The 144,179-nt window shown below is 40.9% G+C and overlaps 3 protein-coding genes and 2 long non-coding RNA genes across 12 annotated transcripts in view; 3 read left to right on the forward strand and 2 right to left on the reverse strand.

Annotated features, from left to right (window-relative positions):
• Positions 1 to 1,406, forward strand: part of TAF2 (TATA-box binding protein associated factor 2) — a 56,297-nt gene extending 54,891 nt beyond the window's left edge. The window contains exon 27 of the mRNA XM_086899973.1: positions 375 to 1,406. Coding sequence (XP_086756099.1) covers positions 375 to 640 — 266 coding nt within the window. The 3' untranslated portion in view covers positions 641 to 1,406. The remainder of the gene's footprint in view (positions 1 to 374) is intronic.
• A 23,218-nt stretch (positions 1,407 to 24,624) lies between these two features.
• On the forward strand, positions 24,625 to 97,105 carry ENPP2 (ectonucleotide pyrophosphatase/phosphodiesterase 2). 8 transcript variants are annotated; one of them, XM_023921425.2, is made up of 26 exons: positions 40,662 to 40,871; positions 41,310 to 41,412; positions 47,207 to 47,362; positions 49,465 to 49,590; positions 51,606 to 51,666; positions 52,926 to 53,023; positions 54,049 to 54,128; positions 55,369 to 55,488; positions 63,951 to 64,006; positions 66,264 to 66,329; positions 67,098 to 67,170; positions 71,431 to 71,583; positions 74,750 to 74,861; positions 76,197 to 76,322; positions 79,815 to 79,846; positions 80,662 to 80,789; positions 82,743 to 82,830; positions 82,951 to 83,038; positions 83,958 to 84,130; positions 84,413 to 84,464; positions 86,885 to 87,021; positions 87,499 to 87,634; positions 88,419 to 88,496; positions 91,017 to 91,149; positions 91,718 to 91,874; positions 96,494 to 97,105. In XM_023921425.2, the coding sequence occupies exons 1-26, from the start codon at positions 40,821 to 40,823 to the stop codon at positions 96,662 to 96,664; spliced, it is 2,754 nt and encodes a 917-aa protein (XP_023777193.2). In that variant the 5' UTR covers positions 40,662 to 40,820; the 3' UTR covers positions 96,665 to 97,105. The 8 variants fall into 8 exon arrangements, with proteins under 8 accessions (XP_023777191.2, XP_086735800.1, XP_023777188.2 ...); XM_023921423.2 differs by lacking the exons at positions 40,662 to 40,871; positions 71,431 to 71,583 and adding an exon at positions 24,625 to 24,723; XM_086879674.1 differs by lacking the exon at positions 71,431 to 71,583 and having other exon boundaries at positions 40,474 to 40,871; positions 84,416 to 84,464.
• Positions 97,106 to 98,378: 1,273 nt separating this feature from the next.
• Positions 98,379 to 101,885, reverse strand: LOC147655319 (uncharacterized). Its single transcript, XR_015284067.1, has 3 exons — positions 101,813 to 101,885; positions 101,191 to 101,322; positions 98,379 to 100,430 (listed from the first exon to the last, which is right to left on the reverse strand). It is a non-coding gene; the product is annotated as an uncharacterized LOC147655319 (long non-coding RNA).
• A 32,609-nt stretch (positions 101,886 to 134,494) lies between these two features.
• Positions 134,495 to 140,190, reverse strand: CCN3 (cellular communication network factor 3). Its single transcript, XM_086879722.1, has 4 exons — positions 139,781 to 140,190; positions 139,273 to 139,524; positions 137,686 to 137,894; positions 134,495 to 135,679 (listed from the first exon to the last, which is right to left on the reverse strand). Exons 1-4 carry the CDS (start codon positions 140,148 to 140,150, stop codon positions 135,383 to 135,385), a joined length of 1,128 nt encoding a protein of 375 aa, XP_086735848.1. The 5' UTR covers positions 140,151 to 140,190; the 3' UTR covers positions 134,495 to 135,382.
• Positions 140,191 to 140,620: 430 nt separating this feature from the next.
• Positions 140,621 to 143,177, forward strand: LOC111925078 (uncharacterized). The gene is made up of 2 exons (XR_002862038.2): positions 140,621 to 141,102; positions 142,786 to 143,177. It is a non-coding gene; the product is annotated as an uncharacterized LOC111925078 (long non-coding RNA).
• The last annotated feature ends 1,002 nt before the right edge of the window (positions 143,178 to 144,179 follow it).

A 144,179-nucleotide genomic window follows, 5' to 3' on the forward strand; every position in this document is an offset into this window, starting at 1 on the left:
TTTATATCAGAATTTTTACAAGCAGTTATATTTGCATTATGCCGGGTGTAGTGACCTTCCTACTCTATGTAAAAATGAATTTCAGGGAGCTAGTATGACTTGAAGTTTCTTAGGGCTGTTTAGAGTTCCTAATTATTGTCTGGGATACTTTTATGCTGTTGAGGAAGGAAAAAAGACCATCTCTAAAAATTGTCAGTAGTGTGGGAACTTGAACAGCATGCTCTGAGCCTTCTCTGAAGCTAAATGGTACAAGCATCATAACAGATATCATGTTTTTGAGATAATGTAGGTTTTATCTAATATTTCATAATTCCTTATGTTTGGAAACAATGCAAGTTAAACATTTGCTAATCCCACTGTATCCATTCTTTTAGGTAAGGAACAGTCTTCAGGAGAGATAAACATGCACCCTGTCTCAGCAGCTCCACTCTCTGTGTTTAGTAAAGAATCAAACTCCTCAAAACACAGCGATCACCATCACCATCACCACCATGAGCACAAGAAAAAGAAGAAGAAACACAAGCATAAGCATAAACATAAACATAAACATGATACTAAAGAGAAGGAAAAGGATCCCTTTGTTTTCTCTAACAGTCCAGCCAGCGCACGATCAATCCGTTCCCCATCACTTTCAGACTGATACCAATGGCTTCTCTGGAGTTCAACTTGCAATATTCTTGGAGTGCTTAGAAGGATGTACATAACTATAGCTTCTAACTTTTTTTATGGAACTGAGAATATGTGAATTGCTTTAGCAATTCAGAAGCTCTGCCACCTTTGAAGCCTTCTTTTTGCATATGTGGTTGTTGAAATCTGATTCAAAAAATACGGTTTATGATTCTGACTCATTTTTGTATTTCACTGTTCTCTACACCTCCCACTCTTTTTTCCATTTTAAACAAAGAAAACAGCCCTTTATGTAAGGGCCCCATGTCCACTGGCAACCCCCTGCACATCACGCTTACCATGTGTATTGCCAGAATCAATTATGGTTTAATCCTTTGAAGAATGTTAGAGGCAGAGTATGTTTTAAGCAGAAGCCAGTTGCCAGGCCTTTGGTGACAGACTGTTTCCAGAGCAGTATTGCATAACTAAATGTAGATCTACTCAGAAGACAGGGATTTTCTTTAGTCTTCAGCTGACCTGTTTCTTGCTTTAACCATTGCAACGTAATGTCAGACTTCTAAAAGAACAGTATGTAGAACATTTGCATTTTTCAGATACTAAAACTCTTGAAAAATTCCAGGCTGCTTTTAAGCTGGCGGTATTTATTATGGACATGAGCCTTTGAATATGATTAAATTCTGCAATTGTTTTTGGAATTTTAGCAAAATGCGTAATGTATGTTTTGTCCTGTAATCAGGCTTTTAAAAATCCAATAAAGTTTGCGAATTATTTTGACAGAAGCAGAATTTTTTCTTCAAGATTGCATTGGAATATGCTTTTGAAAGATGTTTGCTAAAATATAAAAAAAAAATCTGGAAAGTTTAAAAATTTAAATACTGGAAAATATGTATTTCTTCCTCCTGAGGGGTGGTTTGTTTGAAAGCAAGATCAGCTCATGGATCCACAGGAGAAATATATCAGTAGATTCAACTAGGTCTGGGACTTGGAATGATGGATACGCTTAAATTTCTTTAGCTGTGTTTTATGCAGTATGGTATTTACACCTAGGAAGTGTTTTATTTAAAAACTTAATTTTTAAAAGGTTTTAATAATAGAGATAAATAATCTCTGCCACTTCTTACCTATTTTCTTTCTATGTGTGTAGAGGCAGTGTTTTATTTCCATATACTGGTTAGCTTCTGTTGCCCAGAGTTCCCATAGAGTTCTTATAAGATGGTTCTATTTGGGTTAAATTTTTTTTTTTTTAATCAATTTTCATGAGAGACTGATTCTCCTTCTTAGAGCAAGGAGAGAAGGTTCAAGAGGGACCCAAGAAGACTTTTTTTAAGCCATATTCTGTTCCGTGGAAGTTAATAAATATTTTTTTATTCTATACCTGCTGGTGAATCCTGTAGTTCTTGGAATAAAAATTCATCTATAGACTAGAAAAATGATAGGCTCAGGTATTTCGTAATATGCATATACTTCTTTTGTTATTCAAACACCATATCCTTTCAATACTACATGGATAGTTGCAGCTTGGAACATGTTTGGGCTGGATTCAGACACAATGGCCCTGGGCAGCCCTGCAGCCTGTCCTGATCTGCTGCTGTGCCGTGTCAGAGGGATCCCACCTGGCTTTCCTTTTAGGAATAGCTGCAGCTCTTGGAACTTAGGTGAGCTGAAGGTGCAGGAGGAGCACCTAAGCATGGGTTGAAAGAGGTACTGAGTGTGTTTGGGGTACTAACCATGTGTGCAGCACAGCTCTGCTCCTCGGGAGACAGCGAGCAATAGCTCAATGGAAACACTTTGAGGTGTTTTTCCCTTGGCTAAGCAGTGATGTAACAGTGCCAGGGGTGTTTGTGGGAGACCTGGGCTAATAAGCAATGAAAGCTGGCATTGTTTGGGAGATTGAAGGCAGATGCATTTATGTTTTAAAAATGAGGTCATGGATAATTTAGACTGGTGTAGTTTCTGCTTTCAGAGATGTGGATTTACACTCTTAGGCTGAGGGAAGAAGTATTGTTCAGTGATACAGGTACAGAGCTGAGGCAGAGCTGTAGCACTGGAATTCTGCCATCAGATGTTTTGCTGTATGACTTTAAGTGAACTATTAAATATATGCTGAGAAAATATGATGAAGATATGGCCAATAGAAAATTGGAAAGTAGGGGAGGGATGGGGAGAATCTAAAAAAAAACTTTCCTAATGCAATTTCTGAGGTTACAGCGTGTTCCTGTTTCGGAGTATCTATTAGTGTATTTGATGGAATACAAAGTTTGAAGTCTGCAGGTGGTGCAACATGGACAGGCAATATTCACAAACTGATAAGTGTTCAGAAATCAGAATAATTTGGCAGACTGTACAGGTAATTCAAATAAAGCAAGCTGAAATTCAGTAGGAATGAATGTGAAATACTGAACTCCAGGGAAGAGGAAGTGCATGAAAGTAAGTCATTCTCCCCGTCTTGTATGGTGCAGTGAAAAAAAAAGCATCTGGTTGCACCGAGGTGAGCAGTTTGATACTATTGAAAAAGTACAAGTCACTAAGTCACTTAAGGATTAACAGGAATTTTTTTATATAAGATGTGAAAGTAATTGTTCTATTGAATGCCAGTGATTTAGGCAACGTATTTTAAGAAATAAGTGGGCAAATGGAAATGAATGGTAACATTGCATATAAGAAAATACATAAATGGAACTGAGTATTCCTGGTTTAGAATAAAAGTCTGAGGGAAGAACTTCACATACCAGAAATAGTGCTAAAACAAAAAATGTTTATCAGTTGCTCTTGATATTTCCTTTGGGAAGGGAGGGATTAGCTTTATTCACAAGGGAAAATATTTTTGTTGAATATTAAGATGAAGAGTATTCTAACAGTCATCTAATGATGATGTGAAAACTCATTTCTTGTAGAAATGCTTTTAAGCAGCAGATTGGCAAATATCTGTTGGGGATGTTTATGGGATGCTTTGCCCCGCTGCAGTGCAGGGACCTCACTGCTATGATTGTTTTCATGGTTTATTTAATTTTCCGTTTTTGTCAGTGAAGTTCTTGTGGTGCCTCCCTGGATGTGACCAACACTTGCAGAAGGTTTAGGAAACTGATGTCTTTGCAAAGATCTCACCTTTGAGATCTAAAGTTGTTTAGCTTGAGTGTTTCTCCTGCTGAAAAACTGATGACTATTTCAAAGTTATAACCTGACATTGATTCAAGTTAAAATTTGATATTTGGATGGAGGACTAATCTCTTTGTTCTCTTCAAACCTCATGGATTGCCTGTAACCTATGCAGTTGCTTTTGATCTGGGTTCTGATTTTTGGTTGAAACTCCTGCTGTACAGTGTACCCTTCTTAAAACAAAAGGAAAAATAATTGAGTGGGGTATTATCCAAATACTGCAAGAATGCAAATTATACATATAAGTAGAAATTAATGTGTTGTTGAAAATATGCAAAACAGTCAAAGTCTGGAGAATTTATTTTGGTATATCAGCTTTTAACATGAATTCCTTTATTTTATTCAATATAAATGTTAGAGCACATGTAAGTGCAGGGTAGATATGTAATGCTAAAATAGCTGTATGCATTTCTAATGCAGACTGTTCATTGGGATTTTTCTTTATTTCTTAGTATAATTATAGAATAAAATAATTATAGAATGAAGTAATAGAACAAAGTAAGTACTGCATCTCTTCAATTTGTAGGTATGCTGAAGTATTTAATGAGGACATAGCCCCTCTCCTTAGCTGTCTAAGTGAGCAGAAGTTTCAGCTTTGGTGCGTCACTGCCAGGCCCTGTCAGTGTCCAGGGCTGTGCGGGGAGGGATGGCAGGAGGCACCTTCCTGGAGTCCTTGGGTGAGCTCCCAACATCCCTGTATCCATGAGCTCTGCTGTCCTTAGGGCACTCAAACTGACATGAGGGCTCCTAGCAATGAAAATTAGTGTCTTACACTGTTTAGCTTTTGGGAGTACAAAAGCTTCTCAGTTTTAATTGATGTCGTATTCATAGAAATAGAATTTTTTAAAATTCTAATACAAGAAATTTTGAGTCATCTCATAGTTTTCAGTCTTTATGATAATTTATTCTCAGAACTTAAGAACCCAATTTTTAATGGAGCATGGGTATTAAACAGCAGCCCTCAAAATACACAAGGTAAGTAAAAATGTTTTAGATGAGATTTAATTCCTTTCATATGTTTCAATTTCTATATATTCATTAAAATACATATTTTCAAAAAGATATATTCTTAAATTTAATGAAATTGTATAATTCTTAAATTTTATTATAAAATATCATTATTAAGCTCTTAATTTATTATTTAAAATATTTTAAATATAAATATTTATACTTACATAAATATACTTAAAATATATTTAATTATAAATTCTTATTTTATTCTTTATATAAATATAGAATAGAATATATATTAAAATATATATGCTTATTCTTAAAAAACTTTTTGATTTTATACTTTTAAATGACAATAATATATGAGTGTTTGCATATAAATTAAGTCACAACAGCTAATATTTAAAATCTACAGTATCTCATAGTAATCTGATTCTATAAATATAGGTATTCTAAACACATTTCTAAAGCTTTCTTTTACTATTAGTTTTGTCCTGATTAATCTCTACAATGTTAGCAATCTTTGTTGATGTAGAAGAGTCAGGATTTAATCTGAAAGACTTTGCATTTTATTGAAAAATCCCTCAGTTAGATTGGTGCTCAGGTAGTGGTAAGCACCACAAAGTGGCAGAACAAATGAAGGAATATTTAGCTGCACTTTGTTAATTTGTGAATGAAACTGAATGTACATGTGTGTGCTTTGGGCTGCTTTGACAGCTTGTCCCTCCTGTGCAAGAATCTCTTTTTTCCCCCGCAGCTCCTGACCCCACAGCCACATGTAGGATTTTTTTGCGAACTGAGCTCTTCTGTGGCCTGGTAACTTTCTAATTCGTGAATAAAATTTGTGTTATTTTTGCACAGTTAGTGAGCTGAAACTTCTGGGCAAAGGCTGAGTAGGCAGCAAGGCTCATGCCTGGCTTGTGGAGTCAAGGGTGGAGTGGGAAGAGGGAGGGAGGGAGGCGTGAGCAGGAACAAAACCCTCTTTGGCAGCAGCAGCTGGTTCATTTGGCTCCACTGCTTCTTGTGACTTTGCTCCGAGAAAATCATACAATAGGGAGAATTCAAGTTTTCACATCTGCACCTCTTTGGGAGTCTTAATTTTGTTGTGAATTGGTTGACTGATTGTTTTGAATCATATTCATTTTGGACATTTTGGAAGGTTGGAGTGAGATGAGTTTATGTGACTGGCAGTTATTTTTTCTTTGCTGTGTTAAAAAATAACTTGTCTTAATGATAGAGTGGAAAAGACACTCCAAAAATTACTCCAAAAGTCATTTCAGGTCAAATAGAGCTTTATTAATTACTTTTATTCTTTATATTATCATTAATATTATTATTGTTGTATTTTTTTTTTTGTTTATCCACAGGATTGAATTTGACAAGAGTTCATCTGAAGCAATCCATTCTGAAAACATACTTTTCATTTTCTAAATATTACTATATTTTGTAAATAAAGCACACTGTGAAGTAACCAGTTAAACTTCTAAAGTAAAATATTCCCTAAAAAAAAGGCAGAGTTTGAAAGTGGAGTACAAATGAAAGCAAGACCTGGTTGATTCTTCCCCTTTTCAAAACCGTATTTTTGGGGGAAAAAAGTCTCTCTTGAAACTTGCCTGTTTCGTAGCTCATTTCCCACCCAGGAGCTGAATCAAAGTATACGAGGGAAGAAAATTTCTTAAAAGTCTTGAAACTATTTGACTATAACTTTTCAGGCTGATACAGAGGTCATGGAAGTTTTTGACAATGCATTATTGCTTGCTAGTTTTAGTCACTTAATTCCTAGTTTTTCTGTACAGTGAAAACTTGAGATAGGGAGGAAGAGAAGGGTCTGGGATGGTCTGTTACCTCAGGGAAGAGAAACTTGGAGAGATTAAAAGTCTCCCATCAGCTCTGTCACACTCTCCTAAGGCAGCTTCTGCTGCTTTTAGGTACTACAGAGCTGCTGCTGTCATCACTTGTTTTCCTCTACTGTTTCTTTGCCTTCAAGTCTTATTCCAGTTTATAGATGTAATAGATGTCAGAGGGATGTCCAAGCTTCAAGAAAGACAAATCACTCAATGACATCCACTAAAGCAGAGGGTTTAAGCTGCTTAGGGGCAGGCTGATACCCCACACATGGGGATTTGAGTCTTGTCATGGCTTTTCATGGTTTGTTCCCAGCTCTGTGGCCAGCAGGCTGCTACAGCTTATTTCTCCTCTCTGAGAACCAAACACATTCCTTGTCCCTTGTGGATGTTTTACAGTTCCAGAGTCTGTGCAAGCATCTTTCTTGTGTTTGGCACAGTATGTATAAAACATGCTTCTCCATCTCAAATGTCATTTTATAATGTTGGAATTCTTAGATTTGTTATTGAGTAGTTGACTAATTTCAAAATACTGAACACTTTCTGTTGCTTTTGAGAGTCAGAGTTTAACAAAGAGACATTTGTTTTTATAGCACTAAAAATCTTCCAGGTGTTCTATGAAACATTCAGCACTTAATAAGTAGGATAAGACACAAAGGAGGAGGGGGAACAAAAGCTTTTTGTACATCTCTTCATGGAAGAGAAATGCATTTTCACTGTAGGATAACTGATAAAGAAATTCAAGGAACTGGTTGTTGACTGTTGCTATGATAAAGAGATATGAAAACGTCAGAGTATGGAGGGGGCAGCTGAAACACTACTCTTTTTGCAAAAAAAAGTTTAAAAATTTAATTTGAGATAAAATCATTTGTGAAATGAAAACAAGAAAGTGGTAATGCATGTAACGAACAACAGTTGCTTAATTTTTGACCATTGTCCTTGAGTGCTGTATTCCTTGAGAACCTAGCAAGAGCCCCATTTCTTTTTCAGTCAAGCAGCCTATCATGACTATCTGTCATCCAACAGAAACTAACAGCTTGGCAATTCACTTTTCATTTTCCTTTAGTGATTTGTGCTATCAGGAACAGAGAAAGCTAAAGATGTGATTTACAGCTGTTTTACAAAAATGAAATATACTGTGAACCTGATTTAGCTGTTCTGTAAAAACATATGTAATGTGTGCTTGGGCTGCACAGGAACTCAGTTGGGAATCTGCCTTTGAGCTGTATTTTTATCAGTACATATTTCTGATTGTGGCTGTGAGTTGAGGCAATGACTTGTACCTTTCCCTAGAGTCTGAGATAATTTTGGGTAATCAGTGCCACATTTGAAGCAGATGTTATAACACCATTGAGAGTCCCTTCCAGCTTCCTCATCTTGAGTGCCAATTTTTCTCATTCATTTCCCTTTCTTGTACTTAAATATGATGGAGGCTTCACCCAAGGATGATGGGAGGATTCAGTGTAGTCAGATTTTCAGGCTGAGGTGATCTTGCTCCACGTGCTGGGCTCCTGAAGCAACTCCTGCCAGTTACTTGTCTGCTAGGCAGAGGAAAGCTGTAAATCCTAGAGTGTTTCTTGGTAACTGATATTTAATGTAAAAATGAATTAGTATAAGGCATCCACAATGCTGTTACTGTTAAAATAAGGGCCAAGTGGAGAGTTGTTACATGTGTAATACTTAATATTCTTGAGCCTTTGACATTCATTGGAGGGACATGACTATCCCAGTATTCAGAACTTCTTAGTTTCTTTTTATATCTACAGAGTTCAGGTCTGTGAAGGCAACATCTCCCTCTTCCTTCAAGTTACTGCTCAGGTCCTCTATTTACATACAGTTTACATACTAATTACTTCTCTGCCCTTTCAGGGGGGCAAAAATGCACTTGCAGGCCCCTGAGCTGCAGCCATAAGTGCCAGGACTTTTTCTCTAGCCCACCTTCTGCACTGTGACTCAGGTGTTCATCAACCACACAAATGAGCTGTTTCGGACATTTCATGTGCCGGCACGTGCTGTACCAGCACCTTGCCAGGTAGAGGAGGGGATGGACTGGGAGGTGAACCACTGTGTACCTCTCAGGAGCTGAATACACCTCACATCCCATCAGCTCTCAAGCTCCTCCCTGGGCCCATCCCTCTGCTCTTCTGTCTCCCCTCTTCCTTCTCTCCATTTTCTTAATTTTCTTTTCCTCTACCATTGCTTAACAATTCCCCAGCTCAGACATGATTTCAAGCCTCATTGAGATGAAGAGCTGAACCTGAAGATAGAAATACATTTATGCATGGGGCATGGCTACATGCCACCAAATAGTTTCTCATGGCCTTGAGACAGTTAGAGAGATGGTAAAAATGCACATGCATGTGTGCAGGTAAGGGCACACTCTGGTCATTTGCCACTGTCTACTTCCAAAACTTATTGTCTTGCTTTTTCAGAGGTTTTGACTGTCTCTGGTGTTTTCTACAGCCCAGATGGATGCAGTGTTCTGCCCTTGGCACACCTCTGGGGCTGTGTGACTGGGGTGACACTGTGTGACACTGGAGGGACTGGGGACAGGGAGTGTCCAGTGCCTGGCATATCTCTGCTTTCTGGACTGGGGGTCATGCTGGTGCTCCAACAGCAACTAGAGATCTGTTTGATCAAAATATGGGCAGAAATTCACCTCCACACACTGCTCATGTCCAGCATTGTTTACAGGCTGGCCTGGGAACAGGTGATTGAGCAGCCTTTTCAGCCTAGAGGAAAGTAGGTAGTTTTGTTTAGGACTGGGTATTTTTTTCCATTTTGGAAGGCTATTCTGTTAAACATCTTAAGCATCTGAAATTGACCTAACCATGTACTATGTCCTTTCCATTCAGAGACTGTAGATTTCCTTTTATATGTATAAATAAATAAAATTTGTTCTGAATGATTGCAGGATTTCTATATAAATTGACTTTATGTGGCACCAATCATGACACTCTGAGTTAATAATGCTCATACTAAGGTTTGATTCTGAAATACAGCAAAACCTTAGAAAGGCATAGAGAAATGAGAGGCCTCGTTGTGAGTTAATGACCTCTGTGAAGGAACCAACATGTCAGCACTGTAAAATGAGATACACTTAATAGCTTTTCACAATGGGTGCTTGTGTACGATACACATCAGCGTACTGTGAAGTGGCTTGTTATGATAAGACCATAATATAGAACTTTTCTGTTGAAATGGTTCTCTCTCCCTACTTCTTGGGAAATATTTGTTCAAATAAATATGTGGGTTAGTGAGGCAACAGATAGTTATTTGTCTCTCAAGTGTGAGTAATGTAATATGAACAAGCATTAATGACCTAACTCCTTAATTCAACAGGAGATCCTTATTTTTCTTACACGCTAGCTTATTTCTTAATATTTTGGAATCCATTGCTCAGTGTGTGTTGTGTGTTCCTAGGGGAGCTGAGTGCAAGTTACAAGCTTTGGATTAACTCTCAGTTTTGCTCAATTTTATCATCTCTTGGACTCTCTCTGGGGCTTCTTCAACTCAATGGCTGGCAACTATGTGTATCTGCTCCCTGAATCATCCACTAACATCTGCCTGAAATACTGAAAGACTCACATTTTTCAGTGGATGTGAGAGGTAAAACTGGCCAAACCATTCACGTGATTTAGAAGTCCTTGCCTGATTTCCAGAAGAGACTCCAGCATGGCAAAACCAAAGCCTGTGAATTTCTGTGAGTTAAAACTTCGATACAAGGCTGAAGCAGTTCACATAATCATTGCCACCAGGGCAGAGGCAGCAGAAGGGAACTTTGGGCTCAGCCATTCCAGAGTGAAGTCTGTTGGCTTGGACAGACCTCTGATGAAAGTGAAACATGAAATAAAAAGCTAAGCTAGCCCAGGGAGTGAGGGAGCTAAGCAAATGGATCGAGAACTGTGAAAGGGAACCAGTGACAGGCCATAAAGTCAAAGGAAGATCTGAGAGGCAGTAGCAACAAGGATGAAAAGCTGGGCATCAAGGAACAATGGACAAAGATGACTAGACAGAGTAATTTAGAGCCACGATCCACTGGGTTGTAACCAGAGGTTCAGGAGTCTGATTGCTCCTGGCCAACAGGTTTCTTATCCATTTGTTTAAAACGTGTTTTATTCCTCTGTAGGTATGAGTTACCAAAGGGAGGACAGCCCACAACAGCTGTGGTTGCCAATCTCTTACCTCAGTGAGCTGGACATGTTCCAGTACTGCTGTTGAACCATGAAGGAGGCAGCACATCTCAGCACACTAGGAATTGTTCTTCTTCAAATTCAGTCTTTTAAAATAATTTTTAAATAATTTTTAAAATTATTTCTCTCTTTGGAGAATATGAATAAGGTCCTTTTGAATAGACCTTACTGGGCAACTTTACACAGTACCTTGGCATTCAAGTATGATGAGACAATGTCAACATAGTGTCTTGAGTGGGGAATGGGGCTGCAGGAGAAATGTAGTCATGCTCAGATCAGCTCAGTCTTTTTCTGGAGAGCTGGATCTTGTTTGTGTCTCTAGAGAGAGAATTATTATGAGATGCTGCCAGGTCTTTTCAGCTATAATTTTTAGAAAAGGTCATTTTTTAACTTCTCTGTTCAGCACTCAGCTTGAAATGCCCAGCTCTGATTAGGAGAACTGCTGAGTCTTGATGGGTTCATTTGAAGGTAGCTGGTCTGTGCTGCACACATCCAGTATGGCCAGTCTCTGGTAGTGCCTATTCCAATCTGTGGTAATAGTGCTTTATAATGCTGTGCATTCTTGAAACTGGCATCCTTGAACAGATAGATAGGCTCCTAAATGTAGTAGAAATAGTTTGTTGATATCTCTGTGTTTCGTCTGCAAGTGGTGCTGCCTTTACTCAAAGGAGTGCTGTCAAGATGTTTTAGAAGCTGCTTGCAAGATGCCACTGCAAGGACATTTCTTGATCATCTTGTCCATGGAGAAGCTTTGTCTGGTGCTCCACAGTAAGTCAGGAATTTGTATGCCATGACTGTGCTGAGCAGATGTGCTGCTGTCAGTATCACTGGCAGCATCTGGAAGATTCAGCTGGTGTTGCAGCCCTGATGTGCAGCTCTGCAGCATTTGAACAAGGGTGTGTTCTGTGCCCCTCTCTTCCCAGCACCATTTGGCATTGCAAAAGTGATGTGTCTGAGAGCAAGTTGGCTCGACATTTCTGATCTGGAGCAGCTCTCTGCCTGGGTTTGCTGTGCAGTGTTGATGTGGGAAGCAGATGAAGCAAGGGTATTTGTTGCTGTGGTTGATGTTGTTTGAAACAAGGGTCTACAGCACCAAGACCTGTTTAGAAAGCACCTGAACAGGACATATATGAACCAGAGCAACAGACATGAATCGATGTCTGACCAGAGGACAGACTGAGTGGCACTGGGAACCTATCCTAGTCTGAGTGACTTGGAGTACATTTTGGGCGACGTATTTTGCATTTAGGTGATAATGCTGATACCCTAAGAGCATGCTAAAGCTGGTTGTTGCAGAGATATGAATATACTAAAAAGTGCAGGAAAATTGCTGGCATACCTTGGGTGTCTTGTGCAACACAGAATTGTTGCTATCTTGAGCAGGTCCTTGATAGCAGAGAAGCACAAAACCAGCTGTGAGCTCCTTTTGCATTAGGCAGGAGGCTGTCTCTCAGCCATACTTCAAGCTCCCTTCAGCCTTGTGCTGCTTGTGGCTTCTCAGTACTTGATCACTGTATTTGACAGGTGACCTTCGAGTCAAGTCAGTGGCTACTTGCCATCCCTTGTTAAATCTGCCTGTTTTAGGGTCACTGTAAAATATTAGATGGATTTTTGGTGAATATAATTGGTTTTCTCTTTGGACAACATTCCAAATTTAGCACATCTCTGAAGCTTAGTATAGCACTTTCCTGGAGCTGCATCAAGCCCCAGTACTCAGTGTTTAAAACTCAGTGTTATTGCCTGTTGGAGATGATGTTGTAACAGCCTCTGTCACACTTTGAGTGATGGTCTTGTTTTCTTGAAAACTCTCTTACCATCTTGGAGATATCAAATTTTGGAATCAAATACTGATTTTTCTGCAGAGATGTTCCCCATGGGCCTTGATGTTTTATCCAAGAGTCCAAATCTTTGTATACAAATGCTGCTGTTGATTTCCAGTCTAGGAGACTGTCTCAAATCCCCCCCCACCACCAAGTTTGGTGTCACCAAAAAAGCTCACATCTGTTTGCAGCTAATCAGAAAGAAGGGCTGGGCATTAGGAGATCATCTGAATTTGTAGACACTGAAAGAACCCCTGATTAGCAGCTCTTGAGCTGAAGATTTATTAAGATTTATTAAGTGATTATTATTACATTATACTCCATTTCAAGGGACTGAATGCATCTCTTGACAAAATGACACATCCCTTTTCTGCTTCTCTCCATTCTGCACAGTTCATGCTCCCCAGGGATGGGAGGAGTTCTTCCAATGAAATACAAACAAAAAATTCAAGATACAGTTGCTACATGGGAATAGCAATTAGTATTTTCAATGTTTTAAACCTTTAATATGTTTTAACCCTCTTATTCTTGTTTTCTATGCAAAGCAGTTATTTTGGCTTGAAGTTCCCCAGAAAGGCCTGGCTAATCCTGTTGCTGAAATACAGGATTTCTTTGTGTAATGGAAAGTGCATGAGCTGGGGAGACAGAAAGTGCCAGCTCCTGGATTGTTTCCTCAAACACTTGCAATGGATATGGATTAATTCAGGGAACCTCTTGGTTTTGTTAGGAAGGCCGAACTTGGCAATCACGTTGCTGCACCTCCATCTCAGAAGAATTTTGATGGAAGTGAATTTTTGATATAAAGTTCATACCCAAGCTGCTTCGTGGCCCCATGTAGAGGGTAAGATTTAGTATCAGGTAAAGGAAAGAATCACTGCTCGGAATGAACAGCCCAGCTGTGTGTTACTGTTGGGCCTGTTGCTAAATGCTATTTCTGATGAGGCATGTTTACTTACTTTCACCATGACTGTCTGGAAATCCCACGGCAAGAAACATCAGAACATTTGCCAAATCACTACTTCACCCATCAAGCTGATTGTTGCGTGTTATTCGGTCTGGTTCACATTAAGGGTTTGCTCCATCACTGCCTTTGCTCTTTTGGAGTATATTGATTACTTGTGGTGGGTTTTATAGCGAACAGCCCTTTTTGAGGGATTACTCCCCCCTTTTCTCCCTGAGCCTGTGGCATTTTAGTAAATACAGGACTAATCTTTTCTACTTCAGACACAGTCTGTCTAAGGCAGTTCATCCAAAGCAATCAAAAGCAAACTCCTTCCAGTGGTTGATTATTATATTATAATGTCTTTTGCAAAACAAAAAAAAAAGAAAAAGCCTACCTATAAAATAGAAGGAATGTAACAAAACTGAAAGAGGCTTAATTTCACCTCCTGACAAATATCCTATTTTTATGTGTATCAAAACTTTTTTGAGAATCAGAAGTCCTGCAAGCAGAGGTAGGCTGGTGCTGCTTGAGAGCTGGCCTGTGTAAAGGGAAAGTTTGGCAGCCCGGGGTCTGGCTGGTTGGGGGTGCACACAGCCAAGCCCCCTCGTGCCAGCACAACCAAGGGGCTGAAGTCTCTCCAGGGGTTCCTCCAGAGCACAAGAGGATATTTGACTGATAAAGACAGGCCTGAAAGGCTGTCTCAGATCTGCTGTCTGCAGTCCCTGTGAAACTCTGCAATGGACAGAGGGGGCCTTTCACAGCCTGGGTTTGGAAGTCTGGCATCCTCCCCAGCCTCTGATTTAACAATTTCATCTTAAGTCCTTCAACCTGAGATGAATGGCAAAAGCATAAGGGATCAGAGAGAGCAGACTGTTGCTTTGCAAGAGAGAGGCAGCACCCTTGGAACCCTCTTGATGCTGTATTATTGCTGTTTATTTGCATAGTTCCATATTGATCCTGCTGGTTTTAGTAAAATATGGTAAAGTATGAATTAAGTATGAATTAAAGTATGAATTAATAGATGGGTGAAATTCCACTGGGGAATGCATGCTTCAATAATTGGTTTTAAAAAATGATTACTTGTTTTATTTCTACTATGCATGTATTACGTTTATACCTTAATTGGCTTTTTATTGTGCCTTAAGTATTCCTGAATGTCTTGCAGGTGACTTGGGATGGAAACAAGATGTGATTTTGTTCTACAAATCCTTTAAAATGGAGGAAAACCATTTCAAAAAGTAATCTCTTAAAGTACATTTGGGCTTAATTTTATTTTTGAAATTTGATTGTTCCGCTGGAAGATGTGTGAGGACAGACAGTTCAAACAGCAAAATTCTGCTCCAGTAGTAATTATGTGTTTTCTGAAGGTGCTACCTTGTAAAAGGTAAAATGTGTTTTTTGCAGAAAAACATTGCATATATGCATATATTGCATATATACTACAATTTATGTGGAAATTACTGTCAGGGAGGCAAGAAGAGAAAGTGGAAGAAGGATGGGTATTGGCTGTCACCTGTTAATTTGTGCTAGTCTTCTCTAGGCTTGTTCTATTAAATGTTTTTCTCTGAGGTAATGGATTTAAGGGTGGGATAATAGCAAGGTAGCAGGCTGAATCTGGAGGTGTTTTCACCTTTTCAGCCAAAAGTGGTGATAAGAATCAGCAGTGGTACTGAGAATAATGAATCTGGAACTTTGAGATGAACCAAAAAGATACCTGAAACCTGAAATTAGGCTGTGATGAAGAGCTTTTTGGAGTTTTCTAAGCTCAACAGCTCTTCATTAATGCAGTTTGACGTATGTTTATTTCAGTACTGTGATCCTTTACAGCTAACTCCAAATGGAAGCAAGAAACTCAGCTGAATACAACTTGGCAAGTTATTGTGGTGTCTGAGTTTTATATGCTCTTCTGACTACATGGAAGAGACTGCAACAACTTAAACTGGAAATGCTCAAAGCCTTAATGAAAGGTTTCATATTTGAAACGTGGAGCAAGATTATACTCTGGGCATGAGCCAGAAAATGAGAGGGAGGAGCTGACATCACCTTAGCTGGATTTGAGCTTTTGTTGGCTGAAAAAGGTCTGAGAAAGACGTACATCTCTGTAACAGCAAATTGTGTTGCTTAGGCCACCTACAGGGACTCCTTGCTGTGCTGTTCATTCCCTGGCATCCATGTCATGAAAGCAGCTGAGAGCTGTGAAGAAATACAGTGCTAGGAGATATAAAGAAAATAGAAGTGCTCAGCTCCCACCTGGCCCAGGCCCCCTCCTTGGCATTCCCTCTCAAGTGCATTGTCTCTCTCTGTTCCAGTCTCACAGACCCCTGCCCCGTGCATGTGGACTGCTAAAATCAAAAAAGGAACCAAAACAAAACAAATCAACCCTGGAAAAAATGCTTTTAAAGTCTTTGATTAGTGCAAAGTGGCTAAGCAAGTGATCACCACCTTAAATTTACAGTATGGGTCCTTGTATCTGTTGGGCCATTTGGGAGTCCAGTTGAAAATAAATTGATAGAAGTAGCGTTGATAGTAAGAGAACCTGCAAGAACTAAAACAAAACCTCAGTACATGACAAAAAGGATCCATTTCTTGCTATTCCCATACACTTACCTGCTGCTGCTTTTTAGCTTTGGTACAGCTAAAAAATCTGATGTCATTACTCAGGTCCTGCTTACCCTTTGCAGGGATGTGAAAGGATGCAATGCCATTGACTTGCTTCCTTCATCTAGGCCACTTTTCTCTAGTATTTAATTTCATCATACAGCTAATTAAATATGCAAATACTTTTTATAAATTATAATAGCTATCGGTGGGAAAATTCAGCTGAAGTTAAGTCTCTAAATTTTCTGCTGTAAATCTTGATGCATTGTCTCACTGACAGCTGTAAATCCCCTTGTGAGACATGTCGTGAGGAAGGAAACACACAGTTTGTTGTGCTGTGTTTTTCAGCACAACAGTTACAAGGAAAAAGCTCAGAGCTCCTTGCTCCTACCAATCCAACCCCAGTGGTGTCTGAAGTAATTAATGAATTCCTGGTTTTGTACCAAGGCTGGAAAGTGATAAAAAGAAACAATCAAGTTGCTTTTACCTTGATTCATGTCACTGAGAATTCAAACACCCACAAAAGTGTTCAGATGTTTTCACTTGAGTTCAAGTCAAACATTGCAAAGTTTGCAGTTCCCACCTCCCCTTTTTGACCTGGAGTATGATATAATCAAAATGCATCTTTACCTTAAAAGTAGGTGTATAGTTAACATGCAAGTTTTGAAATACATTTAGGTACTGCTAAAAATCCGTCCAGGTCCCAAAACTGCCATTGTTTTCAGGAAATCTGCACAAAAATATTTTCTTACATTTTTTGTATTGTAAAATGCTGACGAAATGGACAAGGTGTATGAAGATATTCAGCCAGAAGGATAGATTTCCCTAATTCATGTATGATTCTACAATTAGTTAATACAGGACTCCTGAGTGTGGTGGTCCTGTCCTCCTCCCACTCCACCTGTGGGGATTCCTGAGAATCAGCCCAGAAGCTGAGCTGGATCTGGTGAGTCAGTTTGCTAAACAGCCAGAAACCAAATCCAACCAAAATCGGGGAGGAAAAGTATTTTGTGCCTTTTGAAGAACTAAATTAAATTCTCTGGGAGCCAAGTGGGAGCCACAGATGGTACAAGAAGGGGGAAATGGTGCCAGCTGGGGGCTGCCAGCTTCCAGGCCTGCAGGGCTGCAGGTGAGATCCTGCTCTCGGGCTCTAGGAGGGAACAAACCCCATGGGAGCTGGAGCGCTTGGTGTCGAGCACTCAGTGGTACTCAGCAAAAGGCAGCTCCATCATGCACAGGACATGAGCCCAGAGCTGCAAACTGGAGGCAGCCACGACACAGTGGATTTTGTGAGCAGATTTGGAAGAGAAAGCCAGCATGTTTGGCCACTACAAGTGGGAGGCTGTTCCCTGCGTGCAGTGTGGGGACACAGCTCTATGAATGCAGGCATTAATTGGGAGCACGGCTGCAGCACTGGCTGAGGAAAGCTGCTTGGAGCTTGCTTGTGTCCCTTCCATTCCATCAAAGCCCAAGCACTTCATGGAATAAAGGCATATGGGACCAATAAAGCAGATTTAAGGAGATGGAATCCAGGTGGCAGAAGCGTATAATGGGAAGTGACTTATGGGAAAATGTTGCATTCAAAACTCCTCTGTTGGTTTAGGTGACCCTGTAAATCCAGGCCCTGCTTTTAGTCAATGGGACTACTCATGAGAGCTAAATTACTTATGTTGCAGGATTGAGCCTACTGAAAGGAAGACTTTTCAAGGAGGTCCAAATAAATGTTCTAACTCATGCTTACAGTGTTCTTAGTTTTTAGCATGAGCCCAGTTGTGAACAGAGACAACCAATTTGCTGTAATTAGTATATTTGGTTGGCATGTGTTTACAGAGGGGAGATCTGGATTTATTTAAATAACTACTTTGCCCCTGGTTTCTGTATCCTTCCCTTAATCTCTCTCCACAAAAGAAGCTCAAACAAAACCCCCATACCCTCCTTCCCCCCACTTAATGGAAAACTTGAAAGCAAACGCTGCACAGTGTACCTTTCACATGCACATAGGTACCTTGCAGTGAAATGAGAAACAGCAGAAGAGCTCTGCAATAACCATGACTGACTGTGCAAGGAAAAAAACAAGCCTTCAGTAGAATACTGCTTTGTTAGATCTTAGTAGCAGAAAGAAGTCTTCTAGAAATAAATCCTCAACATGATTCTCATATGAAAGAGAATCTTTTCACGTTGAAACCAAATGTTCAAAAGCTCTGTGCTTTGTTGTATTAATGCCCATAATTTATTCTTCTTAGAAACTATCCCTCACAGGCTGTTATAGCACTCAGTGTGGTACATCATAATAAAAACAACTTAGAAGGCAAAAACGTTAGAACAAAAACAAAACTCTGAAAGCTTTAGTGAATAAAGCCTTGCAGGGGGGTCTGGAAAAGGACACAAACGTTGTGAGAAATCAAAAACAGAAGTATAAATTGTAAGCAGAAATATAAACTAAGCTTTGTGAACAAACAAGTCCTTTTAGAATTCTCAAGTAGTTGTATGTAAAGTTGATTTGTGCAGCACAAAAACCTTCACTGAGCAGTCATTCCTCTCTGCAGCATCCAAAGCTAAAGAAACCAGTTCAGTCTTGGGTTTGGCTTTTTTTCCCCAAAATCCAGTACATTTCAATGGAGGAGCAACTACCACTGTGATTGATACCTGCTCAGTCTAGCACTTCCATGTTCCTAATCCATGTTGCAGTTGGACTTGTAGCTTTCTCTCACAATGGATTTTCACGCAGCAAGGATGAGCTGTTCAATCACTTGAAATAGGTTTTACACCCCAACTGGAGATGATAAGAAATAAGAATCTTTTTGTTTCATTTTTTTTTAACTTTTAAAAAATTTATCCAATTTCCCCTACCCCAAAAAGATTGAGATGATTTTGTTCTCTGGAGATTCAACTTTCTTTTCAGGAAGATGAAAATACAAGCACTACAGTAATGGAGCCAACCTATTGATCTTGAATTACAAACGCTGCACCATCACAGGTCATGTCACAACTTGGACCAACAGCTTCTTGCTGGCACAGTAGATGATGGGTGGTCAAAATTCCTGACTGTGCTCCAATGGCTGGTCTTGATGTATCACCTGCAAATCCATGTGTATTTTCAACCCCTGCCCTGTAGTGGGACTCTTGGAAGTCATCAGTCCTTCCTCTGTAAGCCTTGTCTGGAGTTTCTTTACTTCTCTGTTCTCTAGTATATGTTGTCTGTATTTGTGGCTATGTTTGTTGGCTACTGTCACCCATGGATTGGTGTTAGCATCTGGGAGTGTGTAATCATATTATTATTTTTATTTAACCTTCATAACCCTCATTCCTAGTGCAGCATCTCTTGTCAGGCTGTTTTAGTCAGGTTTCAACACTGGATTTTCTGTAGCAGGCAAGAGCAGTCTTGACATTTATTGTGTTCCCTTCTTTAGGGATTTTATGAACTTGGTCGCTAGTTAGAATTTGTGATTTATTGTTTAAGAAATTTTTACATCTTGTTCAGGATGTAGAATTTGACTTCACGTACATACTGTACAAGACTAGGAACTAGGTGGAGCTATAATTGTATTAAAGATATGTTGTTTGGGATAGGGTATAAGGGATTGGCTTTGGAACAAGAAAACCAGTAGAAGAGAAGGATTGAAGGTGTAGAGAGCAATATCCTGGTGATAAGGCAGGTAGATAAGAAGCCATGGTGTCAGCTCTCAAGCCATGGAGCAGGATCTTGGCTGATGCTGATAATGCTCTGTTCTTTCCTGTGGCTCTTTACTGGCCTTATCCAGGGCTTGGAGTGGCCCACATGATGGCCAAAGTGATGAAGCTGTGAGCTATCTCAGCTAGCCTATGCAGAGATTTTTTCATGCTGGTCAGGGAGAACTAAGCCTCAGTTTATGATCTTTATGATTCTTCACATATCCAAACTTTGTGTCCCCACACACATTTACCCCTGGCTACAGTTTATGGCTATTTCTTTTCCACCCCAAACTCTGCATGGCAGACACTCTCACAGAGGTAGATCCTGCTGGTGCAGGTTTGTGAAGCTGTGATATTTTATAACTGCTTGTAGCCTGGTGTACTGTGGTTAACAGAGCCCAGGAAAAGAAGATTAATATTTTGAGAGATAACTTTTAGAAGCTCTGGGCCCAATGAGTTCTCAGAGGGAAGGTACATTTTTGCTTTAACTGAGGATGAAGGATACTGGATACTGGAGCATCCCCACTGGTGAGCAAGGTCTGATGGAAATAAAGAAACATTTAATGGCAGGAAAAATGCTCTTTAACAAAAATGATAAACATTTCGAGTTTGAAAAAAATTGTTATATAGATGTGATACTGTCAATGAAGGGTTAAGAAGAAGAAAATATGCCAAGGCAAAGTCAGAGATACAAGATACTACATAATCCATTCAGATTGCAGACAGAGTAACTCCAGCCATGCCTAGAAGGTAACTGGACAAAGTATGTTTTTTCCATTAGCTCAGCTCGCACAATTATGCTGGTACAGAATTACATATTTCTGCACAGTTCTGGCCACAGAAGCTATTTCTTCATGCTCAGGCCTGTTTTCTGGAGGTGAAACTGAGCTGGGTCATTTGAGCTGCAGAGAAACTCCTAATGAAACAAAACTGCGTGAGGTTGTACTTTGCAGGGGGTGGATGGCTGGATTAGGCAGTACACTAAGTAGTCCCCCAGGATATTTTTCAACTGCAATGCAAACTCAGTGATCAAATATGGAACAGATTAACAGGAGGAGGGGTTGTATATTTCTTGTAAGTCACAATCTTCTTTTATTCATGACTATCTGCAGCGCAATTTTTTTAAGCACTGGTTTTTATGGTGTTTTATTTTAGTGTTGTAATACCCATGGCATATCAAGCTACAAGTATAATTTTCTGATGAATTTATTTGCATCAATACTATTTAAAATGGGTGCAGTAGTGCAGGGAATAAAAGGAGTTATGTTTAAAAGGTCATTATTTCTAGCAGTCTGGGATATCTGTAAACACAGCTTTTAAAAATAGGATCTTAAGGCTAGCTCCAGAAATCCATATATAGCTGCTCCTTGTGTGGCCTGATTTAATTATATAGCCATTCCCTCTGATTGCATGAGATCAAGAGATATTCATATTTCGGATTCTGATGAGGAGAACAGCTGCTTTAAAGCTGAGCTTGTACCATATTTTCTCCTATGTGTTCTGAATATTGAGAAAGAATAATATTTTTTATCATTTTCATTAACCTTAGTTACATGTGAAAGCACAAACCTATGCCCCGTACAGTGAGTAGTCTCCTCAGAGCATTTGTTGTAAAATCAAATTCCTGACTACTGATTTCCAAACCCAGTGTACCTGGAAAGTTAAACTTTTGTTTTCATTAGTTTGGATGTTTTGTATGACCGAAATAGGACCTTGGTGTCTGAAATTTCTTACGTGCAGCTATATCTGTGCAAGTGCAGCCCTGCCCTGATCTGAGCAACTTGTGCCGTGCTGCTGCCTAAAGCCAAGTCCAGAAGGCAGATCCAGCATCTCTGATCACAGCTCACTGAGGGTATGCTGCAGGGAGAGGCTGCTTGGTATTTTCACAAGGGCATGTAGTTATAGAGCAAGGAGAAATGGCTTCAAATGGAAAGAGGGCAGGTGCAGATTGGATATTAGGAAGGAATTTCTCACTAGACGAGTGTTAAAGTCCCTTCTGAGCTAAACCATTCTATGATTCTGTGAAAATGCAGTGATGGCCACAGCCTGTAAAAGAGTGGTGGTGGCACTGCACAGATCACCTTTTAGGGATCTTCTTAAATAACTCTTTACATATACACATTTTAAAATTAGGTGGGTTTGGGTAGAAATCCATTTCCCAAAGCCCACAGGACAGGCATCGGCTTCCATCACTGTGTGCCCCTCTGCCCCAGGTCACTGCCCCTGCTTGAACTGTGGTAGTTAATTCTGAGGAAACATTACCTAAAGCAATACCCACTGCTCCCCATGACACCTAGGGACAGCAGCATCTGTTTTGCTAAATAGCCTGAATGTGTTTATACAGAGTGAGAGTTGCCCAAGATTTATTTTAATTGAGTATGACTCAAAAGTGAGTAGCTGTTTGACCGAGAATGCTGTGGTATTAACCTGATGTAAAGATTGACCAAAATATTTTTCAAGTGCAATGAATATATTGGGAAATGCTAAATCTTGCCAGTTCCTGCAAACCATGCTGAAGTGAGACTAAGTAGGGAAGCTTGTGATTGTCTCCAAATAAAAGTATATATTAACTCTGAAAATGTGGAGAAATCATTTAGTTTACAATGTAGATATATCTTTATTCAGCAGAAAACTTGTAAAAATAAGTTTAAACCCCTCTTACTCATACTCTTATGTAGTATAGATTCTTTTTCATGGTGTAACAAATAATTTAAAATGATAAGCTAAAATCAAAGAAAAAAAAAGGAAAATGAGATTTAAGTGAGATGGGGTTAAAAGATTGCCAATAACATGGCAGGCTGCACATTAGCTTCTAAGGCAAGTGAGATGCATCTTTTTTTGCATGGAATTCAAACAGGTATGAGGGAGCACAGTGTTGGGAACAGCCTGCTAAGAGGTGGAGATCTGTGCATTTGCTAGTTTGTTTCTTCTTTGGTACCTTTTTGCTCCCTTTATTCAGATGTTTTATGTTTAGCTACTGCAGAATATATGTATATTTTTATATGCATGCATTCATTACTTGAAGTACTCTAACTGGATTTGTATCTAAAATTCTTTGAAATTTTAATATTCTTCAAACACTTGAAATCTGTCTGCTTCTGTGTTCTTTGTGTATTATTAGGTGCTCTGCTCTATCTTTCCAACAGCAGACCTGTTTGATTTATGATACAGGACTTCTACCTATGCAACAGCTCCTCAAAGCATTGATTCTATCCTCTTTTTCCCTCTCTTGAAAGACTGATGTTGAAGGAAAGGGCTGTAGGGATCAGGGAGGATGGCTGGGGAGATTTCAAAGTGGGGTTTGGGGTTTTTTGGGGGGTGGGCTTGGATTTATTTCAGCACAATAAATTTGCTTTCCCAGCATGCTCAACACTACACTTTTTATGGGAGAGATGCAGGCTGTGTGTGCAACTGTGCTGAGGGAGTGGTGTTTGACAGACAGACAGACATGACCACACTCCTGGGTCTGCTGGGACTGTGGGCACATTTTAAAACTCCTTTCCTTTGAGATAAACCTGAAGTGTGACTCAAAGACACCCAGAGAAGACAATCTCCAGAGAGCTCAGCCATTAAGTGTGAGCAAGTTGCACACAGTGCTCAGCATACACAGGGATCTCTTAAAGATTTATAACTTGACAAAATTTGTATGGAATTTAATAGCAATGAATAAATGTATTAATTTGACAAAGGCCATTCTTCCCTGGTCCCCAAAATCTCGTCTGTTGCTCCAGGGCCTGTATGTCTGAGATCTGTTCATGGAAAGGACAGATAATTTTGGTTAACATTTGTACAGAAAAGAACACATTCTTTGTTTTAATCTCAAAAATGTTCAGTGTATTTTGCTGTAAACTAAAAATAGATTTAAAATTCCCAAATCTTTCCAGCACAAAAATGTCAGTGCAAATATAAGTTTGTCAGAGCAATAAACAGCAAAAATCAAGGTCTTATAAAGGAAAATTTGGTTAACCTGAGAGTTATACTGCTATTAACTTTTCCTATGACCTGAAAAATAATCGCTCTGAGGGCACATCACTTCACCTGCAGCATTCACTGCCATATCCCAAGGTAAAGGTGATAAATTATGTCTTCACCCCTCCACCTCCAGCCCAGCTAGCATGATATTTAGATTTCATGCATGCTGTGTATTGACAGCCACTATTTTATACCCATTCAAGTAAGAAGCCTTCAAAATACATAAAAATCACAGCTGAAATAAACTAATTTATAATAAATTTATTTGTAATAAACAAGTCACTCAAAGACATTAAAAACCCTGTTGTTGTGATCTGGATACATAAATTTAAAATTACATTCACTGTAGCAAAGGTGGCCAGAGCTTGAAAGTGTCTGGAAGCGCCAGCCAGTGGAGGCTGGCTCAAGCCATGGGATTGGAAACTGGGGTTTTGTAGTTAACTTCCTAAAAGCAGAAAAAACACTTCCAGACAGCAGATCTTGGTGAAGGACTTCACAAAGTGAAAAAAGGTAATCTTATCCATTACTGAATAGCTCTATTAAATGATGAGAAAAAGATCAGCACCACTTTGTTATCTGCACATGACCTCTCCTGAGGCATCTGTGGCACAAAATAAAAAAGGGGGAGGGAAAAAAGGACAGATTAAGCAAGGCCTGAGAGTTCTGCTTTTGAAAGCAGAGCTTCAGGACAGGGACACTTTCCAAAGAGCCATTTCAGGCAAAGGTCACATGTATGCATATAAAATCACCCCTGAAAGCAGTGCCTTTGTCCCCCAGCCATGTCCCAATGGAGCCATTGTCCTGGAGGGCAGCTGGCACCCTGACTTCAGCCTCGCTGCTCTGGGGCCGGGGCAGACCCGAGCTCCAGGACGCTCCGGCCCAGCGCATTTGCCGTGGCCACCCCAGTGCCAAGCGCAGCTTCAGGCATGGAGAAAAAAGACCCACTGGTACGGTAGGAGCGTCCGCACTCCCCTTCTGCCCTGTGTGTTTTCCTGGCTTGCCAAAGTAAATATCACTACAAGCAAAGCCAGCTAATGAAGTAGCATGAACGTGGCTTTGCAAAATGCAACTGGGATTGGGATTTGGCAAGTGGAAGTCTTTACAAAATGCATTCAGGGGTGATGTTGGGTGATGTTCTGATTCATAATAAAAGAGAAAATATCATTTAATGCAAAGAGAAGGAAATGTATTTTAGAAACTGTTCTTGAATAGCTTGTTTTGTCCCCTGAGGAGGTCTCCTGTCTTAGCCTTTCTAATATAAACTACTTTTCATATATATTCTTACCTTATAGCAATATCAAAATTGGCATCCAGCAGAGACATGAGCAAAGTATCTTGTGTTTCGTTTATATTTACCTCCGACAGCATTAATATTATGCGAGTACATAAATATGAATCTAGAACTCCTACATCACTTTTGATTTATATTAAAATTTCAAGTGTCTGGAGCTCCACTGGCAAAGTCTTGGGCTAAAAGGCAATCTGTCTCAATAACATTCCTGTTACAGCTACCTCTCCCTAAGCCTTTTTCTCCAGGGGAAATATATGGATTTCTTTAATCAGGGTAGTAACACTTCAAGTACCTGTAGTTTTTTCCATAACTCCCTATGCCACAACAGTAAAGTTCTGATTAGAGAAGCAGGTTGATAAGGAGCAATGAAATGCTGCATGCCTCGTACTTCCCCTAGTCATAATGGACTCATAAAGATTTTGATTATTCTGATTCTGAAGTAGTAGTCTGGGGTCCTTCTTTCAAGTTCCTTTTGCTTTTGATTTGCTTAGATTTTGACTGTGATTTGTATCTAATTTCTGCTGATCTATGCAAGCTTCCTGTCAGCATGTGTCAGTGCTGTGCATGCTGTTCCTTATTGCCACCATGTCTCTGACTGTGATGGAAACTCTGAGCTCTGCAGGTGGAAGTGTGATGCTGACTTGTCTGATGAAAAACAAAAAAGGGAAAAAGGGCATTTCAGGGGTGTTGAGGTTCTGCCTAAAGTTTACAGGAGTGCTCCAGCCCTCCCCATGGGATGCGTGGTGGGTACTGGGGAGGTGGGCTGAGGGCTGTGGCTGTGCCTGGTGGACAGGGAGAGATGTAGGGGTTGCCTGTACCTAAAAGAAACCAAAGGTAACTGTGACCCTAAGACTGGCTTTTCACAGAGGACCTGCTATACCTGTTCAGGGACAGATAGAGACATTTTTAGATTAAGAGCTGATCATGAAGGGCAAGCCTGGAGAAATGTTTCCTCCTAGGAGGCTGGCTTGCATAAGATAATAAGAAAACAAAATAGTGCTCCATTTGTGTAGTAATATTTATTCTACAAAATTTTAGCTTATTTCAGAGGTTGTAATATGAAGGTTAAACTTTGAATGAATTTCATGTCACTGCAGCAAGGAGTTTTCCAATTACTCATCAAGCATGCCAGCTGAGTTTGAATGCCAGACAGCCAAAGGTATGTTAGCATCATTCTTGAAAGCTGGAGCTGTTCATAGCAGCACCTGCACTGCAGCCTTTCCCAAAGGATGCCAAATGAATCCTTTGACATGAGCTGAACTGGAAGTGGAGGTAATGAATGTCTGTGAGAGGTGAATGAAGTGGTGCACTAGACTGCTCCTGGCAGCGCTGGGGCTAACACCAGCTTGTCAGAATTCCCATGTGCTACTGAAGTGCCCAGTTTATGGCACATCCCCAGGTTAATGGACCACTTATGGAAACACATTGAAACCTGATATTGCTGACACACCAGTAATAGAAATTGGTTTTCAGGTGCTTACAAATCTGACAACATCTTTGACCTATGCCACACCTTGCTGGATGAAGGGTTTTAAGCAGGTTTTAAGTGCAGGTCTCCCCATGCCACCCACACCAGCCCAGCTGGGATGCACCCTCCCCTGTGCTCATCACCGGGTGAGATGACAACTGTGTTTGTAGAGAGCCAGGCAAAATGATCTCACAGGCTTTCTTTGTCTCAAAACCCATGAAACTGTGTGTGCTCCACACACAATAAAAGAGAACAAGGTCACTGTTACTTTGGTACACAAAAAAATACATAAATATAGAAATAAATATCTATCACTATTGGAGAACTATTTTCTTATTGTGTACAGTTGTTTAAATTCCATGAGAAAGATTCATGGTAAATGGTCTTTTGTCCTAGAAGCCTTCATATTTCAAAATATTGAAGTGACAAATTACTTAGAAGTTCTATTTGATAGTGCTGTATGTGAAAAATTGGATGAAAATAGATTAAAAATACAAGATAATAGCAGGCATGCTCAGCTCCTGTCCTCTTGCCCTAAGCCAGAGAGAACTTTCCTCCTGTTGCAGATGGATTACAGCCATGACTGGGAGATTGTATGCTCAGATACCTTCTTTTCTAATACAATTCTTAGCCAGCCGTTTTCTTTCTTTTTGTGGGGCTTAATGCTCTCCTTTCATACTGTTTTTCTTGTGAAGTAACTCAGAAGTCTTGTCCTGAAGCTTTCTCCTTTGTCTATCCAACTTAATTGTTTTTTGTAGAGATTTTTACTCGGAAGCTGTGTTTGCTTGGCCTTGTCTGGCTGCCAGATGCCCACTCTCTCTTTTCCCCTCCTCAGCAGGGCAGGAGGAGAAAATAAGCCTTTCTACAAAAATTCATGGATTGAGATAAAGACAGGGAGATCACTTACCCAATTAGCGTCATGGGCAAAACAGACTCGGTAAAAATAATTCAATTTGTTGCCATTTAAAATAGATTTAGATAGTGGGAAGCAAATTAAACAATTAAAACATCACCTTTCTTTCCCCTTCCCCAGTTCTTCATTCCTGGTTCCTCCACCTCTCCCCACCATCCTTGGCAGCACTGGGGGGATGCCCAGTCCATACGAGCCCCTCTCTGCTGCTCCCTCCTGCTCCCACATCTCCCTGCCCTGCTGTGGGGCCTTTCCATGCGCCAGGGTCATCCGGGGCAAACCTGCAAAACCTAAGGGATTTTCTGGTGGCTGCAGGGGAATCCCTGCTCCAGTGCCTGCAGCACCTCCTCCCCTCCTTCCTCGGTGACCTTGGAGCTGTTTCTCTTACTTTCCCCCTCACTCACCACTACCTGCACAGCGCTTTTTACCCTTTTCTCTTTCGTTCTACCCGAGGCGCTGCCATCTTGGCCTCGTGAGGGGCTCGTGAGGGCCTCAGCTGTGCCCTGTGGTGGGACAGGCTGTGTCTGGTCCACGGCAGCCCCGGCCTCTCCAAGTAATGCACCACTGCACATGTTTCTGGATTCTCACCCTCTGTGCTGTTTCCATGTACTTTTTGGGCTAGTTAAAAACTTTAACTTGAAAGCCTTTGAGTTTTGAAGACTCTCTGGCTTTGCTGTCACTTAGCTCTTCACCAGTTTTATCTTCCTTTTTTATTTTGAAGAAATTCTTGGAAGCCCATCCTTGTCCATAACCTAATTTTTTCCTCCCATTTCATGTGCAGTAGAAACCTACAGAAAACCACTGGTGGGACACAGGCAGAGCTGTTCCTGCCATTCTTCTCCTGACACCCTCCCTTGTGCAGCACCCACCTCCCATCCCCATCACTGAAATGTCACATTTTATTCCCTTCACAGATTTCTGTTCCCCGCTGCTTGCTGTTAATGGCATGCTCAGCTGAAGTCCTGCCTCTCTTACCTGTGGTGCTCAAAGAACTTGGGATATATGGACTGTCCTGGGTAATAATGCTTTGTTCATGCAGACTTCTTGATCTATGCAAATTTCAAGCTTCTGGCTCTATACTGGCACATGTGGCAGTGGAGGTGGCTGCTGGGACACGGCAGGATGAGCTGCTGAGGCTGCCAGGCTACACATGCACTTAGCCAGCACTAGCCCACAAGTTCCCAGACACATCCATACCCTTGTGTTTACACACAAACCAACCCCCCATGTCATTCTTTTGCCAGAAGTGGATAATTTTCAAGGGAAAATGTGTTAACCTGAAGAAAGGATGATTGTGCTGCTCTTGTGCAACAGCAAAAGCTCTCAGAGGCAGGACTTCTGAAATGGGCTCCATAGGGAATTGCTCCAGATTTTACAGAGAGCCCTGTGCAAACCTGGGACAGGACAGGAACACTTCCCTCAGCTGTTTTGCAAACAGCATAACAAAGCAGAGGGGAGGAATACAGCCCATGGACACCTCATCCCACACCCTGAATTTTCAATTACTTGACTACAGCAACTGGGCTCTGCAGAATTGACCCAGACTGCCTAATTTAAGTGCTAGTCCTTGAGGCAGGAGATTTTGATGCAGCAGGATGCACCAGCATTTGTGACAAATAGCAGTAAAAAGGGAAAAGACACTGAAGTGAATTCCAAAGTAGGAATTACTATCCACAGAACATTTGTTGATCTGAACATATTGCTGTATATTTTGCCTTGATGAAAAATATTTTAAGTAGTAATAGCTGTATGTCCCTGGTGCTGCAGATGAATTTGACAGCTTGAAAACCTTTTCTGGCCAGTGACAGGAGAATGGGGGAATGGGACAGGGGTTATTTGAGCTGGGACAGGAGGGTGGTGAGGAACCTGTGTTGTGGCACCAGCAAAGGGGGACCAGCCCTGCACCAAATTTCAGTGTTGGAGCTACCAAAGGGGACAGGGAAACTCTGCAGCTCCAAGGACTGTAACAAAACATTGCCCCTCCAGCTGCACCAGCCCATGGTTTGGTGTGTCAGCATTGGCCTCAGGTGTGAGTGGGAAGGTGGGAACTGGCATTCAGCTGTATCAGGACCAGATGGCCACTGCAATGCTTACAGACTTCACAGGCTGTATAAAGAGAAAATATGACTTGGTTCAGCCATCTCTGGAGAAAGAAGAGTATGAGTTTGTGGCTGCAATCTGGTATCTGCACCAGGTGACACTAGAGGAGCTTCCTCTAGTCAGTACAGCTAGTAGTACAGCTAGAAGTACAGCTTCCTCAGTCATTTCAGGCATTCCTCAAAGGCTCTTTGCACACCAAAAATGAATTTTGGCTGGGACAGTCATAAACATCTAGTGGATGAAAATATGGTCATTATGAGGATAAGAGAAAATGTCTCAATGAAACAATATTTTGTAAATAATTAAGTTGCCATCACCTGTAAATGCCTGGTTTTATTTCTTTCCATGCTGAGGCTGAACAGCTAAAGTAGCAGTGAAGACAATAGGCAGACAGGTCACCCCTCCAGCTCAGAGAGGAATGCTGTAAGATGGGGTGAAATGCCCTTGGAGAGAATGACCCTTCATCGAGGAGAAATGTAAGAAGCCCTTAAGTGCCTTTTGGATATCCAGAATAACTGTATTCCTTTGCCTGCTCAGGGGAGCAGCATTTCTTTGTATATTCCTCGTAAATGAGAGGATTGTACCAGAGAATCTAAGTCCTTGCTTACAGGGAGCAACCTGAAGGGTCCCAGTCTCAGCTGGCTGCCAAAGCACCCACTCAGGTCATTTGTGCTTGACTACATAAATTCAGTGTACCTAAAGATGCTCTAGTTTTTTTACATTCCCTAACATATAATGGACTTGTGCAATAGAGTACAACTGAAAGAACACTAGCAATAGGACAGAGATCACAAGGATGTTTTCCTCCTTCCAAACCCCACAGCAGCAGGAACAAGGAGATTCCCTTTAGAAGTCTCCAAAGCTCTGTTCTCCTAATATATTTTGTCTCTTTTCACCCTCAATACTAAGATGTCTTTTCCTGCCCTCCCATTGCTCTGCCAAGCCAGCCCAGCATTCCCCACAGATGGCAGGAGATGGCTGTGACAGTCATGGGATGTTGGGTACCCCTCATCTACTGTGCTGTCCTGGCAGTTGCTGTTGGCAGCATTGAGCCTGGTTTGTGTGTTTAACCTGTCACTTCTCCAAAAGTTTCCCATGCCTCTCCCCTGTGCCTTCTGTCCTACAGTTTGTCTGTCCTTCCACCTACCCTATACAATGGGATTTGGAATTTGGCTTATTTGTCCTATTCATAATGCATCAAAGTAGGAAGCAAAAAAAAATTTCCTAGTGTTGTTTTTTTTTTTTAAATTCAGTACCTTCCAAAACCATACTGGAATTATCTGCAAAATCAAGCAGACACTTAGCAGGCTTAGACTCCCAGCAAGCAGGGGTATGAACATGAGGTTATTGTCCCACACCCATTTTCAAACCAGCTTTCACATCTTAAGCTACCACAGAGGAAGTTTGTGCTCCTGCTTTGTCTCAGTGAAAAGGAATTCAGTTCACACAGGGCTAGGGGTGCTCCTCCTCTGACGGCTTCAGCTGCCATCTGAAGATATTGCTGCTCCTTGCTTCTTCCCATCATCCATCCTGGATTCCTTGCTCAAAGTATGTTGGCTTTTTTTGTTTTAAAGGTGATTTAAACATAGTGTTCCTCCTCTCCCAAGAGACTGAAATGCTGAGCTCAAACACCTGAGCAGGGATGGCAGGCACTGGAGGTGCTCCCTGAAGCTGGCAAAGGAGGTGTCCCCCCTCTCTTCACCAGAGCAGTTTGCTGCAATATTTTTTACATGGGTTGGATCAGATGTTGCCATCAAAGTTGTTGGGTTTCAATGTCTTGGAGAAGGGTTAGCCACAGACAGTGAAAAGATAACAAATTAAATAGTTTTGCAGGCTCTCTATGGATACCCAGGAACATCTGTCTCTGCCATGGAAATCTTCAACAAGTATAATTTTAAGATGGTTTCATTCTTGTCTGTTGTGAAAAGGACATTTACCCGGGTAGGGAACTTTCTCTGAAGGCTGAGCACAGCAGAGCTGCTGATGGTCCACAGTAATCAGCAGTCACCAAACCAATGAATTGTTTCTTTCTGAAAATCTTGTTTTGCTAAATAAAAAACCAAAATAGGAGTTGAACAAAATTTATCTCAGTAAGATTATTTGCTTTAAAATAATGAAAAAATCTATTAATATTTAACTGACCTGAGTTTCCCTGAAGTTTACTTGTTTAATCTATTAGAAAAAATACTTTATTCCTTTCCAAAGTTTTATGCTGAGAAAGTGAAATAGTATTTGCCTAAAACCCCCTGATAATCCTTATGCAAACCCATGCAGAGCTGCATATTTTTGATTACTAACATTTTTTTCATTATTTTTATATTGCATTCCTGCAGACTTTGAAATTTATTCAGTTACACATTATGATATGGGTTTAAAAGAAAAAATCATTCAGCAATGGATCATGTTGTTTTGTTGTTGAAATGTTGCTTATACTTTTCTCACCCATAGAAAACAGGGAGTACTGTTCCAACAGGATGTTTTTCCCTCTGTACTTACATTTGTCATCCTTGCACTCGGCTGAAATCAGAAAAAAAAAAGTGACCTTCAAATGAACTTGTGGTGACATGTTTCAACTTAGGAAAATTTGTGATGCTTGGAAAGTGGCCCATCTGTCCGAAATGACCCAAAAAGCAAGATGCGATTGTTTCACGCTTTTGTGCTTTGCCAGTACAACAGGCAGCAGCAGATGCCTATTAAGAAAAGCAGGGAGTTCAGTGAATGCTGCAGTGACACGGCTCCCCTGGGAGCAGAGGGAGTGGGGGGAGAGCAGAGCTTGTCCCTGTCCCCTCCTGCTCCCCTGCCCCTGGCTGCTCCCCAGTTACAGTGCCCGGCTTGGGGCTCGGTGGCAGTTTGCAGCTCGCTGTGTCTCACTGCTGCCAGGGCAGAGGACCAGGGCAGGAAACTCATCCAGCTGTAAAAGCTGTCAAAGAAAGGGAAGTTTTAAACCTGTTTTGATTTGCACCGTATCTCTAGAAATGGCTGGGGTGAGAGGAGGAAGAGGTAGCAAGGACTTGCCGGTCTGCCAGGACTGGTGGTAGACATTAGGTATCTGGATTCTACTTGCAGGGTTTACTTCTGTTCTGAAGGAAAAGGGCAGAAAAGCCAGTTATTTCCAAGGTATTGAAATACCTCACCCCTCTCAAGAGCTAGGGATAGCTTAAAAAAAAGTGTCTTTCAACTATGAGATAAATCAGTACACCTAAAAAAGGGTTGCAGATGGGATTAAGTTTGTTAACATGTTTGCTGTGTCCCTATTTTATGCATTTTTCTATGAACTGGGTAGTTCCTGTCGTATCCTCTGCCACATAAACGTTCATGTGGCCACTGAATCAGATCATGCAGTTTAGGCGGTGTTTAATAATTGTTGTTTTTCTCTTTAAGAAGACATTTCTTCATCAGCTATCCTAATTTCTTCAGGATTTCCTTTCTCTTTGTGCTGGACTGATTGCATTTAGTGGTGTAGACCTGCAGTCCTTACACAGCTGAAATAGATCTGCTTGAGCCAGGCTCATGCTCATGTGAAGTAGGTTCAAGTCCCAGAAGGCCTTCAGCTTTTTTTTTGTCTTAACTGTGACACTGCCAAGGTATGTTCTATATTCATGCATTTATTTACCATGCCAAAAAAAAGCTTTCATAGATGGAAACACACATCACCATAACAGCAGCCAATTCTTCAGCCTTAGAGCCTCTTACTGCATAGAACCAGGAGGAAAAAGTGCCCACCTGAAGGCACGTCCCTAATTGTGTGGGAATCTTCTGTTTCCAGCCTGACCCCACTTTGATCTTTCTGCAGAAGTATTGATGCTGCAAAGCACATCCAAAGCTTCAACTGCAGCCTAGTTGAGAACATTATTTCTAGTGACATATCTCTTTAAACTGAAATCAAATAGGACTTTGCTGTTTTGAAAATATCAGTTGGGTTTTTTTGGATTAACTAGGAGAAAGATATTAATTAAAATATTTCTTTTTTGATCCAAGTGCTGAAAACATGAAAAAAAGTATTTCAAACAGAAACTCTTGTTTGCAAAGAAAACAAAGTAAACAGTATTAATTACATCCACATTTTACTTGTAGGGGAGAGACTAGCCCTTGGAAATTTTTTAATCATATCCAAGCCTTGACCTTGAAAATGTGCCAAAATAGAGTCTGAGCTGAGAGTAAATGTAATCAAGTCAGAGAGATATGTTACAGGGTTATTGTAGAAGTCCGCACAAGAGGTTTTATATACACGAGAGATTCAAAGCTACTTTCTACTAAGAAAGGTTTTAACACGGTAAAGGATGTATATAGAAATTACAAAAAGAAATTAAAAATATGATTTGAAGTCTTGAAAACCTGCTTTTTACATCTTTCAGTAGCTTTCCTGTCCTTGTGTGGTTTTTTGTTGGATTTTAAAATTTTTTTTTTTTAGTTTTTTTTGCGGTGGTTTGTTAGTTCTTGTTTTGGTTGGGGTTTTTTTCTCATTTAGCTTTGATTCATTATTTTAAAGGAGTTTTGTGGGATGCAATAAGTTGTATCACTTGTAAAATTCAAATAAATTAACAGTGATTGTGTGTGGCATATTCAAGGTACCATGCAGGGTCCTTGAAACCTCCAGACTGCCCTGTGGGGGGGTGGGGGTTTGGATTTCACACCACTGAAATCTACAGCTCTTTGAAAAAGACCGATGTAAAGCTGTTAATGGGCACCTGTGACACCCATATCAGGCAGTGGAGAACAAGAGTGAGAGCCTGAATACACACAGCCTTTTGTGGGCTGTGCTAAAAGCACATATAGGCCCTGCGGTTACATGTCTCCTTCATATATTCTCCCTGAAGATTTTTCATCACAGTAGTTTTTATTCTGCAACTGATAGAATCTTTATACATGACTATCTTAAGAAATACAATTCTCAGTGCATTGTACTGTGAAGCACTTGGGCTGCTTCATAATAGTGATGTTGTCCAAAAACTGAATTGGGTATATGTTAGTTTCTTTGAAGACGAGGAAGGCATAGATTTGGGACTGGTGTTAACGCTGCTGCTGTCGTGTGTGGTTTGCAGTGTAATACCCTGTGCTGAAGTGGGTGATGTATTAGCCGTGGTACTGCTGGGAGAGAGACAGGAGGGTACCATTCAGGCACCCAAAGCTTTCTCCAGGTCACTGGAAACTCCTCTCCTCTTTCAGCTGACCTAGCTGTCCTGCTAGAAGACATAACCTCGCTTATAAACCTTGTTCTGCATTTATGTATGCCCACCACAAATGGTGATTGTGTGTGGAGGGTACACTTGGGCATAAACCCCTCCACAGCCATCATAAGCACCTTCTGGAGCTGCAGTGCTGCCACCAAATCCGCAGTCCTCACTGAACCACTGAAGCTGTTGTACCTGATGTGGGGTGTGAGAAAATTTACTTCTCTACTGCATTATGCCCTCCTTTTTCTCACCAGGCTGCTCACCAGCGTTTCAGTCGCTATCCCAGAGAGTATATAAACATTTAAACGAGTAAAGCAGAGACAGGGACTCAGGTCCTCCCCTGTTCAGTGATTCCTCTTCTGTCTCTGGGTAGGCAGAACTCAGTTTCAGACAGGTGTGAACCCCCATCCCTGTTTTGAGCAGGACACGTACATACATGAGAGTGGGGCGAGGTGAGGAGGGGTGCAACGTGCTTTGCTGGTCAATGTGCTTTGCTGGTTGCGTGCTTTGCTGGTGGTACTCGTGAGCTTGGGCTGTGTCTGGGTGCTCTTCCCTCAGCCCTGTGAACCCTGCAGGCATTATATAGGATGCTCAGAAATGCTGATGGTCTTACATGTGCCTCAGGCACTTGGTGCTTCAGGGCCTGGGCTGCAGCAAACTGCAATTTTGAAGACTTTAATTTGTTCATGATTGTCCCTGAGGGTCTGGCACTGTTTTATGGATCTTTCTGGCCAAGAAAGTCATCCTCAGCACAGCCCTCCAGGGCACCAGGCACTATGATTTGCATACCATTCCCCTCGGGGCAGCGATGAGCAGACAGATAATTGAAGACTGTTGGTGTTTTGAGAAGCTGTGGTGAGGAGGATGTACTTTCATGTGAGCACAGCCTGGTTTGTGGGTCTCCCCAGGCTCATGGGGTAGCAGAGGGCATAGTGGTGCTGCTCCTCAGCAGTCCGTCCTGCGCCTTCTGAAGTTCCACCTGAATGTGAGGAAGAACTTATTTACTCTGGGAGTGACTGAGCACTGGAACAAGCTGCCCAGAGAGGCTGTGGAGTCTCCTTCTCTGGCTATATTCACCATCCTTACAAATGTGCTCTAGAGAATGCTGTTTGATCAGGGAGGTTGGACTAGATGACCTCCGGCAGTCCCTGCCAATTTCAACCATTCTCTAAGTCTGTATTAAAAGTGTGGTTTAAAGTCCTTTATACACAGGAATCAGCTCTATCTCTTGGTATATTGTGCTTCTTATGATTTTGTTAAGACTCAGGGTGTCTTCAGTAAGGTACTCAACTCTTCCCATGATCACTCTGGCTGCAGAAGTTCGTTTGGGTTCCCAGTGCTTGTACCTGTGCTTGGTGTGGATACTACTTACTTGAATTTCTATGGTTTGTCAAAAGATTTTGTTAATTTTTATTTTTTGTTACTTTGCTCCTTTGCTATTTTGTCCACTCAACTGACTTTTTCTTGGCCACAAGAATACGTGGATGCTATGTTTGGGAGGATGAGAGCTCTGAGACACTATAGAGAAATCCTTCACCTTTCTGTCTTTCATGTTGCTGTCAACCCTAGAGGAGGCTTTCACCCTGGTCCCTCAGTCACCCGATGCATCCAGTGCAAAGTTGACAGCAGCTAAAAACACTCATTTCAGTAGAATTCCCTCCATCCCCAACCTCTGACTCAGCCAGTATACTTGACTTCTCTGCATTCCTTTTCTCACTAGAAAAACTACTCAAGAAAAATGAGTTTTATATAAGACTGTAAGTACTGCCTTGCTTATATTAACTCTAGGAATAGCCTTTGATACCATTTCCCACAGCATTCTTCTGGAAAAAATTGTCTGTTTGTGAGCTGGATGGGTGCCCTTTTCACTGGATTAAAAAACTGGCTGGACAGCTGGGCCCAGGGAGTGGTGATAGAGTTAAATCCAGTTGGTGCCCAGCCTCCAAGGCTCAGTACTGGGGTCAGTACCTCTGAATTTAATTTGAAAGTTTAATATCGTTAATGATGATCTGGACAAGGAGATTGAGGGCACCCTCAAGTCAGCTTGTTGCCCAGCAGAAAAGGACCTGGGAGTGGTGATCAACAGTGGCTGAACATGGGCCAGTGTGTGCCCAGGTAGCCAAGGCAGCCAACAGCATCCTGGCCTGGATCAGGAACAGTGAGGCCAGCAGGGCAGTGACCTGGCACTCAGGAGGCTGCACCTTGAATCCTGGGTTCATTTTTGTGCCCCTCATTTCAAAAAGGACATTTATGAGCTGGAGCATGTCCAGGGGAGGGCTGGAGAAGGGTCTGGAGCAGATGAGGAGAAACTGAGGGAGCTGGGGAAAAGGAGGCTCAGGCAAGACCTTACCACTCTTCACAAGTGCCTGAAAGGAGGCTGTAGCCAGGTGGAGTTTGCTCTCTTCTTCCAAGTAATGCGTAACAGGATGAGACAAAATGGCCTCAGGTTGTACCAAGGGAGGTTTAGACTGGATATTAGGAAAAATTTCTTCATGGTTGTCACACTGCCCAGAGAAGCTGGTGGAGTTACTGCCTCTGGAGGTATTTAAAAGACGTTTATCTGTGGCACTTAGGGACGTGGTTTAGTGGTGGACATGGGGTTGGACTCAGTGATCTTAATGTTTTTTTCCAGCCTAAACGATCCTGTGATTTTGTGGCTCTGTGAACGTTTGTAACTGGAAATGTCACAGCACGAACGTCTCCTGTGAGGCGCCATCTGGTGCCTCGCTGTAAGCTTTGCATCCCGTGTTAAATAATCAGTGTGATCTTGCAAGCCTAAAAAGCCAAAGGCCACTTTTTATGCAGAAAAAACTGAGGAAGAGGCATTTCATACTCTGACGACCTTGTTAAAATTCCGTTTTAGTGTTTTTGATTTAATCTTTAAAACTTCCACTGAATTGCTGAATTTGTGGGCCAGAAATACGTTAATTCAGCTTTAGTCCTTACTTTTCTGATTAGTAAAATGGCAATTAGTTGCTGAAAAAATTAGTTGCCACTGATCCCAACAGTGAAATTTTTCCTGAACAAAATCATTAGACCTTGTTTATGCTAATAAGTTCCTTTTGAATCTGTGGGATAGCTTCAGGCACAATGCTTGTGACAAAAAGAACATTATGCATCTGACTGTGTTCAGTTCAGAGCTACTGGAAAATGTGTCTTACATAACACAGATGAAAAAGATTAGTAGTTTCAGAGTCATCATCTATAGCTCTAAAGGACATTACAAAGGAGGTGAATTAATTTAATACACTTGTAACATGGACTAGGAAACATAAAATATGCTCTTCCATTTATGTAAAATTGTGAAGTTTACCAGCTCCAGAGATGTAACATGAGTGGAAGAATGAAATATGTATGCTTAAATTGGCAGAAGTCATTCATAATGCTGTAGTTTTTGGTTTTATTTGTTGAGGCATTTTTCCTGAATGGCCATTTTTAACATATGTAGGAACCTTCTTTCAAAAAAACTGAGGACCTGTGTGTTAGGAAGACATGCAGGAACAGCAAAGGCTCTGAAATTGAGAGCGTCTCAGAGACTTCATGTATTGGTTTGGGCACACAGATTTTGCCACCCAATTTGAAAAGTCTGTTGTGTTTTTTCCTGAGTCCCTTGGTGATCCAAAGGTCCTAGCTTGGAGGAGAGCCTGGGGCTGCCAATTCCCATATTTTCCCATATTTTCCCATATTATGAACTTGATTAGTTAAGATACATAGGCAACACTGTTGAGGAATTTTATTTGTGACACTTTAGGTTTCACTTCTGCTGCGGTTGCACACTGCTGCACTTACCTAGCATTTGGGGATAAAGTTGTTAAACCACAGGATATACCAGAGGCTAAGGGTAAAGAATTTTATAGGAACAGCTGGTGAAACCTTTGATGATTACTTTTCTTTAGACCTCTATACACAGCTTTTTTGGTAGAAAAATAGTGCCTGTTGCAACTTTTTTTTTTTTTTCAGCCCATCTAGTGATAAAGTGAACATTAGAAGATGAGTCTTGAATTCAAAGTCTCAGTCTGTGCAAGGAAAAGAAATACAATGTCCTAGTGTAGGAATTTTCAAGCTAATTACATTGCCTTGAGCCTTGAAATGTAAAGTTGCAGCTGCACAATGGAGCCACTTTCGGTTAAGAAGCTGCATTTAAAAGGATCAGATTCTAGCAAAGGCTGGCAGGCTGACACCTGGGCAGCAAAATGAAGGGATTTTTAGACTCTGTCCTGTAAAGCTACACGGTGGAGGAGTTATTTCAGCAGGTAAAAGTTACCTCTAAACAAAGTTCAAAATTGTATGTGTTTAATACTGCAAAATATTTTAAAGAAAACTGTACTGTATCTTTCAATGCTGGTATAGAATATGGGACAGGTCCCAAGGGAAGCTCAGTCCATCCGAGGGCCTACAAACCTTGACTCTGTCCCTTTAAATGTAATTGTTAGTAAACACTTTCATGAAAGAAGCTTTCATCAGAGAAAAAAATGTGGCAAACTACAGTGGTAAATAATTTGCCTTGGCAAATAATATTTAAGCCACTGATTTGAACCGTAATTCCGTTCAGCATTATCATTCGCTTTGTAAATAAAAATGCTTATCCAAACAGCCAAGCTTTCTGTTGTTGATGAAAATGGGGAAATGTGGGGCAGAGGGAACGTGTCACTTCCCTTCCTTTCTGGAAGTCTGGGGTTTCCAGCTATTCAGATGAAACTGCTTGTGTTTCCATCGATACTCGCCACAGCAGCACGGGAGAGCGCCGGAGGAAAGTGCCCCCCGCCCCCGCTCTGAAGGGGTCTCCGCTTTCCAGAGGCCTCCGCTCCGCAGCGCAGGGACGAGCCCGGGCAGCAGCGGAGGAGGGCGAGCCGGGCACTGCCAGAATTAGGCACTGCCAGAGCCGGGCAGTGCCAAAACCGGGCACTGCCAGAGCCGGGCACTGCCCCGAGCCGGGCACTGCCAGAGCCGGGCACTGCCCCGAGCCGGGCAGTGCCAAAACCGGGCACTGCCAGAACCGGGCACTGCCCCGAGCCGGGCACTGCCAGAGTTGGGCACTGCCAGAGCCGGGCACTGCCAGAGCCGGGCACTGCCAGAACCGGGCACTGCCAGAGTTGGGCACTGCCTGAGCCGGGCACTGCCAGAACCGGGCACTGCCAAAACCGGGCACTGCCAGAACCGGGCACTGCCAGAACCGGGCACTGCCAGAGCCGGGCACTGCCCCGAGCCGGGCACTGCCAGAGCCGGGCACTGCCCCGAGCCGGGCACTGCCAGAACCGGGCACTGCCAGAACCGGGCACTGCCAGAACCGGGCAGTGTCAGAGCCGGGCACTGCCAGAGCCGGGCACTGCCAGAGCCGGGCACTGCCAGAACCGGGCACTGCCAGAGCCGGGCACTGCCAGAGCCGGGCACTGCCAGAACCGGGCACTGTCAGAGCTGAGCACTGCCAGAGTTGGGCACTGCCAGAGCCGGGCACTGCCAGAACCGGGCACTGTCAGAGCTGAGCACTGCCAGAGTTGGGCACTGCCAGAACCGGGCACTGCCAGAACCGGGCACTGCCAGAGTTGGGCACTGCCAGAGCCGGGCACTGCCAGAGCCGGGCACTGCCAGAACCGGGCACTGCCAGAGCCGGGCACTGCCAGAGCTGAGCACTGCCAGAGTTGGGCACTGCCCCGAGCCGGGCACTGCCAGAGCCGGGCACTGCCAGAGCCGGGCACTGCCAGAATTGGGCACTGCCAGAATTGGGCACTGCCAGAGCCGGGCACTGCCAGAGCCGGGCACTGCCAGAGCCGGGGGCCGAGCGGGGCCGAGCGGGGCCGAGCCCCCCGGGCCGCCACACCTGACAGCGGCCGCGGGATCTCTGCATCGCGCAGCCCCCAGAGAGCCTGCCCCCGTTTGTTCTCTGAGCCAGATGGAGACGCATTTGGTTTCTCTTTCAAGCACGTTACTTTTGTGAGGAGAATAAAACGAGCAGGAACAGCTCTTGGCCGCAGCGGCACAAGCGAGCCCCGCTCTGCCAGAGGAAACCACATAAAAGCGCGGCTGTGCGTTCGGGGGGAGGGCGTAGCGAGCGATGATGCCTGGAGCTTCTCGCACTCGGAGCTGCGATTTGTGAGTGAAACATGATGAAATCACCCCCTGGACAAATCACACGAGCCTGTCAACCTCACCAGGTGGGATTACTCGTAGCTAATAGCCTGAACTCCCCGAGCAAACAGAGCTCTGCGCTCACTATAAAAAAAGGCGACGGTGAGACGCAGGCTTTTCAAGAATTCCCTGGTATGGCTAAGCAGGGCTGCGTCCACTCGCACCAGGTAGGGGAGGAGAGGAGCGTGTTTGCTTTTAGAGGAGGAGTAGCCCGTCTCTCCTGAATAAGTTCCTACAAAAAGGAGCGTTTCAGCTTCAGAAAGAGATGTTTTATTCATAAACCCCTTCTGGTTTGTGTTACTCTCCAACGGTGACGCTGTCAGCTGCTGCTTCAGTGATGGGAACTGCAGTGCTGGGGAGCTTCAATGTACTGAGGACCATCTCTGCCCTTTATGCATAGTGCTCTTAGTGCAAAAGTCCTGCTTCTTGCACAGTTTGCTTACTTTGCTATTTTACTTTTGCAGGTTATATCCTTATTTGCTTTTGCCTTTGGAGTAAATGTCTGCATGGGATTTACGACAAATCGATTTAGGAGATCTGAAGAATGGGATGAGGGCCCAGTCTCAGGTACAGTAACAGACATAAATTGTACATCACCATATATCCTTACGTTATAGAATGTGGTTAGGAACCGTTCCTACTCTGTAACAGTAGTTTTCTTGTTCCTTTTCCCTCTAGGATATAGAGAAGAATAAATAACTCACTGAGCCCGAGTCAGTTGACCTTTGGGACTCACCTATAGGTCTCCTATTTACTTAAACTTTTGCTCTGTGTGCATGTGACTATGGAAAATTTAGCTTATTTTAGGACTGAGCACTGTCAGCCTCACAGAGACTGGTCTCATCGGCTCCTGAAGTGTTTGCAGTGTTTTGTACTCTGCACAGCTTCCTTGTAGCGCTAAGAGAAACTCCCTGATGGCTTTAAGGGTGGGTGGTGGGTTTATTTTGGTAGCTATTGAAGCGGTTTCTAGAAACTTGATTAATGCTTTCAAGAGGCACTGGTGAGGAAGGCTTTTGGGATTTCTGTGGCTCCTGAGGTCATGATGGTTTGTGAACAGTAGACGGCAGACATCTGACGGCGGAGAGGGCTGGGAGAGCAGAGCAGGTGCTCGTGCAGATGTGCTGTCACTGAGTCCTCTGCTTTTCTTATGCCTTCTTCTGTTTTTCCTTTGGAAGACAGCAGGAACATGCCACAGGAGGAACTGTTATTTGTGTTGTGGGGTGGTATAGGGTTCTGTGATCTCAAGCATAGTCTAAATGGAAAAATGTATGAACCAGACAACCAGTCTTTTTTTATTCAAGAAAAAGCAGGCTTGAGTTGTGTCTCTGTTCCTTTGGCAGGAGAAAGAAAACTTGCGGTCATTGACTTAGAGCTGGTTAACGTAACTGAAGTGAAAGGGTTTCATTTGCAATGCCTGTCTGTAATGATAGCCTGTGAATTTTAATTATAAAATTGTTTGCCATGGCCAGAGTTTGTTGCGTTCCTGGTAATGTATCTGTGTCCTCCTGTCCTCTCTCTTTGAGGAATTTGTGTCTAATTACAGCCACTATCAGGGCTGCTGGTCACTGAGTAGAGGCGTTTTAGGTAATCAAGAAGATAGTGGCTGTTGCTTTTGATCATTATAGAAGTAATAATAATTGCTTGAAAAAATTTTTAAAAAAAATCTTCTAGATTGTTAACTGTAGAACAGATGTGTAGTGTGTGTAATAGGGATGGGAAGGATTTGCATTTCAAGTGTTCAACACCTGAGTGCCACTGGCTTTGCTTTCACTGGTGACTGTCTAGGGCAGAGCTCAGCTGGTTTTTACTGAAGACCCAGAGGTCTGATACTGGAGTTCCATTGCAGCTGATCAGTGCCGACTCTGCTGAGCCAGCCAGCACTGTTAACACCTCCAGAGCTGGGAATAGTAGCTATGTGCTTCTTCCAATAGCAGGAGGACTAGCTCAGCATTCCAGAAAAGTAGGAAGAAATGGACATCCCTTGAAAAGGGCAGGAGATGGGGTACTTTTGGAAATTATTAAAATTTGCTTACAGGTGGGATTGACCCAGCATCTGGCATTGAAGTAGTTCAGTCAAGGGTGCAATAACAAAGGACAAAAGTAATGGAGGATTTTGTCCATTCTGTGTTTATGTAGCTTGGTTACTTCTATTGCAGGAGAAAAAAAGTATGATAGCAAAGCATAAAGGAGTATAGTCACAGTAAAGTATAGACAGTAAAAAGTTACACTGGAGATGTGTGGGTTTTTTAGCAAACTGAAAGCACTGTGATCAAAGAACCTACTTAGTCACTTTTAATTGCATGACTTCCAATTCTACTTCATCAGAAGAGCAGTCCAATGAAATACCCAGAAAAAAAATTGGTATAAATTCTTTTTTAAATTCACTGTTCTTTAGCTTATTTGTTCCCAACTGTCTTGATTTTGAGAACTAATTATTTTATGTTGACAAAACACTTTCTTCACCAAGCATTTTTGTAGAAACTAATTTGTTATTTCTCTAGAGGTATACCATAATTGTAAGCAAATTTTCATATTCAGCTAGCATAGAATTCTGCTGTGAGCCAAAAACATCATGCTTTTTCCTAGTACCATGCAAATGCATTCCAAAGTACCACCACAGCGGCTAAAACACCCCTTCTTCTTGTCTTTTTACAGTGTACAGATGTATGTCTTTAAACACTTGAGATGTTGAATATTTGCACCCAACAAATTTTTTAATTGAAACAAATTTTTTGCCCAAAATTTTAAGAGACAGTAGAGAACCAAAGCTCACATTTTTCCATAACTTTGCCTTTGTAAATTACTTGCTTTATGAATTTCCTAGCCATCTTTTTAAGCGCTTTCAGGGAAAATGGCCTTAGTAATTTCTGGAAGCATGGTTCTTGATCACAGTAGGATAACTTAATGCTTTGGAAGGAGAAACACTGTAGTCGTTCTGTCTCTTCTCATTGTAGTTTTAAGCATGCCGTTAAAAATGGAGTCATGATTTCCTTCTGTTGGAACAGTTGTATTTTTTCCCTTATCTAACTTTTCATATGGATTTAACTCATTGCAAAAATGAAAAGCAAGTTGAGTATCATCTAGCAGAACTAGCGCTCCAGATGTTTTGTTTAAGTATTTGGTTGTTCCATATAGGTTCCATATGGGATCCAAAATGGCAAATTTTTACTAGGTATTCTTCTTATAATGACTGTGTAAGCATATCTATATTGTATAGTCCTGTTTTAAACACTACTGTAAATGAATGGATTTTATTACTTTTAAACCTTGTAATCAGACAGAATCAAAAGAAATAGTTCAATATGGCACTTTCTAAGATAAATGTAACACCCTTAAAATAGAAATGTAAAACTTCCTTGAAATGAATCACAAAAGCACTTTTGCCCTGTGTAGCTTTGCTCTCTAACCTATGACTTAGAAGACAATTAGATGGCTGTTTTGAACTTAGTGGTGATAAAAGGAATGTATGGAAAACAATGTGAAAAGGTTTATGTACAAAATAAGGAAGGAAGGACCTTCAGGCTGAGGTCCCTGTGCCTGCTGCACCATCTGACTGCAGGAGCTGTGGAGGGATGCAGGAATTTTAAAAAGGATTTTAAACTGTGTAAGTTTGTTCTGTACAGCGGTTTCTGTTAATTTGAAGGTGCTCACCAGGGAGAGAGCTCCTGATGATATATTTTCAAACTATTTTGCATGTGCCAGTACGTGTGCCATGGCATTGTGCACGACCTGAAAAGCATGGTCTGGCTGCAAAGGCAAGGTCAAGCATGAGAAACAAAGGAGCAATCTTAATGTATTTGGAGAAATTCAGCAAGTTCTCTTTTGTGCTGCGATATGGAAAGTGTCCTATATTGACTCAGGATATGTGACTTGAATTTGCTAAGTGATTTGGGATAATTCACCACATCACTAATGAGGTGGTTGTCAAGAGATGTGAAAAAATTAGACAAGGTAGGTGGGCTAAACCTTTCTTGAATGAAATGGAAACCCTACTTGCAATTATAGAAGATGGAGCTAGAAGGGATGTTGAACAGCCATGTAGACCTCCGTACCCCAAGACCTTGTCAGCTGTTACAGAAGTGCTTCTGACAGATTTCGGCCCAGCCCTTCTTCAAAATGTTCAAACTCTGAGTTTGCACAGCTTCTGTGGGCAGTTTGTTCAGGTGGTTTCCTGGTATAAGTGAGTTGCTCTTTACAACAGGTAGACATTCCTTGAGCTGCAGTTAAGTATCTCGTACATAATCTGTAGTCAGATTTACACCTTCTCATTCCTAAACACATGCTGATATGCTAGTTTGGGGGTTTTTTTTGACCTTCTGAAAAGATCTCACTCTTGGCCCTTTGAAATGAAAAGGGTAATGCCCAGGGTAAGGTTTATATGCTGGTATGTAATGCTTTCAAGTTTCTAATACCTTTAATCTGCAGTTTACTGGATCTGTGATTATACAAGATAATAGCTTCCAAAAGAGAAGTAGAGGAAGAGGTTAAATAGCATTAAAATATTTTTGGTAATAGATTTTCAGAAGCATTTGATAGGAAGCAGCTGTCATCAAGAATAAGGACCGCAGCTTCATAGCTCTGAAAATCTTGAATGTTAACATGATTTGAAACAATTCTCATGTGATTAATTTCTAGCATAGCTTTGCGACCCACTTATGTAAGCAAAGAAAATACTGATCTGTTTATTGCAAGCATAGATGCACGATCTTTATCTCCTTGGAATTTCAGATGGCCAAAATACTAATGGCTCACCAAGAGCATGCTTGCAGGGTATGTACCTATAGAGTGAAACTTCACTGTGTGTATGATGTTACTTACCCTGAGTGCTGCTGACCTGGTTGAAATAAAGCCCCACAAAACCAGAAAGATGGAGTTGTCTGCTGCTACCTTTTCTAGCAGTTACATGAGTGTGCCTTGACATGTAACTGTCATGAGCCACAACTGCAACCACGGTACATTTGTGTTTCTTCCCTATGATCTTGCTTGTAGCACTGATTTTCTGACAGGTTTACCCCCTGAAGTGGTTTGTGCTGATGTCCAGTCAATGCCACTCTGAGGGAAGTGGTGGAGCAGTAGTGCTTGGGATGAGAGCTGGTGAGACATCAGCTGCTACCATGTCACCTCCAAACTCCCCCTTCATCATCTTTTCCATCCATTCTCACAGTGTTCAGTTAATGCCATCTTATTTGGGAAGAGATTTCCCTTCAGTTTATGTGGAAACTAAACTCTCAGCTGTGTAAAAGTGTAGGGGGAAAAATGCATAAGAAAATATCAGAGCAACTATTTCCCAAAAGTGCCATTGCGTCAGTCCTCTAAAAGTCATACTGCTAATCATGGTGAGGTTTGCCAAACCCAAAACCAAACCATGGCCTAAAAGAAAACAAAACACAAGACAATTTCAAATGCTTTTAATAGGTCTCTCAAGGAACAAAAGGCGTTGTGAAATTTTCCTTGGAACACCTCTGTATTTAAAGGATAGCATACATTCCTTACTTTATTTCATAAAATACAATTAACCCTAGAGAACAACACACAATTTTCGTGCTTCATATAAGCTGCTATGTATGATCCTCTGACAAGAAAAACTTTTAAAATATATAAAATGTATAAAATAGTAAGTTTTGAGAAAAGAGCAGACATATATCAGCTTTGACATTAAGGGGCCTTACTAATAAATAGATTATTGAAGTCTAATACATTATTCATGGTTTGCAGACTGGCAGTCCTCCATTTACCTATACACATAATAATTATTGATTTCTTAAATACTTCAGTATTTTTAAAGTTTTTTATAATTTGGTGCTCTGCAGAAGCCCATCAAAAAGCCTTGCTTTATTTCTCCATTAATTTATGAGCATTTTAAATTTTTCTTTCACGCTTCACATTGATTTGACACCTTCCAATGTAGCAAACCAAGTCCTGCTGTCTGCATGTAGATTAATTGGGGTCCTTTCCTATGTAAACTGCCCAGCCAGCCATGAAAATGTCACTTGGTTTCTGAAAACAAAGGCCTGCTTCTGTGGAATAGCTGCAGCTCCTGGAATGGGGCCTTGGAGACTTCAATACATTTCTGCTAATGATCTCTTGATTGTTACAGAGGTAAAGCCAGGGCTGTTTCTTTGCAGAATGCTATCACAGCATGCTGCTTCCTTTTTTTTTTCCTCAAAAGAACAACTTTTTTTTGAATTTGTTCTTTTTTTTGTTCTTTCATTTCTTCTAGCGATTCTTCTGCTCTCCCTGCTCCCTTCCCTTTCCCAGAGCAAGCATCCAAGGTCTTGCTCACTCGAGTGGCTCAGGGCTGAGCTGCCTGTCCCATCACTGCCAGCCTGACAGATGTTGACCTGTTTCTTGTTCCATACAGTCCTGTCAGATTCCCCCTGGATCAATACCTCTGGCTCCTGCAAAAACAGATGCTTTGAACTTCAAGAGGCAGAGCCTCCTGGCTGCCGCTGTGACAACCTGTGCAAGAGCTACAACAGCTGCTGCTTCGACTTTGATGAGCTGTGCTTAAAGACAGGTATGATGGGTCTCCTGTCCTGCACTGCCAGGTGCTGCTGACACCTGGGTTCTGCCCATGGTCAGGACCTGCTTGATAAACCAGCACTCCTTGGCATAACCTGCATCTCCTCCTCACCTTTCCTTGGCCAGGCAGGCTCAGCTCAGCCCAAATGGTTTAGTTGAGGTGTTAGGGTCGGATTAGACTCGATGAACTTGGAGGTCTTTTCCAACCTAGTGATTCTGTGAAAATGCAACCCATGTTTCCTTGAAAGCAGCACTTGGAATGTACACCTATTGCTCCTTACTGTGGGTCAGAAAAAGCAGAGCACTCTTCATACCACATAGAAAAACTGAGCATCTGACACTAAATTAAAAGCAATAATCAGTGTTTAGGCACCAGTCTGATCTCTAGTCTACAATCAAAAGTCATGCTAAAAACTGGACATTGGTCATTTTGTGTCAGCCATACTTTTTCCAGCTGATAACTTAATATTGGAGCAATTCTGGCTCACTTGAGAGGGTGCTTTGGAAGCTGGGATCATTGAAGGAGTGCCAGTCCTCTTGGAGCAGGGGACAGCCAGAGCTTGCTACCTGTGTCCCAGACCCTGATTTCCAGGTGTTGGGATGCATATTACTGCACTGGTAGAAACATTTGACTTCAATTAATTGGACCCTGGGGGATGGAAATACAGCAGTAAGTTAACTTTCTTTTTTGGCTTTTTTTCTTCCATGAGTCATAGGCAAGGAAAACTTCAAAGAGGGACATGAGTTATATTTTACTTCTTAGCATAGTGCAGTTACATTATTAGTTGTACCCATCTCCTTTAGTGTTTGCACAGTGGTCAGAGTTGACACAGGTGCCTTTTATTTTAGCCATTGAACTTTTTCATGCTTTACTGAAGTATTACAGTTACTAAACAGCCAGAAGAAAAGTGGAATGATTTAAAATATTATTGCCCATGGATATGCCATGCTTGAAAGTCCTGACTTCCTCAGTTCTGTTTATGATTATATAATTTTCATAGATTGGTGTCAAAAAAGAGTGAGCTAATGTAGTATGAAAAACAAGTTTGGTTCCAGGTCACAAGTTTCTGAATTTTAGGCTGATGCTGTTCCGACCCTGCTGTAAATGGTTGCAGAATGAGAGCCTTCTTTTGCAGACTTTCAGCACAATATCTGCTACCAAAAGGCAGAATTTCAGTTTCTTACCCTCCTGCCCACAGCAGACACATGTGTTCACACATGCCTATGGATACCTGTATAGTCCCTGGGGCTGTTGTGCTGGTGGTTATGTACTCCCACAGGCATTTATTCAGGCAATTATCACATGTGATCTGTAAATATTACACATTTACAGAAAAAAGCCCCAAATGAAGCAGAAAAGGGGATAAAAGACATTGCTCTGATGTGTGGCTTTTTACTGGGTGCATGTTGTCTAAAGTGATTTTTACAGTTGCTTGGGTGGGCCTTATTGTGGAAAATCATACGTTTAAAACTATAGGCCTGTTCCAAAGCAATGTACTACCCTTGAGAGAGCACCTAATTTAGACAAGCCAGATCTTAAATTAATTTGCAAGATGAGAAATGATGGAGTTTTCACAGCAGCCATGCCATGCTTTTCCTTGAAGAGCAGCTCTTGTTTTTTCATATCTTTGAGGTTGCTGCTGGATCTGTACTCTGAGGGAGGAACTGATGGTGGGAGTAAGGCATCACTTTGCATCGACATAGTCTCTTTTCTACTTTCTTATTTTCTGTGGATTGAACAGGGGACTGCAGTAGTTGTGAGGAAAAGCAAAGTTTACCCAGGAAACACCAGAATTCTTAGTTTGTGCTTTAGGTTCCACCATTTATCTTTGAAGATCCTTTTTTGTCTTTTCCTTTCCACACCTTTTCTGGCATTCAGATTGTACTAAATCTGGAATACAACACCTGAGGGTAGCAGAAATACTCATGCACGTGTTTGTGAAGGAACTCTCCTGCACTTGCAAGTGACAAGGGTCCTTTTTTTTTCTGGTTGACATACCTATTTTAACGACTAGAGTGTTTTCATTATAGCGTGAATGAATACTTTTTTGTTTTGATTACAATCTCTCATTCTTGCTTACACTGTGAATATTTTAGCAAGGGGCTGGGAGTGTACCAAAGATCGCTGTGGAGAAACCAGGAATGATGACAATGCTTGTCACTGCTCTGAAGACTGCTTAAGTAGAGGAGATTGCTGTACTAATTACCAAGTCATTTGCAAAGGTACGTCTTTGGTCTTTCTACCTCTTATCTTTCCAACCCAAATAGAAGGCATCCAAAAGAGCTACTCTCCTTGTTTTGCTTTGATTTTTTTTTTGTTTGTTTGTTCTTCGTTGTGTCATTTTTTTTTTTTTTGGTTTTTTTTTAGGGAGGTGGGGGAAGTTGGGAATCACATTTTTAATTTTCTGGGCTATAGCAGAGGTGAATAATATGTTGAAGAAAATTATCTTTGCCTGTAGAGATAATGGTACAAAGAGAAGAGGTGAATGTGGATGAAGAAGAGTTTAAAGCAAAGCTCTACAGTGTTCAGATGCATTTGGCTGCATCACAGGGATTGCAGGGATATCTGATGATCTCAGAAGGAACAGGGCATTCCTAGATATGTTATCTCTGTCTTAAAGACCTCTCCACCCCCACTCCTGTTCAAATTACTTGGCCTAATATCTGTATCTTGTGGAAGAGCAGTTGCAAGAACCCAAGGGCTATTACTCTCAGGTGGGTGGTGTGGGCTTCAGGTGACGGTGACACCCCATGGCTGCAGAACATCCTGCACTGCTTGGCGGGTGGATGGGCTTTGAAGACTTTATTTTCATCCACTGCTCTGCTCTTTTAGAGCGTATCCTGCCTGTCTACTGTGTCTGCCATTCACAGCAGGTCTTGATCCTTGGTTATGAGCCCCACGGGTTTTTGCTTTTGTATCTCACCTAGTTTCTACTTTTTCTTCATTCATTAACTTTACTGGGGCAAGGGTTACAGTTTGAAATTGTTTCGCCGTTTTGGACAAATGCATATGTTCACCAAATTATAATAGTCCAGATCCATCCATACACTGAAAATGGGCCTTTCTATTTCCTTGGATTTTGCTGTTGGGATTCCAAATGAAATATGTATTTTCCAACAAATCCCTGTAGATTGTCCTTCCCCTTCCCAAAGAAACCAAAAGCTGAGACCACTTAAATACTGGTATAGTTTCCAGTTCCTGCCTTTTTTGTTAGCTTCCTCTCACAAGGGTCAAGAGAGAGGAATTTGTTTGTATCCAGCTTTAATGTACATAATCTTCTATTAATTGGGTAATAACAAACTATCACAATGACCCTGGAACTCTGACAGGACTAAGCTTTAAGTGAGAACAGTGTTTCCTCTTTATTTGTGCCTTTGCCTATCTGAGGATAGCGTGGTGTTTGTTGTTTTTTTTTTCTCTTGGAAGTTGTCCCTCCACCTCCTGTCATGGTCAGTTGGAATTGCTGCAGCACACATTTTGTGCAGGTCTTTTTGATGATGTTTTTTGTTTTGTTCTTTTAATTGAATTGCAGTTCCTTTAATAGTGCCAGGTTCAGGAAGTGGACTGGTTAGTTTTAATCGACCCGTAGAAGTGCAAGTCATAAGCTACTCTATAGACAGCATTAAGCAGTGAAAACCTTAAGAAAATAGTTGATTACACAAAGTAATTTTAACTAATCTAGCTCTGAAAGTATATTTAATGGTCTTTTTTAGCTTAAGTCTCACCTGATCCATGAGCTGATCATCTCTCCAAGCCAGCTGGAAACTATTTAGAGTTGTTTTTCTTCCCCAGAAGGAATTTTGTTTGGGGCCTTTAGCCAGCTGAATCAGCTCCTGGAGCCATTAGAACTGATGGGAGGAGGGTGGGAATTCACAGCCAGAAGCAGCACTACCTGTTTTTGACAGATCAAAAATAAAAAATAATTAAAATAGAAGACCACTATGTCTAAGGTGTTACCACTGTCTCTTGCAGTCAAAAGGACACTTTTAACTCCAGTTTTAAGAGCTTCTTGTAGAAGTGCTTCTTTGGGTATTTTTGTTGAATAGAATGTAATCAGATCACTTGTTCAACTTTGTGAAAAGACATTCTCATTATTCATGAGAAGTATGATGAGTCAGTCCATTAACTGGAGGTAGACTTTATTTTTTTAATATCTATTTTCTGTGAAACCTGTAGCTGTATCCACAGATTTCATATTTTTTTATTTTTTGAAACTCCAATGTGACTTTTCTGGTAGGAGAAACCCACTGGGTGGATGATGACTGTGAAGAGATAAAGGCTCCTGAATGTCCAGCAGGGTAAGTGTTTTGCTTGCACCTGGAAAGGCAAATGTAGCAAGTCCAGTGGTCCCCAGCTCTGCCTTGGACCTTTGCCCACCACATTTCTGCACTGGCTCTGTCATGCAGGCTGAATGACTGAGTTGGATGCTTTCCTGGGTTTCAACATTTGTACAATTAGGCTCATAATATTGTAATGCATTTGCCTTTATTTAGGCTCATAATATTGTCATGCATTTACCTTTGAGCTGCTGGGTGAGTTTTGGTGGATGATATTTGAGTTTGAGCTCTTGGTCTTCAGATTTCAGATTACCTGCTGCTGGGTTTGCTTGCTTCACTTACATGCATAGGGAAGGTAGCCAGAGTCCTCTGAAGTCAGTGGAAAGGCCTAGGCTGTTCTGCTTTCAGTAAAATTCAGGTTAAGACATATGTGAACACAGTTCAGGCCATTTTTTTAAAAATGGAATTTAGTACTTATAGCATTATGTTCTTAAATGAAAGAATTTCCAAACTGCAATTTGGTACAGGCTTGACTTAGTGAGGAATTGAGCACATGAGTAACATGGAGAAAGCAAGTAACTTCTGAAACCATTTGTCTCACTATTATTCCTAAAGGTAAGCATCTGCTTGGGTGCTGTGTTGGGTCGCAGCTCAGCCTGTGCTGTTAGGAGGATAGTTTGGAGATGTTTCTCCAGGTGACAATGATAGCTGCTAGCCCCTGCAGCAGATGACATTAAAAGTCCAGGTGTGTCCATCCATGGCACATATCTGCCGGCTTGGACTTGACTTTCAGTAGCAGTAGTAAATTCAAGAAATAATAAAGTAGGGTGAAATACAGCCATGTTTAGCATGTTAGAATTAACTGTGCCTGACAGAGCATGCTCCAAATGCCCCACGGACTTCTGCTGGAGAAAGAAGACCAACTGTCATGGGACATGTGGATTTTAACTAGAGTTTGTGTGCTGGGCTGGGTTTTTGTCCATTCCTTCTCCATCACCTTCTATAAGCATTTGCCTTTATGGGTTATATGTTTTTAGCTGCTCAGGGAAGATGTCTTTTATGTTGGATATCAGCCCTTTGACTGAGTGAACACTGGCTGTTGCTAAGTGTGAGGATTATCAGTTTCTCTTGGCCCGTTAAGTATGTAAAAGACTTAGTCTGTATATAGTTTATACAGTAACTGAACTTTGGGATTTCCTGGAGGCTCAGTGAGCAAGCGGAAATTAAAAAAACTAAAATTTTGAAATGCTGCTTTTTATTCCTGCTGCTTTTGCCTAAAGGTTTGTTCGTCCTCCTTTGATCATCTTTTCTGTTGATGGTTTCCGTGCATCATATATGAAGAAAGGGAACAAGGTCATGCCCAATATTGAAAAACTGAGTGAGTACATCCATTTTCTGCCAATAAATGAAGGACCAAATGCAGCCAAATTACTTTCATTGTCCATTGATCAACAGAAGGGTCAGCATGGAGATGAAACCGCAGAGGTGCCCCTTAAATCAGGTGACATCAACTGGTGACTTGAAAGCACCCTGAATAATGCAGCACACAGCTGCTGCTTTGGGAAATGCTGCTCAAAATCAGTGACCTTCATGTGGTTTTGTCAGCAAAGAAATTCATCTTTAGTACATTATATGTATCATGCATGCTTACAAGCTAGATGGGAGGTGCCCACAAAATTTTCCACTTGATTCAGAAATGTCAGATATGTATGGATAAGTGGCTGCAGAAGCTGTACTTGGTGCCTGGTAACTGCCTGAAAACATGACCTGCACTCACCTTCCTGGGAATGGGCATTCCCTTGGGTGGAGGACTGGGTGTGTGTGCTGTATATTTGAGCCTCTCTGTATTGCTTGGTGGTTTGTGTGTGCCAATACCCTTGAAATATGTTGGGGTTTTTTCCCCTGTGTGTGTGTGCTGGCCCTCATATTTGTGTAGCCAGCTATGGCTGGGTTCAACGATCTTGAAAGTCTTTTCCAGCCTAAATGATTCTGTGATGGGGGGGGCTGAGGCCACAAAGTCCAGTGTGAAACTGCAGCTTTGGTGTATTTATTACTTAAAATAAACTTGTGTTTTCTCATGTTGTTTTACTTAACAAGGGAGTTCCAATGACTCTGGATGAAGACTAGCTCAGGAAAAAAAACCCAACATTTTGTGGGAATATATAGCTGGTTCTGTTGTCATCTGGATACATTATTCCAGTTGTTATTTGTGAAGTAAAAGGAGTGCAAGTAGATTTACTACTGCCCTTACTGCTGACTGCTGTTAAGCAGCAGAAAGTTCATTTAAATTAGTTAAAATTTAACTAGTTTATGCATCATTTTGAGACACAGAAATTACTTTCTCTAGTTCTGTTTTCCATGTCTAAGAGCTTTGTTTCCTCATGTTTGCATTTGATTTTTCAGGATCTTGTGGAACACATTCTCCTTACATGAGACCTGTTTACCCTACAAAAACATTCCCCAACTTGTACACCCTTGCTACTGTAAGTCCCTGGGAAGGATTTTTTCATGATAAAACGTTGCACTGGAGTAGAAATGTGTGAAACAAGTTTTAATACATATATGCGTATATGTGTTTTATATATATATATATATAACCACTTCATTGTCCATCCTTTTTGGTATTTATTTATATTAAGTATTCTATTAATTTTGAAGAACAAGTATTTTAAGTATTTTATTTTGAAGCAATGAAATGGATTGTATCTGTCTGTATCGTACACTGTCACAGCTTTCCTATGCTTTCTTACGCCTGCTTTTGCAGTTACTTGTACTGCTGCATAATTGCAGGTCAAAGTTTTCCTAGGGGAAAGAAAACCACCCCTGAAATGCTGCCCTGAATACAAGCAGCAGTTGTTTCTGTGCTGGAGCAGCTGAAGTCAGCGGGGCAGTGTGCAGCTGCCGAGTGTGTGGACACTGTGTTGGCCCTGCAGTGAGAGCAGCATTGCTGTGCTGCGGTGGCAGGGCTGGCAGCCAGGCTGTCCCCACACCTCTGTGACACTGACAGTGCTCCCAAAGCTGCCATAAGGGACTCTCCACCTGCAGCTGCAATTTTTCCCCTTTTTCTTTTTTTTTTTTTTTTTTTTTTGTGCAGCCACTGCACAAATGTTTAGATGGATGACAGGACCATATGGAGAAAGAATAGGCTGGGAGGGAAGAGGCCCAGAGAAAGGAATTTTCTGTCCTTCTTCTCCCTGAATTGCTTTTATTGCAGGACAAATTGTGATATAAAGCCATGGCTTTAGGTGACCTGACTAAATTATTTTCTTAGAAATAACCTATCTGGCAGAAGCACTCATGAAGATAAAATGTTATAAAATAGAAATGCAAAGTGTTACTCTTGCAACCAGAGAATGAATTACTGTGTCCAGAAAAGGCATTCAGGAAGAGGAACTGAAAGTACAAATCAATCTTCTTTTCATACATTTATGCTTTTTCTTTGATGACTTCAAACTAACTCTTAAACAGTGTGAAAAACATTGAAGTATTGAGTAACAGGAGTTTTTATGCTTTTTAGCACATGTCTTATGGCTTTCATTCATGTCTTATGGCTTTCATTACTACAGCCAGATTGAAATGTGCTTATCCAAAAGTAAAAATCTTTTCTGGTATGTAGTTACAAAGATACTTACTTTAAAATAATTTAGTTGTATTTGTGGATGGTAATGAAGCACTGATTGGTGTGCATTAGGGTTTTGCTAATTAATCTACTTCTGCACAAAGGGACTCTATCCTGAATCACATGGGATTGTTGGCAATTCGATGTATGACCCAGTGTTTGATGCCAGCTTCAGTCTTCGAGGGCGAGAGAAATTCAATCACAGATGGTGGGGAGGTCAACCAGTAAGTTTCAAATTCCCTCCTACTTCTTTCTTCCTCTCTCTTCTCCCCTCCCCCGGTGCTGTGGAACGTAGCCAAAAATAATAATTAAAAAAAACCATATGTGAACAATTTGTACCTAATCCCTACCACCCCCCCACCCCCCCCGCCAGCTGCCTCTCTGTCTATCAGTTTAATGTAATGTTTTGAGCTGGCTTTGGATTTTCAGAATAATAAATCCATTGACTATGGAAAGGTGTTTGCACTGATAAGTATAAATTAGACGCAGCTAGGATAAAACCCTCACTTGAGGCAGCAGTGTAGCACTGTAATTTTGTTACTATGGCATAATGTTTCCTTTTCATTATGGGTTTCTCAGGTTTTTGTCCTAGTAATGTTCTTGAGCAGTTTTAGTATAAATATTTTGTCAGCATAGCACGGCATAATTTCATAATTATTAGTTAAGTCCACAAGTAATCACTGTTACCTGATTTACTGCAGAGACTGTGGAAACTTGAGAATTAATTTCTGCCTTAAGCACAGCAGCAGAGGCTGAACTATGTCCAGTCTCGCAGATTACTGTTGGCCTTGGTTTGTCTAGCTCTGAGCCCTTATTCTGGGCAAGGAAATTGAGTCCTTCCAAGTACTCTGTGTTACTACAGCTAAGACAATCCCCTTGCTTCTGCTGCACTTTACCCTATTAGCACATGCTGTTGTGGCTTGCTTTGACAACAAAAGTAAAACTAGTAAGTTTTAAGTGCAGGAAGCCAAGGTGCATGCACATTTCATTGCACTGGTTGCTTAGGGAGTTATGGTTTAAGTGCTCTCTGATGAATTAACCTCACAACAGAGTGAGATGGTAGAGGTGAGGAAATCAGAAAGGGTTTGGGAACACCATAATCTGCCATATCTGTTTGCTGAATTGATCCATATCATCCCCCAAATCTCTTAAGACAGATCCCAAGAGGCTAAAGGGAATTACTCAGACAGTTGTAGGCTTAGCAAATGTGTGTTGTCTCCACGTTGTTTAGTCCACAGTAAAAGTGAGACAAGGCAATTTAGAGCTGCAGGCAGATGTGTCTGGCTGTAGCTGAGCCAGAATGAGGTATTTGTGCTGTTGTAAAATCTGTCAGTGAGTGTAGGCACTGCCTTGGCTAGCTGTGACCTGGGTTAAGTGTTGGCATGGGTGGTGAGGAGAAGAGAGGGTGAGGAACATACCTATTATCTTTCCAGATGGAAGCAAAGAGTCAGGATCAAAACTCAGAGCAGTGAAAGAGCAGCAGTGTGTAACCTCTTTATCTCACTACATACAGAGACACACAGTTAAAATCTGCTTCAGTCTGGAGCCAAGCTCACAGATAATCCTGTGGCTCAACTGCTGTGTGACAACTCATTAAGCAGCTGGAATTTAATTATGCATTGCAAATTTAATTCTGCATCTTACCTTAATCATGGTTAGGTAGGTGTCAGTGGAGAACTAATTGCTGGAGCTTGTACAAATGTTTAAACTATGATATTTTAGAAGTATTATGTAAGTCTATGAATACTTCATCACCTGCTGTGTTGTGTGGGGAACACTGTTAATTCCCACACCTATGCTACTCCAGGGAATAAAAGATTTTCTGGACGAAAAATGTCATCTGAGAAGAGTTCAAGAAAGTTACACAACTTTCTTGAGTTGAGTGACTTTATGCTGGATGAAACCCTCAGAGGATGGGGTGTGTGTGCGTGGGGGTGTTGCATACCCAAGTAGGGATGATAAAATAAACCAGTTGTTCTGAAAAATTGTTAAAAAGGAAACACACAAATCATGTAATAAACTGGACATGTCTTTGGAAAATTGGAAGCAAATGCACAGAGGAAGGACTGTAATTCAATCCCCATACACATCATATGAGGGGAACCCATTAAGTTGGGCAAACCTGATGAAGTGGCCACAATAGTTGGATAAGGAGGTGATAGATCTCTTGCAGAAATATAAATTACACTCTATCTGAATGTGCAAGAATTGCACATTTGATAAGAGAACGGCAGATTTTTATAAGAGAAGAAGTTATCTCTGTCTGTGTATTGGTTAGATACAGTAATTTTCTAACTCCTTTTTATAATTTTCTTTAAATATGACATTGACATGGACTGCCCAAATAGCTGGGTATTGAAAGATAAGAAAGTACAATTCAGGGGGTAGGAAGGGATATCTGGTCTGTGTATCACAGGAATCCCATCTGTCATAACACTTATTCAGCTGGCTCTTTTTAAGTCCTGGGTCTCAAACTGACATACTCAAAACCTGCAGAGTGGGATGTGGTTTGCACAGGATTGGAAATTACTGTTTTTCTCTGCAAGAAGGCAGAAAAAAAAATGTCTGAGACTCCCAGCATTGTATTATGGTTAAAACTGCCTAGAAGAGAATGTCATTTAATGTTGTTGATCTCTGAAATACTTCCTTGCTCCTGGAAACTGTCCTACTGTATATGGTTCTATGAAAATGTGAGGTGGTTTTGGTGGTCTTTCCATTTTTCTTTCTTTAGTTGTTCTAATACTCAGTCTTTTGCTGGAAAACAGCCAGATTACCACAGACATCAGTAGGATCTGGAAGATGAGTACCTGAATGCTTTTACTCCAGGAATTATGAGAAATTAATAGCATTAGGAAAGGGAAAAGCAGGGAGAAAGTAGCTTGGAAATGTTTCAGGATGCTGTAGCTGGTTATGGGACTTCCTGATTTAGTATACAATGTTGATTTGTTATATAAACTTAAAACCACCTTGTTTTCAAAACAAAAGGGTTTCATAGGAAACAGCCATAAAACCACTTCTCATACTGCAACAGCATCTCACAGAAATGGTGAACATTAGGGCCCATGGGGGAAACTAAATTTACTGCTCATTTTTCATGACACTGACATTCTTGTTTTCATTTCAAGTAACTTTAAACACTAAATTTAGGCCCCAGCTGTCTTTGGCTTCTGTTAAGCAGTAGTTTTCCATGTCTTGGTTTGATGCAGTGAGTTCTAGCTTATACTACAGACAATATATTGATGTTTTTTTAAAGTGATCTTTCATGATCTTTAGAAATAAGCCAATAGCCTCTCCAAGGTCAGAAGGAGCAAGGTAGAAAACTGCTGGTCTGTGGTTAATGGGGACAGAGAGGCTCCTTCACAAGGCAACCTGACTTGGATCTGAGTTTGGGTCCAAAAGGTGTCTTTCACTTCAGAAATATCATAATTATAGAAGTATTGATGGAAGTTTAGGGTGCCTTGTATGTAGCTTTAAGTCCACTATGAACCTTTTAAAGATGACAAACCTTAAAAAAGGACTATCTTGAGATGTTAATCTTAAACATGGCCATGATATTCCTAGGTTACAGACAGCATGTGGTGAAGCTGTCCTTGTAGTCTTCAAGGTATGCCTGTGGAAATTAGCTATCATCACCCTGCATCTTAACTTGATATTCCTGATTCATCCAAATTTATATATCAATATTTAGAATAAAACCATTATTGGAATTTTATTGATTTTGTCTAACAATTGCAGAAGGAGCTTCAGAAATTTGTCATCTGCCTTCCCATCCTGAACATGTCTTGCAATCACTTTGTTGATTGGTAGGGGAATCAGAAGGAGAGAAGTCTGTAATTCTATTTTATAAGAATTTCCTTTTATCCAGCTTGAGCCATGAACAAGCAACAGGACTCTGAGTCTGTCTATTTACTTAATAAACTTCTTTAACCAAAAATCTTCTGTCTGGGCAAGAAGGCAATGCTTAGTTGCCAAGTCTGGGAGAACATTTGTGTCATATAAGAACTGTGGAAAAGTGGCTACTCCACATTTTACCTTGTTGAGAGAACAAATTGCAAATGGTGCAGAAGTGGTATTAATTCTACATGCTTGCACCAGTCTTGTACACATTTCTTTACTAGGAAATGCTGTGATTTCCTCCTTCCTATCTTTGCCTAGATGTGGAAGGGATTTCCCATTGCTATGTCAGCCTTTGATGCATCTGACACATCAAATACACGTCAGCCTTTGTGAAGTTGTGGGCTCTTGTTTATTCATGAAAGATTAAAACCAGGGAGATGTCCCCGTGCAGGTTCTCAAAGACAATTCCACACCTATCTTGAATAACTCTGGGCGAAGTACTTGCAGGCCTCTGTGCAAGTGTGTCTAGCAGTAAGAAGGGAGAACCTTGGACTTCCATGTTCCATATGGCATTGACACCTAACCTGTTGCTTAGCCTTGTCTACTTTTATCCATCAATAAAGGAGGAGAATTGTAGTCATTCAGTACAGGGGATATAAAAAGAAAAGTAATTAAACTTACAGGATATGTTTAATATATATCTAGAAAAGCATGTATACTATTTACTGGGACATGTGCCTGTGTACATGTGTAGGTTTGAATCTGTGTTTGTGTAATTTAACAGGTCTTTCTGTGTTGGAAAAGCTAGATATTGTTGATTTCCTGTGGCATGGCATGAAGACAGAGTGGTTGACCTCCTATTATTTTTCAAATATTTAGTCCCCTTTTCTCTGTTTAAGCAAATTAATTCAGAAATATGGCCTTTATATAGTTTGCAATACAATTAGGCTTCTCCCCTATGCAAGCCAAGAGTGAACATTTGCCATGGTTAAACAGCTGACTATAAAATTCTAACATATTAACAGTTAAACCAAATGTAATTATGTATGGCAAATAAATTGCCTAAGCTCACAAATGGTGCTGACCTTGAAGAACAGTAACCCTTATTTGCTTCTTAATTTAAACTGGTTTGAATGGACAAGGTTGAGAGGGCATCTGGTAATTTTTTTCCTATCCTACCCTCCTGCACAACTTGTAGTCTGCCTTGAAAGAGGCAGAGATTTCTGCCAACGTTTCTACTGGAGTTATTATCCTATAGGCAAAGTAGTAAATAAACTTGTGTGCTCCCATCAGTTGCTCTAGTCTGTTCTCTAATTTTGCCTATCCACTAAGGAGTACTTGTAGTAGAAACAGCTACTGCTAGATTCATCAGCCCTATCTCAACTCTAAAACATCCTGAGTATTTTATTTAGAGGTTGATCAATGCAAATAGAAATCCTTCCACCTCGATATCGCTGCTTCTCTGCGTGCTGGAAGACATCCACAAATGTATTGCTGAGTAGCCGTTTTAGGTATCATGGTGGATAGTGTCGAATTTTCTTAGTTTGGGTTTAAATAAATCAAAGGGTTGGCTGTTTGGTTTTCTGTGGGGGTTTTTTTTCTGTTTTTTTTCCTTCCCTTTAAAAAACAGCTGAGGTCAAGTAGTGGTTTGTTGTAAGCTTGAGTTGAATCAGATTCTGCCTGCCAAAGTCAGGATGGAGTCATTCAGACTTACTCTGATGTTGTAGACAGATAGAGACCTTTTGATTTGCTGATTTTTGACTTCAACAGATCCTTGTCTTAGCTATTGATGCACTTCAAGTGGCAGACAATGTACTCATCTAAACAGCAAATGCCAGTGTAAATGGCTGCATTCCTGAAGTGAAATACTGTCAGGTGCAGCTTTTCCCTCTCTGAAGTCTGGGTGCCTTTAGGCTGCACTTATACTGCTCTTATGGCTGCACACCTAGGAGTGATCTCCACTTATGTGCATTGCCCCAGTGCAGAAAGGCGCTGTTCTCAGGTGACAGTGAAGGTGTTCATGAAGCACATTTTATGCTCAACGAGAATAAAAATATAGCAACCACTTTCTCACACATGTGCTGGGTACCTTGGCAATATATCAATGATCCAGTTGCTCATCTGTCAGGATGACAAGTGTTACTTGCCTGGCTGGGGGGCGAGTGTCTTTTGTCACATATTTAAAATCATCACTTGAATTCCCAGGGTCAGAGGTGAACTCAGCTGTGCTAAGACAGGAGCAGCGTGGGACATGGTCAGCTGCTGAGGGTAGAAATTGGCTAATCTCATTTAGACAACCAGGCAGATTGGACAGTATGGGCCTGTGTGGGGGCCAAAGCACTAGGAAGTGAAACTAGAGTTTACAGATAATAAAATCCAAACACAGAGTTCCCTGGACTTAGTTGGTTGCTACCTTCCCAGAGATATCTGCAAAATTACTTAGAATTTGCAGGAACACAAATTTTTTAAAAGAAAAAAAAATCCACTGTGGGGACAACGGTTTTCCAAGTAGTACAAGATAGAGCATAACAGTGGGAGCTGATACACATTTCATACTGAATGTGTCTTGGACTTTCTGTGCCGTGATTGGGTTTGTCTCTATGAATAAATCTTCAATGCAAAGGAAAGCATAATCACCTTAAGTGTGGGCCCTTTTTCACCTGGGAAAAGACAGTATCTAGGCTGGTTATATACCCTGACTGTGCTGACTTACGTGGCACAAACTAGCATCCTTGCATTGCAGTTGTGTTTCTGACTGCAGTGTGTGGGCTCAGTGATATGGTCACTAGGTTGTAGGCATGCTTCCGTGTCTTTCCTGTTCACTTGCATCCTTTGGTCCCATCCCATCAGAGCTAGCATCCTTTGAAATTCCAATTTCAGTGTCCTGAGATATTGAAAACAACATTGCTGTTATTCACCTACAACCCCCAAATTCCTATATAAAGTCAAAGCCTTTTTGTTTGTTTTTTTTTTTTTTGGTAGCCACATCATCTTGTGGTCATTGTCACTGTGCAAACTGAGTTGCTGGTGGAAGGCTGGTGATGCAGAGGCTGGGGGAGATATTTGGGGGACTCCCTGCTTGGTGGCAGCTTGAGTGTGTGTAAATATGAACCAAGCCTGAAATCAGATTCTTGAGGAGAAACCTGAAAACAAAGTGTGGGCTCCAAACCCGTGGCCATTCTTCTCATATTGCTGCACCTATTTCATAAAACATTGTTTCTATAGTGTTAGTCTGGATGTAGTTTCCACTGGAAAAGAGGATATATTATCCAAAAGTTAGAATAAAATGTAAACATAAATATAAAATTAAAATTTTATAGCTGTGATTTTAATTTAATTGGATTGGGTCCAGCCAAATTTGGTGGAATAGAAGATGAGAGGTAAGGATTGTGTCTAGGGAAGTGGAAATGCAAATATGACCAATTTTCCCATAAATAACATTACAGTATCCAAATCTAATTGCTGTTAACTATAACCTCATTGTGTGAATAATTTTTCATTACTGTGCCAAATCAATCTCAATCAAGATTGATGTGTGAATAATTCAGGCATTACATTTGAATGATGCATGTCCAGATGACAGTTTATAGTGCATGCTTGAGTAAGATAAAGGGCTTTTGAATGTATTTTCAAAGAGTTGATTTAAAATAAACAAAAAACTGAAATTATTATGTAAGTCAGCTACATTTTGTCTTAACTCCTTAGGAAATTTATACATTTCAGTGTGCATAAATAATGGGAGGAAATAATCTAGCTCTATACAAAGTGCTGGCCTTTAAACCGTTGCCACTTTTGAAATTAGTTTTGAGATAATTTGGATCATTCCTTACAAGAGAAATTTACTTCCATAGAGCTACAAACTCATTGTTTGCTTTCCTTGATTATGGACCTTTCTGATGTTCCAACGTTCTCATTCTCCTGCCTTGCATGGAGTCAAAGGATAGAAAAGAGAAAGAGGGTGATGAGGATAATCAGGAGTATAGTATAGCTTTCCTTAGAAAAAGATCAAACAAGCTTGTCTTTGAAAAGGAATAAATAGAGGGGAGTATCATGCATATTGTATAGAAGTGGGAAGAGAAAGAATTAATAACCTGTTTCAAAGTATAAGAATGCACCCTAACCCCACTGAAAACCAGCAGGTTTTAAACCAAGAAAAATTAAAAATACACTCATGGAGTGTGTAACTACATTGCAGAACTTTCTGCTGCAAACTGATTTATAGCTAGAAAAATACAAGGGACCTGAAGTATTGAAAAAAGGGTTTGAAACTTTCACGGAGATTTTTCCATCATTTCCATCACCCCATCGGGTGAGCTCACGAAGTTCTTAAACATCTGTGTAGGAAAGTGTCCTTCCCTGCAGTCTTAACACCTCGTCACTCTCTATGGCCTATTTGCTCTCTTTTAACACATTTTCTGTTGATGGCTACTGATTGTAGGATACTGGGAAGAGGGACACTTATGCAGATACTGGTTAGTGTTAAGGTATTTTCCTTTCTAGTTGAGTATCCTCCGGAACCTGAACCTAAATGGGTCAGGTGAGTAGTGGCTGGGTTTTGAAAATGAAATTAAATACTGGAGGAATTCCTGGCCATGAAACTTCGTGCTTTTAATTAAAAGCAACATAGAGATTTAGGGGTGAAAGTCTACAGCACAGCAGCTGACCCACTGCTACAGAGTTTTCATAGGTTTGTCACTCCTTGTTTTCAAATTAGAGCCGAGGCTGAAAACTGCAATTTTCAATTCTAGGCTCTGGGTAGAATAATGTGTCTTGAAAACATTTTCTTTTGATTTCAGTGAGTCATTAGAGATCTGAGCACATTCTAATCCTCTTATATTTTCCTCATTAGATTTGGATTACTGCAGCCAAGCAAGGGGTGAAAGCTGGCACGTTCTTCTGGTCTATGTAAGTACCTTCTGTTTTCTAGAGATTTTTAACTAATAATTCAGAATTAATTCAATGTTAGTGTTTATTAAGTTTTCCTTTCTCTAAGCATTGAGTAGATTGGAGACTCTACCTGTAACCCTCTATTGTTTCATTTTTGCAATGTTTCTGATAACTAAAGCTGATGCTATGGTTTGCTGCTTTAGATTCAGGTACTGACTAAACAGTTGTTTAAAGAGAAGATGTGTTACCATGTGAAAAATTACTGTCTTTCATTTTAAAATGTGGGTTTTTTTGCTCCCTTAGTATTGGCAGCAATGTTTCTTAGTCTTCTGAGTGTGGAAGATTCTTATTGTCCTCTTATGTCAATTGACATCACCAACTTAACAGTCTGGTTCTTTCATTTTACAATACAGCCTGTCCTTTGAGCAAGATATCCCATTTCCCTTTCCCAAGAGGCAGCTTTGAGGACCTTTGCTGTTTGTTCTCTTGTCTAATGATTGTCTAATCTAATGATTCCAACTTATTTTCCGTTGTCCCCACTAAAATATATCTTCACAAACAAAAATGAATGAATTTTAATAATTTTTGAGGAATTCATGTAGATCAGTGTTTCTGTTACAGTTTCTGGCAGGATTGCAGGAGCAAAGACAATGTTTAAGCTACAAGACTGAAGTAATAAGGGGTTTTGACTATTTTTTCTTGTGATTCCTTTAAAAATAATACATTTTACTGTTTTAAATATCATAAAGTATGTGGAGTGAATAATAAATCACACCCCAAGCTGATGATAGGTTTAGGCTTGCAAGATGAATTCTGACAGAGCTCCACTCCAGTGTTCTGCAAACCAAACAAATTAATGTGATTCCTAAGCTCTGTAGCTACATAGTCTACATAAACACCCTGGCCAATTCATGCTTGGGGATATAGAATGTAAAAAAGGCAGCCAAGGACAGGTTATATGAATGGCTCTAGCAAGGGAGTGAAGCAGCCAGTTCATGTATGATTGAAATATAAATGCCTTAAAACTGCATTATTTCGTTCAGTGCACAGAATATATTTGGGAACATTTTCAGGCAGACTCTTTCAGGAAAACAAGGTTTTCAAAAGATTTTAGTCAGAAATGAGTTGTTGAAATAATGGATTTTTTTTCATAGTGCACAGTTGATAAAATTATAAAAATTAGATGGTACCCAAAATTATTATTCCAGTTTAAAATTTTGCCTTGTTTGCAAATTTTAATATCAATTCTCATTTTTATGGTTTTTTTTTTATAACCAAAAGTTCTCTGTGTAGTTGGAGACTGAGGTCTACTGTTTGTCTACAAGGCATTAAAAACAAAGGTATTTCCAAATGGCTGCTGCCATCTCCATTTCTCTGCCAGTGGTTTCCAAAGAGTGCTGAATTCAGTTCACTGTGGTGACTGATGGTAGTGTTTGATACCTGCCTTGGGATTCTGCTATTGATCTAATGGATTCTGGACTGAGTGTGCCACTGTATTAAAATGACTGTGTGGTCACTGACCTGCAGAGCTTTCCTAAAATGAGATATTTGGAATTTTAACTGCTGCTTCTAAGGTTAGTTATTCTCATAGTGTGAACTTGGCCTCAACAGCCGAGTGAGAATGGCCATCACTGTACAAACAGTAAAGGAAGGGTCTGTTCTGCAGGGTGAGAAGTCCCTGTGCTGCTGGCCTGGTGTTTCAGATGGCTCTGTTCTGATTCACACCAGCCTAGCTCTCAGTAGCTGCTGTTAAGGCAATGGAAATTTTTCCAGTGTCTGTAAACAGGAAAAAGGACTACCAGAGCAGGGTGTTCTTTTGAATCTGTACTGATGTGAGCAATATAGTGGATTTTACCCATTCCAGCTATCCAGTGGCAACATACTGAAAGTTTAATCTGGGTGAAAGCTGCCAGAATGGATCTTTCATTCATTCCTTAGAAGAGGAGTGAATATTTTTTGTTTATTTTTATTTATTTTTAATAATTTTTTATTCACTCCTGCTTGAAGAGGTAGATTTACTGCTTTGAGTTCTGATTACATTTGTGAACTTTTAATCATCTTTCTTGTGAAGTAAGTAGACATTTAGGAGGTCTGATGTGATTCTGTTTGCAAATTAAGAATCAGTTTTAAGCAACAAGGAAGATACAGCATGCTGAAAGCAAGTTATGCAATTATGATACATTATATTAATAATAAATTCTGTCCATTCAAACATTTTGTTGATGTTTTTAGTATTCTGTGATAACAATGTATATCTTTGTATTTTGTGGTCCAGTGTCATCCCCCATGAACGCAGAATATTAACAATACTTCAGTGGTTAACCCTTCCAGACAATGAAAGGTAATTCACTTGTTGTCATCTGCTGTTGGATAACTGCTAGTTTGTCTTCTCTTTATAAGCAGCCTGAAGAGCAAACAAAAATTTAATTCTGAAATTTGTTTTTGTCTGTTACAAGCCATCTCTGATTTAAGGATTTGTTTGGGTTTTGCATTTAGTGTGAGTTCTTTGGGATTTGGGGTTTTTTCCTTTGTCTGATTTGGGTTTTGGGGGTTTTTTCATATCAACTTTTAACCATCAGCAGTTTGATTCTTCCAAAAAAATGTAGGGTATGAATTTATTTTTTATCAAAAAGCATGCAGTTACATGGATTAACTTGGGTTGTTCTTATCCTAATGAGCCTAATATAGTTTAACAACCTTACAGGCAATGGCAGTTGTAGAACTGAACATTGAGCACTAGGAAAATGTTAAGATTTTAATTATGACTGGGTTCTACTACACAAGTTCCCACATGCTGCTGCAAGGCTCAGGCAAGCTGCTGTTGTGATTTCTCCTACAATGTTTAGAATAAGTATGTGTCCTCAGGTGGTACCCCATGTGTCTCCTTGCATGTGTTCTTGTGTCTAATAAAGCTGCAAAACAACTAATCATACCATGGAAACAAAGAACTGCTAATAATTGTAGGATTCTCTGCCTGAGAAACAGTTCTTTTTCCACTGAGCTAAGTCTCACTGGAAAGCTGGCTCGATTTGACTTGACCTGGCTAGCCTGTGTTTTTGTGGTGCTGTCAAAAGAAAGCTAACCTGAACAAGACCTTTCTTTCTTTTAGGCCTTATGTTTATGCCTTCTACTCTGAGCAACCAGATGCTGCTGGCCACAGATATGGTCCTTTCAACTCAGAGGTTAGCACAGATTTATTTTTTACTACAGAAAAAGCAGGTGTCTCTAATACTTTTTTTTTTTTCCCAGAAATATTGATGCTGCTCAGGAGTAACATTTTTATCAACTTTTTTTCCCACCTATTTCTGCAGTGTTCTTCACCTCTGTCAGAGAAAAAAAAATTATCTTCTATAGGATTTATCGTGTAAAATTCACTTCTGAGAGAGGGATCTGCTTTAGTGCCTTTCAGGAAGCTATTTCTCAGTGTGATATGATAATGCAAATGGAAAGATTTATTTGGCAAAGACAGGAGTATATTTGTGTGCAACAGCATAATTCAACTTTACTCTAACAGTTTATCCTTCTGAAAAGTAATTAAAATATAATACATAAAATATTGAGATAAAATGCAGAGAAGAAAGAAGCTTTCTTAAAAGCTGACAGCCAGCAGTAGCCAAAGTAATAATTCCAGTCTGTCAGGAAATATAAAAGGCTGCTAGTTCCAGTTTCATATAGGCCCTACAGGGGTTCAGAAAGCTTTTCCAATACTGTTCCCTCAGGCCCATGCTGTTGAGTTTGGAAAAAGTTTTAAAGCACCATAAGGCATTTTAATGAAAAATTACGTGCAACATGCTGCAGTAGTTTAACCTCTTGTTTGACTTTGTGTAGCTGGCTGGGACTGATGGGTGTTGTTTCCCCTGACAACACTGTCCAGGTGACAAGAACTTAAAGATAATGCACTTGTCAGGGATATGTGGGGAGGGAAAGCAAATGCTGTACTCAAATATCCTGCTTCAAGTGGCTGGGATCTGGCATTTCCAGTGATGTCTGACATCTTGCAAAGGTCCCCTAGTTTCAGTGCAAATGCATGCCTGCAGTTTCCCATCACAAGACATCAAGAGTTTTTAATGTAAGATTTTCAAAGGATAAACAAATGTTTGCAATCTTTAAAAAGTGAGGAGTAAATCAGATGCCTACCCTCTCTGGAAGGCAATGCCGATCTCCTTGAGCAGCCAGGTACCCAGCAGTAGTTTCTTATTTGTTTGGTTTACATCTGGTGGCTGTTCTTGATGGGACAAGAAAGCAAAGAGAAGCAGTGTTAATATTTTTTATTTATCTGGATACAGCCACTTCCTTATGAACAGAATTGTGGAGCTTTTTACATGGACTTAAAAGGGGAATGTTAAGATGGTGACATTGAAAATGTTCTTTAAATTGGGTTGTTTAACAAATCTGCTTAGCATCCAACCAATATGGCAATCTAGTTTCAGGTTAATTACAAGAGTCTAAAAAGTGAAGTATGGCAAAGAGGTCATAACAGGAAAAAACTTTAAAAAAGCAAAAAGCCCCCAAAGGCTCTTCCTGTATGGGGGTTTTTGTGGATGGTCATATGAAGGTTGATCTCTAATTGCAAGGCAAAGCTTCAGCTCTTAATATGTGTGAATTAATATCTTATGAGAGTTTTACAAATAGATAGTTTTATGTCATTTGTATTAAACACAAGAAGACCATGAAATCAATTTTTAGCAAATTGAGAACAGATGAGTTAGCAGAAGAGCATGTCTGGGTTTGCACTTCAAACAGTGGACCAAACTTTGTGAATGGAGATGTAAGTAAACGAATACAGATGTGTAAGTACACAGATGCTGAGGTTTGCTAGGGGCCTGGTTTCGGGATAGAAAAGCTAGAGGAAGTATTTTATATTGTGTCTCTTGACACTGGGTTTCAATATAATTATTAGGAGCTATGAAATTTACATCATCTGGTAGAAAGTCCTCAAAAGGATCCCTTTTAGCTAATTCCTTGATACCAAGAGCATGACTTCCTGTGAAATATATTTTTTCTTGTATATGGCTGCCATCAGTTAGACATTTGGAGTATTACTGACCATTTTTCTTCATGCAAAGGCAAATCTACCAAGCAATATGAAATATTTGAAAACAAGCATGTAACAACTCAGCATTACATTTACAATGGACTTCTTATTTATTTTGAAGAGTGAATATTTCATGCTGATTTTTCTTACTGCAGTTAGTAGTTTGAGGAATAGCTTTTTATGTTGAAAACCTCCAAATCTTTATTAGAATATTTATTTGAGCTTATTATATAAAATAGTATTCTAAATTTATTTTAAATGTACAATCTCAGAGGTCTAATGGCATCAGAAGCCTATGTGCAGAGTGTGTTAAAGCAAGAAGCAAAGAGACTTAGATATACTTAAAATTTATTGGTGAATTGCCAGTGTTTTTTATATAAATGGAATTGATAATATAGCTAGTCTCCACAAGTGTAACTTTGCATATCCACTAGCATGAACTTCAGTGTAAATGAGTTGATTGTCTAGGTTTTGGGGTTTGGTGGGATTTTTTGGTTTGATTTGGTTTGGTGGGATTTTATTTTTTTTTTTTTGCTTTGGGGTGGGGGTGTTTTGTGTTATTTTTTTTGTTTTTTCTTTAAAAACATTTTAGGAGGTATTTCAGTGGGTTCTGTTATGTTTCCAGGAGCAGTTATGGGAGTTATAAAATATATGCTTGCTTTTAATTTACTTCTGCCTTTTCTTTTTTTTTTTTCTTTCCTTCTGTGCTTCTGCAGTTGAACTCTGGTAGGTTGGTCCATCCAGGTCAAGAAGCAAAGCTTTGGCTGGCTAGTTACCCTTGTGATGTTATAGTTTCCTTCTGTAAGAGGGGAGGGATTCGGTTCCCTCCCCCATAACTCGTTCTGACTCTTCTCAAGCAAGACTAAGAATTGGCTGGTTAATAAGAACTTGGCTTTTTTTTTTTTTTTTCCCCTGGCTGTTTTTTTAATATAAAATATTCTAGAAATATACTACCATAAGAGCTCTAAAATAAATTGAAGTCTGGCAGCGCTAAGCCATTTCTGCTGCTCCTCTAACATGCTGTCTTGAGACAGTCACTTCAGTGTTCAGACCTGGGTCTCCTGTGCTCGCGTGTTTCTGGCATTGTGGAGCTCTGTCTGAGCCAATTCAGAGACAGTAAAATGAGAATCCTTCCTTTCCCTGCCGCTCCTCTCATCAGGACTGCACAAAGCTTGAAGCGTTTTAAAAACAGAAAACTCTGGTGCTGCTTTATTAAAATGCCTTTCTGGAGAAAGACGAATGAGACTGGACTAGAATCTCCTTTCCAGCTGCTTGCGTTGGAAGCAATGAAACAGCATGGCAGATGGTAACATCCCCTTCTTCCCCTTCCCTGGTTATGGGGCTCTGTAACTCAACAACTGGCAGAAGCTGCCTAAGTACATAGAACTTAAATAGCTTTATAAATGTCCAACTCTCCCCCAGCCCACTCAGCGTGCTCCATTGCAGATTGTGGTTTATCTCCTGCTAGGTGTCACCTGTCAGCTCCTCTCACACCATCTGAGCAGTGCCAAGAGTCTGTGAGTTGTGTTAAAGTCAGTGAGAGTGGGACAGTTTAAGACTACAAGCAGGTTGATTAATGGGACTGTCTATCCTAGGTAACTGTGCATTTAGGAACAATGACATTACCCAGTGAGATGCCACACTGAAGCTGCTAGAAAATTCAATTCTCAAAATGCCCATAAAGCTGGTAATAAGGCAGGTGAGCAGGTAGATTTCTCATGCACTGACACCAGTGTGCCCCACCCAGCTAATCTGAAGGATATGAGCTTCATTTAACTGCGTTTCACCTCTGATCTGCAGACCCCAAATACTGGCAAATGGGGTTTTGGTGACTTCAGTGAGGTGCAGGGTCTGGCACACAGTAGTGGTAGTACTATGGATGAGGGTACTTGATGTCACTAATTCAGCCAAAATGTTGGTGTGGGAAACCTTGCAGAAGTCATTGAGACTGGACAGCCTCTAATACTCATACCTGAACTGTCATTCAAGTGAAATGTTGCATTTCCACCACTACTCTACCCTGGACACTCATTAAGTTGTGTGCAATTAATTTTGCTGTAATTTAAATTAACTTAAATCTCAATAATACTAGTGAATTAATATTTGATAACTAATATCCCCTATATAACTATGTATTTTCAAACACAGAAGCCCCACCTATCTTTTGAAACACCAATTTAATTTGCTTTTATGCTGTCTGCTCTTGTAACTGCTGTTCTGCTTTTAGTACAATTTGGTGAATTCCTCCTTATAAGGGGAGAGATCCTAAATTGTCCAAAAGCCTAAATATTTGATAAGGTCATAGCATTTATGCTTCAGGATTCTCTGACACAGGTAGCTTTACTATCTGATGTGAGTTGAGGCAGGCTTTTTTTCTGAGTCCAGACATCTCTCCCTGCCAGTACAGGAGAGTAGTTATGGCTCCCCTCTTACTCCGCCTAAGAGACCTAAGAGAAAGCTTCCTCCTAAGAGGAGACAGGAAAGACCAGTTGCAGCTCCAAAGAAAAGAAGAAAAGTACATAGAGTGGATCAATATTCTACGGAAACTCGTCGGAAGAAAGTAAGTTACAAAAATTTATGATGGAAGTGCCACTTTTTGGGCACTATGCTGTCTTTATTTTTTTCAACTTGGGAGTTCACGCCATGCTTCAGGTTGGGATTTTGCAGCCAAAACTTTTATAAATGTACTGAAGGACCCAGAGGAGAGCAGCCAAACCAGACCAAGCCTGCTGGGACCTGTGTTTTTCTTGTTTCAGACTGTTTGCACTAGGAAGAGTTATCTTTATGATCTCTATATTTTTTAAATCCAGCCATTAGCTGGAGGCAGTGTCAGAAAAATCTCTGGGAAGACACTACCACTGCTGCTAAACTTTCTCAGTTATTACAAGTTCTGCAATATGTTGCAGCCTCCATTAACTTCCAGCTCATGGGAACATGGTGATTATTTGAGGTTTTGTGTCTAGTCCTCATGGTTGTGGAAATGTCCTGAAAAAGAAACTAATAAAATCTAAAAGGGAAAGAACACTTGTTTTCAAAATACACATTTTAAAGTAATTTTGTTACTTTGGAGGATAAGGAATTTTATTGCTGGATTTCTGAATGTTGTATTTGCAAGAGGTGGTGTGTAAGTCTGTTTTCACAAGGAAAACATCAAATATAAATTGCTTCATTAGGAAAAAGCGCAACTGGATGAAGAGTATTCCTTAGTGTACTGTCTTTATCCACCTGGCACTAACAATCTATATATTTCTCCTTTAAGCTAGAAACAAAAGCCTTTACACTTCACAGTGTCCTAGAAGAGGCTATAAACATTCTTCTCAAGAGTTTTTTTTTGTGGGAATGTTGACTTGTTGCACAGTTAAACTTCAAAGAGTTATTTTGAGGCACATTATTTAAGTGTAAAAACATGGCAGACAGGGACATGCAAAAAAATCATATATAGACCCCCAGGAATTTCTCAGAGTACTTTTAAGATTTTAAGATTTACCTGAGAGGAGAGCTAATTACTGCTATGGATGATACTGCTATGACTCGCTGATTTGCCATTCCAAGCTGACATGAAATAGAGTAGAAATAACATTCCTAGTGACATGAACATATATTGCTCTTTTTTTTGCCTTTCTTTCTCTGAATGAAAAGATGATCTAAACTTACCCCTAAAAAACTTTTTCTGGAAAGTCAACTGTGAAAATTTGACACCATTATTTCAGAAAAAAACCTCTACTATTACGCAGTAGTTGCCATTGTATCTGCAAGTTAATATTTTGATGCTGTTTGACATCAATAAAATGCAGTACAGGATGCATTCTACCACTTATTAAAACAAATTTAAAAGTAAGATTCTTCCTTCCTTCCTTCTTTCTAATCAGACTTCTATGGGAAAACTTGTGAGAGAAGCCAGGCTTTTTTTTGTATATTTTGGATCCCACACACAGCACTATCACAAGGTTATAAAACTCTTTATTGTAGCATCAACCCAGAGATCTACAAATATTGGAAGATAAAATGGTTCTGCACAGTCTTACAAAGTCTTGATATTAGGTGAAGAAAGGTTTATGCAACAGCTTTATCTGTTTGCCAATAGATCTTTGAAAGTTACATCTGGGGGGAACTGTAAGAGGAAGTCAGATTGCTGAAGAGAGTAGCTAAACAGAACTATGACTTGAAATCTTTGAATTATTGTTGCTCTATCTTTTTATCACCATTATCATTTTTTAAAAGAAAACTTAAGCTTGCTGACTAAAGTAAAAATTAATGGGAACTCTGGATTTCCAGCTTCCTTGAATATGCCTTGGATTCTGAGTAAAAGTTGTATATCCTTATATGATTGACACAATATAAATAGACTTTCATAAAAATTGTATTCCCATTAGTAGAAGCAGCTCTTTGTATTGGAGAGTGAAAGAATGCTGAAACAGACAATTTTCTTTTTTTCCAAACTTGAAGGATTTCAAAGTTTTAACTTGAGTGACTACTTAGGCTTTCCTGAATTAAAAGATTTCAAAATTTCACCCTTTGTCTGAACCACTTCCATATGTTGCAGAAATTGTTCCTCCTGTTCCCCACCGTGATTCCTCCTCCTGTAAGTCCCTCCTCTGTGTATTTATAGTGCCACGTGGGAGTTGACATTTCCTGTCTCGTAACCTAGCAGACTCATTTAACATCTATCCCTTAATGACTCAGGCAGAGGGAGAATTTCTGAACCACCTCTTTCTGGGTCACAGTAACACGGTGTTTATTTTGGAAAATTCTGCCAAAATCTAATTTTCTCTCATCCAGCATTTGTTATCATTCTGTTTGTCATTGGGAGGATTTTTTATTGTGGATACTTGAACCAGCCAAATCAAACAGATAATTGAGGAAGAAGTTGCCATATAGTGACAACAAATGTTTTCTTCTCAAAATCAAAACAAAATGAGTCCTCTGCCTAAAATCTTACTTTTCCCCTCTCTGTGCCATCTGGTAAAAAATATTTCATTTTCTTAAGGCTGAAAACATAGTCCTGCTCTTGCATTTTTCTGATTTTTGTTTGTTTGCTTGTTTGTGGCTTTGTGTTTTGTTTTTTAATGAAAAATAAATTTAAATTAAGAAATCACAGTACAGTATCTGTGTCCTCTGGGGCCTGCTGACAATTTTGCCAGGCCTGTCTTTTGAGTTGTTGGAAACTCTTGGCTTTGAAGCTGAAGAACGCTCCCTCTGAGCCCCATGTGCTACTCAAGTGATGTGCAAGTTGTCATCCTGGCATCAGATGTCCTTTGAAGTGAATTTCTTTAAGTGACTTGGCATGTGAATCCCAAGTCTAAAGCTTCATTTCATGTTCATTTTTTGACTAAGCCATTCACATAAAATACTGTTTTCTTTTAAAAGCACTGCTTTCTATCTCTAAGAAACAAACTGGACCCCAAAGTCACATGTGTTTTTCTGCTGCCTACACATTGTTTTACCAACTGTAGACATGTTCATGGGAGGCCTAGGATCAGCCATAAAGAACTTTGGCTGTCTTGTGTCAGCATCTCAGCAGAGCTTTCTCATGATGAAATCATGGTGTGGATATACAAAAGGAAATGGTACAATAATTGCAGGAGTAACAGCTCAGCCAAGGCTTTGCCTCTTGACCTGGATGATTTTTTCATCAGAGTTTTGCCAAAGGACCCCCATTTGTAGAAGTATGAACACTGCAACTACAGAATAAACTTTTTTTTTTTTCCTTCTCAATATTTATACAGATGATGGTGAATCCCCTGAGAGAGATTGACAAGACAGTAGGACAGCTAATGGATGGACTGAAACAGTTGAAACTACATCGATGTGTCAATGTTATATTTGTTGGTGATCATGGTAAATTTTAAACCATAATATTTATCAGAAGATAAATGCTTAAGCAATGTAGCTGTAAATATAATAGGTAACCTAAATCAAAGTTCCATTTAAGATATTTTTGTGCTGATCTTTTTTCTGGTAGTTTAACTCTCCCCAAAAAAGCCAGTTGGTGTGGACTGGCCACTCAGCTCATCTGTTAATTGTCATGGAGGGACACTTCTCTTTCATAACAGTGATCTGGATATTTATTTATTTACTCAGAGCTTTAAAAATCTTGGTGTATCTGATACCACATCCAAATGTAACTCTTATTTGGAGAGCTTTGGAGGGATTTATTTTGCCTAGGGTAATCTTCTTTTCAGTTTTTATGGAATAAAAAATTCAATAGCCTTGTTCTCCTGCACATAAGAACAACAGGACTCGAGACTGAGGCATTTTCATGGCAATTAGTGAGTTAAGTTACCCTATTAGAAGAAAGACTGGAATATCTTTCTTATATCTATGGAATGTAAGACTGTTCCGTTCCCCACTTAGATGGAAAAGTCATCAAAATAATGGAGGAAGGAGGTAAAAAGATATTTCATAGTCAGATGTAGTCACCTAAAAGCACAGATATTATTTGGTCTTATTCCTTCAAACATTAGAATAAACTTGGTGATACAGGAAATAGTAAATATTAGCAAAGATAAAAAGAAAAATAAATTTTGTTAAAGGAAAACCTGGATTTGTATAACTTTTTTAGCAATGCCACCAAAGGTCCTCTTAATTTTGGATCTTTACTCCTGACATTCTCACATGAACTGCTACATCAGCAATAAAATGGCATATGCCTTATTTCTGGCTGTGGGTAGAGAAGGGTAAGGGTCAGGAAGGATTTCTAGGGGTGGCAGTTTTGTGCTGAGAACCTCCTGTGGCTGGCAGTGCATTCCTCCCCACCACAAATATCTGCAAGAGAAAATTGTTTATCTGCGGCTGCCTTAGAACAGACCACCAACAGACAATACCTTTTGTGTGCTATTCCTCTTAAAATCATTTGTTTAAAAGGAAATAATCCTCAAAGCAGTACATTAAACTAGAAACAGACTTTGATTTTTCCATGAGTTTAATTTGGAGTTGAGTCAGTGCACACATGGTGTATGTGGTGACTATTCCTACAATGCTGAGACTGGTATTTCTCTCACATAGGCACTCCTAGTTTGAGTCCTACCAGTGTATTATGTTGGAATGAGATGGCTGTAAAGTACAAGATTAGTCATCCAAAATGAAGTAATACATAGGGGTCTCCATTTTTTTGCTGTTCTGGAAAATTTGTTTATTTTGAGGGTGGATGAATTTTGCATTTTCTCTCTGCAGGGATGGAAGACACTACTTGTGAAAGAACTGAGTTTTTAAGCAACTATCTGACTAATGTGGATGACATAATTTTGCTGCCTGGATCTCTAGGGCGAATTCGCCCTAGGTCTAGCAATAACCTAAAGTGTAAGTTAATTTAATTGTACTTCTTATATCCTGAGAACTAGACTCTATTCCTTCCTTGAAATAATGCTGCCCAAAGGGTGTAAATTTGGCAGGAATTTCAGAGGGAATCCCACTGAAGACAGTGGATTCCAACTTGCTTCCTTTCCAATCTGTACTTCACAGACCCCACAGTGATAGAACTGTCAAAGAGAAAGCTTAAATGTCCTGGGTTAAATGCCACTCTTTTATCAAGGAGGAATGGGAATTTCAAGACAGTTCCACATACCAGCTCATGTGTCATTGTGAGTTTATTCATGCACTTTTCATCTCTGTCAACAGAAACCTGTATTTGGGCAATCTCAGCACAGCACAGCTTGGATATTAAAAAAAAAAAAAGCATCTGGTACATTTTATGAGCTAATAGGAAAAAAGTGACTTGTTAGTTTTGAATTCGGTAGTTTTATCATACTTTTGGCATAGATGAGCAGTCATGTAGGTTGCTAAACAGCAACACACTGGAGATGTTGAAGGATATAAGGAAGGTCAGCACATGCATTGAGGGCCAATGTTGTCAGTAAAACTTGTTGCTATTTTGAACCATGCTTTTAGAAGTTTGCCCTGACTTAGTGTTTGAGATTAACTGATCTGTGACAGTAACTCTCAGGGCTCAGGCAGGAGTCCTCTGGTGAAACTAACTGAAATTCAAGCATTACACCAGCTGCCCTCCTTTTGCCTCCAGGGCAGCAGTACCAGGACAGGGCTTGTGCCAGCACCCTGACTGCTCTAGTTCAGCATTCAAGGGCAAACCTAGCTTTGCCACCAGTTTAAACTAGCATGCAAACTGCTTTACTCATAAATAAACCATCGGTACCTGTGTTTTTTTGCACCATATGCTTCCAAGAGTGACAACTTTTGATGGAGAGGAAGATCAGATAGCTGGGATAGCCAACTCTTCCATCATAACATTTCAGATATGCTCTGGGTGAGGACAAATTTCATAGAAAGATCCATCTTTGAAGTTTAAATACTTCCAGAATAATAACAAAAATCATAAGGATGTGGTAAAACACCCTTAATTGATTTGTGTATGCATTTATTTTACTATAAACTTTTTTACCTGGGCATTTATGCTCGAGGAATATATGATGAGTGTGTAAAGATTTGTTGAAAATAGTGCACATGTTGTTCAAATTTTATAGACTAGCATGAGACTGGATTCCTACAGTCCGCAGTCTACTGAGAACAAATATCAGTTCTGAGAAGTTTTTTGGTTTTTTTTTTTAAAGATATTTCAATCCTTGTATTCCCAGATTGCTGAGAAAAATAAGTTTTCCTTAGAGAATGAATGACAATATGTTTCAAAAAGATTGGCTTGTCTGTCTGACCTCTGAGTCATACCATTGGTTTTCCCACAATAGCATTTTCTTCTTTTGGCCTCTGTCTGCAGCTTCCTAGTTTGAATATTTGCAATTGCTTATAAATCAGCAGTTTGAATGTAGAACAAAGAAGCATGTTTCTTACCTTTAGAACTGGGGTTTCATATCCTTAAATGGAAAATTACCAAATTCTTTATTCTTTATTGTTCCATAATACTGTCTCAATATTGCAAACACACCTGTGCAATGCAAAAGTCTGCAGCTTGTGTTTTGAGATGCTACAGAACCCATTTCAAGCTTGGCAAGATCATGCCTTAAGCAACCAAAACAATAGTATTTGAACAAGAGATTTTCAATTCCCAAAATATTCTATTAGTTTATTTTCCCTCTCATAACTGAAAAATGTTTCCGCCATCCCCCAGAAGAACATAGTTGCTATGGATTTTTACTGGGTTTAGGCTTTCTACATCTTGCACATCCCTTTAATAGCCCAAAGAAAGATCCAGAATATTTTAATGTGGCTTTCCACTTACTCAGCATGGCCTATGCAATCAGTCAAATGTTAACAGTGACCAAAAAATGCTACATATATATCTTGCTCCTTCTAACAGAGTGCATTGTTGCATTCAAGTGTGCTCTCAAAATTTTTCAAGGAAAGTCATTTTGTTTGGGGATAATTTTTTATTTTAAAGCAAAACAGCCAAAAGTCTTTAAAATATGTGTTTGCAGAAAACAAAATAAGCATTAAGCTAAGGTTCAGATTATAAAACAGTGAAGACAGTACCTGAGCAACTACATGTCACCAAGCCATCACATATGCAGAACAGCCAGGGGATCAGGCCCATCCAGCATGGGTTTAAGGAAGTCAGGTCCTGCTTGACCAACATGATCTCCTAAGACAGGATGACCTGCTCATGTGGAAAATGTTTACCTGGACTTTTGCAAAGTCTTTGATATTGTCTCCTACACAATTCTCTTGGAGAAACTGGAAGCCTGTGGCTTGGACAGGTGCACCCTTCAGTGGGTAAAAAACTGTCTTGATGGCTGGGCCCAGAGTGTTCCCCAGGGAACAGTATCAGGGCCAGTTCTGTTTAACATCTATATTGATGATCTGAACGAGAGGATCAAGTGCACCCTGAATCTGTTTGCAGACAACACCAAGCTGGGCATGAGTGTCGATCCACTGGAGGGTAGGAGAGCTCTGCAGAAGGATCTGGACAAGCTAGGTCTGTGAGCCAAGGCCAGTGGTGTGATGTTCAACAAGACCAGGTCCTGGGTCCTGCACTGGTGTCACAACAGCCCCCTGCAGCACTGCAGGCTGGGGGACGGTGGCTGGAAAGCTGCCCTTGGAAAAGGCACTGAGGGTGCTGGTCAACAGTGGCTGAACATGAGGCAGTGTGTGCCCAGCTGGCCAAGAAGGCCAATGGCATCCTGGCCTGGATCAGGAACAGTGTGGCCAGCAGGAGCAGGGATTGTCTCTCTGTATTTGGCATTGGTGAGGCCACAGAACAAATCTTGGATACATGTTTGGGCCCTTCACTCAAAAAAGGACATTGAGGCAGTGGGTGAAGAGAAGGGCAATGGAGCTGGTGAAGGGTATGCCTGAAGCACAAGTCTTAATGAGGAGTGGCTGAGGGAGCTGGGGGTGTTTAGCCTGGCGAAAAGGAGACTTTGGGGAGACCTTGTTCCTCTCTACAGCTCCCTGAAAGGAGGCTGTGGCCAGGTGAGGATCAGTTTCTTCTGCCAGGTAACAACTGACAGGACAAGAGGAAAAGTCCTCAGGTTGCACCAGGGGAGGTTCAGATTGGATATTACGAAAAAATTTCTTTATGAAAAGGGTGGTCAAGCACTAGAGCAGGCCACCCAGGGAAGTGGTGGAGTCACCATCCCTGGAGGTGTTCAAAGACGGTGCACTCAGGTACATGGTTTAGTGACAGACTTGGCAGTGCTGGATTAATGGTTAGACTTAATCTTAAAGGTCTTTTCCAACCCAAATGATTCTGTGATTCTATGATATACACAAAACACTTTTAGTAAAGGTCAGGGAAGTATTAGGAAGTATGCTTATGTAAGCCTTGTCTTTTCTTTTGCAAATTTTTAATATATTTTTTTTTTTTTTTTTTTCTTTGCTTAACAGATGACCCTAAAGTGATTGTTGCCAACCTTACAGTAAGTGTTTAGGACTGGGAGGTATCTGTCTATACTTCACTGTTCACTTCTCGTTTGAAGCTCTATTCAGCTTTCTTTTCTCACTCTTTAGACAGGAAAATCAACCAACCATTATTATAAATAAAGAATGTTAAATGGTGCCCTTCATGAGCACAGAATAATGTTTGTCATGTTTTCCACTGTTTGCTGCTCCACTAGCTTTTAATAACCTTTTTGGGCAGAGACAGAATCTTCTGAACTGTCTTTACTCCCTGAATTGAGTCTGTTTATTCATGACTTCAGAACTGGAAAGGTAATATTTTAGGGTAAACATTTTACTACACTTTGAAAATGCTGAAAAGCTGCATTTGATAGCCTTCAATTCTAATCTTCCATTCATGGAAGAAAAGTGCTTAAAATTAAAGAAACCCAAAAAAACCAAACCCCCCCAAGTTTTGTAACCATATTGCTTTAAATATATCTGCAGATGAGGTGTATTTTTTGAGCATTCAGGTTTCTGCTGAAATGCAGAAGCTTTGGTCCAGTTAGAATAAAATTCTTCATCTGTGAACTAAGTACGTGTGATATTTTGTTTGATAGTTTCATAAAGGCTGCCACAAGAATGAACCTTTCCAAATATATCTTTGAATGGCTCCCTGGGCCTTGGCTGCATGTAAATACTGCACAGAAATGACTGGACTACATACTCTAGATGTACACTTTGTTTTCCAGACACCATCAGTGATGACCTTAACAGCTTGATTTCTGTAGTCAAAGGTTTTATGTGCATCTTAAGCTAACTGACAGTGTGCTATTTGTAACCATTTATTTTTCAGTGTCGAAAGCCTGACCAGCACTTCAAGCCTTACCTGAAACAGCACCTGCCTAAACGCTTGCACTATGCTAACAACCGAAGAATTGAGGATGTCCATTTACTGGTGGATCGCAAATGGCACGTGGCAAGGTAAACCTTTGCTTTTGCTTCCATCCTGATTTTCAGTTTTTTCTTCTGAGGAAATGGGATGCCTAGGATTGCTCTGTCTGTTAGCATCCTGATCCTCTACTCTGAGCAAGAGGAAATTAGAGAACACGAAATATTTTCAAGTGTGGGAAAATCAGTTGCTGGATAAAAGGTAGAAACCCAGACTGATTTGCTCAAGCAGCTTGGTGGTTTTGACTGATTAGCTCAAATGAAGATGTTGCTAAATCTTTCTAATGAGGTGCAAGCTTAGTCCAACAGGGAAGCAGGGAGGAAGGGGCAGGTTTATGTGGTGAGGATATGTTAGGGAACAAGAGTTTGAGTGGATGCAATAGGTGAATGGAAAGAAAATGGAGATATTGGCAGAGTGGATGTCTCAGAATATGTGGAAGAATGTGAGAGAGTGGCCATCAAAGTGCTGTGCTGGCAGTGTATTGCGTTTCAGAACGAATCCACAGAGAGCCAGGATGATATAGCTCAGGCAAGAACTCTGGTTTGGCTTGCTCTTAGCCATATGACTCTGAATTTTTGGTTATAGAATATGGGCAGTGTTTATTAGTTAGCTAAAAATTGACTGAGGAAAAACTAGTTGGCACATACACCTATAGAGTGAACAGGAGAGGAGTAGCCTTTGTTTATGGATTGTGCATGGCTTTCTATTGAATATACTTTGACACGTGTTGTGTATTACAGTATGAGAATGGTGGGGTTTTTTTGCATGAATCTGACTCAGTGATTCTTGGAAGATGACACAGCTCTTGGCTCATGGTAGATTGTTATGAGCTTTAAATTATGGTAGGGTTTTCTGCCCATATAGCTGCCAGGCAAACACACAGTGTGTTGTAAGTGCCTTCTGACATCTGTGCTTATCTTTCCATGAATTATGCAAGGATCACTCTGCTGAAGCAGTGAATGAGAAACCCCATTTGCTTTCTTGCATAACTCCACTGGCTGCTGGCAGGCTGCCCTGTGGCTGGGGTTACATATATTTCAAAGAATCATACTCTGAATTTTGGGTCTATAAAAGCTTTAGTTTTAAGAATTTTACTGGAATGGATGGGATTGCCCAGGTGGATTTGCATTTAGTAATTTCTTATTAATTGCATCAGTCTTTCTTTGGCTTACTTATTAATTTTCAGAGATCTCATTCACCAGTAATTCATTCATTAGTGCAATTGTAATTGGACCTTACAGGAAAATGGTAGCTGCAGCCCTAATTGCTGTAACTCTAGTAATTTATAGGGCCAAAATCAAACTTTAAGCATTATTTTATTGCAGATGAAGAAATTAATTTGTAGGATTATGTGGTCCTCTATATGTATTCCCTGCACACAGCCCCATAAAACTGTACAGAAGTACTCTGAAATAAGCTGGTGATTATAATTCCTATGACACAATACTTACTTTCCCACATATTTTGTAAAAAACCCCATCTCAATAACAAGCTGATAATTAGCATTCTTATGGTACAGCACTTATATTTGCAGCTACTTGTCTTCATGAAAATCTCTCTTTTTTCAGCTTTTTTTTCCTGCTACCCATTTTGTTTATTGGGCTGAAGGCAAACAGGAAAGCACTTTATAGCATTGTACGACATTTGCGGCATTGTAGCATCTCAAAAATGCTTTCTGAACAGCCTCTGCTGGCATTTTGAGGATTAGAAGGGTATGGTCCAACACTTCCAGTCTGCAGGAGATTGTGATATGAGAAAATCTGAGAAAATAATAGTTACTAAGGTTTTTATCAATAATAAGAGTTGTTTCTTAGAGTGGGACTAGAGGGAGAAACCCAGGGGATGCTGTATAAGCCTGCAAGTGCCTACTAATGCTACTCATGAAAGATAAATAATGTATTGCCCTGTAACCTTATCCTTCCTCCTGAAGGATATTATCAGGTCAGCCACCTTTGAGAAAAATTTCTAATACTTTTTCAATTTAGGAAAGCCATGGATGTTTACAAGAAACCAACAGGAAAATGTTTCTTTCATGGAGACCATGGCTATGACAACAAGATAAACAGCATGCAGGTATGGGCAATGTCTGGGAGGGTCATTGAAGGTCTCTGAAATGTAAATTTTCACTGAAAACCCCCTAAATTTTAATGTTGTTCTTTCATATTCTTTTTCTTCTTTTTTTTTTTTTTTAAGACTGTCTTTATAGGTTATGGCCCTACCTTCAAGTACAAGACCAAAGTGCCGCCTTTTGAAAATATTGAACTTTACAACGTCATGTGTGGTAAGCTGCCTGCTTGAGAAATTGTAAAATCAGCAACTTATTTTACCAGGGCTTCATTTAGGTACCCATGAGCTTTTGTCCTGACTTTCTCTCAGAGTGTTTTTTTGTCCTAGTCCCCCTTTCCCAAGCACTTGCTAGGAGAGCTGAAGACACTTCTCAGAGGTCTCAATTTGCTCTGGAACTGACCAGTAAAGGGGGTGGCTATAGTTTTGATGTTTGCAGCTTGACAGAGCTCAAAATGTATGGTGTCCACATCTCAGCTGTTTAGGAAGAGATTCAGAGACTGCTTCTGTATCTGCATGTTTCATGCAGCAGTTCAGGTTGATCACTTTTTCTATGGCATTTCCTGGTATGATTATGTTTCTTGAATTTGTAACAAAGCCATGAAGAAGAATCTGATGATGTGTACAGATATTATTAGGGTCTTTTCTTTAGTACTGATTTTCTAGAACGATCAAACTTTCAAGGTGTAATTCACAATAAAACTTTAAAGTGTTTCAAAGATGTAATTCACTTTTTTTTCCCCAAACATGTAATACCTAAGGGGTAGTTAGCCTTAGTTAGAAATCACTGTGTTGCAGATTTGGTGTGAGGTCAGCACATTGACTGTAGGTTTGTACTGGAAGCTGAAGGAGTAGTCATAATAAAACTGTCTAGTTTTATTGTCCAGTTTTAAACTTTTCCAGTTTCTTGATGCAAATTAACATTTTGTCATAACGGCAAAGATACTATTCATGTGGCATTTACAAATTTGTGATTTGGACAAAAAAAAATCAGTGTTTTATTACATTAAAAGCTTTCACTAACATGCTGTGGGTGTAAACAGTATTACTAATAAATGTGTTGGCTTGATAGAGTTGCTGCATGAATACATGTTTGGAGTCTAACCACCATTCATTTTCCCTTGGTGGTTTCATAGACCTGCTTGGATTAAAGCCTGCTCCCAATAATGGCACCCACGGAAGCTTAAATCACCTGCTGAGAGCCAATGTTTATAAACCAACTGTGCCAGATGAAGTTGCTAAACCACTGTATCCTGTAGCTCTACCTTCTGCATCAGATTTTGATATAGGATGTACATGTGATGACAAGGTAGGTGTTTAGGATCTGTGGAAGCTCCACTATTAGCAGTAGTTTTGGTAAAGTTGTAGCCATTTTATTTGTTTTGAGAGGGTTTGATCAGTAAGAATTCCCCAGGTCTCTCCTCTGAAGTCTTTGTGCCCCCTTGGAAAAATTAACATTTTTTGTAAAAGAGGAGACAAGAAAATCCTCACTGTCATGTAGAACTAGTTTTGTTTTGTTAGATGCTAGTAAAATGAGATGTCAGAGTGCTCCAGTAGTCTTAATCTCATTCCTTTTTTTTCTGTTCTTGAGAAGAACAAGTTGGATGAACTCAACAAGCGCTTTCATGTCAAGGGAACAGAAGGTAAGAGCCTGGTGCCTCAGTTAATGAAAGCTGATTTAATATTCTTTTGTAAATTAGCAGCATTAATACCAGAGCAACTCCTGGTGTAGTTTAGTTAATGTGTGTCAAACTGTCTTTTTGAGTAACTGTCAAAGTAGCCCACAGACACACATGAGATTCGTGGGCAAGATAAAGTGCTGCTCACTTGAGAAAGTACACACTACCTTTTGCTGAACCAAGACTAAAATATTGTTCAAAGGGATGTGAGTTTTAACTCTTCCATTCCATCACCTCTAGAAGTTTTAAGCTCAGATGTGAAGGCAGAGAAAAGAGGAAAGGAGAGGGTGCCTGAGGCAGTACTCTGTTGAGGCTGTAAATGGGGAACACACCAGACTATATTTGCGTGCTGGGTTTTACCATAGTTATCCAGGCTTAGGTTTCACCTAGAAAGGATAATACAGCTGCTTTGACAATCCCTGACTAAGTCTTGGCTCTTAGTGTTCAGGTTACACAAGCTCTCTGCTAGTTCAGGCTACTCAGTGCAATTTTTTTCCTCTTCAGTGTTCAAGTCAATGTTTCTCCCAGGAGAAAGCATTCCCAGCTCTCCTGGACACCAGTTCCTGCTGTGTGCCAGCACTGACTTCTGTATGCACTGGGCTGCATCAGGGCCATGGTCCAGGTTAAAGTGGAGCAACAGGAGCAGAGGAGAGGGGATGGGAACTGCTTTTCTAAGCAGCACTACTGACTGAAAGGCTCACCAAAGCAGAGTTTTCCTTCTCACAGTGGTGATCGAGTTCAGCATAACAATTCACAGCATTTCCCTTACCATAACAACTGCCCAAATTAGCAAATTCTGAAGCTTTCCGTTTAGACGTGGATTTTTGAGGTACCTCAAACTGCATTGTTCAGATGATTAAGGAGATTTGTTTTAATTCCATTATTAAGGTATTTTCAGTTTCTCTGTTGTGAGATGCAATAGCAATAGGATAGCTATTGCATAGCAATGCAGGCTATCCTTTAGTTTCTAAAGGTGACCTTATTCCTCTTCTTTGTAAGTTAAATTGCCTTTCTGCAGCTTTCATCTTGTTCAACTGATTTTCCCAATTAATGAAGAGGTACTCCTCCCTCTGGCAATTTATGGCATTAGGAAAAAGCACCCTCACTGTTACAGTTCAAATCTCAGCATCTTTATTTTGGTTTCTGGTTTTCATTCTTCTTCACTGTAGTAATATAAAATAGTATTTTTGGTGTATTTTAAGATGTAAGCATTTAAACCAATTGCACTTGCTCATTTGTCAGTTCTGTGTTTAATGGCATGATGTGTCCCTATTTAAACAAGTTCTGCTTCATGCAAGTTTTGTTTCACTTCAGGGTGCACTTTACAACACAGTGCACCATGTTGTTATCCACAGACAGAAGACGACTTCAGCTTCTCTTGAATAAAGCAAATTTATCATCTTTGTCCTTAGACTGGGCCTTTCCTACTTTTTTCCTTGTGCCCTATAAAAGCATCTTCTGTTTGTACTCAAGCATTAATAAAACATGCCCTTTTCTTCCAGGTTAAATACTTATCTAGGAACTGTGTTAGGCCACTTTCCTCGTTTCTATATTTTAATTTCCAAAACCAAGCTAACTGTGTTTGTCAAAATGTTATCAAATTCAATGGACTGTACAGGACAATGCAAGATTATCCAGGAAATTTCGTTTTCTTCTATCTCTTTCAATGTTTTTGTCTTTTTATAAACAAGTTTGTCAGAGTTATCTGAGGACATTTAACCATAATGTATCACCAAGACAGAAGAAGGGCTGTTTTTACAGAGCTGGAGGCATCTTTTTGTAGCCAAAGTTAGGAAAAGGTTATTTTCTTAGTTTGTTTCTTTGATATTGCTGACAAAAAATAGCACATCAGTCTTCAGAACAAATCTGTATCAGCCAAGTGGAAAAAACTGCTCTTTGAGTGAGCGACCACTTTTGCTTCCCTTTTGAGACAGTATTTAGAGAAAACAGGAAGGAGAGAAAGTCTACTAAAGAGTGTCAGGACTGATAGATTAGGGACTGATTTAAGCTATGAAAAGAAAATGCTTATCTCCTCATGTGTGACTGAGATGTGGACACAAAGATCGTTGATGAGTTTCCAGTTTTTGGAAAAACACCCTCTCTCCACCCTGTGACACAAACAAGCTTTCAAGTGTAGAAGGGACTTCTAATCCCAAAGCATGTTTGTGAGCCTGGAATGGGGATTGCAGCCAGAATAGTTGAACAGTTGTTTTTCTTTTTTCTCTCTCTGCCAAAAGATTTTCTTCATAGTTATTCGTGGTCAGTGTCCCATTAATGATCACTGAAAAATCAACACCTGATGGAAAGCTAATTCCCCTCCCCTTTTTTTTTCATCCTTAAGACTTTCAGTAGTAAATATAAATGTAATTTCTTTTGATCTTTAGAGAAGCATCTTTTATATGGACGCCCTGCAGTACTGTACCGCACAAAATACAATATCCTGCATCACCACGACTTTGAAAGTGGCTACAGTGAAACATTCCTGATGCCTCTCTGGACATCCTACACTATTTCCAAACAGGTTAGTGTTCTCTCTACTCTTGAAATGTGCTTTAAAAGTCTTGGGGGAACTTTTTTGGTATCTGTGTTCTTGAAGTCTTAAAATTTCCTTTCCCCAGGGAGATTTTCCCATCAGAAATTATGTCAAGTACCATTGTAAACAGTGCCCAAATTGTTTTATTTCCTTCTTTAGAAGAATTTTAAGGTGGAAGGATTGTATATTTCTTCTCCTGTTTTAATTTTTTTTAAAAACTTTGTTCATTGGGGATTTGCTTTATTATGAGCAACTTCATTTGAATTATTTCCCATGGGGATTTCTGTTCCCTGAGGAAGGGGCTGTGCAGCAATGCAGGAGCAGGATTTGGTTGTAGAGTCAAGTGGTTTATTTTACTGCACACAGGGCCTTCTGTGTAGCCTGTCAATTGTATGACCTAGTTTCCTTTCATCTGTAAAAGCTGAAATGACATTTTTTTTGTTGTCTCCATGTTCCTCAATGCAGGCAGAGGTATCAGGTGTCCCAGAACACCTGGCCAGCTGTGTGAGGCCTGACCTCCGCATTTCTCCAGGAAACAGCCAGAGCTGCGCTGCCTACAGAGGCGACAAACAGCTCTCCTATGGATTCCTTTTCCCTCCTCGTAAGTTTAAAGAGCTTTTTAGTACCTAAGGATTTTGTAATTTTCTTGTTTTGTTAGGGAAAACCTTTAGTGTGAACATACTCCAGGCAAATCTCATCAGATATAAACAGAGTGATTTTGATTTCAAACACCAGTAAGATAAACACAATTTTTTATTTATAAATCCAAATTTTATTAGACTCTTGCATACTGTAAAAGTTTCTACCATCCTGTAGAAATAGTGATAGTAGAAAGCCTGTGTAAACTAGCATCCTCAGTTCTCCTGATGTACTTGCTTTGCTTCAGTGTTGGATAAATGATCTGGGATTGGTAAATGTTGAAGGGGAACAACTGTTCACAGTTGTGAACTTCATTGCTCTGCCTTCCTCACTAAGTGGCTGAAATATTTTATGGTGGATTTCTGAAATGGAATAGTAGTGCAGAGGTTTGCTCAGAACTAGAAGATAATTCCATGCTCCTCTCCCAAGAAATTGTTGGTGTCTTTTATAAAAGCATGCAGAGCTTTCTGCCTTTTAAGACAGCAAAAACAGATAAGCTATATGAAAATATTTTGAACTGAGTGACAGTTGAAGCAAAGATAAAATTTTTCCTTTCCATATTCAGCTGTTACATTAAAGACAAATTTTGTGTACGTAGTGTGCTCTTCTAAATATAGCATTCAGATTGCTGTTTAGATTATGGTCTTCCCTTTGGTTAATCTCTTAAGCCATTTTCAAACATTTTTATATTCTCTGAAATTCTTATATTTCATCTTATTAATATTTTTCTCTTTCCCTATTTTCAGAATTAAGTTCCTCTGCAGAAGCAAAATACGATGCCTTTCTAATAACAAATATCATTCCAATGTATCCTGCCTTCAAAAGTAAGTGCTTTTTCCATGACTGTACTTCTCTTTACCAGCAAGTTTTTTTGTTTTTTTTAACTTTGTGTTGGATTATGGAATGAATTGACAGGAGAAGTTTAGAACATAAAATTCAGTTACCTGTAGCCAGCAGCTAATAACCTGTGAGCACCTGTATAGTGCTAGGTATGGGCAGGCAAAATATCACAAGAAAAGCTTAAGTTTTAAGAAAGGTTTATTTTCCTTGGTGCACAGCCATGCTGTAGGTCCACAGCTGTGCTTTATGCCACAGTAATTCACTTTCTATAAGACCCTGCAGATTCTCTTGTCTGTAGCCCAAGCTAGTGCAGAACATACTTAGGCAGCAACTGGAGCCTGAGAGTGTGCACAAGCCTGGGAGTGTACCCTTGGTCTTTTGTAGTTCAGGGACAAGTGATTACGTTTTATTTTTCTCTCTGTGCCCTTAGAGGGAGAATGAATATATTTATTACCTATAAAGAAAATAGAAGAGAAAACCAATTTATGGAAAATGAGGGATGATTTAAACCTGTCTGAAACTTTCAGTGCTGCAGGGTTATATTACTAACATTTCTTTTGTCTACACATCCCTTTTCTCTCTAGTCTTGCCAAGAGGTAGGAAAACCATCAGGCTATTCTGGTGGCATTTTTGGTTTGGCAGGGATTGACAAGCCTTGGAAGAATCTCAAGAGCCTGTTGTGAGATTTCCAATTCAGATTTTAGGCCAGAGAGGTTTGGATAAACATCAAAGTCTATGAGAGTCTTTTTCTTTTTAACCAGAAAAGAGTGTTTTGAACTGAAAAACCTCTGTGTAGGACCAAGTAGTGATGTTTGCTGGAAATTTGAGCAAAAGCATTTGACTGATTAAAGAGTGAAAAATTATTGGGGATTTCCCACTCCTGAATCACTTTGTAAAAATACTCTTAATGGTAATGTTAATCTAAGTATTTGGCTGAAATGCTAATCACAGGAGAACAACCCACCTCTAGCAGCTCATTTTGTCTAGTGGCCTTCTTCATCACGCGTGGGTGAAGGATTCCTTACAAAAAATTTCTGGTACTAATGTCATTCCTGGGGAATTACAAACTACTCCATGTGTGCAGGTTGCAGTGCTGAGAGCCAAGTATATGCTCACTGCATGGATCTTATTCCATAAGAGGTTAAATAGGAGGTGGCAGTCTAATGCTGCACTGGCTTTGGTGGTAATGCTGGCTGCAGAGGCCCCCTCCTCTGCTTTGTGTTTATAATTCACTGTCCCATCCCATCCCCACTGGCAATAATTCTGTGTCCACCTTTTCCATTGTGAGATTGGCTTAAGCAGCTCCTGCTTTGCTGGAGCTCCAAAAATGATACCCCTGGGCTGGCCCCTCGTTGCACTGGCGTTGCTCTGTATGTGGTTGCAGTGGGAAGTGGAGCTTGGATCTGTTTTAGATACAAAATTTAGGCAGTGAGGCAAGAGGGAATCTTTGCTTTTTAGACTGTTTTTATTGTTAAGGCATATGCACTGGAGGGGTGAGCAGCTGGAGGAGTGGTATTGCCAAGTTACTAGGCTGAGGTTCTTGTTAGACCGCTGCTGGTGGGGCCCTGGGCATCAGCCCCAGCTGGGACTGCATGTGACACTGAGCAATCTTAGAACAAGGTCACAAGGGGGCTTTCTAAGGCTGTCCTTGCTACCAGCTCCAGGGAACCATGGACCTAATGGTCTGAGCTGGCAAGACAAGTGTTAGTCTTGCAAGTCTGACAAGTTTTGTTTGCCCACACCGCTGTAGGTTAAAATAAAGAGGAAAAGAAGAACTAAAAGTATGATATCACTGGAGGTTTGAGGACATGGTGGGAGAAAGTGTATCATGATGTTTCCAAAGTTGCTGTAATGACATGACTTTGGTCATCCTTGATGGCACTTAGTTTAAAAGTTAAACGTTTTGTATTGAAGGAGAATTTAACTGAATGAATACAACCTTTGTATTTCTCTTTCTTTTAAAATGTTTGGTTTTAGCTTTTAATTATGGTACTTTATCCTTTTAAGGATGAATAAAAACTCCCAAAATACACCACCCCAACATAGTTCCCTGTAAGTAGATAACAAAGACGAAGGCAGTGTTTAAAGAGATATCAAAAACCTGTAAATAGCTGTTTCTACAGCTTGGTGAAGGAACAGCGGAATCTCTGTGCAAGATCTATGGCAATGCCAGACTGGGAGTGGTACCATGTATTTCTTTTATCACTGGTTGGAGAAAAAAATCAACAGAGAACAAAGTCTGAATAGGCTTTATTGACAAAAGTGAATGAAGCTGCAGTAACTCTGTAATGCTTAGTCTTTGATTTCTCCTACTGTCATATGAATAATATGCTCTGGATTTTTATCTTCAGAAAGAAAAAACTTCATAATTTTGACATGTTTTGACTTATCCAAATGTTAGTATGTTGTGGAATTTTTGTTTGGTTCTTTTTTTTTTTTTTTTGGTTTGGGGTTTTGTTATTACTTTTGGTTGATTGGTTGGTTTGGGTTTTTTATTGCCACAGAGGTATGGAACTATTTCCAAAGGATTTTGGTGAAGAGATATGCCACTGAACGAAATGGAGTCAATGTTATAAGTGGACCAATCTTTGACTATGACTATGATGGTTTACATGACACACCCGACAAAATAAAACAGTAAGAGTTTGTCTGTACATTGGTTTGCTGTTGCTTCTCTTAATGATGACTTTATCTTAAACAGTTAATTACCTGCACATTATTTAATTTTTTTGTGAGGAGACATAATTTTCTAGCTCTTTCTAAAGTTACTGGGGCTTAATGCTCATGTAGGTAGGACAGTGGTAAAAATAAGGAAATTATAATTCAACAGTTAATTGCTCACCTTTACTTTGAAATTTTCATCCTTGAGACAAAGTTGAATTCGGTTCCACATAGTCTATTGTCTCTAAAATTCTCCAGAACTTAAGAGCTGTGCTGTTGAGTTACATGCTCAAGGCTTTTGTTAATTCAGTACTGCATTCTCTGTGTTTCTGAACTGAAGAAGCCTTTCAGCACTGCATGAGGTATTTCTGTAGCACAGTGTGTGCTAATTGGATGCTCGCTTTCGAGAGTGTTCAGGAATCAAACACATCTCAACAATGTATGTGTGTCCTCACACGTAGGAAAGGAAAGACCATGTTGTTTGTGTAACCTTCTTCCTGACTAGTTCATCCTTTGTGGATAAATATTTGCTCTATTCCCCCAGGTTTGTGGAAGGCAGTGCAATCCCTGTTCCAACGCATTACTATGCCATCATAACCAGCTGCTTAGATTTCACTCAGCCAGCCGACAAGTGTGATGGACCACTTTCTGTTCTCTCATACATCCTTCCCCACCGGCCTGACAATGATGAGAGCTGCAATGTAAGTTCAGCTGCACTACTGCAGCCCTGTGGTAAACATGTCCCTGTGAAAACCCATTACTATTAGAGGCAATTGTTCACTAATGTCTTGAAAAGGAAGCACAGGGTAGTGCTTCTGTTAAGAGTCATTAACTCATTAGACAAAGCACTCCTCCATGATAGCAGTAGAAATACGGATCTGTTACTGCACCTAAAATTGTCTGAAAGAACTGACATGCTGTAGGTTGCCAGTATTGTTTTTTGCCTGTAGGATTTTACATTTTGTCAGTGTAACTTCAGAGCAGACTGGGGGGAGGCTGTATGTATAAACATACTGTGCTGGCAGCCAGCCTGATATTTTTATGGAGGTCAGTTTCCATTTGCAGGTACAATGCAATCTGTCTGCTACGGCAGTCTGGGTGCATCAGTCAGCATGATTACGTCCAACCCACACAGTATTAAACGTATATACTATAACCTGCCAAGGGTAGAATGCCAGTTCTTGCTGTTTCCAGAACACCTTGATTCAAGGGAAAAGTTTGGCTTCTTATTACAGAGATGGCCAAATACCCTTCTAGTTTCTTTTCTATCTGCCCTTAGGATGCAAGATCATCTGCTGTAAGAATCTTGGTGAAGGCTTTGGTCTGGTCAGCACTGCAGAAAGTGCACACTTGGCAGCTGATCATGTGGCAGGAGGTTGGGTCCCCCGTGGGCTCTGGCACTCCACGAGGACAGCAGAGCTCCCAGGCAGCTGCATTTAGACTTGTCCTTCCGCCTGAACTTGTTCTCCCATTACACAGCTGTGTGGATTCCTGCACACAGACACTTCACTATAGACTGCCAGGAGACTGTTTCCTGAATGAACGCATTAATGTTATAAATTTTGTACTGGCAAAAAAAGTTAAGACTCCTATTCCAACTACAGACAGAAATAAGTCATTCCAACTCTGAGCACAATTGACCTTGAACACTGTTTCTTTTTCATTCATCAAGCATTGCTTGCTTTCAGGGCCCGCTTTTCAAGCCCATGCTTTTGGAGCAGTATTCCTTTCTCTTGAGCAGGTCTGGCTTTCCCCTGTTTGGATCACAACTGTTTTGGGCAGAGATGTCTTCCACCAGAAGTCTCAGAAACTTCTACATATAGTGCATTGTGGCTTTTCCCTGGACTGCTTTTCTCAGAATCAAGATCCAGTTAGTGATCTGGAAATTACTATTAGTGTCTCTGCCCTTATAACTCTGCCCATATGTAATTTTATGACAAAGTAATTTATTTTTTCCTCTTTATATTATGTGTCATAGTTCTCTTAAATCACTGAAATCTTTTTTATGAGCTCTTTATGATAATGGTCTCTTCCAGTCTTTGATTTCTTATGTTTCGAACCAGGCTCCTTTTCCCTGTAGGTCATGCTACTTGTAAATACATACAGTGTATGTATTTACAGTTTGAGAGGAACTTCAGTACTTTTGTGAGGTCATTAGCAGATATTGGTCCATGCCTTTTATATAGCAAAGAACCACTCCAAAATGTGGAAATGAAAATACAGTTAGGTAAATTTTTGCCATTGAAATATATCATCAGCCTTACTTTTGCACATGGTATTCCATCTTATTTCTTCAAAGAACTGATTGCATAAAACCTCACCATACTTCGTGGATGAAATGCATGGGATACTGTAGGAATTTTACCTTAACCTCTCCACCATTTTCTTTTAAGATCTGCAGAAATATTAGCTTTCCCTCTGCTCTGCTCTAGCTGTACACACATTCTCTTCACACAGCCGTTAAAGAACACCACTACTCTTCTCATCTGAATTTGTTCCTTTTCTAAACTGTGTTTATTCATGGTGAGGTTATGCCCATTTATTCTTGTGTCAACATTTTTCTACGTCTTAAATAGCCCCTCTCTGGGATTTACCCTAGAGATTTACCCATGATTTATGATGATTCTCAAGGCAAATAACTTCTCCCTATTCCTGGAAGACCCAGGATCTTTTTTGCTCTTGTAAGAGAGGATGAGACTGTTGGTAGACTTCCTATGCATGTCATCCAGTCCCATCTTTTTTTTCACCTGGATCATGAATGAGATTAAGCACTGAAGCTTAGATCTCAAAATGAAAATGGTTTTCTTTCTGGACACAACTCCCCTGATATAATTTGCTTTTTCCATAGCTGTGTTACAATGGCGGCTCACATTTGTGCACAACTGGTACACTCAGGTCCTTCTCTTCTGTCTGTCGATTTGGATAACCAAATTTCATGCTGTCCTGGGAGCTCCTGCATCTGCATCCTCCACTGTGCTATTCCACTCTTCCTCTGCATTGACAGCAGTTCCCAACTGTTGAGGTTTTTGCTAGCAACTAATGACCTTGGTACAAGAAGTGTGTGTGAAAACATTACAAAAAATCCTTTCTAAGACCGAAGTTGAGGGAACCCAGAAACTACTAGAAAATTCCTCCACGACACTGTTTTCTCTTCCAGCAAAACATTTAAATTTATTTTCATAAATGAGTTCCTCATCTACATGTTCACATGCACCATATTCAGCTTTCCAGCTGATATTCAGAAAGATTCTTGTGCAGAATATCTGGTATTTTTTCCACTGGATTTTGTGTTAGCCTCCTAACTGATCACTTATTCCTGTTTATCTCCATGTTTTCAATTGTTACTTTTTCCTTCTAAAACTCTCCTTATTTTTGAGGTGAGATTAAGCACTACAGCTGGATAAAACTGTCATTTTGAATGTATACACTTCATTCATTGTTATGTGGTAATGTAACACTGTGTTAGTTGATAGTGATATTTAAAATCCTTGCTTCTGGGCCTTAGGTTTCATGGGCCAGTTGTGGACTGGAAAAAATAAACATAGATCAGTTGACTGATTTTCTGGAGTAATGCAAATGCTGTCTTGCTGGCCTAGGTTAAACAAGCCTCCCCATCCTGTGACTCATTCATGTTGCAGGTCTTTTGCAGACTGCTTGTATTCAAAGAAAAGTGAGCTTTGTAGCTCACTCATAACTTCCTTTTGAGATCTGCAGATTTCATGCTCAGAAAAAAGGCTTGAAGAAAGCAAAAATGTCACAGTGGCTGCATTTGCACTAACAACCCTATGGAGGCCTGTTTGCAGATTCCTGATTGCCAGGCTGAAGCAGGGGCTTCCCACAGCCACAGGCTGCCAGGTGGTATCCTCGGAGCAAGGCATTGCAGGCAGAGGGGAGTGAGCAGGACACACTCCCTCCTCTTCCTTCTTAATTTGTATCTTTCTTTTCTTGTTCTAGACCTGGTTGTGATCCTCAGGTTGTTAGTGAAGCAGCCAGAAAAGCTGGTTTGGGGCTGAGAGCTTTGAACCAGGCAGGTGCTGCCTGGGTCATGGACACTTGCTTTAGAGCAGCCAGCTGTGACCAGTCTGGGACTTGGTGTCCTCTCTGTGCAAACGATCACGCTCACCCTCCTGCCTTCTGTCAGATGACCCACTTCCAGTCTGTGGCTCAACTACTGCACTGGATAGGCTCTGGCATTGCTGGAATTTAGTCTTGATCCATGAGAGGATCATTTGGTAGGAGGACATTGCTGAGACAGTCACAAAAGGGTTCATTTCCAGGAATAGGCCCAGAAATACTTTTTACCAGCAAAATTTCCAAGTCATACACGTGAAGCCTGAATACCTGAGATACAGCCCACTGTTCCTTTCTTCCCTAGCAGTGGTGTAGTTTCCAGCCAGAGGGACCAAAGGGGGAAAAGTCCTGTTTGCTTTGTCCTTTTCCCATGTCTGCTCCCCGTTGTGCTGTGCCCTGGGTGCAATGCTCATGGCACAAGTTGCTGGGCCAGTTAAGGCACACAAACAGCCTTACAACAAGTCACTGCAGTGTTTTGCAGTGCTGATTTTCTGATGTGTTCGCCAGTTACCTTCAGTTGTGGGTGACTCCAACATGTGCTGGTGCTGGCACAAGGCATGAAGCAGCAGCTGTCCCCTAAGAGAATACAACCTGACCCAAATCACTCTGGCAGCATAACCTTTCTGATATTTTTTTTTCTTCGTCTCAGGAAATTCTTGGTAAAATTCTTTTTTCTGTCAGTGAATAATATGTATGTTCCAATCACAAAAAAAGAGTTTTTAGGTACCTACATAAACCATTGTCCCAACTGTGTAATAAATTGTAAAGGTTCCCTAAAAAGTAAAATGGAAAGATTAAAATATTGCTCTGTTAGATGATGTAACCATCAATCAATAATAATGTGTAGGTGTAGAATTCAAAGCCAAACAGCCTAGAGTCTGGGCTTTGGTAGTTCAAAAGTAATTGATAAGGAGTTCTTTCTGTGAGAGAAAAAACCATGACCAGTGGATCTTCTGAAAAACCTATGGCGGTTTTTCTGAAGCAACTGCAACTTGAGGCTAGTTTTTTCTAGATGATTATGGTATTTGTGTCCACCCTATCATAAAATGGGTACTAAAATAAAACTGTAAGATTTGTCTTGTGTGTTAAATGTCAAATTTATTTTCTTGTAACTCATTTACCTTATTCATTCTTGAATAAGGCGTAGAGAGTCTTCAAATTTTGACCAAATGTGTAGACATGTTGCATTTGCTTTTGGAGATGATTTTTGACAAGACTTGTTATAAAACTTCTTTATTTTTTTCCCCAGAGCTCAGAGGATGAATCAAAGTGGGTTGAAGATCTTCTTAAGATGCACACTGCACGTGTCCGTGACATAGAACAGCTCACTAGCTTGGACTTCTTCCGAAAGACCAGTCGCAGCTACACAGAAATCCTCTCCCTAAAGACATACCTGCATACATTTGAAAGTGAAATTTAGCTTTCTAACCTTACTCAGTGCATCCTTTTATCAACTGGTGTATATTTTTATATTGTTTTTATATTTATTAATTTGAAGCCAGGACATTAAAAATATTAGTATTTTAATCCTGTATCAAATCTTAAACATTAAACCTTTGTGTCATTTGTTTTGTTTCTCTAATGTTTAATATAGGTATGTCTCTTGGTTGATTTAGTAGTGCTTGTAATACTGCATTTTGAGTCCTTACTCTGAGCTTTTAAGTGGTGCTGCAAGGTTTGATGCGTGCATCAAGGAGATATTAATTTCTCATGCTCCTTTACCACACTTGTAGTCCTGTACTGTGTATCAAAAAACTGAACATGTAAAATTACACTCATTTACTGATAACTGTGTGACAGACATATTTAAACACTATAGACAAATAGCATCTTAAATATAATAAACCACACATTCAGTTTTTTTAATGTGTTTTGATTTCCTTTCGCAGAGATGTTGAGAGGGGCTTGTGGGCAGCTGAGTGCTGACAGATCTCTTACTGGGTAGAGCCCTTCTCTAGAGCTTAGGCTTGCTGGTAAGAGGATTGCCAGGGGCCCAGGTGCCCTGCCCTGGTACTCAGCAATGAGACCATAAAATAGACACCCTCAGCAGCCATTACTGGTTAGGTTTTGTGTTATAGGGGAAGAGCTGGGAGGGGAGGATGCTTGATGTCATGAGCTAGCAGGGGTACTTCATGCCTGAGGCCACTTGGTCCTGCTCCAGAACTGTGGAAAGGATTCAGGGTGATAACATCTGTTATCACTGGTAGGGCTGTGTCATACCCCTTCTCTACCACAGCTGCTCTGGGCTGGTTCCTGGGAATACCTGCTCTGTGATCCTTTGCATTGACTTTGGGGGAAATTGAAAACAGACAGATGTTGAAGGAAGTGACACTGTTTAACATGCAGCACTTTTAGCTGGGAGGAGAAAATCTGATTTTTATCCTCTTGTCCTAAAGGATAGAGCTTGAGATGTGTTCCTCTAGTCTGAGTCTGGGGTTTAATGTCAGCCCTCGTTCTCAAAGGAAACCCCCAGGTCTGATGCCGCACGTGTATCTTGTGGTACAGCGAAGTCCATACAGTGCACATGATTTAGAGCCATCACCTTCTTGGTCAAGTGAGTCAAGACTCTGTTTGCTACTTTGGTGCAGTAACAGTCTCGTAATCCTGGCAAATCCCTTCAAGTGTCACAGGGCAGAGTCCTGAGACCGTGGAATAGACACTGTTGTATGCTGATATCTGGATAATGGCCTGATTTGGCTTGGACAGGTTTTATAAAAGATGTGAGTTATGGAGCATTAGTGTACATAGCTGATGTAAAGAGAAATTATTGTTTAGAATGCCTCTGAGGCTGAACCCGCTAATGACACTATTGTAAATGCTACATTTGGGCTTACAGATCCCCCTTTCTCTACAAAAGTTGTTTGTGTCTATTTTCTCCTTGAAGATTGCTACTGCTGAAGGAAAGAGGGAGTGGCTGGAAAGCATCATCTACACAGATGAGTAGCCAGGGTCTCCTAAGTAAAATTAATCTAGCACAACAGAAACTTGCATCCCTGTAGCATCCATCTAAGAGAAAGTAGTAAACTGGAATTAATCATGTTAACATAGATAATAAAGTTCTTGTGACCAGACAAAAAAATATTATTCTAGGTGCCAAATTCTGTTTAATTTAGAAAAGCACAAAACTTGAATGCTTTATAATACCTCCAAAATGTTAGGATGGAAATTCTAATAACTGCACAAAGCTACGGGAAACATCCTATTCTTGCAACTTAAAAATTGTCTCTTGTGGTTGTCTGGTAGCACAGAAATATTTTCCTGTAAGCTTTCAACAGGGCTTCTTGCCATGATAAACTTTATGTTCTTACATGTATTACAAAGGATATTTCCTTTGGATTTAAAAGAGCTTTCTCTTAAGACCTAATTCCTTCAACATGACCTTTAGTGATGATTTAATGTGGTAGTTCATAAACTAAACTGAAGACCACCATTGCTGTTTTACTTTGACATTAATCTGTGCTCTATTTGTTTGGGTTTTTAATTAAATTGAACAAATTATGTAATTCTTTTATTTTCTCCCAAAATAACATGAAATTTATACCAAAGGAACATTTAAGCTCTGAAAAATAATCTTGTGTTCAGAGAAGTTTGTTTCTGAAATGTAATTAGTGATTGAAAATGACTGGGAGAGACAGTTTAACTCTTGGTTTCACTAAAGAATGGTGATTATTGTGTAGGGAAACATCATTTTTTTGACTGTTTATTACTGTGACTAGTAAATACTAGTAATTTACTTCTGTCCTACCTACTTCTCTTCAGCCTTTGGTTCCATGCACTTGCATGGTATTGGTGTTTTATTTTACTGCATTAACAGAAATAGCTGAGAAATACTTGCAGTGACTTCTGCACATGGCAGGGGGTACTTTTCCCACTGAAAGATGCCTTATTAACACAGAAGCTCTAAAGCCTTGTAAATCTCTCTAAGCAGCATGAGCTCTGCAGGAACAACAGGTATTTTAAAGGAAACTTGTAATTTGCCTTTGGTAACCTTCAGGGTGAATGTTAGCTTGGGGCAGATGGAAGGAACCCTTCTGCTTTCCAATCCTGTTTGATCATTTTGAAGAGATGAAATACAACTTGTTTCTGTTACATGTTGCCTTTTCTTGATATTTTTCTGGCTTCAGCAAAAGGCCCATTGAGGAGAACGAGCATTGAATTTTTCTGTTGAGCAAACATTATTTTTGAGGATTTGGGAGTTACTGTTTGCACTTGGTGATATGAGTTTGAGGCATATTCAGTGGGTTAGAGGCAGTTCAGTGCCACAACAACAAAAGCAGTGGTGTCCTGCACACTTAGCAACGTCCTTTTTGCTCTGGGAAAAATCCTTCAGATGTAGTTATGCAACTAGAATAACCCTGCTACAGGAAACTGTTACTTTTTTTAACCCCTTTTCCACAGTCACATATCCTTAATAGATAAGCACTGAAAGCAGGTCAAGTAACCTGACCAAGAGAATGGTCATGATGGCAAAATTATAGCAGAAGTCCCCATCCTGTTCAGACAGTACCACAGTACTTAAAGACTTATGAATATGTTCTGTCCTGGTCAGCCAACAGCTTGATTAGATAGAGACTTTCTCCATGTCCAGCCTTTAGCCTCTTTATGGGGTTAGGTACAATATTCAACTGGTTTTGCACTTTTTTGAATATTGGTTCTGTTTTGGTAACAGCATATCAGTTTGCACTGTGCTATAAAGCAATTTCATCTCCAGATGAACAAGAAAAATGAAAGGATTTAGTGGTCATGTCTGTGCCATCTTGTGAAGGTTGTTCCAGAGTTCACAGGGATTTAGTGTGAGTAATAACCATGTGTAATTAGGCCAATCTTGCTGTGTCCCTGGAGGCTGCTCCATAGCAGTCCTGCCATGATCCCTTGCTTCTCAGTGCTTTATATGCAAATAGTTGGTCAGCTGAATGTGTGAAGATTTTAAGACTTTACAAATGAAAATGCACATGCATGGCAGGTTTATGAAGTCCCTGTTTCCCTTGCATTTGGTTTCTTCCTATACATCAGTCTGTCAGGTACAAGAGGTGACATAACTCTAATTCCTGCACATAGCCAGGAAGCAAAAACCTTTTCAGGAAAGCTGAAGGAGGTTCCCTCTGAAGGTCTTGCTAGCTGCCGGAGAGAACAGGAACTTGGGCAGTGCCTGTCTTGGACAGTGAGCAGAAAGTGCAGGACCTGACCTGAAAAAAAAATTGTAGCAGCAGGAACTGATGTTCCAGCAATCCTTCCCTTCCGTCTCACATCCACATCAAACATCTTTAATTACCTTTACATTTGTATTAGACTTCTGTGCAGATTTCTGCAGGAGACAGAGGGGATACTGCTTGCAGTGCAATAGAGAAAATTTCCCCTTAATACTTTTTTTAAAAAAACCTGCAAGCCCCTACCAACAGAGGGGCAAATTCTCTTGTTCTGCCTTGTGAGAGAGGTGTACAACCAGGCTTTCCCAGGGTAGGGGAGGGAGTGGGTGTTGCAGAGCTGCCACTTCCTCTCTGTTCCAGTATGGTGCTCTTCCAATGAGTTTGGCACTTACAGCAGCCAGGTTTATTCTGCTGGTTTGGCACAGAGAGACAAATGAAACTTCACAACACAACTGGGAGGCTGATGTTACCACAGGCATGGATGAAACTGTGTCATGGAGAGGTTGGACAGTCTGTTTAAGGGCATGCATATAGTATGGCCTGTAAAGCTGGTCACAGTGCTCCTGTGTGGGGCTTAATATGTGACACTTTGAAATAATTTCTGATAGTGCTATCACTGATGGGAGAGAACAAGGTAAGTTTTGTAAAGCCAAACCTTCAGAATCTTGTGGCTGAAATAAAATTTGAATACAGGGCAAGAGAAGCAAAACTCTCTTCCTTTGGGGGCAATAAATAATGCTGAATTGTTTTGCTATCAATCCCATGCATCAAAATTATTTTGGTAGGCCTGGTTCCTTACCAGAGTCCTTCTGTACCCCAGAGAGCTGCCACAGTATTTGTCTGTCCATCCTGTCTGTGGTCCTAGTCCAGGCTGGTTTTTGACTAGTTTCAATTTCCCATACTGGAGTCTCAGACCACAGTTGCACTTGACCTAAGAGACATGGTATAGTCATGAAAATATAAGTATAACCTGACCAGGATAGACCTGCCAGTAAATGATTAATACGACGTTAACTGTACATCTTCCAAATGAGGGAAATGTGTTTGAAATGTTTAAAGTTCAGCCCTTGTTCAAGAGAGGAGAAAAAAAAGGTTTTTTAAACATTGTGGAAAAATACCTAATCTCGTTTCTTTGCACTTGTTGTGTAAATACAAGATAAGAGCAGTATTCCCAAGGTTACTGCAAACAGCCTGTCACTACAGAGTACAAACTAACATTCACTACAATGTATGTTGACATAAAAAGCAGCATTGCTGCAGTCAGCTGTGGTAAAAAACCCCACAGGTTTCTTTCCCTTCACAAGTCAAGAGTTTGGGACATAACTTATTCAGACCTGCCCTCACAAAGAAAAATCCCTGCCCTGCTTACAGCATCCATGGTATGTGCACAGTTGTTGTGGAGCCTTACCTTACTGCATTACCTTATCTGTTGTTTTCTAAACACGGTAGGGAAAGGCATGGAGGTCACCCAGGTTTCATCTGCGGTTTCACCATGGGGACATCAGCAGGCAAAGAAGTTAGTAACTGTGGATTAGCACAGCTGTAACTGATTGACCCTAAAACTGGAATTTACTAGAAGAGAGGTGGGATTATTTGGCATCATAAACCATCAACAGAAAAGGATTAAATCCTTTTCAGGGGATATTTTCCTGAGTTTTCTTTTTCCTGGCTATGTGTAGCAAGTAGGGAATTATTTCTTCTTTTCTACATGGAGGACTAATATATCAGAAGAGGCTAGATGGAAAGGGAACAGGAACATTGTACACCCACCAAATAAATCTCCAACCCCAGTCCCCTTCTGGCAGCATCTCCTGGACCTTCAACCTGTTCAACCTCTTCTGTGTCTACTTCTGAAGTGGGAAACTTCTCTTATCTCCTTACACAGCAAATTTTTTTTCTGTTGACCTTCCTGTTTTATTTCAGCTTTGATCTGTTAATCATCTGCAAATAGCTTTAGTGTTAGCCTACCAGCTCTGTCAGGTCTTACACACTTCTGAAGAGAAGAGGATGTGGAAGATCCTGATATATCCCCATTTTCCTTTCCAGTGCAGTTAAAATCCAGGGCCAGTTTTACAGATAAAAACCCTCTTCAGAGTATTTAATCTGGTGGCCATTACCCAGGTACGTGTCTTTGTCTGAAGGCATTTAATGTCACTGAGGGTAGAATGCCAAAGCTCTGATGAATCAACCTGAACTTCTCCAGACAGGCCATGACCGGCTAGATCATTACTAACAACAGAGAAATTTAGCTATTCATAATGTCATTATTATCTTTTCAGGGACTAGAACGTTCAGACCCAATCCACATGAGCCAGATTTCAGGTTCTATCTCAGCACTGACTGTGACAGATCACCTCTGCTCACTGAGCACATTTTCACCTAACCACCTCTCTAGGACATTGCTGATGGCTGTAGTTTCACTTGCTCTCTGCTGGGTGCACATTGTCATTTGTACCTGCAGTCTTTTCCATGTTTCTAGTTGGCTCTTGGGATGTGTTTTGGGTGCATCGACATCGTGTTCTGGGTTGACAGTAACTACTTCTTCCTCCTTCATTGCAGTGCCACATGAACAGTTGTCTCTGCCTCCCCATGGCACCAGCCCCTTGCTGAATTTGGGATTGTAGTACATTTACTGTACACCTCTGCAGAGCCAAGAGGAAAAGACAGTAGGAAACAGTTCCTAGATGATGTGTTATCTTCTCCTGGGCTGTATCTAACCTGCCAGGGCTACAGCTGGGGCAGATGTGAACAGTCTTTTCCCATATGATAAGCCCTGAATCCCCAAGTATTATTTGTAGGGAAGGAAAAAAAAAAAATAAAAAAAAAATCTAGGAATGTCCTTACTGGTAACACCAGAAGAAACACTGCTGTTTGAGGATCTAACGACTGACATTTTTATGATGATCCTTTTAAGGTAGTAGAGAAAAAAGAAGTTTGTATAAAAGTAAAATAGTTCTTTTTGTTTCTCTTCTTTGTTTAAGAAAAAAGCCTTTATATGCAGCATGTTCAGCTGGGCTTGTAAATGCCCATATTGAACTAAGAGCTCACCTCCATGGCTTCCACCTTCTGTGCCTTATCATGCAATTCTTACCTTTCTCAAAAGGTATCCATATGCATTCATGAAACCTTGGAGCCCTCCTGTGGTCAAAATCATGAGCTATTCTTCCAGTTGTAACCCAAAATCTGTTGCAGTCAATTCCATTTTAAACTTTATCTTTGGAATATTCATTGAGAAAAGTTCAATCAGTGAAGGAAGGAAAAAGTTTAGATAGTTTCCTGAGCTTTTACATAAGTCAATCTCATTACATCTCACTCCCCTTGGCCCTTATTTGATGCTGTCCACATTTCTTTGCCAAGGTTGGGGTATTGCCTGACAATCTGCCCATTACTTCATCTTTCTTCCCTCCATACTCCTCCTCCCTATTTGCTGTTCTTTGTGGGCTTCTCCTTTTCTGCTCTAATCTAGTCAGGCTCTCATCATCAGTTTGTCTCAGAACCCTCCAGCTGTGCCTTAAATAATGCCATCAACACAAATTCCAAGTTTACTGTGTTCCTTGTTGGAGAAGTATGTGATTCTGAGGGCTCTGGTGTGCTCATTTTTAACGTTGTGGTGAAGCTGTAGAAAAGGTTTTACATTTCCTTGATTTCGTGGCCCCTCAGGAAAATTCTGTTTCTATTCAGTCAATTGCTTCTTTTTCAACATCATTTCATTGTGCATGAGAAGCAAAAGTGCCAGCAATCTTGAGCAGGTTTGTGAGGGACTAGGAAAGGGTGAGGTAAAAAGGAGGAAGGGCAAGAGGAGAAATATCCCCTTTGCTTTTGCCTGCAGTGGAGCTAACGCTGAGTGTTTCTTTCCTGCTGTGTGACTAAAGGGGAGAGCACCCCCAGCTGTGCTATATCTCACCATTGCTGCCTGTGGGCTGCATCGAAGCTCCCAGCGTGGTCCACTGGAGATGCTGGATTTGCTACACAGAGTGACTGGCAGAGAGGGTCTGAAAGCCTCAGCTTCTCCCTCTCTGCCCTGGAATTTGTAAAGGCATTTGGGTATTCATGAGGGTCAATACTTCAAGGCTTGTCATTTGTCAGATAATACAGCACATACCACAAGGGCTTGGAAAGGATTTGAAGTTTCTAGGCTGCACTACTGTTACAACATGTGAAGATACAGAGGTTCATCCCACCCAAAATTTCAGCATCAAGTAATTGTGTAATTCCCACAAGGGATGGGACTTTTTGAGCTTTGTTTTTATCATAAGCATTACCTGACAGGAAAAGAAGTGTCCCAAACTCCACAGTCTTAGAGGTTTCATTTCTGAATTTCACTCAAAAGAATGTAGAAATAATTTCAGTGGTGAGTTTTTGAGATCAGTGCATCCCAACTGGATGCTGAAGGTAGCTGCTCTAAGAAACCTCTAGTAAGAACTGCAAAAAGCAGTCAGGGGTTAAGCTGTTGGCCTCTCTGCTCTATGTGAAAGCTAAATCCAGAACTGTAATGATAAAAAATGGCAAGTCTTAATGTGTTCAAGAAGATTATATCTTCTTATATATATCTTCTTATATATATCTTCTTATATCCCTTTTGTGTCAACATCATTCTTATCCTAACAAGCTTGTCTTCCTCACTGGCATTTAAATAATCCACCCACTCCTTTCCAAAATATTTTTTTTAGTTGGTTGTTGTTGGTTTGGTTTGGTTTGTTTTTTGGGTTGTTTTGATTTTTTTCTTCAACCTGCAAGCACATCTCTTCTGAATAAGAAAATAAGCTGTTGCAACTGATTCCTGAAAAATAAGCTTATTTAATATTGGTATTTATCTTACAGATTTAGATTTATGTGAGCACATGCCTACATTCATGCCCTGGGTACCCTTGCTTAATTCTAGTTTCATAATATGGATGCCATAGAGAGGACTGTATTTTCCACTCTTATAATGAAATGTACACTGTCAAATAAAGCTTGCACAAAGATAATAATTCTTCAGCAGGCACTCAGTCCATCCCCACATAATTTAGTGTTAGTTTTTGCCTAAGGGTATATTGTGGGACTTCCTAGAGTGGTTTAATAAGCTACCACCTCCAGCCCAATGTTAAATTTCTTGGTGTGGAAGAGGCAGATCATGTGATATTCTTGGGCTTTGGACACAGACTCTCAGCTGCACTGAACTGGCTGAAGAAGTTATTGTCTCCTCTCCTGGCAAGGGTTATTTTTTCCTCAGTGTGCAGAATTGCTTCCCTCTAACCCACTCCAGGAGCAGGAGGAACAGTTTATTTCATGAAAGCGTTTAAAACTACTTATGTGGCTCATTTTACTTGGAAATGGGTTAGGAAGCAATACAGAATATGCCTAGTTAGGAAACAAAGAAGAGTAGTAATTAGTGATAGAGTGACTGAGGTGATCTAGTGGGGACTAAACATATTTTCATTTGAGACAGACAGAATTAGGCGAGCTGATCCTTCACAGCCCTTATCTGCTTAATTCACAAAGAAGCCTGATTGTTTTAGATAACCTTTACTAATGCTTTAAAATAATCCAGTTACCCATATTGGTGCAGGCCTGCCCTGTAGTTCTGTGAGGCAGCTATTGCAAGTGCAATGCAATGCCATCCAAAAGGACATCTTTACCACTTAGGCACGTGTGTCTTCTCAGCTCAGCCCATCCCCTGGCACTTCATCCTGGAGATGCTCCCAAAAGTGGTGACTGGGGGCTCAGCTGAGGGGCTGTCAGCTGTTAACAAAGTGAACTTCTACTGATGTTCATGAAAAGTAGAAAAGAGGACGTCTGTAGAGGATTTCTCTACAGATATGTGTTACCAGTTGCAATGGGCCGGGACTAAAAACTTAGTTTTGCTGTGCTTTCTTCTAATAAGCTCTGTCCCTGCTCATTGCAGGGGGGATGATCTCTAAAGTTCCCTTCCAACCCAGACCATTCTGTGATTCTATGTTTCTAACTCTCTCTTGCTTAAGAGAATTTTAGTCCAAAGCATGAGGACTTTGCATGTGTTGAAATAATTGTTTTAAGGCAGCGGCCTGAATACCTAATTGCTCAATTAGCCATGACTTGAGTTTTAATGGTGCTGACTGTTTCTCTGGACTCCAGTAAGATTCCTTACTTGCTCATAGGCCTGAAAATAACATTCTGACACTGCACAGCTCTATTCAGCAAAGCATTTCAGCAGCTCCCTAAGTCCAGGTATTTGTTTAATGCAACTGCTGGGAATGCTCTGTGTGTGGAAAATACACTTTTCTCAGGAGTGACAACACATTTCTGACCCGATGATGGGGTTGTGTCATTTGTGTGATCTCCTACCTTCAACAACCTTTGTCTCCATGGACTTATTTCAACCCATATATTCATTGGGTAAAAATCTGGGCCCAACAGGTGCAATAAATAGAAGTGATGGTCTGCCCAGCATTCTCTTTTGGAGGGGACCTTCACAGATACATCAATAGACCTTCTAGACAGGAGAAAGCAAAAGATGCAAAGAGTGGATGTATATTTTGACATCTATACATATTTGTAAGTTCTATATATGACACTTCTGTGAAAGAAAACAACCAGCCTTGAGATGTGGGCCTGATAGAAATGCAGTTTCTGCACCTTCCATTGCACCCGACACTATTAATGGAAAATCCTTGTTTATGAATAAGAATATGATCTTATTCTTGCCTTTGTAAATGCCTCCTGTTCTCACGTCACTTTAAGTGAGCCAAGAGCTGTTTTAACCACTTCACTGGCTGTTTGTTCCCCTTTCTCAAAGGCCTCCTTCTTGGAACTTTTGTTTCTGCATCAAACATTTTCTTTGCTGCTTCACACCTCATTTCCAGCTGAAGAACCTCTCACTGAATCCTCACAAGCCCATTTTAGACAATGCCAGTTTTTCTGTTCACTGTTTTTTTGCTTTTTCAGTGGGTATATTTTCAAGGCTGAAATAACAGAAGAAGCCATTTTTGCAGCACTTCACTGCAAGTGTTAGTGTGCAGGATCTCTTCAAAATGTTTTAACATTTGAATGAAAAAGCTCCTGCTATTATCTAATTCATCTGTGTTTTCTTTGATGCCCTCTATTTGCAATGTAAAACACAGTATTTCCCTTTGAAAGGTGTTTAATCTCTTCCTGCCTTTCATCCTGGTCTTACACTGAATCATCTCTAGATCATGACTTTCCACGGTGAATTCTTTTTTGTTCTTCCTATCTAGTTGGAACACTGTCAAGCCAGCTATGAACAAATTTTATTGAGGGGAAAAAATTGGTTTTACACTCGTGGTTTAAACTTGGCATTGCCCTGGTTACCCAAGCTGTACAAATTATTACATTTATAAGTGTAAAACAGTCCCAAGAAGTTCATTTCAAACCGAAAGGAATTTCAGTGCTCCAGGCCTTTCTAGGAAAGATGAATATTTAATGTCACGCAGTGTAATTTTTTTCAAGGATAGATGGTCTCTGACTGGGACAGCAAAACAGATTGAATCATATTAAATAACAGCTTGTTCTTTCTGGCCTGGCCAGTTATTCAAAACTCCAGAGTCTCGAAGGCTGGTTGAATCAAGAGGAAGAATCAGCAATGTTATTCACCTGATACTGTTAATTTCCAGGAAAGTGTCCTGGAACTAGCCTGGCATTTGAGAAGATGGGTGCAGTGAGAGACAGACTGGCTGTGGCACACCCAGTGACTCCTGGATGCCCTGAAGGTGCTGAAGCCATCAACACAGCTCCTCAGTACGTCCCAGGTCACAGGATGAGCACGGCACAGCCACCATCCGCTGGGACCTGAGCTGCCCCAGAGCCTCTGAAAGCCACAACTCTGGGGCAGCAGGGAACAAGTCTGTAGTGTGGAAGCTGCCTGGACAAATTTGTCAGCTGAAAATAGAGGAGCAAACATGACCTTAAGTAGCTCTAATTATAGTGAAATTTAAAAAGTGTTTCTTCTAGACAAAGCCAGACTCTAGAAAAGGAGAAAACCCTTCTCATTATCTCTACACTTTCCTAAATCTTTTTTATAGACATGTAACCCTTCACAGTACAACTCCTTGGCAAAATACTGGGGTATTGTACAATGGATATGTTGTACCAACAATCTTGGCTTTAAACATATTGCAGTAATTGGAATGTGGGCTCAATAAGTCATATCAAATTTGTGTGTGCATGTAATCCAACATGGTACTTAAATATGTGTTTAGCTCACATCTCTATACTTAAATCCCCTTGATTTTTGAGAGCACTTGATCATGTGTTTAAAGCTGCAAAGTATTTTTCAACATTGGATTTTCCTTTGGGAGAGAAGTACATTAGGGTGCAGGAAAAGGTATTTACAAACTGTGAATCCTTTAATATCTTTTGTGTTGCCTGCTGTGTCCTACTGCAGCCTCAGAGTAGGTCCCAGACCTGACTGAAATCTAAGATGATTCCTATAACTCTGGTAATAGGAGACTTTGTATTAAAATCTGTTTGATCTCTTACACCACAGATTATAAAACTGAACTCTTCTACATAGCGATACCAGCTGTGACTATAAACTACGTGTTCCCTTTGGAAAGAAATCACTGTTTCCCATTTTCCAAGTCTGTCTAACCATGTCCCTGGCAAATCACTTAATCATTACTCCAGTTCCTAACCTGTGCTAAAAATAATGTAGATTGATTTTCCAGGAATTGTACAGTTGAAATGAAATGTGTAGTTGAAAACAGCCTTGGTCTTTGTACGTAAGTATTTTGTCTGTCACCTATGAATTATATGTACAAAGGTACTTGCTCATTGCATTTCTGTATAACTTCTGCTTGCTGGAGCAGTATTTGTTTGCTCCATTAACTTAAGTTTATTTCAAAATGCATGAGTTTAGGGAGTTTCTTTGTTTTGTTTTTTAAGTATGCTCACCTGCAGTAAATTCTTATATTTGCTGATTACCCAAAATAGCATATAAAAGGAAATGAGAAAACAAAGACAGATCTCTAAGAGTGCCTGCAAAGTAGTAGTGATTAATGTTCAGTGAATTTAGTAGTTCATGATCTACCAGGTAGTGAGCTTTCAGTAAGAAACAAACAAAGCAAGCAATCTTTGTCTCTTGATGGGATGTTTGATATTATAAATTATTGAACAATAAAAAAAATTACTTTTATTTTGGTTAGATAAAGTGTCTTGGTCTGAGGTCTCTGAAGTTGAGAAAAATGTTTCTTCAAAGTAAAGAGGGAGGGTGGAAAAGGGCGAAATAGATTTTGTCATTTTAATTCTTTATATGGGCCATTGACTGCCCTGTAGTGTTTTTGCTGGTGCTGGTTTAACTCACAATTTTCAAAGCTTGTTAAAGAACCTCTTTATCCCTTCTAAACCCACACACTTATCTTGCAAGTGCTTTACAAAATATGGTTTTACCCTGTATTTTGAGTGGTACCTTCATCTTAGCTGATTTCTTCTTAGTATAAATGAAACTTTACTTGTTGAACCTTGGAAGATTTTAAAGCACTTGACACTTAAAACAGTTCTTAATTAAACTTTAAATGTTGAATTAAAATCTCTCTTTTCAATGAGGTAAGAGTTAAAATACATGTGTAAGAGGTATTAAAGTTGTAAAATGTATTCTCTAGGATAAATATATAAATATTAAACTGACATCTTTTCATATACCTGTTAATCTGTTTTACATATACAGTCTATTTGTGATCTGTTATGTTCAAATGTACCAGTAAATGTAATGTGTTGGGGAAGCAAGACAACCTCAGAATATGAAAAATAGACAGCAGCTCATGGGGTTTCTTTCTTAGTGCAGAGGCTCAAATCAAGTCCCTCTTGTTTCTCACCTTAGAAGATTAATTAAGGACATTAAAATCCTTATTTTTTTTCTAAACTTTTTAGTAGAGAAAGTCTCACAGCTAAAATTTTATTAAGCAATGCAAGGTATATTTTAAAGTAATATGTTTTCATTAGTAATGTCCCTTGAAATAATGCTTAGAGTGAGAAATAATTTTATGCTTAGAGAGAACTTAAACCTGGAAATGTGTGAACAGTTTCCAAAGAGATGCCCAACTACTTTGAGACTGCAAGGCTGAGATGAGAGAGCTCACAGAAGAGGCCAGTCATAAGAAGGGAAGAAAATCCTAAGAGGCCAAGGGAGCCCCTGCTGTGGACCTCACCAGAGGATGAGCAACACAGTGGTTGAAAATATAAGCTCGGTGAGCTTGTTCCCCAGTCTCTACTTCTGTATAGAAACTTATTAAAATAGGGCTATATACCCAGATCCTCTTGTTGGCAGGGCTTGCACACCCCTCTGAGAAGTTTGCCCTACTGCCTTCCAAGGGTCCCCCTGGGAGCTGGGGTGGCAGCAGCAGGAGCAGCTCCTGGACCAGTGGGGCAGGGAGGAGTTGGAGCAAGCCAAGCTGGGGACATCTGTTCGTCAATTATCTCTACAGATGATTTACCAAAATTTGGAAATACCATCTTGTACACCAAAGGAAAAAAGGATCTTCCATGTATGAAATCCACAGTTCCAGGCCACTCTTGGCTGAGGGCAGGGAAGAACCAGGGCAAGGGCTTCAGCCAGATACAGCCTCAACCACGGCCTCAGCTTTGCTTTGTAGGGTCATACAATCATAGAATTATTTATGTTGGAAAAGACCTTTAAGATCATTGTGTTCAACATAATGGTCATTTCCCACTACTTTCCCTCTGGGCTGTCCTTGAATGTGGCAGAAACAGACAGCAAAATTCTGTTTTGCTGAAGTGCTTCTATGGTTGCATTCCTTCCTTTTCTAGCCAGCAACTATCTTAATATCCTTTGGTTGTTAATTTTATATGTATATATATTTTATTCTGAGGAGGATGTGCCATGAAAATATTGTTTTAAGGCTTCTCATAGGTGGAATTTCTTTTTTTCTTTATCTATCAATGCAAAAAACTTGTCTGTAGAGAGTGGAATTGCAGTGATGGCTGAAAAGGCCTTAGTCTGGTCTTGAGACTTGCCTTGGGGTGATGCTGGCTGTCAGAAGAGTGGGTGATATGCAGTGCTCTTGGAAGATCTGTGCTTTTTTCTGAAAATGAGTATATTCAGATGCCAGAGGAGCTTGTGAATTCCATGGCCAGGCTTTACTGGAAGATAAATCATGACAAGAAACCTTCAAGGACATTTTGGATTAAATTTAATATGTCTATAAATAAATCTCACTCCTGCTCATTGTGTCCTTATGGATAGGTCCTTCCTTCAAGCCTAGGCTTAGTCCTGCCATGTCATACCAGCTTCTTCAGGTGCATCCAGCCTTGCCAGTCCCCTCCTGGCATCTGGGAGAAATACCTTGCTGCATGTTCCACCTTCTGCTCTGTTGAAGGGCTCCTGCTTTGCCAGAGGAGGATGTTCCCTTTGATCACCACATACTCTTGCCTACAGTTTTCTCTCCTTCCCAGGATTTTCAGAGAAAATGTCACCTGCCATCTGCCTTTCCCACAAATGACTGCTGACCCACAGCCCAGCAGGGATGTTTGCCAGGACGATGTTAGCCATTTCTCTCTGTTGTTCAGCCAAATCCTTGCAAAAGGATGTAACATATTCCACCAGCTCTGAGCCAAGCACATGGCATCTGTCACAGCAATTGAAAACCACTGTTCTCATGGCCTGACTTCTTGGAAATCATCATAAATGCCACGGATCAAGTTACCACAGGAGTCTGGACTTTAGAATCACTTTAAAGACGCCTCTTGTAGGGCACCAGCACTGCTGGCAATAGTATTTCAAGGCTGGGGTATCAGGCTGCATTAGAAGCTAAATGAACTGGCAAAAAGCCTACAAAACCCAAGGGTGTCTGTATGGTCCCAGGTCCTGCCAAGTTGGAGAGACAGACGGGAAGGGTAAAAGGTACTTTGTGCTGGCTCCATCTATTCTCTCCATGTCTGCCTGGTCCACTGCTACCCAGGCACTGGCATGCAGTCCAGAGGGCTGGGTTCAGTATCCAACACATATCGCCTTGGTTAGGTCATACTTGTGTTGATTTTTGGGCTCCTGCGGTGCCCAGAGGTGCTTTGTGACAAAGTCTGTGCTGCTGGGGGTACAGGGCATAGAGGCTGGCAAGTCTGTGACATGGGAGAGGGATCTCCTATAGAGTATCTCCACCACCTTGCACAGCTGAAAATATGGCTTTTTCCACCTCACATGCATCCTCTGAGACCCTGGGAGCACGGTGTGCCTGACTTGGGGTCTATGGTTTGGACAGGGCTGTGCATGCAGCCAGGAAAGGCCCAGCTTAATGCCTTCCCTGTCCTGCACTGTCCCTGGACCCTGCTGTCTGCCTCAGAGGCACTGCAGTGTTCCTTTGGGTCAGCATTTCTAAACATGTTCAACATGTAAAAAATTGAATTTCTACTGTTGCATTATTTTCCCCCCATTCTTCAGTTCTAAATCAAAATCTCCTGATGGAGATTTGAGAACACAGTGAAAATATTATGACCTTTATCAAAACAAAAAAATCCTAGAACTATGGTTCTATGATTCTTCCACTTTTACCATCAAACAGTGAATAATTGCAACTCTTAGGAGGCCTTTTTCCTCTGATATGCTTAGAAAAAAAAGATCCTCCCTGCTATCATTTCAATGGCCAACCCTCCCCCTTTTGTATTCCATTGTTTCCTTTCATCTGCCTTTGCTGGTATCTGATACACAGTTGTTATCAGCAGTTCCTTCCTTATTAATGATGATATATGTGGGGTTTGTTTGTTTAATATTTTGTTGCTGGGTGAATTGTGAAGGAGGATTGTTTGTGGATTTTTTTGCAAAAGCTGATTTAATTTCCTCTCTAAGCCAGCTTGTGCTTTTGTTTTGTTTTGTTTTGCTTTTGTTTTTAACTCCACTTGACATCTTTTCTGCAATGTGAGAATGTGCCTTTTGGGGCACTTAGTAAATTGTGTTTAAATAGTTCCCAATTATCACTCACATTTTTCCTGTTTAAATTCTTTCTCTGCAATAATTTGGCTCATAATTGTCTTCATCTTTGTGTAATTTGACTTCTTGAAAGTATTAAGTACATAGAATTGCTGGTGTGGATTTCATTCTGTCTGCATCCAATTAAAGCAAACCAGCTCCTCCAATTCTTTCCTTTGTAACTGTCAAGACAACTCCAGTGCTGGCACTGCCTCCAGTTGGGTCTGTATTTCTTATGTCAGAGTTTCTGAGGGTGTTGTTACATGTCAGTCCCTTGTAAGAGCTGTGTACTCTTTAGTCTTCTATGTTGTATTTTCCTTCTTGTCTGTGGGGCTTCTCTTTCTTGCTTCTCAAGCTGAAGGTGCTTCTTGATGCTCTCTAGCATAATCAAGTGGCCTGCCTTTTTCCCACTACTAGCAAGGAGGACTGAGAGAAAAATGGAAGATATGTGTTAAAGGCCAAATTAATATTTCTCCTTGCCTAATTGTGGACAAAATGGAAGAAAAATTGTGAAACTGACTTGTTGCTTTTCATAAGAGAGCTCCAGACACATTTACACAACCTGTTGGTGCAGGAGAATGGGGCCTGCCATGAGACTCACCAAAGTGATTATTATCATTATGCAATAATGCATTAACCTGGTTTGATTTTCTTCCTACCCCCTTTTGATCATCTATCACAAAGAACCACAGGAGTTGTGGTCTGGAAGGACAGACCCAAGAGGAAGCAGGAAAGGGGTCAGTATGGGAGCCTGTCCCTGTGAACTAGTGGTGGAGGCAATTGTTGACATTGAGAGGACCCACATTCAGTTCACTCTTCCATTTGAGGAGGTCTATTACTCCTCTGTCCCTCTGTCCAGGCACAAACAACAGCTCTCATGGTATGGGCAGACCAGCCTGGGATGTCTCCTGTGCTCCTGATGTGGATGCTAACTCTGAAACAGAGAAGCACAGTGCCTGTGTAAATTACAGGCCACATAACTTTCTCAGTCTTGCCTGAGAAAGTAGCCTGAGAATTCATGGGGAGGATTTAAAACAATCCTCAAAGACAGAAAACAGCCTTGCAGGTGCTGTTTGTCTGTTCCTTGTTTTCTTTGCAGGAGAAAGTCAGGGGGTGGTGAGCCCCACTGACCAATGATGGTGATGTAGTAGTTTGCTAACCAATAAGAGTTTCCTTTCTGTACTTTCCATGTATCAGTCTATAAAAAAGACCTGAAGTAATAAACTGGGAGAAATTCTCCTGATCGACTCCATGAGAGTCTGTGTTGCTCTTCTCGCCGTTCCTAATAGAGCGACACCTGATGATGCTGGTACCCTCTGCAGGAATCCCACAGGATTCCTGCAGTGAGAGGAAGCAGTCAGCATTCCACAGCTTACTAGTTGTGGCCATGTGTCTTGGGTTCCAAATGTAGCAAATGTTTCAGTAAAATAAATTCAGTAAAATAAATGCTTTTAAAAAAAACCTGAGACCCCAATCTAGAGCTCCATGTGGTTGCCTCTGAGTTAGAAAAGACTTTAAATTTGCTCTCCTGTGTCTGTTGTGAGCTCATGTCCCTGAAAGCTAGCACAACATAACGTTTATCCAGCCACAAAATACTTATTTGCTTCTTTATTTTTTTGCCAAGTGACTTGATTGTTTCTTGAGTGCTTTCAGACTTCTTTCTTCAGCCATATTTCATTTCCAGGCATCCAGGATTTTAATTTAATAATCTTAATTTGGTCCATAAAAATCTGCATGTTTCATGGGAGAAAACTTTTATGCCAGAAGAATCACAAATGAAAGTTGATAAGAGCCTTGCACAATGAAAGAAGGCATAGCATAGGGTGAGCAAAAAGCTCCTTTGCAACCTTATGAGGTTGTTTCCTTCTGTTTAGCTTAAGGCTCTATTAATTTTAAACTGTGGTGTCTCTAGTTCTACACTCTAATTTTTCCTCCTCCGGGGAGGCATTGATGAGTATTGTTACCTGGGTTACCATGTTGGATCTCAAGCACTGCTGCTGTTTACTCCTTCCCCAGAACACTCACTCTGGTTTATTTACATATCATTAGTAACCCCAGAGGTTTGTATACTTTTTCCAAACAGTATGATGAAAGTAATTTTCAGTCTTCTTGCAGTAAGAAATCTACAATATCTTCAAAAATACAGCTGCTGAAGCAATGTATCCTACATTTGCAAGGATTATATTGTATGGTTTAAACATCATTGCACAGCAAGTGCAATTGTTGTTATAGCTGCAAGTTGATCTGTCTCAGAGTTTGTTTTTGGTTCCAAATTTCTGGATGTAGTTACCTACGACAAATTTTTAAAAAAATCATCTGTGCATATGATAGACAAACCTTCAGTGCTTACTCAGCACAGGTATCAGTGGCATTAGCTTCTTAAAGAGTGGGGTAAAAAAGCAGCAACTAATAGGAACCACAACAAACTGTGAAAAAAATCTGTGTGGTTTAAGCAATATCTTGGTTATGACTCTGTTTCAGGAAAAACCTTTGGTTCCCAGTCTCCAAATGTCCCCACATCCTGATAAGGCTGGTGCAGATAGGAAAAATTGGATCTGAACTATGATTTTCTTTTTCCCAGTTTACTCTGGTTTCAGGCAGGGTGAACTGAACCAATGAAACTCATGATTTCAAGCACATTTTCCTGTATAATTAAGAAGATGGTTTAACCACAGCAGCTGCAGGGGTTGAATAGTGGCTCTCGAGTCCCTGACTGCTGACCAAGCCACCTTGGCGGTGTCAGGGGCTGCTGAACTTTTCTGCCTGGCATGGAGAGGCAGGCCACCATTGCTATTTCTGGGAAAGACATGGAGTGCTGGGTCAAGGTCCTCCCTGCTGCCTTGGACTGCCACAGACTCGAGGTAAGGACAAGCACGAGCGGAGCGGGCAGCCTGGGGTGCAGTGCCCTGGGGCTGCTGCCCACAGCTTGGTTTGCTGGGCTAGTCCAAGAGATGTTGGCTCTCTGAGGTGGTCCTTCAGGTGCAGCACCTCCTGGACACATGGGTTCAAGGATATTTATGCAAATTTAAGACACAAGAGGAGCTCAGTGTAAGCATGGCAGTACATCAGTAAAGTGTTTTAACCTCCTAGTGTTAGGGACAGGAGATGTATCTGAAGATCCTGTCTATACTGATGTAGACAGTAAGTCCCACAGAGGGGCTTTAAAATAAGAGTTCCTTTTAAGATCTCTGCTGGAGTGAAAACCAAATGGAGCCTGGGAGTTCATTCCATTGCTTCTACTGTGAAAATCAATGGCAGGCTTCAGAGGAACTGTTTGTAGGGGAGAAAGTGTGGGGAGATCCCACCATACACCAAATCAGCTGCTTGGGACAAGCTGGAAAAAAGAAACACGCACCCAAAACCTGCCCTGAAACAGCACAAAAACTAGTTTGTAAGTCTGCTTATCTGAGGGGTCACAATGTGCATGGTCAGAGATGGAAGGAAGTTGGGAAGAGTAAATAAGGAGCAGAATGCAAGGGGATAGAGGTGAACTAAATATGAGCCACTTAGAGACTGGCAATCAGTTTACGTAGCTCAGTGATTCATAAGATACCTGAGGAAATATCATCAGTGAGCAGTGCTGAGTAGTTGACAAATGTGTTTAGGGGAACCCAAATAAAGCTGGATTTCTTTGTCTTTTTCTTTCTTTATTTTCAGGTTTTTCTCTTTTCTTTCTCTGTTTGTTTTTGGGTTTTCACAGGCTTCCTGAATTTCTCAAGGAACTTCCAAGATGAAATAAAATGAAATTAGGTCTGGTCTTCTTTCTATACTTTCTCCAAGAATGACCTGAGGTATCATGAGTAAAACTTACTTTGTGTTATTTCAGACCCATAAGCTCACAGATCCCAAAAACAATTTGTGAAAAAGATTTTTTAAAAAGTGTATAAATGCTTGTTCATACACATAGCCCTGTCAAGAACATAAGACTGGCTCTCTCCTCTCAGAGAGCTGCAAGGCTGCAGAAGGAGCCATTGCCTCCCTGGAAGCTGAGCTGCCCTGCCATCAGCACCCCGGTGGAGGTGTGCCAGCCCGGCTGTGGGAGCTGGTGTGTGGTGAGGAACACACTCCTGTGCTGTGCCACCTGTGTTACAGAGCTCAGAGCCTGCACCAGCAGCTTCCTGCAGGCTGGCCCCGAGCATGGCAGCGGGGCTGTGAATGCCTCTGGGCATCACTGGCTTCACACATGCTTTGAAGCAATGGAAGCAATAGAAGAGATTTTTTTTTCTTTTCCCTTGAAGGGACTTAGGATTGTTTAATCAGATGTCACATTCATTTCTCAGACACGGAGACTGAGCAGTGTTGGAACAGCACGTGGTGTGGAGTGCCATGGGCAAGCATTAGCATCAGCTTAGTGTTTGTGTAAACCAAGTATATCTGCATGATCTTCCTTGAATAAAACACATCCATGGCTCTTCTATTTCATGATGCCATGTGCTACTGATATATTTTTCTTACCAGAGTACAACTTTGCTCTATTTTTTTTCCCAATAAAAGGTCAAAGATAAAGAAGAATAAGCAAAAATTCTGCCACAACACAGCAAATTTGCATTGGTTTATTGGTTCAAATCCATTCTTGAAATAACTTAGTGTTTTTTCTTCACTAATGTTGCATAAGAGATAAATTTGTCTCCACAGGCTTGGCCTGGGAGTTCTGCTGCTGTTTCCATGTGTCAGTTTTTTAGGGGTGGTGTGCAACATCTTCCTCTCTGCAATCTCTTTTCCAGAGTTTTTAATCTTACTCTTACTTGCTCCCTCCCTCTCTGAGTTTGCCTAAGTGAGCTGCCTTTTGCAGTACTGGGGTGGAGGCATGGGGTCAAGAGAACAGAACATGTAATCATCACTCCTTGCCTCAGTTTTTGGCTCTGCCACTGATTTTCTGTGCAATTTAGAGCAATTGACCCAACCTTTCTGTATCCCAATGATAACGTGTCGTTTGCTTCCCAAGCAGCTTACAGAGGCTGTCCAAATAGCCTTACCTAGTCCAAATTAGAAAGTGCCAGAGATGAGTCTGACAAACAATTTCTTCTGAGCTTTTAAATGCATTTGCAAGGGCTCGCCTTAGGGATGGTCAAGAAGCCCAAAGAGGCCCACTTACTCCTTCTGGCAGCTAGAATCCTGTTTTCTTGCCTCTTTGGCCTTTGCGTGATCTCAGCCTGTTGCTGCCTTGAGGACTTTCCTGGCATTTATTTACCTGCCCATGAGAGAGTAAGGACAGAATGAGAGTTTTCATTTGCAAAGGCATCATGGGGATCCTCAAATGTGTTAGCACTAAAGAATATGTCCCTCACAATATCCCTACACTGCTTCACGGGGTCATGGCTACACTATTTGTACTGAGTAAACTTGCTTAGAGACAACTTGGGCTTCTCTACCTTGTGGTATCCACCTACACCCTGAACAAAAATGTTGGCTTTTAAGGTGCACTGGGCTTCAGAGCATGGCTCTGTGCAGTGCTGTGTAGTCCTCAGCAAGGTCATCTATAGATAGTTAAGGCATTTCTGCACAGCACCTCACTGTGTCCTGTAGATAAACCCTCTGTGTATGTGAGTACGTGTGTGTACATGTATTACAGCAGGTTAAACAAGTATCTGCTATTCAGTGTGTAATTAGAGTTTGGATGAACCTAGAAACATAAACCAAGAATTCAAGGATGCCCAAAACATATAAGAAGACTGTATTTGGGCAAGACTCGGAACAGTCATTTGTGGCTAGAGATCTCTGGTTTGCACTGCACCACCTCCTATAAGTGAGAAGGAGAACCAGGACTTTAAGTATGACTCACAGGACTCAGAGACTTTAAAAAACCAGCCTGGCCCATAACTAGTTAACCAATGAAGCAAACAAGAAGGGGAGCAATTAAACTTTTTTATGAGTAGCAGGAGAACCATTGATTGTGAAATTTACTGGTAGCCAAGTTCTCCTCCCTTCCCTACCACTTATAATTATGCCTTAATTGTAGCTACTGGCTGTGGCATAAAGCTCATACATATAAACAAATCCCAGAATATGTTGCAAAAAATACACTGTATGGGAGACATTAGCAAGAAGACAATCAAGAACTGGAATAGTGTTCCCACGTGGAAAGCTGCGGGTGGTGTAAAATGTCCTATATCCATATGGTTTGTTATGTGTAATATCTTTGTAATGACATTAGTACCCCTCCACTGCTTTTTCTGGCACATGCCTGGTCTTGAGTCAGTTGGACGGATAATTACAAAATTGTGGTTTGCAGACCACTGTGTGGTCCACAATCTTATGGTAAGTGGTCCACAGATGGACTGCAGAACCAAGCTGAACAGCTTTCAGTTATGTTTTCAATTAAAAGTTTGATGATACAGGGTACATGGTGGTCCACAAGAGGGTCTTAGCTTAAATGGTGGTCCCATTACTCCAAAAGTTTGAAAACACTGGCTTAAACAATTATGCAGATCAACAGTCTATTTGTGTTATGTTGTTTGAAGTTAAATGTTACAGCATGGCCCCTCTGTTCATGTGTTGGGAGCTGTGTTGCCTGATTTGCTTGTCAGTTTTAAAAATAAGAGTATTATGAAGTATTACAAATGTTTCTTCGTGGCCTTGTCTTCCCAGTTTATGATTTATTTAGCTCATCACTTCATATGCACTACTGTATTCACATGCCAGATGTATTTGTCCAAAAACCTGTAGTATTTTGGGAGGAAAAGAGGAGAGATGTTTTTCACATTTTGTTCAATTAAGTGGGAGCTGAGCAGATGCAGGGTACAGGGCTGGCTCTCCTCCCATGCCTTACAGCAGCATCCCTCATTCAAAACCATGGCTCCCCTCAAACAGCAACTTTTTAGGGACCAGCTCTAGACTGTTCTGGACTGTGCAAATTGTATTGTTCTTAGGAAAACTGCAGGGAAAAAAATCAGCATTCCTTGCAGGAGAGGAAGAACACAAACATGACCTTTTAGTTCACGCTAGAGGGCATCTAGCTGGGAAGGAAGTGGCCTGGACTCTCGACCTCAAGAGCTGTTCTCATATTTTATCCAATGCCTGGTGACGTTAGACAGCAGGGACAGCAGCAGGAACAGCAGGGACGGTTCTGTCTGTCCAGAGACATTTGACCTCCTCTTGCTTTACTTGTTCCCCACTGAACATGGAACAGGGTGAGTTCCCAACAGGTGCTGATATTGTGCTCGGCAAACAAATGTTTTTGTTGCTAAGATAAAACAGATGAGAGAGCAGCACCCTTGCCCTTGTCACCTGAAGGAAAGCAGAATTGTTACTGTGTGTGTAGAGGTGGCAGAATCTGCCGTCTGGTGGTCCCAAACCAAAACTGGCACCTCTGAAATAGTTTAGGAGGTGCAAATCCAAATTTTGGCATCCCAGTTAATTTTAGGTGTCAGTGAAGTCCAGCTGCTCCCTTTGATGAGACTGTGCATAGCCAGGTCTCTCCAATGCCTAGGTCAGGAAAGTAACCCAACTTTAAATTGAAGTCCTTTGCCACTGCAGTAAAACAGAAGGTTCAGAGGTCTTTAACAAGCACTGTCCTAGGAAAAAGTTTGGTTTGGTGCTTTTTCCTTTCCTACTGGAATATACTGTTTTCTCCATTAGGAACCCTTTTGTAAACTTCCAGCCTAAACTTCATTGCCAGCCTGAGCCCATGTGCTCTTGAATGAGCTTTTCTACTTTTTTGTGTTTATAAAGAGTAATCTTAGTTTTTTGTCCATGAGTGTTTGCTCCAGGCTAAGACAGATGCTTCTAATATTGTCTTGTAAGCCAGGCATTCCTGTTGCCTGCTTCCTCCACTCCAGCTCCTTTAGCTGTAAAATCAACCTTAATGAAAATGGATATGCAAGAAAAAAAATGCATATAAAATCCTGTTCCTCCAAACAAAAAATCTTTTACCTGTACTGATTAAAACCTGGAATATCAGTATTATTTTGTACCCACAGAAACGTTTATCCTGTGCATATGCCTGCCTGGCTTACTGTAGCAGCTGTAATACATGTCAGTCATTCTCCTCTTCTGTTGTTCTCAAATCACAATATCATATTGATGTAAAACACTCCTAATCCCCGAGATGTATAGCTTTGCATCATATACCAGAAAGTTTCAGCCTGTTTCTGCTCCTCCAGTCCCCAGGCAACCCAAATCTCCCTGTTACTTCTTTGCTCTCTCTGTAGGCTGACCAGGACTGTGTCTGAGGCTCTCCCTGTGCTATGTGAGCCAGGCTCCCTGAGCATCTGCACCTTCCTGCAAGAAAAACATTGGCATGTCCTAGCATTTAGGGACAGTAAAGCAAGGCTGTGTGAAAACCACTTTGTATGGCCTCCCCACGTAGACCAATATCTTGCTTTAATTTGCCCCAAAACAGAATGCTCTCTGGTTGACCCAAACACAGTGGTTTTCTTGCTGGATCTGAATGGCTTTGCAACTTTCAAACTCCCAGAGGCTGGACTTTTAGGCACAAGTGCTATCCCAGTTACAGGAGAATTAGGTGTTTGTGTGGAGGCTAATTTCAGATTTGGTCTATTACCATTATATTTCATCATGATCTATATTGCACTAGCGCTATAAGTACAAGCACCATCATGCTAGGCACATGTAATTAATCTGCTTTCCAAGTGGTGATATAAGTATATTATAAACACTTGGAGAAAATCTATGCTGAGATTTTAACCTTTCTCTTAGTCAGAAACCATTTGCTCTAAGCCTTTCAATTTCTGTTAAGGAAAGCACCTGCTTTGTGTGTGCTATCTGATACTTCTTGATTCTCAATCTTAAACAGTAAAATTCAGAACTGAAACAAAAGAACTCAGAGCCAAAATTGTTCAAACTTCAGAAGTGTCTACAACACGGTCATGTTAGGGGAAATTTTCTTCTGGTGGCAATGTCATTGCAGCCTGTGAGATGCTGTAGAGCCTTTTTTGGCTATGTATTATAGATATAATTGAAGAGAACATAGTTGTTTGGGTTTTTATATGCTGTTGTCTTTTTCTTTACCACAATTAAAATATTGAGGTTTTACATTAAAAAAGAAAAATAAAATTTGGTAATATTGTCTTTTATTCAGAGCTCTCAAGACCTACAGGAAGCAGATCAAAAGCAGTACCACTCTGCATAGAGATTGTAAGATGCAGTGAGAGGGTTGTGCTCAGACTGGCTCACTGCTGCAGCGCAGTGAGGGCATCAGGAATCAGATTTTACATTTCCTTCTGATGGAGGTCAGCCTGAACAACACAGTCTTTTGAGCTTTGGCTGCATCACACTGGAGGTGATTTCACAACCCTGTTTCTTATTTGTGTATTCAGTACAATTCTGGGACTTGGGAGGTGGATAGAAGGACTGCCTGGAAAAATAAAGTCTATTAAAACACATCTTGATACAATTCTCTTGTAATGATTTGCTGGATGCAAATTTCAAACAAGTTCAAAAACATCAAACAGTGGGAGAGAGACCTGCAAATGGCACACAATGGAGAAAGCCCTGGAGGCTGGAGGACTGGTCCTCACTGCCTGTATCTCAGCTGCCAAAGTCATTTATGAGAATTGTCCCCTGTCCAGAGCTCCATTATGCATACAGAACAATTTATGAAGATTCCCATGGTCTTTGGGATCTTTTCTGCTGGGTCATGACCCAGATAACTTATTAATAAATTTCTGTCACTTCTGGCTTCCCAGTCTCCTTATCTTGTATTATTGTATTCCTATTGTCTTCTTGTATTGTCTTGTCTTATTGTACTCCAATACTTGTTGTATTCCTATAAGTGAAATGTAAATGACATTTTCATCTGAAACATCTAAAACAGCTAAAAATGACTTTGTGAAAGCGAAGGCCCCAGGCAGCTTCTATGACAGCTCATGTCAAAAATGCAAGAGGGTAAAAAGAGGGTCTGAGAGATCACAGAAGCTAAGATGGCTTCTGGTGGCTTATGTTAAAAATAAAAAGAAAGCAGTTCCTGTGACACAAGCTGGTGGATTACAGTCCACATAACCACTGCCTATTTTAATGATTATTAATCATGGCAAGTAATTTTGGCTATTTAAATGCAAGAAAGCTGCCTGAAGTTCCTTCACTCATTCATTTTTTCCCAAAGGGACAAATTCAAGTCTTCATTTATACTCTCACGAGAGAACACATGTCTCAAAGCTACAGAAGGTAGAAGTGCTTTGAACCAGGTAAGGTCTGGGTACAAGGATGCTGTTGTGTTGAGGATGTTAAGGAGAATTTTGTATACGAGTTACTTTAGTTACTTACTGGCTTCCTTTAACCTTTCCTCTAAGGGTCAGTAGGAAGTCAAGTCGTTGGAGGTACAAACTGGGGATTTGGCAGAGAGAAATGCCTAGAGACTGGTGTTCCTAGGATGGTCCAAGGTGGCTGTAGCATCCACTGGCCTTTCCATATTTGGTCTGAAGTCAAGAAGCACATCTCCACTGCAGCCATTCCACTCCTGCCTGGCTGATTTCATCTTATTTCAGAGTAAGCATAGGTCGTTTGGCTCATATATTGTAGTTCCCTGCCTGTTTGCAAGGGAAAATCAGCTCCCAGTGCCTTGGCCCCTGCTATTTTTATTGAGCCATTTGGAGTTTCCTCCAGCTGCTATAACCAGTACACCCAACTCTTCAGAGATTGACTCTTGGGCTACATAGTAGTTTTTTTGACCACATATTCCAGGTAAGATGTGATGTCCTGGTTACTTTCTTCTGTGGGATTGTAACAACAAGATTAATAATATAATTCATTATTCATGGCATCTAGACACCTTCTAATTGGAAGGCTGTTTGAACTAGATGATCTTTAAGGCCTCTTCTAAAACAAACCTTTTTATGATGATAATGATTCAACTCTTACAGCAGATAAAGAGTGAGTCTGATAAGGGAACCTGTTTGAATCACACCTCACACACGCAGCTTTATTAGTGACATTTCTAGACTAGGAAGGATTGAATTTGCAATAACGTTAATTATTCTCTTTTGAATGGATTTCGTTTTTAATTCAGATATTTCCTTTTGTGGAAGTAATTTTTGCAGGCTAGTTGTCTGATCTCCTGGCATTGGAGAGGCTCTGTTGACTTTCTTCCATGTGTAGTGAATATGCATTGGGCTAAATCCCAGAGTTGTGCCAGGATCTAGCTCACTGTTACCCCATGTTCCCACATGTCAAGTGCATTCCCATTGCCTTTGGCTGCAGCCCTCTTTTCCCACAGGCTTCCTGCAATTTTCTCTCCCTGTGGTTAGGTACACCTCCACCAGAAACCAGGGTGGATGCAGGATTCTTGTTTCACAGTAATATGGGAAATAACCGTGCATGATGGGATGAGACCTTGCCAAGTGGTGCTAAAGATCTGCACCAGGGCGTCAGAATTTCTTCCAAGGTTTCTTTTCTATGAAACTGAGTTTGCCCCAGGCCATGAGACGCCATCTGTAAACTGCAAGGATCACAGGAGGTCAAAAATATGCATTGTCTGAGGTTGTCTCTGCTGTGTCATGTAACCATGGGGATAAGGACACCTTTTCAGTGCTGACATTTTACAAAGGTTGCACAGAAGTTCCCTATCATCACTGCCATATGATATGGTCCCAGTTCTCTGTGGCGCAGCAGACTGCTCCCACAGCTACAGCTTGAGCAAGTCACGGTCACTAATATCTGGAAAAACAGAGTCCAGCAGCTCAGCAGGATTCTGAGGGACCACAGCTCCTCTCCAGCCTTGTTAGTGCTGTGCTGTGCAATGTGGCCCTCCTGGGACATGGTACTGCTGTGTGGTCTCCCCTCACCACACTGCTCCACGTCTGAGCATGTTAACCTCCTGCAATTAAGAAATGCCACATCTTCCAGCAATCATTTAATCTGCTGTCCATAGAGTGAGGCTGGTCTGAAAGCCATCCTTCAACTCAAAAACATGTGATGCTGAACATCTAGAAACTAGCATTTAGACAGGGGTTACCCCCCTTGATGTGGTGATATGCTAGCAGCCCTGGTCTAGGCTTTGCAGCATTGCCCTGTGCAGCAGCACTGTTGCAATCCTTGTCTCTTTATGCCATGGAAACTGAGGCAAACAAAGGCTGAGTAAGTAGAGCAGTGCTACACAGCAAGCCTGTGGCAGAGCTGGGAACCAAACACAGACTTTCTGACTCCCGGTCCTGGACTTCAGCTACCCACTGAGCTCTGACGTGCGACGAAGTGAATCTCACTAGAGACATCAGATAACCACAGTTTAATTTGGTTTCTCTGTGCTCTGTACCCTGGGGAGATAGCAGACCTCTGGCCACAAAAGGCAAGTTATTGAGAGATTTGCTGTTAATTCCTCCTTATGAGGTCCATCTTGTTATGTTTGGAGTTGCCATAGCTTTCTGTTTGTTTTGCCTGTTTTTTTGCATGTGGGGCTTGTGTATTTTATTAAGCCCTTGGCTAGTATCTTGTGCATGTTTAAGATTTTACAAGGGCTTCTTTCGAGGTTATTCATTATAGCTTTCAAAGGTGGCCTATTCTGAAGGCTTGCTATTGAATACCAATCTTTGATAGATTCATGTCTCACACAGGGGAAAAGACCCATTTCTCATAGGTTCATAATTAGTGTTCCCAAAGGGTTCCCCAGCTGCTTTTCATAGCTCTTTGCTCACGTTGACCTTGGTCTTAAAATTCTTCATGGCTGTTGAAGTACAGTCATCAGAGAAACTGAGAGAGAAACCTCCTTTCATTTTCATCACTTCAACAAGAAAAGTCATCCAAGAGACACATTACTAGTCTCTTGTATTTTAGATCTGCCACTGATCTGCTGGAGACCTGACCTTTCTCTGCCTCATCTGGCTTTCTTCTCTGCCTTATCTGGTCATGCTGTGGGCAGTGGAAGGCTTTTGATGACCTCAGTTATCACTTTAAGTCTTTTCATGTTCTTTGGTTTTTGATAAATACAACCTTAAAAATCCTGTTTAAGACATAGAGGAAATTAATTCGTTTGAGGAAAGGATTTGGAGTGTGTAGATTATTCTACTAGATAGAGAAAACAGCCTATTTTTCAGCACAAGTATGAATTGTGTAATTCAATGTGACGTGTAAGATGTGAAATTTAAAAATATTTATTTATCTACTTCATATGAATCATACGGCATGTGTTTGTGGGTTCATTTAAGTTCTGGAGTAGCAATTGCTATTATTTCACTTTCTATATAAAAGCAAAAAAAATAATTTCCATTAGCACATATCCTTCTTCTGGGAAAAGCTGAATTTTATCCTAACTGCAGTTAATAAGATTTTAAAAAAACAGCAAAAAACCTTAAAAGTATATGAATTGATAATAGATATAAAAAGGTTAATATTTTCCTTAAGGCTGAAAACAGATTTGCTTGCACTCTTTTTGTGTTTGTCCCAGTGTTTTTTCACCAAAAAAAAAAAAAAAAAAGAGTTCTAAGAAAAGATGTGTCATAATTTTTCAGCTGCTTCCCCCTCGTGGTAAATCTGGAAAACCTCTGACAAACCTCTTTTCATGGAAATGGTGAAAAGCTGGGTAAAGTTCAGTACTTGCATTTTGACAGATTTTTTTCTTTTTTAGTTGGGGAGAGGCCTTAAAATGATGAACAAATGTGAAATAAAGCAAGAACATATCAGTTCTTTCCAGGAACCTAAAGCCCAAATAAGCTTAAATAGAAGAACACAGATAACCTCAAAGAAGTTCATGTAACAGCTGCAGCTGTCTTGAGGCTTTTCCTATTTCTCAAAAAAATTCCCTTGTCCTTTCCTCTCCACTCCCACTTTTGACAGGTCTGAAGGTTGCAGCAGAAACTGTTGTTGTTGTTGTTGTTGTTGTTGTTGTTGTTGTTGTTGTTGTTGTTGTTGTTGTGTTGGTTTGGTTGGTTTGGTTTGGTTTGGTTTTGGTTTTTTGGGGTTTTTTTAATGTGTTCCAGGTGCCTGGGAGGCAGGGCATGGACTCACTGCCAAGCCCTGGGCCTCCTGGTCTTCCTGGTCTTTTGACAGAGTTGGAGTTCTGTCACTTTGCATGGGCTGCAGATACCGGTTCCCTTTGTGATTTTTTTCACTCTGATATGGAAACTATCAGAATGAAAAAAGATTTGGCAGCCACCCTGAATAATGGTTAGTGCAGGTAAGGGATGGCTATTTCCTTCACATCCTTGCATCCCAAGGAATAGATGCAAAGCCATATTCCACCAGACACTCTGTAACCTGAAACAAGGGGATGTGTAATCAGATGAAATAAGATTGTCTTAAGTACATCTGCATCATACAAAGAGAGCAACATCTTCTCTGTGGAGCAAATAATCACCATTCCTGAGACCATCATTTTCCCTGGGCTCATTGTCCTTCTATTCTCTAAAGGCCTCTCTTTTGTGGAGCCTGAGACCCCTCCCATTCTCTGAAAAGAAAGCATATTGCTTCATTTCCTCTGCATCCTGATCCTCTGAAGTGCAGAGCGGACTTGAAAGGGTAAAGCTAAGAGGAGCAGGAGGAGGAGCAGGAGGAGGAGCAGGAGGAGAGCCTTTGTGGTTAAGTTGTAGATGGTGACTTAAGAGAAATGGCTCATTTCCTGGGTTTACCACAAATTGTGTGAAGCGGGGAGGAAGCTGCTCATATATTCTGAGCTTTTAGTGCTTTGTGTGCTAACTAGAGAGAAGGGCCTCCCCTTCATCCTTTGTGTCTTTCCCATTTAACTGGAAAGCCTGGAATGAGAAACTTCTGTGTTGTATATCTACACAAAGCAAACAAGGTCCTGGAAGACGCTGGGCCCTGTCATAACGCTAATAAAAATTTAGATACATTTAAAAATCATACTTCTGGCCTTCCTCGCTGTTGTTGACTCCCTAACCAGTGGCAGTTTTCATCAGCAACATCAGCTGGCCTCATCCTTTCCGGATGCATCCCTGCTTTCAGCAGGTTGTCCCTGGCAAGGCCGAAAGACCCGCAGCCACCAGGTGTCCCCCTTCTCCATGGTTTGCAGGAGAACTGAGCCAGGACGCTGAAACTCATCTTTCCTTGTAAATTTGAAGTGAAACACTGCTTGTAATTCTGGCCCCAAGTGATGGGCTCTTCTATTTCTCCTCTAAGAAATGCAGCAGTGGCAAAGGCAGCCCTTAGCATGGTGCTCTTATGAGAATGACAGAGTTTAATGTACAATTGCAAACTCACAGCCCACAGAGTGAGAATATAAGCTGCAGAATGCTAAATACTTGATGCAGAATAGCTTCCTTATATTAAAATTCTGATTCTCTTCCCCAGAGAGGTGTATTTTATTTCTGAGGTAGGCAGTCTAACATGTTACAGTCTGAAAGTACAGCTTTTGCAAAGTGGTGAGGTCCAACTTTTCAAGCATTTCAATGATCATACAAAGGCGGTTCAAGGAATTTAATTCTGCCTCAGTCTATGTAAGGGTTTCTGTGTTTTGCCTCTTTTCACAAACTCCCAACTTTATATTAAAGTTCAATTCTTTAATTAAAACTGAGAGGGAAAAAAAAAAAAACCAAAACAACCCAAAATAGAAATCCTCCCACAACATCTAGCATACTTTTTCTTCTGCCCTGATGATCAGAGCACAGTCCCGGGTTTGTGTAGCCTCAAGCCTTTGTTTGGCCTAATGGATGGATTCTTTCTGAATTTCTATGAATCAAGCAACATGAAGTGCTGAGCCTGTATCTTAACTGAGCCAGACCCAGAGGCGCAGGAGAGTAAATCTCCCTCAATTAACACTTTTTATTTTCTTTAGAAAATAATTTATTATATCCTTCTAAATATCCTTTATCTTTAACTAGAAGAAAAAATAAATTTTACATACTTAAAAAAAAGCTCTCATTAGCTCCAATCAAATGGACTGCAATGTATCCTGACACAGCAAATGGACACAGCATGTATCCTGAAGGCTACAAGTCCCATGGAGAAATGGAAAAGGCAGGATGCATGGATGCATGGGTGCTTAGGGAAGGCCTCTGGAAAAGGATATGCATGTGCATGCTTAATTTACACTTGAGGGCACAGTGGAAGTAATAGTAAGGAGCAGGATGAAGAAAACACAGAAAAAACATGGAAGAGGGTGGAAAAGAGTGGCACACGGTGATAGCATGAGAGGCTACAGAAGAGGAGAGACAAAATGACAGCAGAGATGCAGTTGTCTGTGTATGAACTGAAATGCAGTGCTTTGGGGAAAACACTTTATTCTGACATTGAGAATAACAACAACCAAATTAATATCTGTGAGCACTGAGGTCAGTGGGGTACTTTTCTTCATTATTTTGGTCTGACCATTTGCATGTCCAAGGCAGAATAAATGTCTTGGGAAATAAATAGGGGGTTTTTTTTGCATGTTTCTAACATACAAATAATTCAGTTAAGTCAATTGACCAGCAATGGCTACTCAGTACTGTTTCTCTGAGTGGAGAGGCTTAGTGTGAGGTTAATTTCGTGCTCTCCAGCAAGCTCACTGGCCAGCAATATGCTGGGCTCCCTCTACAGTCCATGGAGAATAAGAGATTTTAACCACGTGTTTAATGATAAAGAAACAGACTTATCTCTAACTTTACACATTTATAGAAATAAAAATTTTAACATCAGGGATTTAAACTAATATTAAAAATGTTTATTAGATACTTGCAACTAAACTCTTCCATGCATGTTGAATCTCTTGACTGATATCAGCGTAGTATCTCTGGTCATAGAACAAGTGTAATGCACAAACTGGGATTGATAAAAGGAAAATCAGAGCACAGTTTTCCCTCAGGTCACACTAAATTCTGTGTCTTCAATAGACAGCTCATATTACAAAATCTAGCATGGTGGACATAAGAATGATTTTTTTGAAACAAGAGACAATACAGAAAGCTTTGGTACAAAATAATTATTTTCTTATTTAAAAAAAAATAAAATTCCAGTGTATTAAGTTCTCAGAGGAGAGAAATAAAATGCTATTTCATGAAGTTCACATTTATCATAATACATAAATACTAGGAGCAGAAACAGCAACTAAATATTTTTCCATCCATCTTCTCATACACTGAGAAATTATAGAAAATAGGGTGAAGAAAAAGTATAGCTTGGACTAAAAAGAAAAAAAAAACAACAATATTCTATTTTTCCTGAAGATTTTATTATACATTATCCTACTTCGGAAGTTATACTGGGAAACAGAAAGGGTGAGGCCATGATCTCAGTGAAATCAATTGTAGAATTCTACTAATTTTGAAGTTTTCGCTCCAATATCAGGCATCAGTGAGCAGGCTCTCATCTGATCTTACACAGTCAGTGATGGCAAAAAAATAGACATATTCTCAATGTCTTTGACTGCTGCCCTAGAGAAATTCAAAGCAGATGAAATGCAAGAAGTATGCTGCTTTGATGAAGTCCTAGAGATGTGAGTTCTGGAAGTGGCTACAAACATCTCAGGCTGCATGTGCTGTGGGGTGTAACACTGGGTGCCATCAACATCTGTCACTGAAGGTGTACTTAGCCTACCAGTTGTTAACACCAAAAAATGTTAAGTGACATTTTTTGGGGGCAGTCTTTAACTGGTACTAGCAAAGGAAAGGCACATTTGTTCAGAGAACATGGGATGAACAAGTCAGCCAGCATATTTTGTGCTTGTTCCATCAATACATACTCAGTACACATTGCTGTATGGACCTATCCTTAGAATGTTGAGTGATGTTCCCTGAAATGTTCAGATATGAAATATTTGAGATATGAAAATGAATTGCTGATGTTTGAATAATTTAATTTTTCTTAATCTGAGTAATTTAACTTTGCTTCTTTAGGAAAATCACAGTTCTACACCTGTTCAGGATTTTATCATTGAAGTTTACTTATATAAATCTCACAGATCTGACACACCACTGTTGTGTTTTAATTAAATCAGTGTTAAGAGCTTTTTCAGTAACTGGCTGAAATTAGCCCAAAGATTAAGGTAGTAACTGTCCATAGTAAAGTAAAAATCTAAATGCATATAACCAAACTGAAAGCAGATGAAAATATGTTATCAATTGAGCTGAGGTAAAAATAGCCACCAAATTGGTATTTGTATATAATCTAAAAGACAGTAAAACTGGATCAGATCTTTGGCTCCTTTTGTCCAAAAGAAACATTTGTGTCTCCTTCCAAAAGACATTTTTCCTGCTGAACTGCTACAGTAACATAAAAAGACATTGAGACTGCTGTAGTTCTGGTGTTTATAAAGATGGCTAAAAAGGATTTGAACACCATAGCACTTCTCTTTTGTGGAGGTTGCAGTGCTCATAACAATGCAATTGCCTTTTCACAAAATGGGTTAAAAGGGTAAAAATCAGGTACATCAGCGCTAAGAAATGTTACAAGGGCATTTTGGCACTGATTTACTGAAGTGCAGACTGTAGTTTAAAGTGCTGGGAAAATGGTATAGGCAAAAGGAGTTACTCAAGTTTCTCTTGAGCTCCATGCCATAGTGCACATATTCCCCTTTCCAAATGAAGTGATGGACAATCCACAAGAAGAATCCCAGCAGGAAGCTGCATTTATGTCTCTTCAAAAATATCAGAAATAAAACTACTGCCTTTCTAGGGAGAGAGAACCCACAAATTTAAGAGCAGTGGATGACCTTAATGTACAACAAAGGGTGGTGGATTCATATCCCTTTATAACTTGCCTGCAAAGTGGAAGCTATTACTGAACTGCTTTTCCTTGGTGCCTGGGCTTTGTGTGTATGATCCAATAAAAGTAAAACTTAAGGAATCACATAAAAATATGAATAACATTAAGAGTAAACAGAAGGATAGAGGAGAAGCAACGCAGCAATGATAAGTTGATGCACAAGTATAAATTACTTTGGGTGTGGATGGAACCGAGGAACTGTCAAAATAAAATGAGTGAACAATTTTGCTTCGTAGGAAGTCAGTAGTCGACTGCATTCCTCTTTAATTGCATCTGGCTCAGGATTAGCTGGGTTTATTAATCCAAAAACTGTTTAAATTTGTCCAGACATTATTGCTGCATTGCTTGACAGTTGATGCATCTCTTGCAAACCAAGGTGCCTGTAATTTGCAAGGTGACCCTGAGAAATAGCTTGCATTATATTAGAGAAGTATTGCACAAACCAGCCTGATTTTTGGGGTGGAGGGGGAAAGCTGGAGGAGATGTGGGGTGAAAGTGGGTTAAAAAAGATCCTTTTTCCATCTCTCCTGGATTCTGATCTGCTCCTTTATCATGTCTCAGGTGCTTTGAGGAGTCCTGGCCATGTTCTGTCTAGGTCTTGGCATTTCCTAGCACAGAAGGTGTTACATTAGAAGATATGGACCTTTTGGACCAGGTCCAGAGGAGACCTGTGGATGACCTTAATGTACAAAGGGTGGCCATTAAGAGGCCAGAGGAGGGAGGCCAGTCCTCCGAAACGCTTCCATCTTGGAGGTCTGTTCCCCAAGATAAAACAGAACTACTTAGTCATGGTGACTAAGCTGTGGACCCCTTCCTGCTTTGGGACCCTATGTTATCTCCTTGTGAACTATTTTCATTTTACTCCAGTCTTAAACCTTTGGTCCTTTTCCCAGTTCTCCCCTTCCCTATAAAAACCCTGGCTTTTGCCCAGTTTTGTGGATGAGGCATCACGGGCCCCTTTTGCTGAAACCTGCCCATAAAGGACTCTGTGGAACGCTACACGGCCTCCTGTCTCTCATCCACGTGTCAGCTGGGGTACCCCATGAATGGAGCTGGCTAGGCTGATCTGAGATGATCACTACAAGAGCTGAAATCACATCTAAAAGAGCTGATCACTTGAAGCCTCAGGCTGAGCTCATATGGGTTGCCCCTGGCTGGAAACTGCCTGAGACCCCTGGACAGGAGTTCCTTGTGGGGCCAGGGGTTGGACAGACCCCCGGAACCGGCCCCAAAAGAGAGCCACAAAACTGGTCAGAAGAATGGAGTACATCTCCTCTTAGGAAAGGCTGAGAGAAAGGAGTTTTAATTAAAAATAGATAGATTCAAACCAGATATAAGGACGAAATTTTGTTTAATTTGAGCAGTAAGACACTGGAACAGGTTCCCAGGGAGGTGGTAGATCTCCATCCCTGGAAACAATCCATGTCAGTGTACAGGACTTTGAGCTAACCCAAGCAGTGGAAGATGTCCCTGCTCACTTTGAGAGGGCTTGGAACAGATGACCTTTAAAAGTGTCCTTCAACCCAAACTATTCCATGACTCTATGACTAGGAATTAAACTGTGCAAGGGCAGGGAGTGTTGCATGTATGCACAAACATAGTCTTGTTCCAGCTGTTTGAAAAGCCTAAGGCAGGCAGAAATGTGTTGATAACAATAGCAATGACTACAGAGAACTTCATCATTGGCGCAGTTAGTGGAGAAAAACATGCAAGAGCCCAGGTACCTGATGTATCCAAACCTTAACTGAATCAGCACCAGGGCCTCATCATTTCAAGGATAACCTAAAAGTTACTAAAAACCTATCAGCTGTTGATGCTTGCTCATAGTTTACCTTAGGCTTCATTGGCTAAAATGAGGAGTCTTAACGTTCAGCTGAATTCCACCTTGTCTCAAGAATTACCAAACCAGAGTTTGATAGCTCCTTTAGAGGAGTAGAACACTAAGCCAAGTATGTTGTGTCTTTATGCCTTTTTTCCTCAAGACAGAGTTATTTCCTACCACACAATTATAGAACAGTTGTGGTGTAAGCACAACTCTGCTGTTGCTAACAGACACGCACCAGGCTAAACTTGGTCTCACAGTCAAAGCAGCTGAATGTCTCCACAATTGTACTTATGACCTATTGGCACAATTCTGCTACATACATGATTTAATGCACATGAAACTGCCACCCTCAGACTCTTATTTCTTGAGGGCACTGCCATAGAGTAGCTAAGACAAACATGGTCACAGACTGATTTTGTGAGGCTAAAGTGTTGCATTACCCAATGAAATATTTATTAGTTCTTCAGACCCAAATATGAACCCATATGTGAATTGTGTAATTATTCTTCATCACCACCACTATATTTCAGGGCACACTAGCCTTAGTTACATTATCCTATCTTCTAGGCTAACTTGCTCTGAAAGAAATCTCCTTTCTAATAGGTGCACCACAAATTATTCATCCTTCCCTGTAGCAAGGCACTGCATGACTTTTAAGGCAGCAATTAGGATGAGATACATTAAGAATAACACGAGAAACAATCTTTTGTTTCTAGGAGTCTGCAGACCCTTTTTCTTCCCATTGCTTTTAGCTATTAAAAGCTAGTAGTTTAAGAAAAACAATTTTAGTAAAAAATATTTTGAATCATATAAAGTTTATTTACTTAGTAAAGGTATATTACAGTATGTACAGTTTCTATTTACATATACACCTAAGAAATGAAGCACCATATGATACAGTTAGTATTTTAGCGGATTTACAGATATATTATTTTTGCATCCAAATAGTTACATCTACAGACACACACGGATTAGAACCAAATTCTTATTCAACACTGACTTCAGTTGGTTTTGGATTAGACTGCTGGTGAAGTTACCAAAGAGAAATTTAATTGCTGTCAGCTATCAACCTGCTGTACTTCAGGATAAGAGATCTTACCTATGTCATTTCAGAGGCTATATGCAATCTTAATCCTCAGAGTCAGAGGTATGAACAGAAGGTACTTTATAAGCCACAAGAATGTAACACTTTCATCAGTAAGATTTTTACTGTCATCAAAAAACAGAGTTTCATTAAAAAGAAAGAAGAACACTGCTGGAGTGTTTATATGCAGTACAGAAAGTGAAGTTAAGAGCCTGGAAGCTTATGTGATGCAGCATTATGTATTCCTCAAGGAACACATTTACTCTCAAGCAGCCCAGTCTTACAACCACTTGCAGCATGATCCCCTTAACTCAAGGGGTAATTCTAGCTGTTGGCTTTGTAATCTTTATGCCACCATCAAGAAAAAAAGAAGGCTCTGTCCAAGGTACAAAATTTCCTTCAAGTGAATAAAAGACATTTGGAGGGGATAAATGTAAAATGAGGTATTTAATAAGCTATGGGGGAAAAAAAATCACTTAGTTTGAAAGACCGTTCTGAAAAATATTTTAGAATTTTCATATATGCAACTGTTACATTCACCTAATTGTGGGTCAAGTTTTGTATAACCTGCTTATACTTTTTGCACTATCAATTCATACTGTTCATATTTTTGCTTCACTAGATGTGGGATCTAACGGCTGGAAGAAAACAACGTTACTCTGAGGACAGTTGTTGTGACAGACACAGGTATTGATCATCATCACTGGCTTTTTTAGGACTTTGCCCTGGGGGCAGCGGAACTCAACCTGGATGGTTTTGGTGTTGTGTGGGGTGCAGCAGCGCCCGTCGCTGCAGAGGCCGCAGTAACGCGGTCTGTACGTCTGCACACTCGTGCAGTTCTTGTATTCGTAGCGAACAGCCCTCACAGACTTCTTCGTCCGGATACATTTCTTCCCCTTCTAAAAGAAATATGAAGAGACAATAGATATATCATTGCATAAGACAGACAGCATTTGACAACTGACATGCAAAGATACAGGCCTACTCTGAAAATTTCTATTTGTTGTCTTTACTCATCCAACAGCAAGAAGACTCTGAAACTGCTTCAGTAGTTACCTACAGGTGACACCTGCACATCTGCTCTTCAACCACCAGTGTGTTATTGGACCAGTAATGAAGGACAAATAATTAAAATCCACTCCTGTCATCCGAGACAAGCCCAGTCTACATTCATTAAGAAACTATACTCTACTGAAAAACTTCTCGGGCTAGGGTAGTTCCATCAGAGAACCATAGAGAACCAAGAGTAACTTGTAACAAGCAAGTTACAGGACTAGATGCAAGGGGAAAAAAGGGGAGTAAAATGAACTGCAAAGGTCATCACCCATTCCTCTGACTCAAGGCACAACCAGCTCTAGCCATATTATTTTAAACAAATGATTGACTCACTTGTCTGTGGAAGTCTTCCATGACAGAGACCTCACATCTGCCCCAGACAACCCCAGGAGTTTACTGTTTTTACTTCCTGGAACATTTTCACTCATGTCTTAATTTTTATGTGGTCTAAACTCGCCATTTCTTGTTATATCCTCCATGGACTCAAAACAGGCTGCAGTATCTGAATACAGTTATGAGAACACATCTCTCTTCCCTTGCATTCAGAAGAAGTTCAGTTCTATCTGGTTTTCCCTAGATAAACATGTTTTCTAGACCTCTGATCATTCTTGTTAATCTCCTCAAGTCGTCCCACATGTTTCATGTCCTTTAGAAAACAGTATTTAAAACTGCAGAGACTGTTCAGCAAAGGCCTTACAAATGCTTTCCAACACTCAGAACATTACATAAATTGATGGGCTTTGAACCTAGCTGCATGTTATTCTCCCTGATAGAAGCACTTGCATAATGTGTAGAAGTAAAAAAGTCTTCTCCTTTAGATAAAATTTATTTTTTTTAGATCAAAAATATCAGTTTTGGGTTTGCTTTTGGAAAAAAAAAAAATATAAGGATTAAGATAAGGTTTAATTTATCAAGCAGACATTTCACACATTTCTCTGCTGTTCCAGATACTCAATAGACTAGAAATCTGATATAACCATTCTGTATCACTGAAGCAACTCTGATGTACAGAGTACAGATAGTACAGTTGCATTTGTGGAAAAGTTGAGACTGTGTGAACTGTTGACCTGCACATGCAATACATGTGATCTGTTTGAGATGATTTAAATTATCATAGAAAGATAGACCAGCTTGGGTTGAAAAAGATCTTTAAAGGTTATCCAGTCCAACCCCCTGCAATGAGCAGGGACATCTTCCACTAGATCAGGTTGTTGAGAGCACTGTCCAGTCTGACCTTGAACATTTTTGGGAATAGGGCATCGACCACCTCCCTGGGCAACCTGTTCCAGTGTCTCACCACCCTCACGGTATAAAATTTCTTCCTCGTATCCAGTCTGAATCTGCCTCTTTTAATTTAAAAACCATTAGCCCTTGTCCTACCATAACAGGCCCTACTAAAAGTCTGTTCTCTTCTTTCTCCTAAGTCCCTGTCAAGTACTGGAAAGGGCTGTAGGGCCTCCCCAAAGCCTCCCCTTCTCCAAATCGAACAATTCCAACTCTCTCAGCTTTACTTCATAGGGGAGGTGAACCAGCCCTTGGTGGCCCTCTGGATTAATTCCAATAAACCCATATCTTTCCTGAGGGCTGCAGAGCTAGGCACAGTGCTCTGGGGGGGGGGTCTCACCAGAGTGGAGCAGAGGGGCACAATCATCTCCCCTGACCTGCTGGAGGTGCAGCAAAAGCTACTAAGCAAGTCTAACGCTTTACCAAAAACACTCAGCTTGCTGCACTTGTGCTAAAAGGTGTATTTATGTACAGTTGCATCTGGACCATTGTAGACCGTGATATTGCAACCTTGGAATTAGAGCTGAAGAGATTCTGCTGCCTTGCCTCACTCTTTGCAGCATACCTTATCAGGCAACTCTTCATTTTCACAAGGTCTTATCGTGCAAAGCCGTGTCTGCTTCACCATTTCACACTGCTGATTCCTGTTGGTAACGCGGGTGGAAAAGCCCATTCCACAGCTCTTGGAACAAGCACTCCATTCTGTTGTCTGCTCAATACAATTGGCACTTGAATCTGACACATCAATCCCGAGTGTGGCCTCTTGCCTGTAGGCTGAAGACAAAACCCCACAGAACCTTATTACAAGAAAAACTCACATGAATCCTCAATATCTAATTGAGCTCTATCGTATCTGGGAAGGAACATGTGAGACAAAACAAGGTTCAAAATCCATGCTTTTGACAGGATTTAGAAATTTTTAAAAGCTGTCTTTTTAGGAACCCTGAGTAGCAACTTCCTAGATCTAAAAAAAAAAAAATAAAAATCCCCAAACCAGAAAGTTGCATATCAGTGTAATCAGCAAAGCATTTAGATTCTGTTCACTCAAGTCCACAGCTGGAAGGATTACTGCCACCTTTTAAACCAGCTTAGAGCCCTCATAGATTTTTATTCTTCACTCTTTCTAATGGAAATATGTCACAAGTCTGTTCTAAAGCTATGTCATAATAATATCTATATTAGGGAAATATCTTACAGAAAAGTGTGAAACTTTTTGTTTAACCTAATGTGCTTCACAACACTTCATAGCACACTGAAAAGCTCAATCTTTTCTTCCTCAACCCTTTCTCACTTGTTTTTTAAATGGATTAGCTGAGTTTTGGCATAAGTAACTGCCTAAGATCACAAAGTGCAGTGACTGGAAGAGAATCCAGTGTCCTCCACTCTCAACAGAAAGTTATGAAAATTCATGTTGAACTAATAGTATAATTTAAAGGGGATGGAGACATAATTCAGTAGGGAAAAAATGAAAACAGGGAAAAACTGAAAAGGGAAAAGTATTATCTAGCTTTTTTAAAAGCCTGAGTTCTTAACTTTGGAATGGATTGGGTTTTCTTACAAATCCATTCACTGTGTTTATAACCACTGCCTCTACAAACACTCTGTAATGTTTTTTAATGCCACCAATAAACATGAGCACTCTAGCACAGACAGGCTGGAATTCATTGGCATTTTAGCTACCCTGCTGACCACTTGTAAGAGCTGCAGAATTCAGGAGAGAAAACCCCGTAGACTAAGCTGTTACATTATGTTGTAACATAATCTTGTAGAGCAACTAGCAAGACTGCAGATTTTTATTTTTTTTTCCTTGGTGTGGGAATGTTTGGAGGATTAAGAACTTGTCCTTGTTTTCTTCTGGTGACAGAACTAATGTGTAGCAGATAAACAGAAATTTAAAAATTGGGAACTAGCTTAATTAACTTTTAAAACTGCTATGCATATTCATTCTCTGAATATTTCTTTTACCTGTTGAGTTCTGCCTTTACTCATAACCACTGCTATATCTACTAGCCACTCCGAATCAGAAAAAAGACCAGAAAAAAACCCAACCATGCAAGCAATGTGCCTTAGATCTGGCAATCCTGTGGATATTTTCACGATGATATCACCTCCTGCTCAAAACGACTATGAAAACTGATTTTAGTTTCCTCACCAGCCATAGCAAAACCTCCCAAAATCACTTCATCGTCAGGGTCGCAGACCCACTTCTCACAGCACTCTCCAGGGACTTCGACTTTTCTGGGGAAGGGGCAGTCGGGGCCGGGGAGCAGCAGGTCCAGGTTGCAGCGGGGCAGGCAGCCGATCTGGCCGTCGCGGCAGGTGCACTGGTACTTGCAGCTGGGCTGGAACGTCTCCCCGTTGCGATAAATCATTCCATCAAACACGCAGTTGTCTCCCTCCAGCACTAGTGGGAAGAGGGGAGGCATTTCTCAGAGGCAGAGGGCACTCGGACACTCCCCGGACCCCCAGCCCCCCGGGGCCGCACCGGCACCGCCCGCAGCATCGGGGCAGCCCCGGCGGTGCTGCGGATCGGCCGCTTCGCCGGAGAGCAGGCGGGAGAACCGCGGGACAGCGACACCCGCAGCGGGCCCGGCCCGGGGAGAGTCTCCTCCGCCCGGGAGGGCCGCGACACGCGGGGACGTTCCGCCGCCTCCACCTACCCATGCAGATGCCGGCGGCCGCGCCGTCCTCGGGGCCGCGGTCGCAGTAGAGGCCGCTGCTCTCGTCGCAGGGCAGCAGCGCGGAGCAGCGCTCGCCGCGCTGCCGGGCGCACACCAGGCAGCAGGAGCAGCCGTCCAGCACGGCGGGCACGCCCGGGGCGCAGCGCGGCGGCTCGGCCGGGCAGCGCCCGCCGCACGGCCGGGGACACGCCGGCTCCCGGCCGCTCACCTGCGGGGACAGAGCGGCCGCGGGGGCCGGGTCACGGGGCCGGCCCGGCCGCCGGTTCCCCGCACTCGCCTCGCATGGCCGGAGCAGCAGCAGCAGCAGCAGAAGCAGGGCGGGCAGGTGCTGCCCGCCGCCAGTCGCCATGGTCCCGGCCGCCGCCTGCCCGCCCGCTCGGCTGTGCCGGCAGAGCCATTGCAGCCGCTTTTATAGAGCCGGCCGGGGACCCCCCTCCGCCACCACCCCCGCACGGCGGGCAGCGCGGGCCGGAGGCGGGGAGCTGGAGCCGGGGAGCTGGAGCCCGGCCGGGCCCTGCGCTCCCTCCGCCACCTGCCCCGGCGGCGCCGAGCCGCTGTCCTGCCCTGCCCGGCCCGGCCCGGCCCGGCCCGGCCCGGCCCTGCCCGGCCCTGCCCCGCCCGGCCCGGCCCTGCCCTGCCCGGCCCGGCCCGGCCCTGCCCTGCCCGGCCCTGCCCTGCCCGGCCCGGCCCGGCCCGGCCCGGCCCTGCCCTGCCCTGCCCGGCCCGGCCCTGCCCGGCCCTGCCCTGCCCTGCCCGGCCCGGCCCTGCCCTGCCCGGCCCTGCCCTGCCCTGCCCTGCCCTGCCCGGCCCGGCCCTGCCCTGCCCTGCCCTGCCCTGCCCCGCCCGGCCCGGCGGCGGTGCATGGAGCGGGGACCGGAGCCCCGGGGGCAGAGCCGGCCCCTGCCCGTGGCTCGGGCTGGCCCAGCGGTACCCCCTAGGGAGCTGCCGCCCTCAGCCGCTCCCTACGGCCGCTTTCCCGCCCCGTGTGCCCGCAGCGTCCATCCCCACACGGGCCCCGCGCCGGAGGGGGCCCGGTGCTGCCTCGCAGCTCTGAGCGGCCACTCCCGGTCTCTGGCACCGCCAGCATGGCCGGGCAGTGCTTGGCTGGAAACCAGCGCCCCAAAGCCGAACGCCTCTCGGGGCTGTACTGCTCCTGGCCGCGAAGCGTTTTGGGCTTGGTGGGCACTGAACTCTTCAGTTTCAAGTGGCGGGCACTGCTCTTTACTAGAGAGGTGGTGCAGGTGTATCAGCTGATGGGAAACAGATGTTGCACAGGAGTCCTCCCTGCTCTGTGCAGCACGGTGTGTTGGAGTGGTCACGGACTATTCAGTGCCTACATAGTGTGTGCAACCGCAGGGGATATAGAGCCAACAGTCCTGGCCTCAGGAATGCTTTGTAGAAGTAACTCCAGTGCTCTGTGCTGGTATTTTACCATGTGCAGGATAGATTTAAGGCCAAATATATGGGAGATGAAATCTGTTAACGTGTTTTACTCGTCAGGAATTGCTTTCTGCCTAAGGCAGGCTTTCTTGGGTCTTGCTAGGATACAGCTATTCTTTATCCTTAGCTGTCTGATGCAGATAATACACAATGGATTCTGTTATGGCTTGTTAATGAGAAAATATTTGAAAAACAAAACTTGTTGACAGACTAGTGAAAACAAGATGTCTTTTAAGTTTAAGACATGACACAAGTGATACTCATGAATTTATGAGGCTCTATACCAAAGCAAAAGTCAACACAACACCTGAAATGGCAAGACAGAAGTTTTGGTTCGAATGGAAGTGACCATTCCTTTCTTGATGCTGAGTGGCAACAGAAGGGATTTTGGAAAAGCCTGGAATTCTGGGGAAAGCAGACTTCAGTGGTGCAGGAACATGTCATCTCTGGACACATGGGCCCTTAATTTTCTCAGTCACAAACAGCATGACCAGCCAAGGGAACACTTGATTGTTCAAACATTATTAGCAGCTTAGGTAGGAGTTTGAGGTTATTTAAATCATCCACTGCCTAACAAGTAATTTTGCCTTCTTTATCACCTTTTTTTCCCCTTTGCTCCTTTTCTTCATGTCTGACTTAGGCAGTCAGTGCAGCCACTTTTTACAGCACCTTGCTTGTGAACAGAATAGCCAGTGCTCTTGGCCAGGCATGAAAACTTGCTGAAAAGAAGCAAGGCTGTTTCTGTAGTTTTCCCAGCAACAAGCTGTAAGCCAGAGGGAACATTCAAGACTTGTTTTAGCCCATCTCTCTGTGAATCTTTGGAGGTTTTCAGTGATGATGATCATTCACAGTCACTGAAAACTTCCTTACCTTTCAATGAGATTACTTCACACCACTCTTAAGTATCTTCTGGTGTCTAAAAATGGTTTCACCACATAAAACTGCAGAAAAAGTTAAATAAAAAAAAATAATATTTGCCACCATACTTAATTTGGAAAAAAAACCCTCTTTTACATGTGTTTAATAGATTTATTAAAGCTCTATTTGTTTACAAACACTCTATTTGTTTATGAAATACCAGTTATGAAAATGAGATTATGCTACATTTTAGTACAATAGGACCAAATATCCTTCCCTGGATATTTCAGTTCCTCCATGCATAAACTGGAGTCCCTTGAACTACCAGTCCTCAGATGCTGATTAACTTTCCTAACTGTGGATCTTTTTGCTTGTACTTATCTTCCAATTTTTTAAAGTATGCCATACAGTTCTTATCATATGAAAGTAGCCTTTGTTACTTCTCATAGAGTAAAATAATGATCAGTGGAGGGGTTTCATGCTGGCTCAGCTGGCAATGAATAGCATTTATTCATGATACAAAATTAGTAAGTACAAATAAATATTTTAGTTTCTCTGTGTTTGCTTTTTTAAAAGAACTGTACTTAACTGAGTTAATATTTGGGTTGTCACCTTGGCTGTAGCTGTTGCAAAGAATAAGCCCTCTTAAGATGTAAAGAAATTAACCTCTGTTCTTTGCTCTGCAGGGAAGCACAGCTGGAGAACAGTGTTGAGAGGTGTAAGTTCAGGAACAGAGCCCAGCAGCAGAATCTCAGGATTAAGAATATGCTTAAAGATTTTTCTGCACCACCAAAATGCTTAAAAAAAAAGCTATATCTAAAAGGCTGGAAGCAGACTTACAAATAAAACTGGCTCAACTATTAGAGGGTCTCTGGTGGTTGATCCTATAACTATCCATAGGTGTCAGGATATATATATCGAGCATTACAAAAATTCAAGCATTCATAGTGCTAGCTCTCTTTTAAAAGCCAGCTGCCTGTGAAAGTCACTGCTTCACATGTAGCTCCACAAAATTATCTTCCATTCTTCATGTATGGCAAACAATGCTATTTTTAGAGTAAAATTGTCATAAACATCATATCCTTATCTTTCTCCTTCTGATTCTTTGTCCTACCATGTTTTACTGATATAAATGTAAGGTGGATAATCCAGCACTTGTCTCATAAATAGTGCCATCTCTGGTAGTCTACTTCATGGCAGTATTTTTCTAGAAAATATTGCAGGTTTTCATTTTTAGCTATCCCATTCCACCCTAGCTGACATCTGAAAATTCCTAACCTCTGTTGGCATTATTAATATTGCACATGAGCTCCATGTGGAACTTTCTTTGCTACAGAGAAAGGGAGTCAAGTTTTATCACAGTGTGGGTCTGATTAAGTTGTTTATCCCCCACCACCCCCATCATTGTGGGGGTGTGATTTTGACAGGAAAACCCAGGGATAAGAAGGGGAATTGCTGTGCCTGGTCTGCCCCTCCAGCAGGAAGGTGTCGGGATCAGCCCCTCTCCCACCACCATCACTGGTCCTTATTCTGCTCCTTCGGGCTGTGGCTCCAGTTCCTGGTGCTGAAGGACAGCAGTGATGGGCCCAAGACACAGCTCTGAGAAAACAGAGCCAAGAGAGTGGAAATCCTGCTGTGTGTGCTGTGACAGGGACAGCAAAGTTACTGCTGGCACGGGGGATCAATATGGGCATGGATGTTCTTGTGGAATAAACCAGGCCAGTGAATTTTCTTCATAGTGCATACACTGAACCCAGTGTTTTCCCTCTTCAAAAGGCATCCTGCCTCAGCTGAGAGATAGATATTCTAGGAAAGAACTGGTTCATTCAGTGATTATCTCTTCGAACTCTACAATTATTTTAAGTAGGATTTAAGTTCTAATAATTTTTAATGTCATTATCAGAATTAATCCCACAGACTTAATCATGGTTGTGCTTTTGAGATTAAAAATGTATTATCCTTTTGCCAATTCTACCAGTTTTTATTTTCTACAGTATTCTGTGTGGTGATCTACAATTCCACTGAAGTTATGCTATGGTACTGTGAGTTTTGCAATAGTAAGAGTTGAGCAAATGACAGT

This window comes from Cyanistes caeruleus, chromosome 1 (genome assembly GCF_971803275.1).
Source record: "Cyanistes caeruleus chromosome 1, bCyaCae1.hap1.1, whole genome shotgun sequence".
NCBI lineage: Eukaryota > Metazoa > Chordata > Aves > Passeriformes > Paridae > Cyanistes > Cyanistes caeruleus.

Coding starts and splice junctions, on each gene's coding strand:
- ENPP2 (XM_023921425.2), top strand. CDS start 40,821: ATGATGAAATCACCCCCTGGACAAATCACACGAGCCTGTCAACCTCAC. Junction 76,323..79,814: donor GTCTAGCAATAACCTAAAGT/GTAAGTTAATTT, acceptor TTTGCTTAACAG/ATGACCCTAAAGTGATTGTT. Junction 83,039..83,957: donor ACTTTACAACGTCATGTGTG/GTAAGCTGCCTG, acceptor GTGGTTTCATAG/ACCTGCTTGGATTAAAGCCT.
- CCN3 (XM_086879722.1), bottom strand. CDS start 140,150: ATGGCGACTGGCGGCGGGCAGCACCTGCCCGCCCTGCTTCTGCTGCTG. Junction 139,525..139,780: donor GGCCGCCGGCATCTGCATGG/GTAGGTGGAGGC, acceptor TCTTCCCACTAG/TGCTGGAGGGAGACAACTGC. Junction 137,895..139,272: donor GGGAGGTTTTGCTATGGCTG/GTGAGGAAACTA, acceptor TTTTGTCTTCAG/CCTACAGGCAAGAGGCCACA.